This window comes from Cornus florida, unplaced genomic scaffold, assembly GCF_030987335.1.
Source record: "Cornus florida cultivar Cherokee Brave unplaced genomic scaffold, ASM3098733v1 CherokeeBrave_3.0.0_Hap2_Chr09, whole genome shotgun sequence".
Classification (NCBI taxonomy): Eukaryota; Viridiplantae; Streptophyta; class Magnoliopsida; order Cornales; family Cornaceae; genus Cornus; species Cornus florida.
The window spans coordinates 2,595,365-2,739,543 of NW_026775579.1; the positions used below are offsets into that span (position 1 = coordinate 2,595,365).

Consider the following 144,179-nt stretch of genomic DNA (forward strand, 5'->3'; position numbering starts at 1 on the left):
GAGAATTGGAAAAGAGCTTTAAAGTTAAATGTTGGAGTTGAATCAAATTGCAAAATAAAAAATTTTGGAAAGTTGTTTTGAGATTCTAACTTGTGATGGAATTTGGAATTTAATTGTCATAAAAATGGAAATGGTTGCTTTGTAATTTGAAATGGAAACATGAATGTCAAAATGGAATTACTTTGAAGTTCTTAAAGAATTGAATTGAAATGAAAACTTTTTGAACTTAAAAAAAAAAAAAAATTCTTGCAAATTTTGAAGTTGCAAAATGGTATTGAAGTTGAATACTTGTGAGCATGATTCCCAACTTATTTCATTTGTTCGTATTGAGTATGAAAATGCATGGATGTTTGTTCTAAATGCATGAAAGTATGACTTGAGTTTGAAACTTGTGGTTTTAAGTCTTAAAATGGAGAAGTCATGTCTAAATGCATAAATGTGTTTCAAATGGAACCTTTTGAAAGTTTTTGATCTTAAATGGACTCTTGCTCATAGTTAAGGGGCATTGGTTTAGAAAAATGATTCTTGAATGCTTAAATTGCCTTTGTGATCACACTTGTTGGTTTCCAAAATGTAAAAAGGAATTTTTAAACTTTGTTTTGAAAATGAGAAGTAGAGTTGTTTAATTTCTTCCCTCGTTGAATATTCAATGAATGATTCTTGTTATGATGCTCATTTACAATGCATGTGAATGTTTGGACCTTAAAGTTTTTAAAAATTCAAAATATGACCCAAAAGTGTTGAAGATTTCCAAAGTTGACCAAAATGCCCTTAAATGCGTTGAAACTCATTCCATTTGTTTTTTCTCCATCCAAATGCATGTGCTAAGTGCTATTGAACTTGTCTGTGCTCAATTCTTGATTCTTGCTATGCTAGGGCAAAAGTTTGATATCTTTTGACCCCAAATTGACATGATTTTGAACTTTCTTGAAAAATGTGTTGAAATTGACCTTCTAAACCAAACTTTTTGAAGTCAAATGTCTAATGTTGCTTGATAAGCTTGAAAATTGTCAAATGTGATCTTCTTTGAATAATTGTGTGCATTTTGGAATAATTTGCAACTTGTTGCTTGTATATAGACATTTTGCACGCATTTTTGTCACATTTATGATTTTAAAAGTTTGTATGCATCTTTTGAATATATCTTTGCTGCATTGATCTTTGAATAAGTTTGGGGGTGGGAAATGAATATTTGGAGTTCAAAATGCATGTTTGGGATGTCATTGTTGTTCTTTGGCCTTAGTAATCATTTGTGAGCTTCATTTGAATTTTAAACTGCCATTTGAGATAATTTTAGGGGTATGTTTACTTTCACTTGAAAAGTTGTTCGTAAAATGCCATTTGCTTGATTCTATATACTTGTGATCCATTTTTTGAAGCTAGTAAGGGCTTGAGACCGAGGTTCTTTGCCAGTCATGATTTTGACTCTAAAAGGGTTTCTTGCTATTCTCAGTTTTTAACCATTTTTTGCCTCTTTAAGCTTTAAAGGGGGTTGCGAGTCATAAGTAATTTTCTACTTATATATTGCTTAGATGGGGTCACGAGTCATGAGTGATCATAGGATGTTGGTTTTGTTGAAATGAAGTACAGGATATTCTGTGACTGGAGTTTGACTTTGTTATTTGTATATCATTCAGATACATGCCATATAGTTGCATATCATGTCCAGGATTCATCTTTGAACTTGTGTATCATAACATGCCTAGGATTGAAGTGTTTTGCAACCATACAATTCACTTAGTCTTTATTTCATGATATACATGATTCTTGAGTTCTAGGTAGACAATTGCCATATTTATATTCTCCATGTTATTCTGCTTGTTCCATTGGTCTTAAATGACTGAATTTGTAGACATTCTTGCTTAGTAATTGATACGATGTCATCCTAAGGTCTACTTACCATGAAAATTGCAAAATCTTCTTAAGTTTTAGGTTTGTGAATGCACATTGCAAACTTTATGCACATCACATTCTATACTTGTCCTTTTGATCTCATTTTTGCTTAAATGCTTCCAAAAGTGACTTTTCTGCCCTCTAGCCGATCATTGCATTGTTTTGCGTATCTGAGATTGCTTATTGTGCCATGATCTATTCTTGTCTTGTTGAAGCATGTTGAATGATATTCTTGAAGCTTTCTTGATCACTTCTTGCACAAGCATGATTCTATATGTCTATTTTCTGTTTTCACTTGATTCAAGCATGCTTTATGTTTTCTTATCAGATGCTTACCTCATTTTATACTTGTGCACTGATTTATAATTGTTGCTTTTGCAGATGCAGCGTAGGCAAAAGACTCTTGCTAAAAAGAGAGTAGCCAGAGCTACACAGCCTCGTCCATCTCCAGCGGAGGAGTCATCTTCATTGTCTGAGGCTACTGCATCTGCATCCGCATCTTCAAAGCCATCTTTCATGAAGGCATAAGGTCCCATTGTCAGGGTAGTGTCTACTCTCTATTTCTCTGACAATAAATTAGAGCTGGAATTCAAATTTGGCAGAGAGTTATTTGCCGGGTTAGAGTAGACATAGTCTTTTTTTGATGAGCTCACCCGCAAGGACATCGATGCTATCATAACTTCAGCAGACACTACTGTATATTGGCGATTGGTTGCTCTATTTTTCCAACACCTCTGGATGGATGAGGATGACCGTCAGTTGATGCATACAACCATAGATGGTCAAGGCATTGATATTTCTATCCCTGCCATTGTTGCCACCTACAGCCATCTCTCACCAGTGGACGCTGACTCTGAGGATCCACTTTATCCTATCATTCTAACTTACCCAACTGAGATGACCATGGTTGCTACACTCTTTCCACAGGCTGCCTGTGAAGGCAATATTTTGGCAGACCGGGTTGATATCGATCCCCGCTACTGGTTCTTAGATTTTATGTTGCATTCTAATGCCTTTCCTTCAGGCTATGGTATACAGAGGTGAGAGGGGATTCTGAAGGCCCTTTACAATTTGAGTTTGGGCTACTGGATATCTATTCGTGCTCTTATCTGGGAGATTATCCATAAGTACTGGGAAAATCTGATCTTTAAGCACAATTCTGAAGCTGATGCTTGGCTTTTATCATTTGGCCATCTGATCACACAGCTATTGATTGACCAGGGTTATTCCTTTGACCCAACTGAGATTACAGAGCCTTCAAAGCAGAGAAAGAAGAGGGTGTATGACAAAAAGCAGTGGACCAAGACTTTCAACGCTTGCTCAAAGAATAGGAAGAATAGAGAACAGATGCGGAGGTAGCCGAGGGATCTTAGGGATTACCTTTTTCTTTTAGACTCAGACAAAGGTAGTACACTACTACTTCCATATCCACGTCACACCCGAGTCCACCTCTTCCTCCCCATCCATCTCAGCAGGCCGGCCCCTCACATGTCCCTCCTACAGAGTAGATGCCCCAGGCTGACACTTGCTTCCATCATGCCAATTCAGATTCCAGCCTGACTTGACTCAGCTACATTCAGATTTTACTTCTTTCAGAGTTGACATGACGAGGTGGCACGATGATTTGGCGAGGAGCCATGATGACTTAGCCAGGTGATCTGACAAGAGCTGTAGCGAATGCGAGGAGAGACATTTCAGATTTGCGGACAGACATTCAGACGTCTCTCACTCGACATAGCCAGGTGATGTCAGATATGCTCCAAATCATTACCAACATGCTTGAGCCGGATGCTGCACCCTGATTCCACCATTCTCTCTATATCTATTACTCATTCCTTGCCCTGATACATTTCTGTACACTGCTATTTCTGGGATTTTTGCACTGTTTTGAGATATTTGCATTAATATTTTTTTGGATATTATTTTGCACTGCACTTAATACACATGGTTTGTGGATATGGTTTTGGATTTATTGGCATACATGGATTTTTAGATTTTGACATTATTGATTATGGTTTTAGATAATCTGAGCTTTATATTGCTATAAGCTATGGTCTTATGCCCAGTTCTCTATTCCACCTCTCATTTATATCATTGATGCATATGCTTTGACAGTTGCTAGTGTGATGATTCTCAGACAGGTTTTTGGAATCTAAGTTTGGGGATGCGCCTTCTAATGTTAAAATTCTATTGTCGGGTCCTATTTGCTACACCTATTTGGTATACTCTTTCCATTATCTGTTGTCATTTTTATACATTAAGGACAATGCACAGATTAAGTTTAAGGGTATGTTAGCATATTTTGATATGTCGCACTTAGTTTCTATGCATGTGGTATAATTTGAGAGTTTTAGCTATGATTTTGATCTTTTGAGGGTCATGATATTTAGAATTTAAAAATTGGTTGACTTGAGAGTCTAATACTCCTTGCATGCCTTGTGAATGCCATTTAGGAGTAATTTTTTTGAAAGATTGATATCTTGCTTGCATTTGTGGTCCATATCATCTTAATCTTGTGATTGTTTTGAGATTTACTCTAGGATTCTACACTAGCACAAGCGCACACTAGCATTCATTTATGGGGTATATGCTTTGTTGAATATTGATTTGGTTATATCCCAATTGAGCTAATAGTGCTTCGAAAGCTTTCATTCTTGACAAAGGTGGATAACAAACCCTTTTCACTAAGTAGCCGGGATTCTAGCCTTATCAAGCACTGAATTTCTCGCGCCAAAAGGTGGAGGGCCCAAACTCTAGGTAAAAAAACTAATAATGTGATGACCCAAGTTTTTCAACCCGGTGCGTCAGTAATGAATCGAAAGTTGACCCGATAACGGATCTGAAATGCGGAAGCAAAAGATAAAACCAAGTCTCTAGGGATATAAATCTTCCCTAAGACATAAAAGTGACCTTTCATGAAGTCACAGAACTCAAGGAAATAACCAGAAGCGGAAACTAGAATGAAAAGGTCAAACGATACCCTATGGAACCAATGACACCCAAGGGAACAAGATCTAGTTCAAACTAGACCGCATGTGCCATTAAATAGCTTAAACGAGATAAACAAGGTCTTGTAGGAACAAACAAACGGAGTTAACATGCCTCGGCAACAAACCAAACCAAAACCCACAAGGCAGCTCCATTTCAGTCGGCCGAAATGGAGCTTCGGTCGACCGAAGTGAGCTAAGAGAAGAAGGGAAATGACCCTTCATTTCGGTCGACCGAAATGACAAACCGGTCAATCGGTTTGTGGCTCGAAACTAAAAAAGGCTACTGGAATTGAATTTTTACTATGCAATTAAAACCCAAAAGAGTATCGATCGACCGAAACAACCCATCGGTCAACTGAAATAGGTTAAAAATGTGAGAATGAACCTGCTAAGCACAAAACTAAAAAGAAGACTTTTGAATCCCCCAAGGCATGATCAAATAGCATTATATGCAAGTTTGATGATATGAACATACACACAAGTGTAAAAGGGTATTTTAAACATGTTACAATGGCCCATGGCTTTATTACAAATCATTTACAACATTTAACATGTCAAACCTCCAAGTTAGAAAAATTACATTTCAAAGGCAACTCAAACATGCTAACACTTACATGTGAGCAAGAATGCATTACAAGAACTTCAACCTACAATTCACCCAAGGCAATTGCAAATCCCCAAATCTTGAATCTTGTACTTGAAATATGTCCCAGTAACTTTGGGGTGAGCAACATAAAGCTACTTGTAGGAAATGAGCATACATCAACCTAACGTTTTACAATTTTATCACCTTAAGGTGAAACATGCTAAAGGAGCTCATGCCACCTAACGTCTATGTCAAGATAAGACTCAGGGAGTATCCTAAGCTACCCTAGATCATTTCTAGCATCAATCACATCATCTATGCAATTCAAACCACATAGGAGCATGCTATGCAAAGCAACATGATATAGATTCTCAAAGTTACCAACTTGAAATCTAAAGTGCGAAAACAACCAAGGTGGGTCATGCCACCTAACGTCTATGTTCCAAATGAATCTATAGGATCACTCCTAAGCTACATTTGAACAACAAAACACAATCACAATATTTATGCAATTTAACCAACATAGAAGCATGCTATACCAAGCAATAAGATATAGATTATCAAAGTTATCAACTTGAAATCTAAAAGTGCGAAATCAACTAAATATAGCAATTTAGTATAATTAGAATATCTAATACCACACATCAAGACATAGATTCTCTAGGTTATCAACTAGAAATCTAAAAGTGCGAAATCAATTAGTGGAACACTTGGACATCTAAGCTCGGAATTCTGCCGAGACCTCAACGGCTATTACAGGGAATAACCCGCTGGTAATACCACCCCTAGTGTGCACTATCTTGAGGAGGAGAACTCATACCTCTCGCACTAGAGCCAAACTCTAGCCATGTCATAGTAACCATATCCCAAGTGACTCCAAAATAAATAAGTTAATAACTTATATATGTATAAAATGGTACACAAGACTACCTTCATACACAAGTCGGTTAAAACCACACAATACATACTCTAAATCCACAACTACTAGAGGATGACAAATGTCGAATCTTCAGAGCGCGATTTATTACGCGCTATAATAACATTACATGTCGAATCTTCAGTGTGCGATTCGTTACACGCTATAACAATATAATTCAATATTGAAAGCATAACTTATAAATCCATTACAAGTCTAAAATCATGCTTCAAACATACTACCAATGTTATATACATGATTAAATCTTCAACGCAATAGAGCCAGAAATTAATTACATAACCTAATTAATTTCTGTAAGTTTCAAGTCTTGATTTAATGATCCCTAATTAACACATGTTATACAACATAGCATGATCAATACATATACCACATGAAAAACTTAATTAGGTCATTAAAACAATATGATGGAATTTAATAAAAACATGATAATTAAATTCCTAGATTCTAAAACAACATCGAATGGCCCCAATTTAACATATGCTAGTGTACAAGTCCTAGTCATCACAAATATTAAGTTAAAAACTTAATTAAGCCAACGGAACCTTTAAATGGATTTTAATTAATCATTTTAATTAAAATCTCTAGATTTTCATACTTAACCAAATGCTCTCAAATTAAAGTATGTTAAACAACATGCCAAGACTTAATTTAAAAAAAAAATAATTAAATTCTTAGATTCTAAAACAACATCGAATGGCCCCAATTTAACATATGCTAGTGTACAAGTCCTAGTCATCACAAATATTAAGTTAAAAACTTAATTAAGCCAACGGAACCTTTAAATAGATTTTAATTAATCATTTTAATTAAAATCTCTAGATTTTCATACTTAACCAAATGCTCTCAAATTAAAGTATGTTAAACAACATGCCAAGACTTAATTTAAAAGCATGCTACAAGTTAATTTCATGCAAGGTACTTTCATGATAGTTAAACTTTCACAAAAGATAATTATTAACTAAAAAGTGCAATTCTTATTCAAATAATTCTAATTTAATATATGTTAACAAACATATCAAAACTTAATTTTCTAGAATGCCATAATTTAATTCTAAGTCATATAACATCATGAGAATTAAATCTTAACCATAGAAATTAATTAAATTAAATTCTAGATTTTAAACAAAAGCATGCATACAAGTTGTATAATCATGGGAAACACTTAATACAACACATAAACAATCCTAAAACATCCCCTACCTCAATTTGAGATGAAAATCTCAAAAGCCACGAAAATGAAATGGCTCCGAATCCGACAATACTTCGGGGTTTTGTCGGGGACAATGCCGTGAACATTAAACTCCAAATAGGACCTACCAAAATCCCAACTTAACCTCAAACCCGAACTCAAAAGGTGGCCAAAAATGGGTTCTAATAAGGGTGAAAGATGCGTATTGCCGAGACGAGCAATAAACACAAAGGCCCTACTATGTTTTGACAAAGGAATGAAGCTCAAAAGAGGAAGGAGAAGGTGGCAGCCTCCCTTGGGCTGCCATGGGAGCTACTGGTCGTGCAAGGAGAGTGGGGAAGATGAAAAATGAAATATCTCATCCCCCTTTTACAGAAATCTCGAAAAGTGGCCCAAACGGGCCCCGCCGGGTCGGAAAAAGTGAAATTCTAGCAGACCCACTCAAATGGCAAAACTCTGTGAACAAAAAAGATTCAAAATGAGAAAATATAAATAATAAAATAAATAGCATCAAAAACTGAGTCCCGATCAGAAAGTTATGCCCCAAACAAGTTCAGCGACAACCGGGGCCAGAAACCCTGAAATTGGAAAACAACGACCAGGAGGAAATTCTATGAGTACACGACTCGACGAAAAGTGAAAATGAATCCCGTACATGGATCCAGGCTCAAAACAAGGCATTTAGCAATAACTTTCATTAATTGCACAATGGCCCCTCCAAAAAGTGAAAACTACGCTAATGGCCCAGAATGAAAATATCTTCCAAAAATATTTTCTTAAAAACCCCTAAAATAAAATATCTTTAAAAGATATTTATGAGAACACCCCAAGAAAAGAAAAAGATTCTGAAAAAGTATGCATCCATGCCCCTATAGACACCAGGACTAACCAGAGTACTTTCTTACAAAAGTAAAGATACGTATTTTGTGGAAACCACTTAGAATAAAGATACATGAAGTCAAAAGCCAACTCCGAACACAAAAAGTGTGGTTATGAAAACAAAGTGATAAACGGGGAATAGACAAAATAGGGAAAAGGACAGAATAGGGAAAATGACGAAAAGTGAATAGTGTCGAAAAACGAAAAATGTGGAAATGACTCGGTCCTCAAAGGAAGTTGTCAATCCAAATGAAAGAGCCTTAGAAACCATTTTTGAGCACTCGAGACGACACTAAATGACGAGAAACTGAACTCAAAAAAGGAAAGATTAACGGAAAAAAATATCCGTGAAAATCTGAGAAAAGGAAAAGAGAGGAAAATGACAGGGTCATTACAAATAATAATAAAAATAAAAAAAGTAAGGACTTCTTACCAAAGGTGAGGAGTAGGAAATGATTAGATGGAGGTTGTTTTGATTTATAACCTAGTTGATTTGAGCTTGTGAGTCCTTAGGGGTGTCTCTACACCTAATGCCCTAAAGTCGTCCGGTTTAGAAGTCATTGACCTAACGCTTGCCTCATGAATATTCTAGAAATCTTAAGAGATCACTACATTGCACCATGCTTCCATCTTTGATCCTATAAAAATAAAAAATAAATAAAAATTAAGTGAAAAAAATAAGTGCATCTAGTTGAATAAAACTTTAATAAAAGATCAACTCTTTGTCTTGATGATCGGTACTACATTTGTATGCTAGCTTGAGGCCGGTTGTGACCATTTCTTTAGTTGGCTAAGATAGTAACATATTTGATGCCAGTTCACTTAAAAAGGATTCTAGAGTTGTTTTGATTTGTATGATCATTCTCTTGATGTGTGGAGGACCATATTTGTTTGCTTGTTATTGAAATTTTGGAGAGTTGCTTAGAGGTGGTTAAAAAATTGCATGCTTGAGGTAGTTTTCTCCCAATGCTTTTGTATGTTGGTGTCTCTTTAGTGAGAAAGAGCTTAATGTTTGTGGGTATCATTTCTGGAAACCCTCACGAGACTTCACTCGTCCACTAGGGGTAACCTAGGGGTTTAAAAGGCCTGTTGCATATACTAAATGCAATCGTGTTCCCTACGAAAGTGGCGTTATCCGTTTATTACTTTCTAGTTATAGTTGTATAGTTGTTTGTTTCCCTCTTTTCTTTGTAGTTCATTGCTAGGGACTAGCAATATCTAAGTTTTGGGATGTGATAAGTGCTCAAATGTAATGCATTTTACTACCTAAGTTAGGGTATTTTAGTCCATTTATCTATCTTAGTTTCCCGTTTTAGTTTTAATTTTTGTTTTTATCTATTTCAAGTTAATAAGGCTCAAACAGGCTAAAAAAAAGCCTTTTAGCTCCTTTTTAGAGTCAAGAAGAAAATTCAGAAGAAATCAGAAAAATCTGCATTGGATAGTCTTTGATCCATCGAAGGAAGTCCCAATCGATCGAAGAGATCTACAATCGATCGAAAAGTATGGCGGTGCCAGCTTAGTGGATAAGGTTGCCAGTTGTCAAAAATATCTTTTTGCCACGTCATCTTTGATCCATCGAAGCCAGCTTCAATCGATCAAAACCCCTGTTGGCAGTGAGCTATTTTAATTCCTGAGCATGCCCGAACTCCACCAACTTTTGTAACTGCGAGTTTGCACCAATCAAAAGCCTATTTCCTGGCTTGCTGCCTACTCAAAGAGGCTTGTATTTAAATTAAATAAAACCAATTGTATAGGATTCCAATTGTTCCAAGTTTTTGTTCAAGTTTTAGACGTAACTTTTAGATATTTTCTTTCTCTAGATTATTTTTGGAGCAAAGCAAAGAGGAAGAAGATGGTGCCTACATTAAAGATAGCCCTTGAGGATTGAATGACACCAACCATGAGTGGCTAAATCCTTCTCTTGGGGTTAGAGATTGCCCCTAGGCTTGCTTCCTTAGTTTTTTGCAATTTTGGGGGATTTATGTTGTAAATAATGTTTTGACCATGATTATATATAGATCTTAATTGTTTACATGGTTTGTATGGATTAATTCTTCCAATTGATCTTTTATTTCTATTCATATGTCTATGTATGTTAAAATGAATGGCCATATGCTTACACTAGATTTTATGACTTTGATGCATATCTATGTGTGTTGGAATTAAAAATATAGTGATGGTCAAAGCATGGTGCTTAATTGATTACTCTAGTAGTTTGTTTGATGGATTATGCTTATTTCTTGATGGATTGTGCTACCTCCTTAGTCTAATTAGTTTAATTTTCTTATCATTAGTCTAGTTGTAGTTTAGTTGCTTTAAATTCCTAGATAGGTAGACAATCCATTCTTGTTGTTTGATAATCCATGCATATGAATACAAGTAGTACATTCTTCTAGATTTTTGTGTGTGTATTAATTGTGGGTTTATTGAATGGTTAATGGCTTAATTTGATAGGTTGCGCTATTCACTAGATTGATTAGACAATTTTTGCTTAATTTGCCATCCATGCTTAGTATTTCAATTAATTGCACACACACTTGATTTACAACATGGAATCCCCCAAAATTGACAAATGTTAAATGTTTAGTGAAATGAAGCTTAGTGGTGAACTCTATACCCCAAGACTTCTCTCTCATTCTCTATGCCTTAATCTCTAGATTTTCTTAATTTATACGTTTTTAATTGAATCATTAGCTTAATTCAACCAACCAAACCCCCTCTTTGATCATTCGACCTACTAACCCAAATTCAATTCTATAGTATCTTGCAAATCCCTTGGGACAATCCCTTTGTACTCATACTACGTAGTATAATGTTAAGTGGTTTAGAAATTCTAAATGTGGTGGCCACTTCTCACACTCACACTTTTTACATCATGTTGAGGATACGGTCTAGGCCACACCATCTCTTTCTCATTCTCCGGCCGATTTAGGCCAAGGAGAATTGGATCCATCACCGGCAAGCTCACCTATAACTTTCGGCCACCATTTTTTCATCTTCTCCAGCTACGGTTTGGCTGGAAATTCTCTGAATCTCCCTAAGTCTCTCTGTTTCTCTTATCTCTTGATTCGGGTATGCATTTCATATATATATATTTCAATATATATGTATATATTTATATTATTTGTGTAATTTCAATTTTGTTTTATAGTTTTTATGTATATATATACATCTTTGTGAATTGAAAACTGAAAAACCAAAAAATTTAAATAATTGAAAACTTGAAAAACAAATTAAGATTGTTAGACTAAAACTGGAAATTTGATCTTAGGATTGTGAAGTTGAAATGATGGAGGTTGGGCGTAATTTGAATGGAGTAAGTTTGTTTGTTGGCATTGAAAGGAGGATGGGCAGAATTAAATTGGAGTTTATGAATTGTTTTTGGTTGTGCTATTGATGGAGGATAGGTATAGTGAATGGATTGTTGTTGTGTTCTTGAAAATGAACTGTAATGTGGGTACCTATTTTTGGTTTGTTGTTTGAAAGAAGGATGGGTAGTTTGAATTGGTTTTGTTGATGTTGTGTTGTTGGAATTTAGACTGCAACAATGAATGACTATATATATGTGTATTGCTTTATGCTTTTAAATTCTTGAAATTAAAAAATGAACTGTGATACATGTATATTAATGTTGATGGACATTTTGTGAATGTATAAACATATATATCCATGTTGTTAAAGTCCATTTTGCAATATTGAGATGCCATGTTGAGAATTATGCAAAATTATTTGCATATATACATGTGTTGTGAGGTTTAGAAAATGACAAAAAGATGTGACACTTGTATTTTAGTTTCAAATGTTTAAAAGGAACTTTGTTTGTCACAAGTAAATGGGATTTTTGCCTTTGTGAATTCATTTGAGAAATGGAAAGTTGAAATTAAAAATTGGAATTGTGACTGAGATGTGATTGCTTAGGGAGAAACCTTTTGAAGCATGATTGTCTAAAAATACAACTTGGAATTTGAAAATTGAATTGTCAATTAAAGATTGAGATATAAAGTTGTCCTATTGGTTTGTTGATAAGCGCTGAAAAGTGTGCATTTAAATCCCTTAAGCTCGAGTGTTCAAGGACCTTGTTCTATCTTATTTTCCTGTTTTAGTCTAATTTCATGTGATTTCCCTTTTTAGGCACTTATCCCCAAAATAAGTCAATTCAGCTGAATTAGAACATAAAAGAAGCAATCTCAAGGTTAGTGGAAGAAAGGAGCAAAATGGAAGCAAAGTAGTGAAAAAAAGCCCTCTTCGATCGATCGAAACAAGCTCTGATCGATCACACTATGATCGTTCCAACCATGCCATAATGGATCGAGCCTTTTGTCCTTATCTTTAAGAAATGTCCCTTTTTGATCGATCTAATATCTTCTTCGATCTATCCAACATTTTTAATCTTATCCTCACCTACCACTTTTGTCCTTTTCCCAAAAATATCCCAAAAATATCTCAGCTTTGGCATTATTCAAAAAGGCGCCGCTATAGTTCGATCGATCCAAGTACCCTTATGATTGATCAAACTTCCTCAAGTGCGTGAAAAACAGAGTTGCAGCCAATTAAAAAAATGTGCTCGTGGTGTAATCATTGAGAGGCCCTAGTGCACGAGGTCTGACCATCGGGTGTGACATTTGAGCTACCTATATAAGGATTTTGGCTATTTTGATACTAGAGACAGGATATTGAGGTTTGGATGAGGCTAGAGATTAAAGAGAGAAACACACCATTTGGGGAGAGTTCTTCCACTCATCTAAGGTTTCTACTAAGAAGAGGAGGATCATTTCTACCATGGAGATAGCCCTTAAGGGTTGGATGACAACATCAATGAGTGGCTAAACCATTCTCTTGGGGCTAAAGATAGCCCTAAGCATGCCTCCTAGACTTTGATGTTTTGTAATTAAAGGGGATTTGTGTTGTAATTCTTGTTTTGACATCTTATATATATGTGAATCTTGTTTCTACAATGATTTATGTTGCTTAATACTTCCAATTGATCATTTAATTCTATCCATATGTCTATGTATGCTAGAGTGAATGTTCATGTATTTATTTCTAGATTTTGTGACATTGAAGCATGTCTATGTGTGTTGATATTATGAATCTAGTGCTGGTCAAGGCATGGTGCTTAAATAGATTACTTTTGTGGTTTGTTTGATGGTACATACTTATTTCTTGATGGATTGTGCCTCCTCCTTAGTTTAATTAGTTTAATTTTCATGTCACTAGCTTAGTTGTAGTGAAATTGCTTTACTTTCTTAGATAAGAGGACAATCCATGCTTGTTGTTTGATGTTCTATGCTTATGAATGCAAGTAGTATATTTCTCTTATTTAATGATGTGCATTAATTGTGGACTTAAGGAAAGGAATAATGGCTTGATTTCATATGTTGTGCTATTCACTAGTTTGGCTAGACAATGTATGCTTACTTGGCCATCCATGCTTGTTAATTCAATTAATGGCACACGCTTTCATTTACAACATACAATCCCCCTAATCCATCAAACATTGAATGTCTAGGAAGGTAATGCTTAGTGGTGAACTCTAAGTCCCAAGACTCCTCTCTTATATTCTCTATACCTCATTTTACTTTAACTACCTTACATTGCATTTATTTAGTTTAAATTGTAGCTTAATTCAACCACCAAACCATCTTTGATCATTCGACCTACTAATCCAACATTGATTTCCAAGAAAAAATACACTCCATTTCCCTTAGGACGATCCCTAATCACTCTAGCTACATTAATAGTTAGTAGTGGTAGTGGCATTCTAAAAATTCAAACTTAGCCACACTACACACTTTTGTGCTTTAGTCCGACGACACACTAAGTTTTGGCGCCGTTGCCGGGGCTCTTAGCAACATCGTTTTTTAGAAATCAATTAGGAATTAGTACTCTTTTGATCTTGTCTTTATTTTTATTTTATTTTGGTTACTTATTGTGTTTGTTCTTGATTGGCTAGGTGCATTGAGCCAAAGGAAGTGAAGTAAAGGGAAATTCTAAAGCACAAGGAGCAAGCAAGCTAAGCTAGGTAAAAGCATAAAAAGCTAAAAATCTAAAAAATTGCAAAGTAAAGCAGGGCAAAGAAAAATTAAAAATCAATTGAATTTGCTTAAGGACCCTTTGTGAGCTTTTCTAACTTTTTCTCTAGATAAATCATCGGTCCGTGTGGTGGCAAGTCTTTAATTTCTTAGATAAATCGTGAGCCCGTGTGGAGGCAATTTACTTTTCTTGCATATTGTTGAAAAGCATGGGAGTATGGGATCAATGTATGTGCAGGTTTGTTAATTGATTTGTTGTGGAGGAGAAGTGCTTGTTACATAATTGTTGTTGACATGTTGTTTGTTGTGATAGTGCATGCATGGTCATAGATCATTGAATCCAACTATTGTCCAACTTAATTTGAATCTTGAATCCACTGTTCGTAATCCTAAGGGAAGGGGTAATTCTCGTAACTCCATTTCATCTATGGAGGACATTAATGAGGACCATGTAGAGGACCTTGATCACATCGACCAACAAGGTATCCTCCACCCTAATGTGTATCATGACCACATTCAAGTACCATTAGGCATGCCAAGACCTTTCATTCCACAACAACAAGGCCATATTCCATTGGGAATGCCTCAGCTAGTTTTTTTTCCACCTCCCATTATTCAAAGCAATCACGGTGTTCATGTAGCACCACCGCTTGTGAATCCCCCTCTTGTTTTGAGAGATCACTATGTGCCAAATGAGTATAATGCACCGACATACATTCAATTACCTCCATTTAGAGCACACCATTATGAAATCAAACCATAAACTATTCAAATGCTTCTCAACTATCATGGACTTCCAAGTGAAAAAACTTACAAACATTTAGATGCGTTTCTTGAAGTGTGTTCCATCATGAAATACACGGACATGCCAGAAGAAGTTTTGCGGTTAAAACTCTTCCCTTTCACCCTTAAAGATAAGGCAAAATACTGGTTCAACAATCTAAGGCCTCTTTCGATAACTTCTTAAGCGGAAATGCAACAAGAGTTTTTAAAAAAGTACTATCCCATTTAAAAGGCCAATGCAATGAGAACCTCAATTTGAGAGTTTTCTCATGGGGAAGGGGAATTGTTTCATGAGGCATGGGAGTGATTGAAAGATTTGCTTAGGAAGTGTCCATATCACAACATACCTAAATGGCAATTGGTTCAATTTTTCTTTGAAAGTTTGTCGGATAATTTTAAAGGTATGGTTGATGTTTCTATAAGTGGTTCTTATCTTGATAGGTATGAAAATGATGTATGGCACTTATATGAGAGCATTAAAAGCCAAGGGGAAGGGTCAAACCCTCCCCAAAGTGGTTTTCAAGGCAAGTATGTTCCGCCCCCAATGCAAAGCCAAGGTTCCCAAGGTTATAGATCATCTTTCCAAGCATCACATGGTAACCAATTTTCAAATTCTCATTTTCTTATCAATCTTCATATTCTCAAGGAAATTCTATGAGCCCTGCATTCGAAGAGAAAGTCTGGACAGCTTTAAGTACTTTAGAGGCAAATACCCAATTACTTCATTCTCATTCCCAATCTATTGCGAAGCTAAAAACCCAAGTCGGGCAAATAGCTAGTACATTAAATGTTAGGGAAAAAGGGAAAATTCCTTTAAATCCACTACCCAAGCAACAATTTGTTGTGGAGACCAATTCCTCTTCGAAAGGTCACAAAACTGAACATATCAATGCGATAACAATCTTGAGAAGTGGATGAATTGTGGATAATCAAGTTGGTATTCAAAATGAAGAGAGTGAACCGGAGCAACCACAATTTGACACCCGTCCCGTCTCATATCCTATTCCTCCTTCATTGCATGTGAAAGAACCCTTTGTTGAGAATGATTTGAAAAATTCTTGCGTTGAAAATGTGTTGAAAAAGGACTTTAAAAAAAAAATTTGAGCCAAATGATCCAATTCTTTTGACAAACAACAAGGCAAAGCCAATGAAATAATTAAAGTGTTTAGGCAAGTGAAGATCAATATTCCTCTCTTGGATGCAATTAGACAAATTCTAGCTTATGCCAAATTCTTAAAAGATCTTTGCACCCTTAAGAGGAAGAACAAAGCCAAGCACCAAAAAGAGTTGTTTTAACCGAGCAAATAAGCTCCATTTTTCAACATAACACTCTCCCAAAATTCATAGACCCCGGTTCACCTACTATTTCTTGCATCATTGGTGATCATGTCAATAACCGAGCTCTTCTTGATTTAGGAGCAAGTGTGAACCTTCTTCAGATTCAGTGTATGTTCAATTGGGCTTAGGTGACTTAAAACCAATGTCGGTAGTGTTGCAACTAACCGACCGATCCATCAAAAAGCCCTGGGGTATTATAGAAGATGTGTTGATCAAAATTGATAAGTTCTTCTTCCCAGTTAATTTCATAGTCATTGACACAGAACTGGTCATAAATCCCAAGAGCCAAATTCCCGTTATCCTTGGCCGCCCCTTCTTAGCAACCACTAATGCCAACATAAATTATAGGACGGGGATAATGAAAATTTCATTTGGGCATATGAAGGTGAAGTTGAACATTTTCAATCCAACTCCCAATTCCATCGACAAGCATAAAGAAATGTGTGTTGTTGAAAAATGTCTTGAAAGTGAATTTGAAAAAATTGAGTCTTTGCTTGATGTTGAAACTTCCAATGGTTTGTCTTCTAAAAAGATTTCAAAGAAAAATGTTTTTAAACCAGTGCTGAAAGGGTATGGAAGCCCAAAAATTGCTTTGACAAAGGACCATCAATCTCATTTGAATCAAATCCAACAAGTTCTTTAGGGAACAATTTGTTGAGTGGCATCCAAACTTCAATTCACCCCATCAAGGAGGGGATGCATAACAAGATTTTTGATCCGGGCTAAAAGGCCCAACGTCTTGCTAGAGATGTTAAACACTAGTGCTTCATAGGGTTTTCAAGCCTATTCCTTCCTCATTTCTATTTTCTTTTCCTTTCTTGCATCGTCTAGATAAATCTGGGATCATATATGTTGTTCGGGATTTTGATGGGAAATGCATGTTGTTTCATCTTCAAATTAGGCATTTAGTGCATGTTTGATTGATCACAAAAGATGTCGGATTGATCGAACATCATCTCTGCATATTTTTAAATCTCTGCTCCATCGTGCGAAGATTCTCTGCATAAATTATCTCTCTGTGTATCGTTCGAAGATTCCATCGGATCGATCCAAGTATCCCTTGATCGATCCAGTTTCCCCTTCGATCGATCTCAGTCCCATACTAAGAAAATTTTTGCATATCTGAAAAAATCATCTCTCTATGTATCGTTTGAAGTTCTCTGTAGGTTTTCACCTCTAATTTTTTAAAAAAAAAAAAAAATTCTAAAAAATTTTTTTAAAAATTTTCAAATTCCAAAAATTTTTAAAAATATTTTGTCGTTGTGTGAGTTCGATCGATCTGATCACCTTCATGATCGATCCATATTCGATCGATCCATTGACCCATGTAATCTATCAAACATGTCGGGAACAGTTTTTTTTTTTTAAAAATAACCCAAGGGCCATTTGGATCGATTCTTACATCGATCCAAAGTTCTCTCTTTCTCCCGACGACTTTCCATCATCTTCCTCACCTCCGGCGAGACTCCAACGAGTCCCAAAGCTTCAAAACCTTCATCTCCAATCTCGATCAACTCTTCTCTCTCTCGATCCTCTTCTCTCCTTCATATTTGGTAAGTTTTAGTTTTCTTTTCCATTTTCAAAGTTGATTAAGATGTTTTCATGTTGCCATGTTTAGATTCAAGCCTTCAATGATTATTTCGTTACAATATTTAAACTTGCAAGCATGTGTATATATGTATATATATAGATTTTATTTCTAAATTTGATTTCAGGGGTTACATGCTGTTTTAAGTGGCCATTGCTGCATTGTTGAGGTGTATAGGGGTCACGAGCCTTGAAGTGACCATTTGGACTCGCCCCGTGTCTTCCACGTCACGAATGGGTGACTTTTCATTTCTAAGCAGGTTCGATCGATCACACCAGTGCTCTGATCGATCAGAGAATGATCGATCCAATTTATATTATGATCGATCCAACTTGGATCGATCACATTTTTCCATGATTGTTCGAACTTCACTGTTTTTGCATATTGATGCTCCTATACCCTCATTTGTGTCCATGCTATTATATTTATGCCCAATGCCTGTGTTTTCCACATTGGCTGCATTCCATACTTATCATGTCTAGCATGTTTCACACTTTTTGATAATTCACTGTCTATACGTGGCTACATTACCACTTGCATAGAGAGGTTCATGTGCTTATATTCTGAATTGTTTATCTTAATCTTACAAGCATGTTTCTATCTGTTATACTTTCAATTATGTATCTCATATACTATTTTCTGTTGCTGACTACAATTGCAAGTTTTTCTTTCTTTTTGTAGGCCATGACTTAGTTCAATACCACGGCCAACCAAACATACGACTGGAAGGTACGACAGAGAGTAAAGGAGCCATCTCCTGCACAGTCCGAGCGTTCCTCCTCTTCTTCATCTGCCTCTTCTTCTTCATCATCTTAGGAGGCCGAGCATACGCCACCTCCTTCACCTATTCCAGCACCACAACTGGTACAGCCCGACATGATTCGTGACAAAGTTAAGCGGAGATATTTATGCCTTTCAGTGGTGCACAAGTCCATTTTTTATGAGACATTCTTTGCACGGTCGTTCACGACCAAGTGGTCTTATGATGAGATCTATTGCTGCCATATCTCACTTATTTTGGCCCCAGTGGCCAATTCGGTCTACCCGAGGCTCATTCGGTTGTTCTACTAAAACCTCTGGTTGGCCCCGAGTAACCTAGTTGAGTTGCAGACTACTATAAATGGAATCTTATCCGCATTACTGTCGAGACTTAGGCGACAGCTTTTCAGTGCCCACATGTTTGCCCTCCAGGCATAGATTACCCAATTCTTCAAAGGCCCTCACTTGCGGACATGGCCACAGCTCTTCATGGCACTACCACTGTCGCTGACACTTATGCCACTCGGACCTATCTGCCAGACAGTATATGGTTCTTTAATTTGGTTTTATACCGAAATATTTTTATGGCAGGCCACAAGATTCAGAGGCAGGTAGATTTCTTGGCAGCTCTATATGCCTTCTACACCGGGCATTGGTTTTTAGTTCCTGCACTTTACTGGAGTGTTATGATGAAGCTATATACGGATTATACCAGCAAGAGCAGGCCTAAACGGGCCAAGTTCCTCCCCTTTGCACATTTGATCATACAGATCCTCCGGGACCAGTACTATCTATTTCACCCGAAGGAGCACACTAAGACTGGAGCTTGCCACTATGGAAAGAAGGACTGGAATAAGAGCTAAAATGCTCTTATTAAGAATCTGGAGGTCGAGCCAGTCCTGGCAGTCGAAGAAGTAGTGGAGGAGGAGGAGGAGACAGCAGCAGCAACAGAGGATGCAGCAGATGCACCGGCGGCAGAGAGCGCTTTTATGGATATTAACCCGGAGTAGGAGCCTCTAATAAGGTCACCACCACATTCTCAGGAGCAGAGCCAGGACAAGCATCAGTCTTCTGATCCAGTCATTCCCGATGCTTTAGTTCAGACACCCAGCTTAGGGGAGCATATTTAAACTTTAGAGGATGCGATCGTCTCCCTCAGAGCGGATGTGGCCTCTTTCAGCACCGATGTGACCACTCTCCACACGGAAGTGCTGACTGCGCTGTAGGGCATTTCCAGAGATATTCGGGGTTCACGCCCTGCCAGACCAACTTCATCTACTTAACCTCTCTCTCTCTATCTTTTTATCATATATATATATATATCTATGTTTTACACTGATATCTTTGATACTATTATTCTATTTTTGCGGCTAGTTTATTGTCCCGGCTATTGTGATGTACATTACACTGTTCTTATTTTTTATCTATGATATTTTAGATGTCAGATTCTTTTATTGATATATCTATTGTTGATTAACTCTATTATCAGGTGCATCCTAGTGACTTCAATGAGAGAATGCAGCCCATATTTTTTAGGACCACCCTTATTCTTCTCTCTGTATTTCATTTACTATCCCACTTACACTTGCATACCCACTGTGCACCATTATTATCCCATTTACTATCTGATAAGGTTTTATCCCAGTGCCATCTTTTTAGGACCACAGTTAATCCCAAGTTGAGGGGGTTATACCACCCACTTTTGATACTTATGTCCCAGCTATTCGTTGCCATAGCTACACTGGTATACTTTTTCCTCTTTCTTTTGTTCTCTTTGCACATTAAGAACACTGTGCCATTTAAGTTTGGAGGTAATGTGTGTTCTTTGGATTCAATTCAAGATTTTGAGTATGACTTGTGTATTTGAGGGATTTTCTATGATTGGTCCATGACTAGCTATGCTTTTGATCTTTTGAAGACTATATTGCTTAGAATTTAAAAATTGCTTGACTTGAGAGTCCAATACTCCTTGTATGCCTTGTGGATGTCATTTAGGAGTAAATTTTTCGAAAGATTGATATTATGCTTGCATTTGTGGTCCACATCATCTTAATTTTTTGATTGTTTTGAGATTCACTCTATGATTCTATACTAGCATAGGCGCACACTAGCATCCATTTGTAGGGTACATGCATTGTTAATTATTGATTTAGTTATATCCCAATGGAGCTAGTAGTGCAATAAAAGCTTTCATTCTTGATAAAGGTGGATTGGAGCGCGCCAAGCACTAGTTACAAAACGAGGTGTGGTGTGGCCAAGTTTAAATTTATAGAATACCACTACCACTTCTAACTATAAATACAGCTAGGGTGAATAGGGATCGTCCTATGGGAAATGGAGTGTATTTAGCTTGGAAATCAATGTTGGATTTGTAGGTCGAATGATTAAAGATGTTTTGATTGGTTAATTAACTACAATGTCAATTAAATGGATGCAAGGTAAAGCAATTGAAGTAAAGTAAAATGTAGAGAATATAAGAAAGGGGTCTTGGGACTTAGAGGTCACCACCAAACATCATATTCCTAGACACTCAATATGTAATGAATGAGGGGGACTATATGTTACAATACTAGCGTGTGTCATTAATTGAATCAACAAGTATGGATGACTAAATAACTATACATTGTCTAACCAAACTAGTGAATAGCACAACATATCAAGTTAAGCAATTATTTTTTCCTTCAAGTCCACAATCAATAAACATCATCAAACTAGAGAAATATACTACTTGCATTCATAAATATGGAACATCAAACAATAAGCATAGATTGTCCTCCCATCTAAGAAAGTAAGGTAACTACACTACAACTAAGCTAGGGACATGAAAATTAAACTAATTAAGCTAAGGAAGAGCATAAACCATCAAGAAATAAGTATGAATCATCAAACAAACCACAAGAGTATTCCATTAATGCACCATACCTTGACCATCACTAGATTCATAGCATCAACACATATAGACATGCATCAATATCATAAAACCTAGAGATAAACACATGAACATCTATTCTAGCATACATAGATATATGAATATAATGAAATGATCAATTGGAAGTATTAAACTACATAAATCATTGTAGAAACAAGATTCATATATAAATCAAATGTCAAGACAATAATTACAACACAAATCCCCTCAAAATACAAAACATCAAAGTCTAAGAGGTATGCTTAGGGTTATCTCTAGCCCCAAGAGAATGGTTTAGCCACTCATTGATGTAGTCATCCAACCCTTAAAGGCCATCTCTATGGTAGGAATGATCTTCTTCTCCTTAATGGAAACCCTAGATGAGTGGAAGAACTCCCAAATGGTATGTGTCTCTCTAATCTCTAGACTCCTCCAACCTCCCTTGTGTATATGGTTCCTTTCTCTGAGATTGTATATATATAAAATGGCCCAAAATCCTTATATAGGTAGCTCAAGTGTCACACCCAATGGGTAGACCTCGTGCACTAGGACTTCCAAATGATTGCACCACGAGCACACCTTTTAATTGGCTGGAACTTTGTTTTTCTCACACTTGAGGAGGTTCAATCGATCACAAGGGTGGTCAGATCAATTGAACTATGGCGGTGCCTTTTTGGAATAATGACAAATCTGAGATATTTTTGGGATATTTTGGGAAAAGGACAAAAAAGGTAGGTGGGGATAAGATTAAAGAAGTCCAATTGATCGAAGTAATGTTGGATTGATCGAAGATGGAAATTTCCTACGGATAAGTACAATAGGCTCGATCCATCTTGGCATGGTTGGAACAATCACTATGAGATCGATCTGAGCTTGGTCTGATTGATCGAAGATTACTGTTTTCCACCACTTTGCTTCCACTTTGCTCATTTCTTCTACTAAGCTTGAGATTGCATCTTTTATGCTCTAATTTAGCTGAATTGACTTATTTTGGGGATAAGTACCTGAAAAGGGAAATAACATGAAATTCGACTAAAACGGGAAAATAAGATAGGATAAAGTCCTAGAATGATCAAGCTTAAGGGGTTTAAATGCGCACTTTTCAGCGCTTATCACACGTTTAAACTTAAATATTGCTAGTCCCTAGTAATGAACTATGAAGTAAAGAAATGAAATAGACAACTATAGAACTATGAACTAGAAAACAATAAAAGGATAACGCTACTTTCGTAGGGAACGCGATTGCATTTAGCATATGTAACAAGCCTTTTAAACCCCTAGGTTACCCCTAGTGGACAAGTGAAGTCTCGTGAGGGTTTCCAGAAATGATACCCACAAACATCAAGCTCATTCTCACAAAAAAGGCACCAATATTCCAAACAAGCATTGGGAGAAAACTATCTCAAGTATGCAATTTTTCAACCATTTCTAAGCAATCTCCCAAAATCTCAACATCAAGCAAGCAAGTATGGTCCTCCACACATCAAGAAAATGATCATGCAAATCAAAACAACTTTAGAATTCTTTTTGAGTGAACCGACATCAAATATGTTACTATCTAAGCCAACTAAAGAAATGATCACATCCTTACCCTCAAACTAGCACACAAATCTAGTACCGATCATTAAGACAAAATTATGGATCCTTTATTAAAGCTTTATTCATCTAGGTGTGCTTATTCTTTTCACTCAATTTTTTTTTTTCTAATCCTTAGGGATGGAAGCATAGTGCAATGTGTTGATCTATTAAGCTTTCTAGCGATCCATGAGGTCGACCGTTAGGTCAGTGACTCCCAAACCGGACGGCTTTAGGGCATTAGTTCTTTAAACACCCCTAAGGACTTACAAGCTCAAATTAACTATGCTACAAATCAAGACAACCTCCATCTAATCATTTCCCACTTCTCACCTTTTGGGAAAAGTCCTCACTTTTTTTATTTGCTTTTGCAACTTTTTTTTTATAATCATTCAATTATTAACCTAGAGTTTAGGCCCTCTACCTTTTGACGTAAGAAATTCAGTGCTTAATGAGGCTAAAATCCCAGCTACTTAGTGAAAAGGGGTTGTTATCCACCTTTATCAAGAATGAAAACTTTCAATACACTACAGGCTTAATTGGGATATAACCAATTCAATAATCAACAAAGCATGTACCCCACAAATGAATGCTAGTGTGTGCATGTACAAGTGTAGAATCCTAGAGTGAATCTCAAAACAATCACAAAATCAAGATGATGTGGACCACAAGTGCAAGCACGATATCAATCTTTCAAAAAATTTACTCTTAAATGGCATCCACAAGGCATACAAGGATTATTGCACTCTCAAGTCAAGCAATTTTTAAATTTTAAGCCATATAGTCCTCAAAAGATCAAATTTATAGCTAGTCATAGACCAATCATAGAAAATCCCTCAAATACACAAGTCATGCTCAAATTTTTGAATTAAAATGCAAGCAAATAATACACATTTCCCCCAAACTTAAATAGCACAATGTCCTCAATGTGCAAAGAGAACAATAGAAAGAGGAAAGAGTATACCAGTACAGCTATGGCAAAGCATGGTTGGGACACAAGTATCTGAAGTGGGTGGTATAAACCCCCCAAACTTGGGATTAACTGTGGTCCTGAAAAGATTGTACTGGGATAAAACCTCATCAGATAACAAATGGGATAATAATGGTACACAGTGGGCATGTTAGTACGAGTGGGATAGTAAATGAAATAAAGAAAGAGGAATAAGGGTGGTCTTGAAAAATTTGGGCAGCACTCTCTCACTGAAGTCACTGGATGTACCTGATAATGGAGTCAATCACAAATAGATATATCAATACATAAACTGACATCCAAAAATAGCAAACATAGATAATATAATAGAAATAGTATAGAGTACATCACAGTATCAGGCCAATAGACTGGCAGTAAAAATATAGTAACAGTGTCAAAGTAACAGTTAAAAATTGTAGATATATATGATGAGCAAGAGAGAGATCAAGCAGAGGAGGTTGGTCTAGTAGGGAATGAACCCCGGATATCTCTGAAAATTCCCTACAGCACAGTCAGCACATCAGCATGAAGAGTAGTCACATCGATGCTAAGAGAGGCCACATTCGCTTAAAGATAGACAACCGCATCCTCCAAGGTCTAGATACACTCCCCCAAGTCAGGTGTTTAAGCTGGAGCGTCAGGAATGGCAGGATCAGAGAACTGATACTTGGCATGGCTCTACTCTTAGGAATGAAGTGGTGACCCCCGCTGAAGAGTGATGTGGTGACTCCTCTGGAGGTTTCTGCTCTAAGTCAATGTCCATATATGCACCCATAGCCTCCGGTGAATCTGCTGGATCATCTGCTGTTACTGCCTCTGCTACTGCCTCTGCCTCCTCCATCTCTGCCAACTCAGCTTCCTCGGCAGCCAAGATGGCCTCGTCCTCTACACTCTTAATAAGAGCATTGTAACTCTTATTCCAGTCCTTCTTGCCATAGTGGCAAGCCCCTATCTCAGGATACTCCTATGGATGGAAAGGATAGTGCTGATCCTGGAGGATCTGAGTAATCAAATGCACGAAGGGGAAGAACTTGGCCCGCCTGGGCTTGTTCTTGCTGATGTAGTCTGTATAGAGCTTTATCATAACACTCCAATAGAGTGCAGGAACTGAAAACCAGTGGCCTATGTAGAAGGCATATAAGGCTGCAAGAAAATCTGATCGCCTCTAGATTTTGTGCCCCGCCATAAATACATTTTGGTATAAAACCGAATCAAAGAACCATAGGTCATCGGGCAAGTGAGTCCTAGTGGCAAATCTCTCACTAGCACTGGTAGGGCCATTCAGAGCTGTGGCCATGTCTGTACCAGATGGCCTCCAGAGAATAGGATAAGTAACTCTGGGAGGGCAGACGTATGGGCACTGAGAAGTTATGGCCAGTGTCTCAACTGTAATACGGATGGAATGGCCATCAATGGTAGTCCGTAACTCTACCAGGTTACTTGGGGTAGACCGGAGGTTCTGTTAGAACAACCGGATAAGCCACGGGTAAATCGGATTGGTCACCGGGGCCAGGATAGGAGAGATGTTCGCCGGTAAATCTCATCGTAGGCCAACTTGGTTACAATCGACTAGGAGAAGAAAGTATCATCAAAGACGGACTCATGCACTACTGTAAGACGCGAATATCTGCGGTATACTTTGTTACAAACCATGCGGGGCTGTGCCGGTGGTGGAATAAGTGATGGAGGTAGTACCTGCTCAGCCTCCTCAGCCGATGAAGAAAATGAGGATGTGGATGCAGAAGAGGATGAGCGCTCGGACTGAGCGAGAGCCGGTTCCTCAGGCTCCTCTACCCACTACCGCACCTTACGCTCATATGTTCGGCGGGCAGTGGTCTTGACTCTAGCCATGGTCTGCAAAAAAGAAAGAAACACTTACAATTGTAGTCAGTAACAGGAAACAATATATGAAATACAAAATTGAAAACACACAGATAGAAATATGTTTGTCAAGTTAAGATAGACAACTCAGAATGAATTATATGAATCTATACAAGTGATAATGCAGCCAAGTATAGACAGTGACTATTCCAATAAAGTGAAACATGCTAGATATGACAGAGCAGAATGCAACCAATGTGGAAAACACAGGCATTGGGCATAAATGAGATAACATGGAACACAAAAGAGGGTATATGAGCTTTATATGCAAAGAAGTGAAGTTTGATTGATCATGAAAAAGATGGGATCGATCCAAGTTGGATCGATCATGACATGATTGAGATCGATCGTGCTCTGATCGATCAGAACACTAGTGTGATCGATTGAACCTGTGGAAAAATATGAACAGTCACGGATCTATGACATGGACAACATGGGGGCATCCGAATTTGCTCGTGGGCCCCTATACACCTCAACAAAGCAATACTAGTCACTTAAATCGGCACGTGACCCTTGAAATCAAATTCGGAAACAAAACATATACAAAAATATATATACATATATATACATGTGCTTAAAAACTCAAAAATGACAACAACAAATCATGGGAAGCTCTAGATTTACTTTAGGGAACATGGAAATCGCTAGATTAAGCTCAAAAATTGAAAACAAAATTAAAAGCTCACCAAAAAGAGAGTGAGAGAAGTGGACCGAGAGAGATGAGATGAGAGGAGACCGGAGATGGAGTTTTGGGGCTTCTGGGATGTTATCGAAGGGTCTCTGGAAGTGGGGAAGACGATGAAGAAGACGCCGAGAGAGAAGAAAGGGGCTTGTATCGATGTGTAAATCGATCTAAGTGACCCTTAGGTCATTTTTTTAAAAACTGTTCCCGACCTATTCAATTGATCACTTGATTGATCAAATCGATCGAACACAGATCGATCATGAAAGTGCTCATATCGATCGAACCCACAAAATGAAAAAAAAAAATTGAATTTTTTTTTTTTTTTTTTTTTTGGAAATTAAAAATCTTTTTGGATTTTTGAAATATTTGAGAAATTGAAAAATACTTTTGAATATTTTTGAAGTAAAATCTGAAATTCAAAAAGTTAAAGTCAAATAGGGCACATAGATCGACCGAACGTTAATCGATCAGAACTCGATCGATCGAACAGGTGAAAACCTACAGAGATCTTCGAACAATACACAGAGAGATGATTTTTTTTATGGTTTTAAAAATTTTTCTAAGTATGGGACACAGATCGATCTGAAGGAAAGCTAGATCGATCTAGGAATACTCAAATCGATCAGGAAGAAAGTTCGCATGATACACAAAGTGATGAAATATGCAGAGCTTTTTGCAAGATGGGACAAGAAGATGGGAATATGCAGGGATGATTGTTCGATCGGTCGAACCTCTTCTCAGATCGATCGAACATAGACTAAATGTCCAATTTGAAAATGAAAACACATGCATTCCCTATCCAAGTCTCAAACAGTGTGTATGATCCTAGAATATATCTAGATAACGCAAGAAAAGATAGGTAAAATAGAAATGAGGGAGGAATAGGATTAAAAACCCTACGAATCACTAGTGTTTAACGTCTCTAGCAACACGCTGGACTCTTTTAGCCCGGATCAAAAATCTTATTGTGTATCCCCTCCTTAGCGGGGTGAAAAGCACTTTGAACTCTACCCAACAAATTGTTCCCTAGAGAACTCATTGGATTTGATTCAAAGGAGATTGATGGTTCTTGATCAAAGCAATTTTTGGGCCTTCATATCTTTTCAACACTTGGTTTAAAAACATTTTTCTTTGAAGTCTTTTTGGAAAGCAAACCATGGGAATGTTCAACATCAATCAAAAACCCAAATTTTTCACATTCATTTTCAATGCATATTTCAACAACACAAACGTCTTCATGTTTGTCTAAAAAATTGGGGGTTAGATTGAATATGTTTAACTTCGCCTTCATATGCCCAAATGAAATTTTCATTATCCCTGTCCTACAGTTTATGTTGGCATTAGTGGTCGCCAAGAAGGGACGGCTAAGGATAACCGAAATTTGGCTCTTGGGATTTGCAACTGGTTCCATGTCTATGACTACGAAATCGATCGGGAAGAAGAATTTATCAATTTTAATCAACACATCCTCAATAATACCTTGGGGCTTTTTGATGGATCAGTCGGCTAGTTACAAAACCACCGACGTCGGTTTTAAATCTCCTAAGCCCAATTGAACATACACCGAATATGGAAGAAGGTTCATACCTACTCCTAAATTAAGAAGAGCCTGGTTAATGACATGGTCACCAATGAAGCAAGAAGTAGTAGGTGAGACGAGGTCTTTGAATTTTGGGAGAGTGTTGTGTTGCAATATTGAGCTTACTTGCTCGGTCAAGACAACTTTCTTTGGTGCTTGGCTCTTGTTCCTCCTCTTTTGGGTGCAGAGATCTTTCAAGAATTTAGTGTACACTGAAATTTGTCTAATTGCATCCAAGAGTGGAAGATTAATCTTCACTTGCCTAAACATTTCAATGATTTTATTCACTTTGCATTGTTGTTTTTTAAGAGAATTGGATCTTTTTAAGGCATCCGGGAATGAAGCCTTTGGCTCAAAAACCTTTTCAAAATCCTTTTTCAAAACATTTTCAACATAAGAATTTTTCAAATCATTTCTTAAATCTTTCTCAACAAAAGGATCATGCACATGCAATGAAAGAGGAATAGGATGTGAGACGGGACGGGTGTTAACTTTCAGTTGCACCGGTTCACTCTCTTCATTTGATTCACTAACTTGGTTGTCAACAATTTTTGCACTTCTCAAGGTTGTCACCGCATTGACATGCTCAATTGTGTGACCTTCCGATAAGGAATTGGTCTCCACAACAAATTGTTGCTTGTGAGGTGGATTCAAAGGCATTTTCCCTTTTTCCCTAGCATTTAAGGTACTAACTATTTGCCCAACTTGGGTTTCTAACTTCGCAATGGATTGAGAATGGGAATGAAGTAATTGGGTGTTTACCTCCAACGTACCCAAAGCAGTCAACATTTTTTCCTCAAAAGCGGGACTCCTAGAATTTCATTGAGAATAAGATGATTGATTAGGAAAATGAGAGATAGAAAATTGGTTTCCATGTGATGATTGAAAATATGATCTATAACCTTGGGAACCTTGGCTTTGCATTGGGGGCGGAACATACTTGCCTTGAAAACCACCTTGGGGAGGGTTTGAGCCTTCCCCTTGGCTTTTCCAAGAAAAGTTTGGATGGTTCCTCCACCCGGGATTGTAATGTGTGCCATAGGGATTATTCCCTTGGTTGATAAATACGGCATTCACTTGTTCATGGTTCTCACTTTGCACATGTCCATGGGGAAAATTGGAAATAGAATATAAAACACTAGAACAAGTCATGCAAGATTCATTAAAATTGTGATGAGAATGATTAGGGGAGGAAGACACTTGATTCACCACATTTTGGTTGATCAAAAATTGATCAAACCTTTGAGATAAAGACTTGACTCTGGCGACTATGTCATTGGAATTGCCAACTTGATATAAGCCGACATTCTTCCTTCCACCTAGATTTCTACCATTTTTGGAAGATAAGGATCGATGAATTGAATTCTCACTCATGTTTTTATAAAAACGTCATACATCTTCCTCATGCCTATCAAGATATGAACCACCCATGGAAGCATCTACCATTCCTTTAAAATTATTCGACAAACTTTCAAAGAAAAATTGCACTAATTGCCATTTAGGAATATCATGATGTAGACACTTCCTAAGCAAGTCGTTAAGGTGCTCCCATGCCTCGGGAAACAATTCCCCATCCCCTTGAGAAAATTCTCGAATTGAGGTCTTCATTGCATTGGTCTTCGAAACCGGATAATACTTTTTCAAGAATTCTTGTTACTTTTTTGCCCAAAAAGTCATCGAAAAAGGCCTAAGATTGTTGAACCAATATTTTACCTTATCTTTAAGGGTACAAAGAAAAAGTTTTAATCTTAAAACCTCTTCCGGCATGTCTGTGTATTTCACGGTGGAACACACTTCAAGAAACTCATCCAAATGCTTGTAAGGTTCTTCACTTGGAAGTCCATGATAGTTGGGAAGTATTTGAATAGTTTACAGTTTAATTTCATAGTGATGTGCTCTAAATGGGGGCAATTGAATGCATATAGGTGCATTATATTGATTTGGCACATAATGGTCACACAAAGCAATAAGAGGATTCACAACCGGTGATACTACATAAGCACCATGATTAACTTGAGCAATGGGAGGTTGTGCAGCAAAAATTGGCCGAGGCATTCCTTATGGAAAATGGCCTTATTGTTGTGGTGGAAAGAATGGTCTTGGCATGCCTAATAGTACTTGAACATTGTCATGATGCACATTAGGGTGAAGGATACCTTGTTGGTCTATGTGACTAAGGTCCTCCACACGGTCCTCATTAATGTCTTCCATTAATGAAATGGAATCACTAGACTTACCCCTTCCCCTAGGATTGCGAACAACTGATTCAAGATGAAAATTAAGTGGGACAAGAGTAGGATTTATTGCTCTACGACCATGCATGCATAAACAAAACAATTAGAAATAAGCAATTAGCAACACTTCACCTTCACAACAAATCAATCAACAAACCTCCACAAAGAATGATCCATGGACTCCCATGCTTTGAACAATATGCAAGAAAAATAAATTGCCTCCATACGGGCTCACGATCTATCTAAGAAAATAAAGACTTGCCTCCATGCGGGCCGACGATTTAACTAAAGAGAGAGTTAGAAAAGCTCACAAAGGGTCCTTAAGCAACTTTAAATTAATTTTAATTTTTGCTTTGCTTTACAATTTTTATATTTTTGCACTTTTGCTAGCTTAGCTTGGCACTTTTCTTTTGAATTCACCTAGCCAATCAAGAACAAACATAATAAGTAACCAAAGTAAAATAAAGATAAAGACAAGATTAAAAGAGTACTAATTACTAATTAATTTCCAAAATACGACAGTGCCAAATCCTAGGCAACGGTGCCAAAACTTTGTGCGCGCCTAGCACTAGTTACCAAAAGAGGTGTAGTGTGGCCAAGTTTAAATTTATAGAATGGCACTACCACTTCTAACTATAAATATAGCTAGGGTGAGTAAGGATCGTCCCAAGGGAAATGGAGTGTATTTAGCTTGGAAATCAATGTTGGATTAGTAGGTCGAATGATCAAAGATGTTTTGATTGGTTAATTAACTAAAATGTCAATTAAATAGATGCAAGGTAAAACAATTGAAGTATAGTAAAATGTAGAGAATATAAGAGAGGGGTCTTAGGACTTAGAGGTCACCACCAAACATTACCTTCCTAGACACTCAATGTGTAATGAATGAGGGGGACTATATGTTGCAATACTAGTGTGTGTCATTAATTGAATCAACAAGCATGGATGACTAAATAAGTATACATTTGTCTAGCCAAACTAGTGAATAACATAACATATCAAGTTAAGCCATTATTCCTTCCTTTAAGTCCATAATCAATATACATCATCAAATTAGAGAAAATATACTACTTGCATTCATAAGTATGGAACATCAAATAACAAGTATGGATTGTCCTCCCATCTAAGAAAGTAAGGCAACTACACTACAACTAAGCTAGGGACATGAAAATTAAACTAATTAAGCTAAGGAAGAGGCACAATCCATCATAGAACAAGTATGAACCATCAAACAAATCATAAGAGTATTCCATTAAAGCACCATGCCTTGACCATCACTAGATTCATAGCATCAACACATATAGACATGCATCAATATCATAAAACCTAGAGATAAACACATGAACATCTATTCTAGCATACATAGACATATGACTAGAATGAAATCATCAATTGGAAGTATTAAACTACACAAATCATTGTAGAAACAAGATTCATATATAAATCAAATGTCAAAACAAGAATTACAACACAAATCCCCTCAAAATACAAAACATTAAAGTCTATGAGGCATGCTTAGGGCTATCTCTAGCCCTAAGAGAATGGTTTAGCCACTCATTGATGTAGTCATCCAACCCTCAAGGGCTATCTCCATGGTAGGAATGATCTTCTTCTCCTTGATGCAAACCCTAGATGAGTGGAAGAACTCCCAAACGGTGTGTGTCTCTCTAATCTCTAGACTCCTTCAACCTCTCTTGTGTATATGGTTCCTTTCTCTGAGATTGTATATGTATAAAATAGCCCAAAATCCTTATATAGGTAGCTCAAGTGTCACACCCAATGGTCAGACCTCATGCACTAGGACCTCCAAATGATTGCACCACGAGCACACCTTTTAATTGGCTGGAACTCTGTTTTTCTCGCACTTGAGGAGGTTCGATCGATCATAAGGATGGTCAGATCAATTGAACTATGGTGGCGCCTTTTTAGAATAATGACAAATATGAGATATTTTTGGGATATTTTGGGAAAAGGACAAAAGTAGTAGGTGGGGATAAGATCAAAGAAGTCCGATAGATCGAAGTAATGTTAGATCGATCGAAGATGGAAATTTCCTGAGGATAAGTACAAAAGGCTCGATCCATCTTGGCATGGTTGGAACAATCACTGTGAGATCGATCTAAGCTTGGTCTGATCGATTGAATATTGTTGTTTTCCACCTCTTTGCTTCCACTTTGCTCCTTTCTTTCACTAAGCTTGAGATTACATCTTTTATGCTCTAATTTAGCTGAATTGACTTATTTTGGGCATAAGTGCCTGAAAAGGGAAATAACATGAAATTAGACTAAAATGGGAAAATAAGATAGGATAAGGTCCTAGAATGATCAAGTTTAAGGGGTTTAAATGCACACTTTTCAGCACTTATCATGGATAACAAACCCTTTTCACTATGTAGCTGGGATTCTATCTCAAGAAGGGCCCAAACTCTAGGTTAATAACTTGATACAAAAAAAATAAAAAAAATAAAAAATAAAAAATAACAAACAAACAAAAACAAAAAAAAAACAAAAACAAAAAAAAGTTGCAAAAGCAAATAAAAAAGTGAGGACTTCTCCCAAAAGGTGAGAAGTGGGAAATGATTAGATGGAGTTTGTTTTGATTTGTTGTCTAGTTGATTTGAGCTTGTAAGTCCTTAGGGGTGTTTAAACATCTAATGTCCTAAAGTCGTCCGGTTTGGAAACCATTGACCTAACGCTCGACCTCATGGATCGCTAGAAAGGTTAATAAATCAACACATTGCACTATGCTTCCATCTTTGATCCATAGGATTAGAAAAAAAAAAATCGAGTGAAAAGAATAAACGCACTTAGTTCAATAAAACTTTAATAAAATGTTCACTCTTTGCCTTGATGATCGGTACTAGATTTGTATGCTAGCTTGAGGCTGAATATGATCATTTCTTTAGTTAGCTTAGATAACAACATATTTGATGCCGGTTCACTTAAAAAGGATTCTAGAGTTGTTTTGATTTGCATAATCATTGTCTTAATGTATGGAGGAACATATTTCCTTGCTTGATGTTGAGATTTTGGGAGATTGGTTGGAAATGGTTGAAAAATTGCATACTTGAGGTAGTTTTCTCCCAATGCTTGTTTGGAATATTGGTGCCTCTTTTGTGAGAATGAGCTTAATGTTTGTGGGTATCATTTCTAGAACCCTCATGAGACTTCACTCGTCCACTAGGGGTAACCTAGGAGTTTAAAAAGCTTGTTGCATGTGCTAAATGTAATCATGTTCCTTACGAAAGTGGTGTTATACATTTATTGGTTTCTAGTTCATAGTTGTACAGTCGTTCATTTCTTTATTTCCTTTGTAGTTCATTGCTAGGGACTAGCAATATTTAAGTTTATGGGTGTGATAAGCGATGAAAAGTATGCATTTAAACCCCTTAAGCTTGAGTGTTCTAGGACCTTATTCTATCTTATTTTTCCGTTTTAGTCTAATTTTATGTTATTTCCCTTTTTAGGCACTTATCCCCAAAATAAGTCAATTCAGCTAAATTAGAGCATAAAAGAAACAATCTCAAGCTTAGTGGAAGAAAGGAGCAAAGTGGTGAAAAGTAGCCCTCTTCGATCGATTGAAACAAGCTTCGATCGATCACACTGTGATCGTTCTAACCATTCCATGATGGATCGAGCCTTTTGTCCTTATCTTCAGGAAATTTCCCTTTTCGATCGATCCAACATCTTCTCCGATCGATCCAACATTTTTGATCTTATCCTCACCTACCACTTTTGTACTTTTCCTAAAAATATCTCAAAAATATCTCAGCTTTGGCATTATTCAAAATGGCGCCGCCACAGTTCGATAGATCCAAGCACCCTTGTGATCGATCGAACTTCCTCAAGTGTGTGAAAAACAGAGTTCCAGCCAATTAAAAAAGTGTGCTCACGGTGCAATCATTAAGAGGCCCTAGTGCACGAGGTCTGACCATTGGGTGTGACATTTGAGCTACCTATATAAGGATTTTGGCTATTTTGATACTAGAGACACAATATTGAGGTTTGGAGGAGGCTAGAGATTAGAGAGAAAAACATACCATTTGGGGAGAGTTTTTCCCCTCATCTAGGATTTCCACCAAGAAGAGGAGGATCATTTCTACCATAGAGATAGCCCTTAAGGATTGGATGATAACATCAATGAGTGGCTAAACCATTCTCTTGGGGCTAGAGATAGCCCTAAGCATGCCTCCTAAACTTTGATGTTTTGTAATTAAAGGGGATTGGTGTTGTAATCCTTGTCTTGACATCTTATATATATATGAATCTTGTTTCTACAATGATTTATGTTGCTTAATACTTCCAATTGATCATTTAATTCTATCCATATGTCTATGTATGCTAGAATGAATGTTCATGTGTTTATTTCTAGATTTTACAACATTGATGCATGTCTATGTGTGTTGATATTATGAATCTAGTGATAATCAAGGCATGGTGCTTAAATAGATTACTCTTGTGGTTTGTTTGATGGTACATACTTATTTCTTGTTGGATTGTGCCTCCTCCTTAGTTTAATAAGTTTAATTTTCATATCACTAGCTTAGTTGTAGTGTAATTGCCTTACTTTCTTAGATAAGAGGACAATCCATGCTTGTTGTTTGATGTTCCATGATTATGAATGCAAGTAGTATATTTCTCTAATTTGATGATGTGCATTAATTATGGACTTAAGGGAAGGAATAATGGTTTGATTTGATATGTTGTGCTATTCACTAGTTTGGCTAGACAATGTATGCTTACTTGGCCATCCATGCTTGTTAATTCAATTAATGGCACACACTTTCATTTACAACATACAATCCCCCTAATCCATCAAACATTGAATGTCTAGGAAGGTAATGCTTAGTGATGAACTCTAAATCCCAAGACTCCTTTCTTATATTCTTTACACCTCATTTTACTTTAATTGCCTTACATTGCATTTATTTAGTTTAAATTGTAGTCTAACTCAACCACCAAACCATCTTTGATCATTTGACCTACTAATCCAACATTGATTTCCAAGCAAAAATACACTTCATTTCCCTTGGGACAATCCCTACTCACTCTAGCTATATTAATAGTTAGTAGTGGTAGTGGCATTCTATAAATTCAAACTTGGCCACACCACACACTTTTGTCCTTTGGTTCGATGACACACCATTTGTTTACACTTGAAATTTCTTAAAATGGAAATTGGAATTGAAATGTTGCAATTTGAATTGAAATTGAAATAAGTTGAGTTGTTTAGGAAGAGAAAATTTTGAAGCTTTGAACTTAAAAAATTCTTGGAGATTGTTTGATGTGCATTCTTGAATTGACAATTTGTAAGCATGCTCTGTAACTTTATTTCATTTTTTAAAACTTAAGTGTGGAATTGCATGGATGAATGTCTAAGTTGTTTAAATGAAGTGTTGTGACTTGAAGTTGAAACTTGTGTTTTTGAGTCTTAAAAGTGAAATGTCAAGTCTAAATGCATGAAAATGTTTTGAAATAGAACTTTTTCCAATGTTTTGATCTTAAATTGATTTATGGTCATGGTTAAGATGCAATTTTGGAAAAATGATCTTTGAAAAGTTGAAAATTTCATTTATGCACAAAGTTGTTGGTTTTTCAAAATTGAAATTGAATCTTGGACTTTGAATTTGAAATGTGAAGTTGAGTTTTAAATTCCTACAATTGTTGAGTATTTCAATGCATGATTCTTGTAAGAATGCTTATCTACAATGCATATGAATACTAGAACTCAAAAATCTCTCTAAAATTTCATTTTTGAAGATAAGTATTGAAATTTTCCAAAGTTGTCCAAAATGCCCTTAAATGGGATGAATTTGTTCCATTTGCTTCATTCTTCATCCAAATGCATGTTTTGAGTGCCATTGAGTTTGGTCTTGTCCAATTCTTGATTCTTGCCATGTGCGGGCATCTATTTGATATCTTTTGAGCTACATTGTTGAGAACTTGAAATTTTCTTGAAAAATGTGATAAAATGTCAACTTGACCCAACTTTTTGAAGCCAAATGTTGTGATGTTGCATAATAAGCTTGAAAATGGCCTAATGTGATTTTCTTGGAATAAGTGTTGTGCTTTTTGGAATAAAATGCAAATTTCTTTTCTTGTAAGTACTCTTTTCATAAATTGCACACACCTTTGTCACATTGTTGGTTTTGAAAGCTTGTTTGCATCTTTTGAATACTTTTTTGTTGCAATATCATGAAACATGGATCTATGAATAAGTTTGGGGGGAAATTGAATGTTTTGAGTTCAAAAGTACATTTCTAGGATATCATTGTCATTCTTTGGCTTTAGTACACACTTTTAGGATGGATTCGAACTTTAAAAATGCTATTTGAAATAAGTTTGGGGGAAATTTCATCTTGAACTTAAATTTGTTTAAACTTGAACCAAATTGTCAATTGTGGTTAAAATTAAGATATTTGAACTTGAAATGCTATCTTACGTGTCTTATCTTTGTGATTCATTCTTGAAAGCTTGTAAGGGTTTGAGACCAAGGTTCTGAACCAGTCATTGTTTTTGATGCAAAAGGGGTAAGATTCTCATTCTTCTCATTTTATACCATTGTTTGCTTCATTTTTGCAAAGAAGGGGGTCGCGAGCCATAAGCGATCAATTTTTGTTCTCTATATTGCTTAGACGAGGTCACGAGCCTAGAGTGACCGTAGGTTATTGATTTTGTGAAAATGGAGGATGGGATATTTGTGTGAATAGAGTTTGGCTTGAAAATTATGCATCATCTCTCAAATGCTATATAGGTTGTATACCATGTTTAGAATTCATCTTTGAACTTGTGTATCATAACATGCCTAGGATTGAAGTGTTTTCAACCATGTACTCCACTTATTCTCTATTTTATGATATACATGCTTCTTAAGTTCTAAATAGACATTTGCCATGACTTGTTTCTTCCATCACATCTTATTACTCCATTGGAATTAATACGATGTCATCCTAGGATCTACATGATTGAAAAATTGCAAAATCTCTTCAGTCTTAGGATTGTGAACTCACGTTGCATATTATGTGCACATCACATCCTAGACTTGTCACATTGGTTATATGATTGCATATTTTCTCAAAAAGTGACTTTGTTCTGCCCTCTTTGCTACTAATGCAACATTTTGCATGTTTAAGATTATTCATTGTGCCATGATCCCTTCTTATCTTCTTGAAGCATGTTTGAGTTCTAAAATGTTAAAAAATGGTTTGAATGTTTTTCTTGAAGTCTTCTTGATAATTTCTTGCACAAACGTGTTCATTTCTTTCTATTCTCTGTTTCTATTTGATTCAGGCATGCTTTGTGTTTTCATTTCAGATACTTAACTCATTTATGGATCCAAAGGCACCCCCATTAGAGCAGTTCCTGATCCCTATTTTCCTTAGAGAGAGTAAGAGCCTGAGTTCACGTTTGATACAAATTTTCTCTCAGTATGAGTAGACCAAATGGGCTTATGATGAGTTAGATCATTGCGGATTTGCTTCTATTCTTGCGCTGGTCAATAGCGGGGTGTACCCGCGATTGGTTGCATTATTCTACCAGCACCTCCGTCCGAATGAGGATGACCCACAGATCTTTCATACTACTGTGGACGGGCGAGACATTACCATTTCTACCTCTACCATAGAGATAAAGTACAGATGCCCCTCCATACCTCCAGTGGTCACAGAGACTAAGCAACCCTTGTACCCGATTATTACAGAGTATCCTTTAGATATGGATATGGGTCTAGCTCTCTCTCCTCAGACAACCTATTTAGGCGACACCTTTGCAGAGCAGGTTAATATCCCATCCCGGCTTTGGTTTATTGATATAATGCTATTCCGTAACGCCTTTCCACCTGGGCATAGTACACAGAGGTGAGAGGGGTTCTTGAAGGCCCTTTACAGTTTCAACATGGGATGTTGGCTTTCGATTCCTGCACTTATCTAAGAGATATTCCACAAGTACTGGAAGAACTTGGTGTTTAAGCAGAATAAAAAAGCAAAGTCCTAGTCCCTACCCTTCAGCCATTTGATCACTCAGATTCTAGCAGACCAGTACTTCCCATTTGATCCGAAAGAGGAGCCCGAGTAGCACACCAAGAAATATGGTGCCACTTTGTGAAAGAAGAGTTATGATGCCTATCAGGCCAGTCTGAGAAAGGCTGCGTTGAAAAGGCTCAAGACTTCAAATTCACAAGAGGGATCTTCTACTTCTTCTGCTCCCAGGTCTAGATAGCATACCACTTCAGGCACATCCCACCGATAGCGTAAGCCATCCATCCCACCCCATTCTCAGCCCAGATCCTCATCCGTTCCACCTCCAGATCCTGCATCGCAGACAGGCACAGCCTCACGGCATGCTAGCTCTGATTCCAGTCTCTAAGGTGATCTTCTCTAGCTTCAATCCGATCTTTTGTCTCCCGGATGGGACAGAGAGCCGATGATCTCGAGAGAGGCGTTACAGACTCGAGGAGAGACACAGCTCAGCTTCGGACCGAGATGACCAGTTTCCGCAGGGAGGTCACAGACATGTTTCAGCACATCATTAATTTACTTAAACCCCCGCCGGATGTTATTCCATAACTCCACCCTTTTCTCTCTCCTACTCATTTATCTACTCTTGATATTATTTGATACTATTTGATACTGCATTAGTATTTTTGGGGATTTACACTGTTTTGATATATCCTACCTAAGTTTTGGATATTGATTGCTGGTTTTTGGATATCGATATATTTTTCCTGGTTTGGGTGTTATTGCTATATACCATGATGATTGTGCACATTCGTTCACAGTTTTTCATTCTATCTCTCATTTTTATCACTTGATGCATATGCTTTAACAGTTGTTAGTGTTACCATTTTTAGATAGGTTTTTGGAACCTAAGTTTGGGGGTATGCCTTCCAATGTTAAGCTTTCCATTGTTGGGTTCTATATGCTATACCCATTTAGTATACTCTTTCCACTTTTTGTCGTTCTCTTTCTACATTAATGACAATGCACAAATTAGGTTTGAGGCTATTTTAGCATGTTGCACTTTATTTTCTATGCATGTGATATGATTTGAGAGCTTAGCAATGATTTTGATCTTTTGAGGCCTATGTTTCTTAGAATTTAAAAACTACTTGACTTGAGAGTTCAATACTCCTTATATGCCTTTGAATGCCATTTAGGAGCAAATTTTTCAAAAGATTGATATCATGCTTGCTTTTGTAGTCCACATCATCTTGTTTGTGAGATTATTTTTAGATTCGACTCTAGAGTTCTACACTAGCACAGGAGAACACTAGCATTTATTTGTAGGGTACTTGCTTAGTTGATCATTGTTTTGGTTATATCCCAGTTGAGCTAGTAGGCTTTGAAAGCTTTCATTCCTGACAAGATGACCTTGCATGTTAAATAACAAACCCTTTTACCAAGTAGCCGGGATTTTTGCCTCATTAAGCATTGAATTCTCGCGCCGAAAAGTGAAGGGCCCACACAATAGTTAAAAAAAAAATGCAAATGCAAAAGAAAAAGAAAAGTGACCACTTCTAACGAAAGGGGAGGAGTAGAGAAATGACATGATGAGAGTTGTTTGGATTTGTAGCCTAGTTGATTTGAACTTGTAAGTCCTTAGGGGTGTCTTTAAACCTAATGGCCTAAAGCCGTCCGGTTTGGGAATCATTGACCTAACACTTATTACATGAATCTTTTAGAGAGCTTAAGAGATCACTACATTGCACCATACTCTTGTCATTGATCCCATAAAAAATAATATAAAAAAAAAAAGTGTGAAAAAGAGAGTATGTAGGAAATAAATTGAATAAAAAGGTTCATTCTTTGTCTTGATGATTGGTACTAGATTTGTGTGCTAGTTTGAGACCGGTTGTGCCCATTTTATTGATTTTGCTAAGATAACAACATATTTGATGCCGGTTCACTCAAAAAGGATGCTAGAGTTCTTTTGATTTGCATGATTATCTTACTTGTTGTTGAAATTTTGGGAGATTGCTTAGAGATGATTGAAAAATGGCATACTTAAGGTAGTTTTCTTTCAATGCTTGTATGGAATATTAGTGCCTCTTAAGTGAGAAAGAGCTTAATGTTTGTGGGTATCATTTCTAAAAACTCTCATGAGACTTCACTCGTCCACTAGGGGTAACCTAGGGGTTTAAAAGGCTTGTTGCATATACTATGTTTTATTGTTGCATATATATTATGTTATGTTCATAGCATACATAACATACTATATGTGTTATTTATTCAACCACTAATAGAGAGTAACTGGATGCATTCCTGCTTCATCACTATGTGAGCTCTGAACCACATTGTTTTAGTTCTGCTTATGCTCTTATAACCTAGGACTATGTTATGAAGAGAAGACTTAATGTTGCTACTGTAGTATATACCTACAGGATCATGATTGATGTGGTCCAGCGGGGCATATCTAGGGAATCAATTAAGTCCAATTGGATTAACGTGAGTAACTAGGGAAGATAATTCTGTCATACACTATCATTTTGTGACTCATTTCCCGGGTGACCATGTTAGAATTGTGTTTACTGATATTGTCATGAGTACAATACAAATTATGGAATTTAAGTATCGCTTTCGGAAGAGTCTCAAGAGGGGTGAAGGGTGCTAAATTTGGTGTAGCGGAATAGTCTAGGGTAAATATGAGATTACTTGTTTATAGTGAGGTACTATGTTAGTTTGATGGTAACTTAATATAGTACTCCTACCCTAATCTTTCTCGTTCGGTCATACGGTCCACTCCCTGTATGTAGATATGAGATATGTAGATGAAAGATATGGAGAATTAAGAACTCAACCTATGTGGATAAGTGAGACATATTGGATTATGGGTTGGGTTTATCTCAAACCCACAACCTGTGGAGCATCCACATTATTTGAATTCTAAATTTAGAATTCAAAATATAACAAAGTGATAAGATAATAGAATCTTATCACATCCATGGGTTGTTATAATTTGAAAATCAAATTGAAACTATATCAATTATATAATTCTGATATATGCGATCATATAAGATAGGGTTTTGAAGTTTCTCTGTTTTACTTTCTCTCAACACTCTCTGTATCTTTTAACCATCAACCCTAGGATTTGGATTGTGAAAAGATATAGAGGACTCTGGTAGCCACTCTATCGACGAGTAAGACGGTCAATAACTTCATTAGTTTGCAGAAGGATTTCACTCATCGGTGGTTTTTGGGACAGCTCGTAACACAAGCTTTCAAATCTTACGCTTCCGGTATTCGGACTATTGAGGTAACCGAATCATTATATATATTATTATTTTCGTCAGAAATTTTGCAATCTAAATATATTATCCATTTTTGTATATACGTAATGTACCATGGTTAGATATGGTTTGAATGAGATTGATGTAACTATGTGATGAAATCATTGAGATGGCTAATAAGCTTAGTTTCTTTGATATGTTGCCATTGTTAGGTATGGTTATAGTGTATGGATGTGTAGGTGAGCTGGCTAATAAGTTTAGACTCATTTATATTATATCATTGTTATATATATATATATATTATATATAACATCATCAATAAGCTATATATATATACACACACACACATATATATATATATATATACATGTATATATTAATGTATGTACCTTGATATGAGTTGATTCGTGGCCTTAGGGTCAGTGGTTAGGATTGAGACGTATATTACCAGAGATGAGTAATTGAATATAGGAGATGTGTGTGCCCTGGAAGAGGGGGACTCTTGACCACCTTGTGTGTAATTTTTAATGAGATACCCACTATCCAGTTGAGACTGCCCTTTATTTCAGTGAGCATCTTTGTGTGTATAAGTATGTATTAACTATGTAGCTATTGCATGAGTTTAGCTAGGGATGTATTGATTATCGGTTCTCTGATCAGGTTGTAGTAAAGATGGCTTACTCGTGGGTCTAACCCACAATTCATTTTTCAGGTCCACGTCAGTTCCAGACCTAGAGATTATTCATGATGATCAGAGATATTCATCTTTGATTGGTCTCGTCGACTATCAATAATAATCAACCCTTTACAATAGCACAAATAATTGTAAAATAGAGCTATTGGACAGGTAAATCGAACAATTGGGATTGCTAATTTATGGTAACCAAGATCTTTAAATTCACTTTTAGTTTGATAAAAGGGGTATAGAGTTTTGATTGGTTTGTCACTTGAAAACTAGGAATTAGAGATTGCATAAAACATTAATTACAAGGAATTGAAAAGGTGAAAATAATATAGAGAGGACTAAGGAAGTGAATCCACTACCTACCCTATTAACATGCTAGTTGAGATTAACTTGGAAGAATAAAATATATATTGGTCATGATATGTAGCAACACATGGTTGCTACATTATCTCAAGAAATTCATTAAATCATAAGGCAAGAATAACCTATCAAAGGTTCACATGCTTGAACTACCTAAACTAGGGTGTAGCCTTAGACATGCTCACTAAGCTAGAGATTATCAAGCCCTCAATTAAATGAAACAAGCACATGAAGTTAAAAATCAAGATTAATCCATCAAAGGGAGGTCCTAAGCTATGGACTAATAGGTTCTCATACAACATGCCATTAAAACATTCCACAATCTCCTTTCCATTGTCACTATGAAAATGCAAGCAATATGACCATGAGAGGAAACAATCTACAACAAGATAATCAACTCAAAAAATGATCATTTATAGATATTGAAGTTCATTACAACATGTGCTCTAGATTATAGAATAACCACATATACATTTCGTTCCCCAAATTAAAATCAACACGAGAACATGCTTACTAAAGAGGGCTTCATCACCTCCCTAGATAGGAAGTTAATTGCCCATGGATGCAATAGAGGAAGGAGAAAGGATGAAGAAGCCCTCCATTTTCGCAGCTAGAGCTCAAAAACAACCCACGCACTCAAGAACTCAATATTTCTCTCTCTAAACCTTACAAAAATATGAGATCCCCTTTTACAAAGCTCAAGCCCTCTATTTAACACCCAAAAATGACCTCTCCACCCCTCCATTTTTGTGGTTTTCATCCCTATGAGATTCAGCATCACATATTGGGTCAAAGGGGACAGCCTTGAAGGAAACAACGCAGACCATACCAACTTGTCTGCAGATCGGCGGGCGCCCGCAGGTGCAGGGTGGGCGCCAGCAGGTCTCTAGTCACTTTGGCAGGTGCCCGTGGGTTTCTGGCAGGCACCCGCAGTGCTTGATGGCGGGGCCCCGCGCTGGTGAGATGCTATTGTCCAAATAGGTGGGTGCCCGCGGATTATGAGCGGGCACCCGCACGCCATGCTTCAACCTTTCATCATTTCATCTTTTATTACTTTTGGATTGGCCCGCTGACGCGGTTTTCCTTCCTGAAACTTTTTGATAGAGCATCGTGAGTTCCATGGATCACTAACTTGGCTAAAATGAATGTCCCTGGCAATGGCGTACTTTGATCTTCAAAAACTTGTCAAAGCGTCACTTTTAACTCTTTTTAGGGAACCAACCTAAAAATAGACAAAAACATGCAATTACAGCTAATATATACAATATAATCAACTAATAGACTTAACTAATGCAAATAAGGGCGCTTGAATATGCAATATTCGGTGTTTATCACACCCCCAAACTTACATTTTGCTAGTCCCATAGCAAAACCAAAAATGAAACTCTTAACAAAATGACAACATTTGAAATGCTATCAACATGCAGCAACCATGGAGCAAGAAAATACATACATAGCTCAAATGTAGCTTGGAACAGACAGAATGATGGAGACGGAATCATTTTGCAGATTACCTTGCATATATGAAGCCTTGATATACAAAATGGCTAACAAATTTCAATTCTCTTGCATCAATCATCATAGTCTATACAAATATTTCAATTGTCATCTCTTGAATGGAAGTCAACTCTAACTTCAGTGAAAGTGAACTGGATTCCCAATATGCGGCTTTTACCTTCTTTTTCCAATTTCAAAACATAAGCTTCAAATCATTGAATTTCCCTTTTGAATGCGGTCTCTAAGGCATGAATTTATTCAAAACACAACTTCTTTTTTTTTTTTTTTTTTTTTTTTTTTTTTTAGATACATATTATGGTCATGCAATGCCGAAGTCCCTTTAAACTTTCTAACCAACCCATGTAGCAAGCGTTAGGCCAGTAACTCCCAAACTGGATGGCTTTAGGCTGCTAAATGTAAAAACACTCCTAGGGCTTAATAACTTGAATTGGTAAGGCTACGAACTCCAACGAACCATATTTATTTATTTTTTATTTTGTGAATGACTGTGCAATACCTAAGTCCCTTAAGCATTCTAACAAACCCATGTAGCAAGCGTTAGGCCAGCAATTCCCAAACCAGATGGCTTTAGGGTACTAAGTGTAAGGACACTCCAAGGGCTTAATAACTCGAGTTAGCAAGGCTACGAACTTAAACTAGTCATTATCATTATTCATTTTTTTTTTTTTTTTTTAGATTCAATGCCAAAGATATCCATTCATTAGGGTCATCAATTCAAATCAACTGAGTTAAGGTCAAGGTCAAGGTCAATCAGGTTACATGCCTCACAATTGAGTTTCCAGTGTGCATCTGTGCAGAGTGAAGCATAGAAGAGTATGAAATCCGATGAAAATCTAATTGAAGCATTTATACAAACTGGATTGAATCAACATGATCATTTCAGATTTTTCTTTATTTTCAGAACTATCATTTGCCTCTATACACAAAGAATTAAACATATACTTCAATCTCCAACAAGTTCCAAGATTACTCTATTATTGTTTTCCGAAAAATGATTTTTCCAAGATTACTCTATCATTGTTTTCCAAAAAATGATTTTTATTAACTTACATGAATCAAGTTAAACATGCAACCAAAAATGTAATACAAAAAATGCACCCCCAAACTTGAATGTCACATTGTCCTCAATGGGAGAAGACAAAGAATGAAAAGGGAACTGAAAATAGGGTACAAAGAACGATAATACTAAGTGGAGGAGGAATTTCAATGGCGGTGCAAAAATAAGCCACCTTATGAATTCTAAGAGCATGCCCCCAAACTTGATTTTAAAAACCTATCAAAACACATCTATACACAACAAGCATCATACGAATTCAGACAAAGATGAATATAAATACTACAATTTTATTTACCCAAAAACCAAATAGCCATGCAAAATAACAAAAGACTTGCAGTTAGAAGTGCAAAATATGAATGGAAAGTAAATGCCAAACGCGGCCCAAAATAAATCCAAATAGTACTACTATAATCAAAATAGATTTGGAAAGCATAAAATCACTCCATCGGTGCGAAGGATGAACCACCGGTGCCGCTTAGGGCGCGGTCAATCAGAGTCTAGAGCATGGTCTGCAAGACCTTCTGTCCCTCTAGAGTCTCCTTAAGGGTGCCCTCGATGTTCCCAACGCGCATGTGAAGTGCATCAACACGAGCGCTGAGAGAGAAATAATCAGCACGAGACATCGCAGGCGGAGGCGGCGCAACGGGTGCGGAAGTAGCTGGGGCCGAGGCAATAGGGACAACCGGAGATCCCCAATCAAGCACATCACCTATGCAGGCTTGACGGGAAGTCGTAAGCTGAATTATGCTGGACTTCCAAACCCCAAGGTTAAAATCAAAAACATCTATCTTCTTCTCCTCATGACGGGGTGCTTTGAACCCTTGGTTTTTAAGCAGCCTGGTGACCAGGTACGGAAAAAGAAGCGCCCAAGTGATGGCATTGCTCGTCTACATCATAAATAGGTCATTGTAGACCTTGAGAAATTGGTCCCAGACAAGTTACGGGACAGAAAACCAATGCCCTTTTTCCGCTGCATGAAGGGAGCTCAGAAAAGCCCCTTTGCGTTCAGAATGCTTAGGGACGGGCAGGACATTTTTGGCCAAGACAGAGTCCACGAACCTGAGCCGGCACGGAAGGAATGATTTATTTGTACTTGTAGTTCGAGCGCCGGTATACTGGTTGTTGCAGATTTCCTCCATAATGTCTACCACTTTCAGATTATCTGGAGGCTCAATGTACAGAGGCAGGCCCGCCCCATCCACCGGAGATGCCAATGGACATGCCAAAGCCGTAGCAAGGTCATCAATGGTGAACTCAAAAGATATTTCATCAATGGTGGACTTAATGATGTCCGAGTTTTCACATGAATGAAACATGTTTGAGTAAAATAGGCGGACCACACACGGATAGTAAGCGCTCACTCGCGGCTTGAAAAGAGATTTGAGGCCACAGTTCGTCAATTCTCAGATTGCCCATGTCGTTTCTGGATATACGTCGAAGCCGTCTTAGATGAGAAATTTGGCCTCGATTTCGATGGGTCAATCAGCCCAATCTGGCATGGGCGAGTCATTAGAAGGTCCCTCGGTTAAGCGAGCACGCTTAACGGAAGGTTTGGGCGCCATTTGGGAAGAAGAAGTTGGCTTAAGAATTTTAGCGAACACCTAACGTGCACAAAAGTTAGGAAGAGAGGCAAAAGGTGATTAGAGAAGGAAAAACCCAAAAATTTTAGCCCTGCAATCAACAATACAAGCCCCAAACATAAACTACACTTCAACTCGATCAATCCCAACCTCCACATGATCAAAAATTGAAAGAAGAAAAAGGTAAGACACTTACCCAACAATGGAGAGCACAAATCCCCTTTTCCTGTGTTGATGGAGATGAGGATGAGGGGTTGAGGAAGAAGGAAGAAGGTTGGGGATGGAAAAAGATGATGGGATGAAAGAGAGAGAGATGGAAGATAGAAGGACGAATGAGAGGTTTGGGGGCCGAAAGAGAGAGAGAAGGGAGAGGTTTAGAATGTTTAAAATGGGCTTGCAAGCCCATTTTAAATGATGCCGCGAAGGGGGTGGGCGCCCGTAGAAACAACGAAGCCACTGCCCGAAATGGCGGGCGCCCGCAACTTTTGGGCGGGCGCCCACAGGTTCATGATCTCACTGCCCAAAATGGCGGGCGCCCGCAGGTTTGTGGCAGACGCCTACAAGGCTTGAGCTAAACCACCTTCTTGACTAATCTGTGACCTACGGGGGCTGGAATGGAGTCAAGAAATTCCCAACTTTGAAATTTAAGCTCCTATTGACCTGAGATACCTTGTAAAACCTTTGGGATGGGATTCGGAGCTCAATTGCAACAGCAATATTTTAGAGTGCCGAATGTTCCGTGATTTTTGGAATAGACGAGAAAATTGTCGGGATGACCTTGAAAAATTCCGAAAATGGTACTAAGACCTTAAAATGACTAAGAAAACCGAATGTGACTTTTGGAATGCAATTCGAGACAATTCCGGAAGAGGTCACATTTTGGCTATACTTAGCTATTTTCTGAAAAATTCTTGGCCAAGGCAACCTGAAGGAGGGAAGCTTGGAAATTGGAAGAATTGCTTCCCATAAGTGCTAAATTTAACATCGATAGCTAGACGAACCATGATTTCGCATTAGTCTTTAGAAATCAGGTCTGTCAATAGGACTTTCTTGACTTTTTGGATCGGGACTATGCCATCAACATAAGGCTTAAGCCGTTGGCCATTAACCTTAAAGAGAGATCCATCGGTAGGATCTTGGAATTCGATTACACCATGAGGAAAGACGGAGGTGATGACATATGGACCATCCCACCGTGAACAGAGTTTACCGAGAAAGAGTCTCAATCTAGAATTGAAAAGCCAAACCTTTTGTCCAGGGGAAAAAGACTTGTTGACAATGTGCTTGTCATGGAATGCTTTAGTCTTTGCCTTATAGATTTTGGCGCTTTCATATGCATCATTGTGAATTTCCTCAAGCTTATTGAACTGTAATTTACGATTAGAGCCAGCTTGTTTGAGATCAAAGTTGAGCCTTTTTATGGCCCAATAAGCACAGTGCTCTAGTTCAACTGGAAGATGACAAGCTTTGCCAAAGACAAGTCGATATGGTGACATGCCAATGGGCGTCTTATACGCTGTCCGGTAGGCCCAAAGCGCATCGTTTAGTCTTAATGACCAATCTTTGCGATCCGGTCAAACCATTTTTTTTCCAAAATATATTTGATCTCACGATTAGATACTTCCACTTGACCACTCATTTGAGGGTGGTAAGGTGTGGCAACCTTATGAATGACGAAGTATTTAAGAAGGACGAATTTGAGATAGCGATTTCGAAAATGAGATCCGTCGTCACTGATGAGTGCTCGGGGCATACCAAAATGACTAAAAATGTTCAATTGAATGAACTTGACCACAACTTTATGATCATTAGTTTTGGTGGCCTTGGCCTCAACCCATTTAGACACATAATCCACCGCTACAAGAATATACTCATAGCCATAAAAAGATGGAAATGGTCCCATGAAGTCAATCCCCCACACATCAAAAATTTCTATGATTAAGATGGGAGTGAGGGGCATCATGTCTCTTTTAGATATGGACCCGAGCTTTTGGCAATGCTCACGAGATTTACAGAAGTTGTAAGCATCCCAAAATAAAAAAGGCCAATAGAATCCGCTTTGAAGGACTTTGTCAGCGGTCTTCTTGGCACTAAAGTGATCCCCACTAGCAAGAGTGTGGTAGAAATTTAGGACACTTGTGAATTCAGATTCGGGAATGCATCACCGGATGATTTGATCTGGGTAATACTTGAATAGTTACAGATCTTCCCAAAAGAAATGCTTGACTTGGGAGAAGAGGCGGTCTTTTTCTTGTTTGGACCATTTGGACGGAATTTTTCCTACCGTAAGGTAGTTGACAATATCCGCAAACCAAGGAAGATGTGAATGAGAAATCTGGAACAGTTGCTCATCCGGAAAAGAATCATGAACTGCAGTGAATTCAAACGATTTCTCAATGAGTAAGCGAGAGAGGTGGTCGGTGACAACATTGTCTGTCCCTTTTTTGTCCCGGATTTCAATGTCAAACTCTTGGAGTAAGAGTATCCATCAAATTAGGCGGGGTTTGGACTCTTTTTTAGCGAGCAAATACCTAAGAGCGGCATGGTCCGAAAAGACAATGACCCTGGATCCAAGAAGGTAAGAGCGGAATTTATCCAAGGCGTACACCACAGCTAGCAATTCTTTTTCAGTGGTGGTGTAATTCAATTGAGCATCAGATAGAGTTTTGCTAGCGTACTAAATAGCATACGGAAGCTTGTCCACACCCTGGTCCAAAACCGCACCCAATGCATAATCGGATGCATCACACATGATCTCAAATGGAAGAGACCAGTTCGGCGGTTTCATAATTGGGGCTGATGAGAGAAGAGTACGGAGCTTCTTAAAAGCATCCAAACAGGCTTCATCAAAATTAAAGGGAATATCCTTGGCGAGTAGATTACACAAAGGCCGGGATATTTTGCTAAAATCTTTGATGAAGCGGCGATAAAAACCGGCATGACGAAGAAAAGAACGGATTTGTCGGACATAATTTAGAGGAGGAAGATTAGAGATCAATTCGACTTTGGCCTTGTCGACCTCGATTCCCTTTTTAGAAATGATATGTCCCAAGACAATGCCGTCTTGGATCATAAAATGGCTTTTTTCCCAACTTAGAATTAGATTTGTCGCTGGTGCATTACATAGCCAAAAGGGCATGCGTCTATAGGCAAATGTTATAAAGGGACATGTGAATGTGGTCTTCTCTTGATCTTGAGGATCAATTACCACTTGGTTATAGCCGGAATAACCATCAAGAAAACAATAGTAGCTTTGGCCGACTAGCCTCTCTAGGATTTAATCAATGAATGGGAGTGGGAAATGATCCTTCTTAGTGGTAGAGTTGAGTTTTCGGTAGTCAATGCACACACGCCACCCTGTGGTGGTGCGTTGAGGCACGAGCTCTCCCGCTAAATTTTCAACAACGGTGAGACCAAATTTCTTGGGAACAACTTAAGTGGGGCTCACCCACTTGGTATCAAAGATGGGGTAGATGATTCCCGCATCTAGTAGCATGATCACTTTATGACCACTTCCTTCATGTTGGGATTCAACCGGCGTTACACCTCTCTAGAAGGTTTAGCGTCGTCCTCCATGTGAATGCGATGCATACAAATAGAAGGGTCAATTCCTTTCAAATCAGCCACTGCCCAGCCAATAGCTTCTTTGTGCTCTTGTAGCACCGCTAAAAGGCTATTTTCTTAGTCCTTTAAAAGGTCCAATGCAATGATGACTGGAAGAGTTTTGTTTACTCCAACAAACACATACTTGAGGTGGACCGGGAGTGGCTTTAACTCAAGTTGTGGTAGAGATTTTAAGGAAGGGACCGAAGGAGTAGTTGAAAGTTGAGGAAGTGGTTCTCTTAGCATTTTCCAAGGAGGAAAGTCTATGATAGCATTAATGTCAAGTAAAGAGTTTACTTCTTGGATGGCTTGGTCAATATCAAAGTTTGAGAAGTCAAAGTGAGACATGCAAGTTTCAAGAGGATCCTTGCTTAGAATGAAGGGGAGAGATTCTTCGACCACTTCATCTATCACATCAATAAGAAAACAATCATCTTCATCGGAAGGATGTTGAGTTGCATGGAAGATGTGGAGTTTGACTTGTATATTTCTAAAGGCGATGTCCATCACCCCGGTTCGGCAATTAATTGAAGCATTAGCAGTAGCTAAGAATGGACTACTGAGGATCACGGGAATATGCTTCTTTGGATCATGGACCGGTTCCATGTCAAGAACCACAAAGTCTACCGGGAAGTAGAATTTGTCCACTTTGATTATGACATCTTCAAGAATGTCCCATGGGTGCTTGACCGATCTGTCGGCAAGCTGCAAGACCACGGAGGTTGGCTTTAGATCTCCCAACCCAAGTTGTAAGTAAACTGAGTATGGAATTAAGTTCACACTAGCTCCTAAGTCAAGGAGGGCCCTCTCTATCTTGTTGTCGCCAACGACACACGAGATTGTTGGGGCGCCCAGATCCTTATACTTTGGAGGAGCACTGTGTTGAATGATTGCACTCACATTTTCAGTTAATCTTACCTTCTTTGGCAAATGATTTTTGGAAGTGCGCTTTTGAGTGCACAAATTCTTGAGAAATTTTGCATGGGAATGGATTTGCTTGATAGCATCCAAGAGAGGCAAGTTGATCTTTACTTGCTTAAAGACTACCCACATGTCTTGAATTTTACAATTTTTGTTCCCAAGATGTGTCGACTGTTGGAGACATTGAGGAAACAAAACCTTAGGCTCATAAGAAGTCTCCACATTTGGGGTGACAAACTTGGAATTTTCAATGCTAGAATTTGGATATTCAGGAGTGAACTTTGGATTAGAAGAGAGGAGATTTGGATTTTTGGGAGAAAGAACTTTGTCATTGTTTCTTCCATCAACCTTGTTGTCCACAACTCGACCATTCCGAAGGGTGGTGATTGCTTGGACTTGTTCATGAGTAGGCCCACTCGGAGGAGGGAAATCTTCAATCACAAGCATCCCTCTAGGATTATCAAATGGTTGAGCGGAAAGCTTTCCCTTATCTCTTTGAAGAAGTTGGTTCATTAAAGTAGTTATTTGTCCTACTTGATTTTCAAGTTTAGCTATGGACTAAGTATGAGAATAAACCATTTAGAGAGTGGGTTGCAATGATGTCAAGAGTTGCGTGTTGGATTCCAACATTTACTTGTTTAAAGATTCATTCATTTGCTTGTTTACAGCCAAAATCTCATCAGTTGGAAACACAGGAGGTTGATTAGAGACATTTGGATTATAAGGGGGACGATAACTTGAAGAGGCCAGAAATTACCTATTTTGAAATTGAGAAGAGGGCTGATTTTAATGCCCTTGATTTTGATTTTGAAATTGTGAATTCCTCTACGAGAAATTCGGATGATCTCTCCATCCCGGAGTATAGGTATTAGAACAAGGATTGTTTCTGGGCCTAGAAAACATCGCATTTGGTTGCTCTTAATTGGGACTAAGAAATTGCTCCGGCGTAGGGCAATCTTCCGAGAGATGGAAAGGACTAGTGCATGATGCACACACCGCACTGGCTGAATTTTGATACAAGGAAGGAGAGAGATGTGGTGCCATCAATTGATAGAATTTATGAGCTATGGCATCCACTTGAGAAGACTCTTCCCTCATTGTCTTCGGTTGACATGGGTTGGTGTTCTTTGTGTTGGTTGAGGTTAGGGCACTATGAGAATTATGTTGTAATGAGTTTTCACTCAAATTCTCAAGTAGGGTCCATGCCTCATCCGCACTTTTAGATATGAACATCCCTCCACATGATGAGTCAACCATGAATCTATGGGTGTCGGTTAAACCAGCATAGAAAGCTTGCACCAATTGCCATTTTGGGATTAGGTGGTGCGGACATTTCCTAAGGAGATCTTGTAGTCTTTCCCAAGTCTCATGGAGTTGTTCCCCATCGCTTTGCGAAAAACTAAGAATGGAACGCCTCATTAGGTTAGTTTTACTCACTGGATAGTACTTTTTTAGAAATTCTTGTTGCAATTAAGCTCATGTTGTGATAGAATTTGCAGCAAGGGAGTTCAACCAATATTTTGCCCTATCTTTTAAGGCGAATGGGAAGAAATGCAAATGGAGGGCATTTTCAGGGAAGCCCCTCAGCTTGATGGTAGAACAGATTTCAAGGAACTCATCAAGGTGCTTATAGGAGTCCTCATGTTCCAAGCCATGAAAGGAAGGAAGCATTTGAATTGTACTAGATTTGATCTCATATTGGGCTGCATCGATGTTTGGCATCAATATGCAAGAAGAAGAGGAATAAGTTGTAGGGATGAAATGATCCCTAAGAGTTATAGGAACAACATTTGGAATTTCAGCTCTATCATTATGGATTCCTTCATTCCCGACATTTCCTTCATTTTCAGCCATTGTATTAAATTCAAACTCAATTCCTCTTATATTTGCAGATTCCCTAAAGTTTCTTCTAAGAGTCCTTTCAAGCGAATTTATGTCAATGGGAGATTCAAGAGTTGGTAATGATAATGGCCTACAGCCAAACATCAACAACACATTTCACAACGAAAACAACAATTCATCACCATAACCTCCACATACGATGTTCCCTTTCTCCTCAATTATCAATAAGACAAAAAATAAATGGTCACGACAAGGACCGATGCTTTGCAATAAAGAGAAACAATAAATAGCCTCGACAAGGGCTTCACAATTTCTGAAACTTGAACACTGAAAAACTTACCTGGAGTCCTCTAGACTTACAATATTTTCAATTTTTCCTCGACAAGCCTTGTGTACCTAGAATCTCACAAGAATACTTAAAACACAAATTAATCGAAACCAACAAGAAAATATCCACAAGAACACAATATTCACAATTAAACCAAAGTTAATCCTAAAACCTCGGTTACAAAATCATTTGTGATTCCCGGCAACGGCGCCAAAAATTGATCGGTTTCGTCGACTATCAATAATAATCAACCTTTGCAATAGCACAAATCATTGTAAAATAGGACTATTGGACGGGTAAGTCAAACCATTGGGATTGCTAGTTCATGGTAACCAAGGTCTTTAAATTCACTTTTAGTTTGATGAAAGGGGTATAGAGTTTTGATTGGTTTGTCACTTGAAAACTAGGAATTAGAGATTGCATAAAACATTAATTGCAAGGAATTACAGAGGTGAAAATAATATGGAGAGGACTAGGAAAGTGAATCCACTACCTACCCTATTAACATGCTAGTTGAGATTAACTTGGGGGAATAAAATATATATTGGTCATGATATGTAGCAACACATGGTTGCTACATTATCTCAAGAAATTCATTAAATCATAGGCAAGAATAACCTATCAAAGGTTCACATGCTTGAACTACCTAAACTAGGGTGTAGCCTTAGACATGCTCACTAAGCTAGAGATTATCAAGCCCTCAATTAAATGATACAAGCACATGAAGCTAAAAATCAAGATTAATCCATCAAAGGGAGGTCCTAAGCTATGGACTAATAGGTTCTCATACAACATGCCATTAAAACTATTCCACGATCTCCTTTCCATTGTCACTATGAAAATGCAAACAATATGACCATGAGAGGAAACAATCTACGACAAGATAATTAACTCAAAAAATGATCATTTATAGATATTGAAGTTCATTACAACATGTGCTCTAGATCATGGAATAACCACATATACATTTCGTTCCCCAAATTAAAATCAACACAAGAACATGCTTACTAGAGATGACTTCATCACCTCCCTAGATAGGGAGTTAATTGCCCATGGATGCAATAGAGGAAGGAGAAAGGATGAAGAAGCCCTCCATTTTCGCAGTTAAAGCTCAAAAACAACCCATACACTCAAGAACTCAATATTTCTCTCTCTAAACCTTACAAAAATATGAGATCCCCTTTTACAAAGCTCAAGCCCTCTATTTAACACCCAAAAATGACCTCTCCACCCCTCCATTTTCGTGGTTTTCATCCCTTGGAGATTCAGCACCACATATTGGGTCAAAGGGGACAGCCTTGAAGGAAACAACGCAGACCATACCCACTTATCTGCAGATCGGCCAGCACCCACAGGTCTCTGGTCACTTTGGCGGGCACCCGCGACTTCACGAGGGCACTGTCCTTTTTGGAGGGCGCCCGTGGATTCTGGGCGAGCGTCCGCGGTGCTTGATGGCGGGGCCCCGCGCTGGCGAGATGCTACTGTCCAAATGGGCAGGCGCCCGCGGATTCTGAGCGAACGCCCGCATGCCATACTTCAACCTTTCATCATTTTATCTTCTACTGCTTTTGGATTGGCCCGCTGATGTGGTTTTTCTTCCTGGAACTTTTTGCATAGAGTTTCATGAGTTCCATGGATCATTAACTTGGTTAAAACGAATGTCCCTGGCAACAGCGTACTTTGATCTTCAAAAACTTATCAAAGCGTCACTTTTAACTCTCTTTGAGGAACCAACCTAAAAATAGACAAAAACATACAATTACGGCTAATATATACAATATAATCAACTAATGAACTTAACTAATGCAAATAAAGACGCTTGAATATGCAATATTCGGCGCTTATCAATTTTCACTCTTCTGGTTTATCAACGTAGGGCATTATCTTAGTTTTATTTCTTATTTAGATTTAGATATTATTTATTTCAGTTTATGGGTTTTATTTGGAAGTCCATGATACAGATTCCCGAGGTATACATTGGATGATTATTAATTATTATTTTATTTGGAGAGTTAATGATATCAATGGATTTTATAATTAATTGTTATTTAGTTTCTCGACTATTTATTTATTTTATTATTTCCTCTTATATTATGTGCTTATCTATTATTAATTGTTCTGATATCCCGGTCTTCGGGCGAGAACCTGATCAACCCGCCCGTTCTAAAATTGAGGGTACACATAAGCGACCAATATCTGATCCACCAAACCAGTAAGAACAACCAAGCTCCTGAACAGAAGCAATTTGTAATAAGAGAGGGCAAAGAGTCTGAGAAGATCAGCATATATAGTAGCCACCATTCCGGAACCCATATAACTTCATCAAACCATAAATCATCACCCTGATCCAAAAAGTGGAAATCAGCAACATCCTGGAATTTAAACCTTAGGACGCCAGTAACATCCAGTACACAAACTATTGACAAGGGTATCCAAAACCCAAAGGTTAAGAAACCAAACCACATCACAAAGAGCGGAATGGGGGCGACTAAATATGCTGATCGTGAGAAAAATTCTGCAGATCTAGAGAACCTCTACAAAGAGAGGAAACCAAAAAAAGCTAAAACTCTGCCCCAAGGAGGGGGAATTTGGAACATATAATTTTAGGAGATGATAGAGAAAGAGGAAGAGAGAGGGACGAACACCCCCATTAGATACAATATATAGAATTTTAATTACATCCCTTCATACGCAATATTCCACAAATCTCTACAAGATCATTTATTTATTTATTTTTCAATCACATGTGATATTCCAAACCTATGAATTTCATCCTTTCTCCCACCTAAAAAATACTGTAATAATTCTTTTCTTTTTTAAAACACTAACAAGGTAAACAATTAATTTTTAAAAAATAATTAATTTAATTTAATTAAAGAGTGACTTATTTTAAATGGATAAATGTCAATAGTTAAAAATATAATTCAATAAGAAAATAAGAAGAGTACATGTTTTATAGGTGGGTGGACTTCTATCAATATCGTATCCCACAGTCAAACCTTGAAGAGATTTTAGCCATTATAACTACACTATCTATATTATTTTGTAGGTAGATAACAATAAAATTTTAATTTTTATACGACAATTTCCAAATTTACAATGTTAAAATTGACTATTGTGTTCTATTAGTACGTAGATCACATTAAAATTATAATTGTTATGTAAAAAATTTCAAATTTACAATGTCAAAACTGATCTGAGTGTGTTTTTTGAACGGTTGACAGAGAGTTTAAATTATTACACCTACTTTTTATCTCGTATATATAAAAAAGTTGTTGTGACATCATTCATGGTCTCTCTCAAAACTTCCAAAATCTCTCCCCATTTCCCACCAACTAGAAGAAAAAAGTGATGTCTGATAATCTAATTTATTACTTAATTTTAAATGAATTAAGTGCATTGATAAAAAGAATTTTGTGTATCATCTAAAAAATCATTGTCACTTAAAATGAAGCAAAAGTTTAAGTGATAATGTCAGCAGTTATCACTTAGACTATATTTGTTTAGATGTAAAATATGTTTAAAAATATATATTATTTTATATTTGTTAGTTATTGGTTGTCGTAAAATATTTACGATAAAAAAATTTATTAAAATATAAAAAATATTACTTACCCATCAATTTTCAACAAGTTATTTTATACACCCCACCCGATAAACTCAATCTTAACTTCAACCTAAACATTTGCCACACCAAAAACTATATATATATATATATATATATATATATATATATATATTACCTAAAATATATATATAATTAAAATATATATAATAGAGATTTAAAAAATAATAATAATTTACAATTACCGTTCACAAACTGCAGCACATAAAATTAAATTCCTCCAATTTTCAATTTTATCTGACAACAATAATCCCTAAAGAAATTTTATCTCATATTCTTAACTTCTTTTCTCTCTCATGACTCTGGTTGTTGTCCTGGTCTCTCACACGTGCGATACAAAATTATAAAATCTTTATACCCTGTCCCCACCCTCTATGCTCATTGCTCAAAACCACCCAGCTTTATTTTTTGATAACCAAAATTAATACATTAAATGATTCAAGCATAATTTCCGAGGGGTTGATTGGTATTTGTAATACAGAGAGAAAGAAGATGGTGATGATGGGTGTAGTGAGGCTGTGAGAGAATTGGGGTAAGATTTTCGGAGATAATTTTGTCCGCTAAATTATTTTATTCTACTTTTAGTAAAAGTCTCTTAAATTTGACAAAATTTTATTATTTTTTAATAAAAGTCTCCTAAATTTGAAAAAAAATTCTTTGAAAAGTCACTTGTTAACTATTAAATTTTTAATTTAGGGATTATTTATATTTTCTTAACCTTGTTTAGGTTTGGACACTAAAATTTAATTTTTCAAAAAATAAATTATTAATAATTTTTCCGATAAATACCAAATTCACAATTTTGTCCTTACGAATTGTTTCATAATGTCCATATCAACCTTAAATTTTGGCTTTAAGAATTGTTCTTTAACATCAAAGGCATTTTTCTTCTGCATCATGTTGAATGGCAATTTCACTTCCTCTTCATTTTTTTTTTTTTTTGTTTGTTTTTTTTTGGTCTAGTCTTTTGAGTTTTGATGTCCTAGCTACGACTTGAGCAATGGGCATTTATGCTTTTCTTCTCTACACCCAATGCCTTTTTAAAATTATTATCAAATGTTCATAAATAAAGAAACAAAAAGAAAAATGTAAAATTATACATTTCGCCTTCGTCTCGCTAAATTTTCCTCTGCTTTCCAATGTAACCAAATAATGCGGGAAAAATTATATCATTACATTGCCTTTTGGAACCTAAAAAAATTGTTCAAACACAATGGTTTTTTTTTTTTTTTTTTCAAACATTAGATTTGAAGCCGGAGAAAATAAGGTGGCTTTTTATGTCCCTTTCATACCCTTTATGTGCGCCCTAAGACAATGTCACAATCCTAGTGAACCCTTTCCATGAACTCGTACCATATACTGCACTATCGACATGTTTCCACAAAATTCAATAGAAAATTTGCAGAAATGCATTCTAAACTCGAAACTACGACCAATTCCATAACTAAGTACAAAGATCAATTTTATCAATAGAACTGAAAACGTCACTAATCCAATATTGATTTCAACAAAAGAATCCAAAAAGTTTCAGCAGCGAATGGACCTCCTTAGCTTACCCTGTTTCTGCAATTGTTTCCTCAGAGCATCTTTAGAATTTAAATTTGATAAACCGGGACAAACACTTCTGAAATACCAATAGAGAGCAAAGCAAATACACAAAGGTGTCTGTCTCAATTTGAATTAGCATACAATGGGTAAAAGAAAGAAAAGAAAAAAAAAGAGAAAAAAAAGACTATGAATCACAACAAAGAGGCAAAAAAAGTGGAAAATCAGACAACTGGAGAGTTAAAGACCAATTTGTCAAAATTGTTTACCATTTCGAATTCAACATGCACAACCACCTTGTCGGTCTGGTTCTGAGACAGCATCAGGGATACCCTGGAAGTATCTGCACATTAAAATAAAAAAAATAAAAAATAAAAAGGAAAGGAATTAGGTGGCCAAGAGGTTCTTTGGTGCAAAGAAAAGCGCGAAAGTAACAAAAGAAGAAAAGGCCAGGTACCACAATATAGATTTTCTGATTAATAGAACAGTAAACTAAGAGGAATATTGTTCTAATAAGTTACAATGTGCCACCTACATGCCAAACATAGTACTTGCTTCTATCTGTTCAAGACAACACATTGATGCCAAAATAACTCACAAATTGGTCCGATACTGAAGCAACGTAAGGAAATTTAACCACACCACCTTGTTTCACACAGCATTTTAACACAATTTGTAATACAGAATTAATGTATCACCAAATCATGATATAATAATGAGGTCATTAATCAAAATCATATATTTACCTTTTATTAAAAGAATTTAGAAAACATGCACCTAGAAAAAATAAATAAATAAATAAAAATGCAGACTGATTTAAATGTTATAAAAAAAACACACCCAAGCAAATAATATTAAGGATTGATGATGATTATGACAATGCCAAAATAATTATGATGAACCACGCAGGCAATTATCCTAAGAAGCATCGACGCATAAATATCGTTCAAGTTCAAAAGAAATATGAAAGATTCCCATGCATACTAAAGAGGATTAAGCACATATTCCATTACGGTGGGGGGGAAAAGGAAAAGAAAGAAAAAAAACCTGCCTGATAAGAAATGGGCACAGATGCTAAAATTTCAAGAGATTAGTTTTTGTTCAGACAAAAATCAACGGACTTGATTCAGGTTGAACAAAACTGAATCATTTAACATACCAGCTTTATACGAGTCATTTTTGCCATGAAATTGGGTACTTTCTACAAAAGAAAAATATTTAAAACATTTACTTGTGAAGTAATTTAACTCTTAAGTTTTACAGAAACAATTTAAACCAACGGAAAATTCAAGATGATCACTTCCGATATTTGGATCAATAATGCAAAAAGGGGGAGAGATAAATGAAAATGTAATTAATAGGATTAGAGTAAGTTGAACAAAATATACAGAGGCTAGTGATGTTTTACATGATAAAAGAATCCGAAAAAGTTAAAAGATGTTGAGAGAGAGAGAAAGACAAAGAGAGAGAATATATGAAAACTTATATGTTATTTGGTAAGTAATACAATAATACAATGGTATTTATATAGGAAAAGTTAAGGGAGTAGGTGAGTGGAGAACAAGAAAACTCAATACATGGTAATTCTATATACGGTAATGAGGGGTAGGTAACAACTCATACAATACTAACTGTACACGTGTGACAACTCGTACAATACTGTACAACACTCCCCCTCAAGCTGGAGAGTAAATGTCAATAACTCCCAGCTTGCTACATATGAAATCAATAGAGTTCTTGGGAAGTGCCTTAGTGAAGATGTCTACCAGCTGTCTACCAGAAGGAACAAAAGGTGTAACAATCTCATTCGAATCAACTTTAGATCGAATGAAATAGCAATCTACTTCAATGTGTTTAGTCCTCTCATGGTAGATGGGATTGCTAGCAATATGAATAGCTGCCTAGTTGTCACAATGGAGAGTAATTGGGTACTGGACTGAAATCCCAAGTTCCTGTAAAAGAGTTTTCAACCAAGTAACTTCACAGGCAATGTATGCCATGGCACGATACTCTGCTTCAGCACTGGAACAAGCCACAACTGACTGTTTCTTACTCCTCTGAGTTACTAGATTTCCTCCTATGAAGGTGCAGTAACCCGTGGTGGACCGTCGATCAAAAGGAGAACAGGCCCAATCTACATCCCTGTGGGCGGGTGTGACGTGGGCGGGTGCGAGAGACACTAACAGACTACCACACTAGCGAGTTACGGGTGCACAGTCCCACATCGCCTGGGTAGAAGAAAGGTAAAGTGCTTATATGTATGTGTGTCACCTCCAATTGGTATGAGGCCTTTTGGGGTGAAGCCCAAGAGCAAAACCGTGCAGGTTCAGGCCCAAAGCGGACAATATCATACCATGTGATGGAGTGGGTCGTTACAAATGGTATCAGAGCCTGACCAGGAAGTGTGCCGACGGGGAGGTCGGGCCTCCAAGGGGGGTGGATTGTGATGACCTTGTGGGCAGGTTTGTCGTGGGCGGGTGTGAGAGACACTGTCAGGCTACCACACTAGTGAGCTACGGGTGCACAAGTCCCACATCGCCTTGGTAGAGGAAAGGTGAAGTGCTTATATGTAAGTGTGTCATCTCCAATTGGTATGAGACCTTTTAGGGTAAAGCTCAAGAGCAAAACCGTGTGGGCTCGAGCCCAAAGCGGACAATATCATAAAGCAGACCACATCCCGAAGCACCCTTGAGATACTTCAAGATGCGTACAACTACCTCCATGTGATGTACCAGGGGACTGGTCATGAACTAGCTCACAACACTGATTGCATAGGAGATGTCTGAACGAGTGATTGTGAGGTAAATAAGTTTACCTACAAGTCTCTGATACATCCTTGGATCATCGAGAGGGTCACCATCATCCACCTTAAGTTTTACATTAGTCTCCATGGGTGTAATTACAGGTTTCGAACCAAGATATCCAGTATCTTGTAAGAGATCAAGAGTATACTTCCGCTGAGAAATATTAATGCCTTGCTTCGACTGAGCCATCTCAATTCCTAGAAAATACCGAAGTTTGCCCAAATCCTTAGTAAGGAAGCTAGAACTCAAATGATGGATTAAAACTTGTATCCCATCTTTGTCACTGCCAGTGACAACAATATCATCTACGTACACCACAAGAATCACAATACCACGTTTCGTTTTCTTAAAAAAAAAAGAGTGGTCAGCTTGGCTTCTGGTCATACCATGAGCTACTATGCTTTACTGAACTTATCAAACCATGCACGAGGGGACTGTTTGAGGCATAAATAGACTTTTTGAGATAACACACACATTCCCCCTTATACTCAAACCCAGGTGGCTGAGTCATATAGACTGTCTCATTAAGGTCACCGTGCAGAAAGGCATTTTTAACATCAAGCAGATGAAGTGGCCAGTCTAGATTACTTGCAAGAGAGATTATCACACAAACAGAATTTAGTTTGGCCACATGAGAGAACATCTCAGTATAATCAAGGCCATAAGTCTGAGTGTAGCCTTTAGCAACAAGTCGAGCCTTGAGACGGTCAATAGTACCATTAGGGGCTTCTGTTTAACAGTAAAAACCCAACGACAAAAACCTGAGTATCAGCAGGCTTAGGAACAAGGTCCCAAGTATGATTCAATTTTAAGCGTTTATTTCTTCTTCCATAGCTTTCCTCCACCCTGGATGAGAAAGTGCCACTCTATAGGACTTAGGAAGAGTAATAGAGGACAACGACAAAGAAAAAGCTTGAAAGGAGGAGGACAATTTATTATACGATACAAAATTAGAGATAGGGTGATTGGTACAAAACTATTTACCTTTCCAAACAGCAATAGGTTGATCAAGATCAGAGTCTGGAGAGATGGAAGAATCTCCAGGCATTGAAGCGACTGGTGGAAGTGGCTAGGCTAGGTTTACTACTTCAGTCGTTGGAACATGATTAACTACTCTTTTCCGGCAACGAGCATAGATACGAAGAGCTAGTGGGATGTCGAATCAAAAACTGGAGTTGAAAGAACAAACTGTTAAAGAACAGAGTCCTCCAGGCGACTACATTCCTAAGAATAATAAGGAACATCCTCAAAGAAAGTTACATCTACACACACAAATTGTTTATGAAGAGTTGGATTGTAACATTTATATCCCTTCCGAGTGCGAGAATAACCTGAGAAAATACATTTGTGAGCACGAGAATCAAGTTTGTCTCGCTCGGGCTTAGATTATGAACAAAACAAACACACCCAAACACCTTTGGAGGAATAGAAAAAGGATTTTTGTCAGAAAACATCATTTGGAAGGGTGATTTTCCTTAAAGGACCATAGAAGACATGCGGTTTAAAAGATGAGCAGCAACCAGAACTGCATCTGCCCAAAAATGTTTTGGAACATGCATTTGAATTGTTAAGGCACGAGCTATAGCTAGGAGTGGACTATTCTTCCGTTCAGTAACTCCATTTTGTTGAGGGGTATCAACACAAGATGTTTGATGGATAATGGCCCTCGACTCAAGAAACTTTTGAAAAACATTAAGTTTATATTCAAGGACATTGTCAGTTCTAAGAACAAGTAATTTTGCATCAAACTGATTTTGAATTTCAGCATAAAAGGATTGAAAAATAGAGAATACTTGAGATCTATCTTTAAGAATATAAACCCAAGTTAAACATGAATAATCATCAATAAATGACACAAAATAACGAGCACCAAATAAACCAGTAGAACGAGCTAGTCCCCAAACATCCGAATGTACTAACTCAAAAGGTTTTAAACTTTTATCAAAACGAGACTTAAAAGTAGCCAGACAACGTTTACTAAGTTCGCAAGTAGTACAATTAAACTTAGAAAAATCAACTAAAGAAGGGACCAAGGCTCGAAGACTATTTGAAAAGGGATGTCTAAGCCGACAATGCCACTGGTAAACGGAAGAGGAGATGGAATGTAGAGCTGTCGGAACAATAGTTGGCTGGAAGTAGTAAAGACCATCCTTCTCAAACCCCCCACCAATCGTCTTCTTCGTTTTGAGATCCTGAAAGACACAACGGGAAGGAGAAAAAGTAACTGAGCAATTTAAATCTGATATGATTTTGCGAACTGACAATAAATTGAATGAAAATTGAGGGATATATAAAACTAATGAAAAAGTGATACCCGAAATGCGGAAGGTACCAATTCCATGAACAAGTGATTAAGCACCATTCGCTATAGTAACAACCGATGGTGAGAAAACATGAGGAATATCAGAAAGAAGAGATGGGTTACCTGTCATGTGATCGGATGCCCCTGAATCAAATGATCCAAGGTGTAGAAGATGAAGCATAGAGACACGTATTACCTGAAGTAACGATAGTAGCGGTGGAGGAGGGCTGATTTGCACGCTCACGCTTTACCAGCTTGCTGTTGATTAACCCAAGAAGATGGGATTCCTTAGTATCCATCACAAGAGTTGCCTAACAAATGAGATATAGTAGCGAGAGGGAGCTGAGATAAGAGAACCAAGATCTAGCCGAGATGAACCCGAGAAAAATTATCGAGGAGAGAGCTGAGGGATCCGAGAGAGATTGTTGAGACGAGAATTGAGATCACCGAGGAGAGATTGAGAGAAAGTCGACATGGAATCAAGATCGGAGTCTGAATAAGACTAAAAAAAAAAAATTAAACAGGGATCGATTTCCGCTCTGATAACATGTTGAAAGAGAGAGAGAGAGAAAGAGAATATATGAAAACTCATATGTTATTTAGTAAGTAATACAATAATACAATGGTGTTTATATAGGAGAAGCTACGGGAGTAGATGAGTGGAAAACAAGAAAACCCTATACATGGTAATTCTATATATGGTAATAAGGGGTAGGTGACAACTCATACAATACTAACTGTACACGTGTGACAACTCATACAATATTGTACAACAAAAGAAAAATTCTATAGGATAGTTGTCAGGCCACCTATCTTATACGGCATATAATATCGGGTGTTAGACTAGTATTAGGAAGAACGCATTCACTTTATTGGAATTGTGTCTCAAATATTCTAATTATGTTTCTATTTTAGAATTCTATTTTGTGTGATAATTTTTTATTTGACAAGTCTTGGCCTCTAAGAAATTGTAATCCTTGTCTAACAAGGAATTGGGTTTGGAACTTTATAAATAGATATAGGATTTGGGTCGAGACTTATGAAATTGGGAGAGATGTAGTCTCATGAGAGAGTTGATGGGTAGAGGTAGTATACGAGTTAATAGAGTAGGAAAAGCACCGGTGAGCGAGGAAATAGGCTCGTGGAACGGTGGTGTTGGTACTCTATTGTTGTAATATCTCTATGAATCATAGTGGAATCTCTTCTCATCCATGGATGTAGGCCGGTTTTGGCTGAACCATGTATATCTTGTGTTTGTGTGTGATTGCTTTGTTGGCTTTCTTTGAATCTTTCTTATTTGCGCGCTTCCGTTAACCTAACAAATTGGTATCAGAGCCAAAGGTGAAAGAGATCCAGAAAACACAAGAAGTCTCAACATGTGCTACAACAAAATTCAGTTGTAGGTGGAGTCAATCGGCTTGGTTACATGACCTGGAGCTCGAGTAGTTAAGGTGGAGCCTTGGAGGTTTGACTGATCAAGCAACATAGAGTGTGGACAATCAGAGTTTTGCAAGAGGATCGTCAAGATTGAAGCTGCAAAAGAATTGTCTCATCAATGCCGGAAGCAATGATTGGCTGGATGGAATTTGAGCCAACGTGGAGATTGTTGGAATTTGTGTCTCAGATTCCTATTCTAATTATGTTTCTATTTTAGAATTGTATTATATTTGGTAATGTCTTGTTTAGCAAGTCTTGGCCTCTAAGAAATTGTAATCCTTTTTTCTTTTCTTTTTTTTCTTAGTTGGCACACACACACATGCCTCACTGAGGCTCAAACCCCTGACGTCCCTTTGAGAAGTAGGGATCTGGTACCACTAGGCCTACTGGCCTGTTGGTAAATTGTAATCCTTATCTAACAAGGAATTGGGTTTGGAGCTCTATAAATAGATAACATAGGCTTTAGGTTGAGAATTATGAGATTGAGAAAGATGTAGTCTCATAAGGGAGTTAATGGGTAGAGGTAGTATGCGGGTTGGTAGTGCAGGAAAAACACCGGTGAGAGAGGAAATAGGCTCGTGGAGTGGTGGTGTTGGTACTCTATTGTTGTAATATCTCTACGAATCATAGTGGAATCTCTTCTCATCCATGGACGTAGGCCGATTTTGGCTGAACCATGTAAATCTTGTGTTTATGTGTGATTGCTTTGTTGGCTTTCTTTTAATCTTTCTTATTTATGCGCTTCCGTTGACCCAACAAATTGGTATCAAAGCCAAAGGTAAGGATATCCAAAAAACACAAGTCTCAACATGTGCTACAACGAGCTTCAGCTGTAGATGGAGTCAATCGGCTTGGTTACATGGCATGGAGCTCGAGTAGTCAAGGTGGAGCCCTGGAGGTTTGACTGATCGAGCAAACGTAGAGCATGGACAATCAGAGTTTTGCAGGAGGCTCGTCAAGATTGAAGCTACAAAAGAATTGTCCTCATTAATGCCGTAGAAGCGATAATTGGCTGGATTGAATTTGAGCCAAGGTGGAGATTGTTGAAATTTGTGTCTCAAATTCCTATTCTAATTATGTTTCTATTTTAGAATTGTATTCCGTTTGGTAATTTCTTGTTTGGCAAGTCTTGGCTTCTAAGAAATTGTAACCCTTGTCTAACAAGGAATTAGGTTTGGAACTTTATAAATTGACACATGGGCTTTGGGTTGAGACTTATGAGATTGAGAGAGATGTAGTCCTCATGAGGGAGTTGATGGGTAGAGGTAGTATGCAGGTTGGTAGAGTAGGAAAAACACCGGTGAGCGAGGAAACAGGCCCGTGGACGGGTGGTGTTGGTACTCTATTGTTGTAATATCTCTACGAATCATAGTGGAATCTCTTCTCATCCATGGACGTAGGCCAGTTTTGGCTGAACCATGTATATCTTATGTTTGTGTGTGATTGCTTTGTTGGCTTTCTTTGAATATTTCTTATTTGTGCGTTACCGTTGACCTAATAAATTGGTATCAGAGCCAAAGGTGAAGGAGATCCTGAAAACAGAAAAAGTCTCAACATGTGCTACAACGGGCTTCAGTTGTAGGTGGAGTCAATCAGCTTGGTTATATGGCATGGAGCTCAAGTAGTCAAGGTGGAGCCTTGGAGGTTTGACTGATCGAGCAATGTAGAGTGTGGACAATCAGAGTTTTGCAGGAGAATTGTCAAGATTGAAGCAGCAAAAGAATTGTCCTCATCAATGTCGGGGAAGCAACGATTAGCTGGATGGAATTTGAGCCAAGGTGGAGATTGTTGAAATTTGTGTCTCAAATTCCTATTCTAATTATGTTTCTATTTTAGAATTGTATTCTGTTTGGTAATTTCTTGTTTGGAAAATCTTGGCCTTTAAGAAATTGTAACCCCTGTGTAACAAGGAATTGGGTTTAGAACTCTAAATAGATACATAGGCTTTGGGTTGAGACTTATGAGATTGAGAGAGATGTAGTCTCATGAGAGAGTTGATGGGTAAAGGTAGTATGCAAGTTGGTATAGTAGGAAAAACACCAGTGAGCAAGGAAATAGGCTCGTGGAGTGGTGGTGTTGGTACTCTATTGTTGTAATATCTCTACGAATCATAGTGGAGTCTCTTCTCATCCAAGGACGTAGACCGGTTTTGGCTGAACTATGTATATCTTGTATTTGTGTAAAAATCTTGTTTCGGTCGGCTGGTGATATAAGCCAACCCCATTTTTGGCTCGGACAGAGAGTGCGCCATTTGAGAGGCACGTTTCAGCCGGCTAACACATGCCGTCAGCCGACTGAATGTGCAATTTCAGCCTGCTGATCCTCACCATCAGTCGGCTTATCCTCCCTAAAGCCCACCCTTTTCAGCTCTTAAGGACAACTTTGACATGCTAACTTCATACAGTCATATCTCCTTCGTTTTTTATACAAATTAGGCCATTCTTGAGTCCATTTTGCACGTCTTGAAGTCAAATTTCCAATAATACCAACCTCATTTAAAAACTCCAACCACTGTGAGAGTTATGACTGTTTTAGTGAGACATAGTCGTGGTATCTCTTAATTGGAGAATGCTTGTGACAATTCCTCTAGGGCCTAGAAACTTGTAAAGTGTTCACATAAGCCTTGTATAACATTAAAGGACTTCATTTAACTCATCATTCATGGTTACATTAGTCACGTGGGCTAATGTGGGTTTTAGCTTCCGCATTCGGGTTTGGTTTCGAGTCGGGTTGGAACCGGATCATGGGATTTGAGGCGTTACAAGAGACCTTCCAAACAACATGAATGGAAGCCGAACAGCTATGTCCGGTATGAAAGAGAAGTGTTCGACAAATATCCCATGTCCGTGTCGTGTCGACACAGACACCCTCGTCGAAACAGGGAAGTCTAGGTAACACAGGTTTGTATCACTGTAGCTATCCATTTTAAACTTCCATAGAAAAGCTGTTCGGGCATTTTTTTTGAAATCATTTCAAAAAGCTAGAATTTGGTTTAAGGGAAAACCTTTGAAAGAAATCAAAAGACATCAAAGCTTCATTGAAAATCAGAATAAGTAATTAGATATCGCTCTCTAGAAGTTGAGCTTAAATCACTTGTTCATCCATTTCTCTGTAGAACGAAAGTGCGTTATTGTATATTTTTCTTTTGATAGAAAACTTGTAATGAGCTTTTTATTGTATTATCTATTCCGGAAAGAGACATCATTGTATGAGTTGAATATTTAATATCTTGAGAAGGATTGGATTGGATTGAAGGTCAATGTGACCTTCTAGAAATCTGAGAGGGCGATGCTCACTCAGCAAGGTTACTCACATAGCAATTGTAAAGGAGACTGTAAAGGTTTTGATGCCGCCTTACCAAAAGGAGAGAATCAAATTGTCTTCACAACAATTTTGAAATGAAATTGAAGAACGATGCAAGACAAAATGAGAAATTGCAAAGCAAATTTTATTTGCTATAAAATATAATAATAATCTCTTCAACTAAACTGCCAAACCCTAGCAATTACAAGGCTTTATATAGAGTTTCTTCTTCTCCAATCCTAGCCTTATATTAGGTAACTACCAAATATAAAATAAAATAAAAATAAGAAAGTAGCTAAAAACTATAAAACTACACAAAACAAGGAAAATTTCAAAAAATGAAAAGTTTCTAAAAACAATAATTCTACTGCAGAAAATTGGGTTCTCTAACTGCATCAGTCCCATCGGGTTGGAAAGAACTCGTCCTCGAGTTTTGACAAGTTGGGCGGCAAATACAATGGCTCATCGTATATTAGTATAAATAAGATTTCATACCATTGAAGACTTGATCTTAATGTCACAAAATCTTGCTTTATAATTTTCTGGCCTTTAAAGTTATCATGGGTTGGACGATCACCATAAAAGTTTTCAGTAGAAGCCATTTGCAAGCCATGGTGACTATACATCATTGAAGCCACTTCATCAGATCTATGTTCATTAAACTTGTAGTCATCCAGCCACAAATTGCACTTAAAGAAAGGAACTTTAGTACTTCCCACTGTCCCAGGCGTAAATCCCCTATCTAATGGAAGCCTGGTGATCCATAACTAAGGTAATAGGTGTCAACTAATTCACCAAACACGTTCAAGCTGTCCAAAATATTATTTGGGACACGGCTATGCATGAGAAGATAGAGACCTCGCTCATGGATGTTATTGTTAGCATATATGATAGTCACGATTTATGGAAGTAGAAATATAAAAAGAAGGAGAAAATTGTGTAAAGGCTTGAATGAGATAAATCACTCATTCACAACTCTAGTATTTATAGATAAAAAGAGCACATGCTCATATTACAAGAAAGAAAACTAAATCAAATCACAGCATATTCTAAAGCATATTCGATGGCATATTCTATAGCATAATCAAATACCTGCTAATATGGTAAGTTATTCCATAAATCGTGACTATCAAATATGCTAACACTCCCCCTCAAGTTGGTGCGTGGATATCTGAAACGCCCAACTTGGACAATGCATTCTCAAACACAATCTTGCTGACACCCTTTGTAAGAATCTACAAGTTGCAGAGTGAAAATCTAACTAGCAATGATTTTCTCTCAAATGAAATGCCGATCAACAAATCAAAAATGTCTCCTCAGACCATAAACAACCAACAAGGTCTCCTCAAACCATTTCCCTTCACATGTTTAAAATATATAGATGGAAGAATCAACAATGTCTCCTCAGACCATTCCCCTTCATACATATGTTTAAACAATGTAGATGAAAGAATCAATAATGTCTCCTCAGATCATAAAAAAGAAACAACTATGTCTCCTCAGACCATAAAAAATAATATCTATGTCTCCTCAGACCATAAAAAAGAAACAATTGTCTTCTCAGACCGTTTCTGAATGGGTGATGCCAAACTCGCAATGCCCTCATTGAGGTCGGACCGCCCTGTCCACCGGACACCTCCCGGATGGCCATTAGACCATTCCCGAATGGGTGGTACCGAACTCACAATGCCCTCATTGCAATCAGACCATCCTAACTCTGATACCAAGTAGAAATATAAAAAGAAAAAGAAGAGAATTGTGTAAAGGCTTGAATGAGATGAATCACTCATTCACAGCTCTAGTATTTATAGATAAAAAGAACACATGCTCATATTACAAAAAAGGAAACTAAATCAAATCTAAATCAAATCACAGCATATTCTAAAGCATATTCTACAGCATAATCAAATATCTGCTAATATGGTAAGTCATTCCATAAATCGTGGCTATCATATATGCTAATAGTTATCAGTTGAAAATTAGAGGTCGTTCTCATTCTGGACTCAAACTAACTTAACACCCTTAGCATTAGTATGTGGGATCACGAGCTCAGGCTCTTCCAACTCATTTTTATTTTTGTCTTTCAAAAATAGGTCCACATCGCCAGTTGAGTAACATGGGTTCTCTAACCCCGCACTCTTGTTCCTTTGTTCTCGGCTAAGGACCCAACCATACTGAAAAATATTGGAATAATTCTAAAAATACTTGGGGATTTCGTAATTATAAAGGAGTAGATCAATGTTGGCCACCCCAAGGAACAACCAAGCTAGGTCACCAAACTTGAATGGAGATCCAAATTTCATAAACTTACCACATAGGTAGCCTTTGAATGGAGCAAGACTAGTACCAGCAGCAATCATCATGTGGGTGGCATTTGGGTCATCTTGAGGCAAAAGCTTTATCTTGCCAGGAGGACATGTGACCTTAACTTTATCGTCACATTTCAAGTCGCATAAGTAACTGCTATATATACCATTGTTCGAAAGGTCCTCTTTTTATATCTCATGACCACTAGAAACAACACGATGAAAACATGAACTTGTTGTCTTGCCATCAAAAGAGTCTCCATACTTGGAGGATATGACTGAGTAAAGACGAGCATACTGGATAGTTCCTGTTTTATTTGGATTTTCACCTTGCTGCCCGAACTCATCCATCTCTTCTTCGACAGGAAATTTGAAATTTTCATTTATCTGATCATCAACGAATTCATGTTGCTTACCTTCATTAGCAAATTTCTTGCATCATCCTCTTTATCCAAGTAATCATCATATTTTGGCTTGACCCACCAGGGTTGCATCATATTCCTCGATCAACAAAAGTTGTTTTTCCTCTCCAACAAGATATTCTGCAAATTCGGGTACTTCCTCCTTAGAGTCACCATCCATACGCCTTTCATCAAGTGGAATAGGAGTTGGTCTGCATGTTGCGTTACTGCAAAAAGGATTGACAAAATCTTCTTCAAGATTGTCCTCCGCAAGAAACTCAGGAATTTCTAATTTGATATTTGCAAGCCAACGATGGTCAGTCCGCTCGTCGGGTGATCTATGGCAATGCTAAAAATAGAATGGATTTTCTGCAATATTCTCGGTGTTTGACACATCATCATCCACCGAAACATTGTCATCAACCGGCTGGTTGACAACATGTTGACCCAATAGTTGTGTCAACAACACAACTTGTCTCCGTAAAAACTGTATCTCGCTTTCATGTTGCTTGGGTAAGGGTTTAGTCAGATTTTGCATCATACGATTTCCTCCTTTCGATTGTTGCCATAGAGGTATGATTGAGCAGTCGGAAAGCCGAAACCAAAACTCTGATACCAAACTAATGCCGCTTTACCAAGAGACAATCAATTTTCTTCACAGCAATTTTGAAACAAATAAAAGAACGATGCAAGAGAAAAGGAGAAATTGCAAAAAAAAATTTATTTGCTGTAATATATAATAATAATATGTTCTACTAAACTGCCAAACCCAGCAATTTCAAGGCTTTATATAGAGTTTCTTCTCTTCCAATCCTAGCCTTATATTAGGTAACTACCAAATATAAAATAAAATCAAAATAGGAAAGTTGCTGAAAACTAAAAACAGCACAAAACAAGGAAAATTTCAAAATATGAAAAGTTTTTAAAAACAAAAATTCTACTGCAGAAAATTAGGTTCTCTAACTGCATCGGGTTTCTTCTCTACCTGGTAAAGGGAAGGTGAGATAATGATTTGAGAATCCTCGGGAGGTGCTCCTGGAGGCAAGGACGCAGGCAGGTGTCGAACCTTATAAATCTTTGAGTCTTGAGTTTGCAATTTCTCTATCCCTTGACTCTTTATCTGTTGAGACTTGCATACTCTATTTATGTGCCTTGTTTCGTTTCAAATCTGTTAGCACAATGTACCATATGTCTCTTGTTTGCATACAGCATTTCGCTTTCATACTCTTTTGTGCACAAGAGTTGAACATGCAAGTCCATACTCAGTGAGCACACCCCCAATTGAAAAACACTGTATTGTGCTACGTGTATTTGCCCCAAATCTTGAAAAGTTCCTAAGCTTGCCTAAAGACTCAATTCTAATCCCCCCCCCCCCCCCCCCCAACACACACACAAAAATTCCCCTTGAGTCATTGTCTGGGCAACATATTTTAAGATAAATATAATATGAGATATGACTTGTAATAGACAAAAATGAAAAGAAAAAACGAAAAGGGAATTCATGTGGCGACCCATTGAGAATGATAATGTTTTAGAAGCTTAAAATTGGAACTAACTGCCAAAGTTCATTTATATTTTTAAAATACCTTACTTAACCATGGATATATTGACTGCCTTCAATTTCTCTAAGGTAGTCATCATAGTTGTTGCTCCCATTATCAACTTAAATAGCCCATTGTATCTTACATATTCTATTATGGAACAATTATCACTAGAAGAATTACTTAACCAAGATATGCAATTAACTTATTTTGCTCATGGAAAACCGGATTAGAGGCAATGTGAGTTGCTACTTGATTATCACAGAACATTCTCATAGGATGAGAGACCTCAACTCCAGGCTCACTTAGTAAGGTTTTCAGCCAAATAAGCATCTAGAACAAAGCTGAGCCAAAATCCACCTTGCATAATGTTAGAATGTTTATATCCTCCATAATGTTGGGTCATTGTGTAATTACCCATAGTAGTTAGGCTTATTGTGTAATTAAGCAATATTGTGTAATTAGGGTGTATAACCCTTATTCTTTATATAAGCCTCATTGAGAGGGCTGAATGATATACAGAATATAAATTTCTCTCTCTCTCATGAATCTGAACATGGTATCATCGCAATATAGATTCATGGGTGTGGGAAACGACAAGTGTGTTGCCCTTGTATGAGATTGGACTCGCGATTGGAATCGCGAGTGTTGTTGGTGTCTTTGCCGAAAGTTCTTGTCACCGGTAGGTTGAGAACATCACTCTTAGTCGTCATCGTCCTTCGTCGCTGTCAAATCTGAAGCCCGTAGTCGTCGTCGTCAGATCTGCAGCCTCCTTCGTCGCCGTCAGATCTGAAGCCCCTTGGCCGCTTGTGTTGTTGCCGCGTTGATCGTCAACAAGCTCGCCGACATCCACCGTCGTTGTTTGCAAAGGTGAGGCTTCATAGATTCGTCCTTTTTCTTGGTCGGAAGTTGCGGAGGTTCTGATTCAGTGTGGTGTCGCCGCTGTGTGCTTGCCAGAGTCTGTTGGTGGTTGTGAAGAAGAACAGCCTAGTTTGGCTACGCGGCTATGCTATTCCAACACTGGTTTACTAAAACCGGGATAGCAGAGACCTGGTTTTGATCCAACCCGGTTGCCCAGATCTGACCCGGTTGCCGATTCGCATTTTTTTTTCCCAAGTTCGTCTGTTTATTTTTACTTTCTCCATGGCTTCCAGTTCAGACCTGTTATCTTCTAGCTCCTTCAATCCTCCCATGACTTCAGTCAAGCTTGGGCAAAAATTACATTTTATGGGCCAAGTCAGTGGCCATTTTCCTGAAAGCCAAACGCTTTGGTGCTCATTTGGTTAAGGATAAACCCAAAAGCAGTGATGCTGATTTCAGTTCATGGGAACAAAGGGATGCTCAGATCATCTCCTTAATGCTAAATTGTATTGAATCTCATATTAGGTCCAACTTGTTATATCTGGACACTGCCAATGAGATATGGACCCGACTCCAACAGTTATATTCCAGTGCTGGTAATATAACCAGAATTTATGAGGTGTGTTCAATTTTTTTGACCTCCAGCAAGGGTCTCACAGTTTAGAAGAATACCTCTCACGAGCAATGGGACTTTGTGAAGAAATGAATATGTATCAACCCATCAACTCTGATCTGAAAAGCATGCAGCAGCAACGTGAGGATTTTAATGTTGTTCGGGTTCTCACAGGATTGTCACAAGAGTATGAACCTGTTCGTGCACAGATTTTGGGGAGCCCTGCACTTCCCTCTCTACCTGATATGTTATCTAGACTCCAACGTGCCACTTTATCTAGTGGCGCTTCAGGAGGGACTTCCAGTGGTGTCACTGCTCCTCCTAGCAGTGAACGTTCTGCCTTAGTTGTGATCCAGGGTGGCTTTTAGTCTTCTCGTGGTGGTGGTGGTCGTTTTACTCGTGGCCGTGGCCGTGGCCGTGGCCGTAGTCGAGGCAGAGGCCGAGACTCAAAACTTCGCACTTATTGTGGTCTTACTAATCAAACTGTCAATTACTGTTGGGATATTCATGGGAAACCACCACCTTCTTCCTATGCACATCAAGTGACTTCTAATGATGGGGATTCTTCTCTCTCTGCCACACCCACTGCTCCACATGTGGCTGTTGAGAATGCTATTGTCACGATTCCCCGCGATAAGTATGCTCAGTTTCTGTCTCAACAACGACCTTCCACCTCATCTTCCATTGGGTCCTTGGCCCAATCAGGTAGTGCCCCTGCATGTCTTTTGTCCTCTAGTCAAAGTCCCTGGATTCTTGACTCTGGCGCATCCAATCACATGATTGGTAGTTCTCATCTCTTATCTAATTTTCAGTCTGTTCCTTCCTCTCAAAGTGTTACTGTTGAAAAAGAGATATTCGGTTTTAATAAGACCAGATTTTAGGGGATATGATGGGTGTGTAATTAATGACTAAGATGAGGAATTGTTGTTAGTGTACAGCCTATAGCTTCTGTTAGTGTACAGCCTGTAACTTCTATTAGTTTACAGCCTGTAATTACAGCCTATAGCTTGCTGTTACAGCCTGTAGTCAACCTATAGTTTCCTTTTGTTAGCCCCTTGTATTTCCTATTTAACTAAAGAATTGTAAACCATTCAAAGTACGGCAATATACAGATTCTTTTCAATCTTGAAATCGCCTATTGTTACTCTTGCTAATGGATCATCAACTAAAGTTTTGGGTTTGGGAACTATTCATCTTACCTCTTCTATGTCCCTTTCCTTTTAATTTGTTGTCCATTAGCAAAATTACTAAATCTCTTCACTGTTCAGTTACATTTTATCCCACATGTTGTCTTTTTCAGGATCTCAAGACGAAGAAGAGGATTGGTACGGGACATGAAGTAGGTGGCTTGTATTACTTCGATCTTGCATCATCTCCCACGGCTCTTCAATCATCTTTGTCTTCTTTCCAGTGGCACTATCGTCTCGGCCACCCATCACTATCAGTTCTGCAGCTTCAAGTCCCCAGTCTTAGTCGTGTTGAGTCCATGTCTTGTGAAACATGTCAGCTTAGTAAGCATTGTCGTGTATCTTTCAAACTAAGGGCTAATAATCGCGTTGCTAGTCCTTTTCAATTAGTTCATTCAGATGTATGGGGACCAAAAAATCATATTTCTATTAATGGATTTCGTTATTTTGTGACCTTTGTGGATGATCATTCTCGGATGACTTGGTTGTTTTTAATGAAAAATCATTCTGAGTTGTTTTCTATTTTCAAAATATTTCGCAAAGAAATAAAAACTCAATTTGGGTGATCCATTAAAGTTTTAAGTTCTGACAATGCCAAAGAATATTTCTCGGACCCATTAGAGACTTATTTTCATGCTAAAGGCATCATTCATCAATCGTCTTGTACTTATACTCCGCAACAAAATGGAGTAGCTAAATGTAAAAATCGTCATCTTCTGGAAGTCGGTCGTGCCCTTTTATTTCATATGCATGTTCCCAAACGATTTTGGAGTGATGCCGTTCTTACGGCATGTCATCTTATTAATCGGATGCCCTCATCAGTGTTAAAAGGTAAAACTCCTCATTCTGTTCTATTTCCCGACTCCGTATCGTTTAATTTGACTCCGCGAGTCTTTGGCTGTGTGTGTTATGTCCATAACCTTGGACCCGATCTTGATAAACTCGACCCTCATGCTACTGAGTGTGTTTTTCTTGGGTATTCTCGCACTCAGAAGGGCTATCGTTGTTACAGTCCTCATTTTCAACGCTATTTCACTAGTGCTGATGTAACATTTTCTGAGTCTCTCCCATATTTTTCTGATTCTACTACTCCTCTCGATATTACTTCTGAGCCACCTATACCAACGGTTCCATCTCAGTATCCTGCTTCCGTACCTCCTCACTCTGTTGTCCCATTGTAGGTTTATACTCGACGACCTCGACCGCCTATTTCGCTCCCTCCATCTCCTTCAGAGTCTTCGGATCCGACGCCTCTCCCTGATGATTTGCCTATTGCTCTCCGTAAAGGTATTCGGTCGTGTGTTACTGCATATCCCATTTCTAACTTTGTCTCCTACCGTCATATTTCATCCTCTTTATCTTGTTTTTATCCAAAGTATCTGCTACTTTTGTTCCCAAGACTTTGCAGGATGCTCTCTCTGATTTGGGTTGGCGACAAGCCATGGTGGATGAAATTGATGCCCTTCACCGTAATGGAACATGGGATCTTGTTCCCTTACCTCCGAGCTCCAAAACGGTTGGTTGTAAGTGGGTCTACACAGTTCAATACCTTCATGATGGGTCTATTGAGCGGTTGAAGGCTCGTCTAGTGGCAAAGGGGTACACTCAGACTTATGGTGTTGATTATGGTGAGACTTTTTCCCCGGTTGCTAAGATTTCTTCTATTCGGGTTCTTATTTCCATTGCTGCCAATTTTAACTGGCCGTTGTTTCAATTGGATGTCAAAAATGCCTTCTTACATGGTGACCTGGTTGAAGAAGTTTATATGGAGCAACCACCTAGGTTTGTTGCTCAGGGGGAGTATCGTCACACTGTTTGTCGCCTTGTATGGATTGAAACAATCTCCACAGGCTTGGTTTGGAAAATTCTCTGAGGCAGCATTAGAATTTGGTCTTAACAGATGCCAGACCGATCATTCGGTATTTCACCTGCGCACTAAAGCTGGCTTCATTTTTCTTGTGGTGTATGTAGATGATATTGTGATCACAGGTGATGATTCTGCAAGCATTGCTAAGTTGAAGTTGTTTCTGCAAAATCGATTCCACACTGAAGATTTGGGTAAACTTAGGTACTTCTTGGGTATTGAAGTTGCTAGATCCAAGGAAGGTATAAGTTTATCTCAACGAAAATATGTGTTGGACTTGCTAGAAGAAACGGGTTAGGTAGTCGTCTGGTTGATGCTCCTATGGATTCAAATACAAAACTTGTGTTTGATGAGGGTAATCTATTCAATGACCCGGGCAGATTTCGTCGCCTTGTTGGGAAATTAATTTATCTCACTATCACTCTACCTGATATTTCATATGCAGTTAGTGTTGTAAGTCAGTTCATGGGAGCTCCTAGAATGCCACATTGGATTGCTGTTCTTCGGATTATCCGATATCTCAAGCAAGCTCCAGGTTTTGGGTTACTATACAACTCAAATAACTCAAATGGTCATCTCAGGGTGGAAGGTTTTACAGATATTGACTGGGCTGGTTCTCCTTCAGATAGGAGATCTACTACAAGCTACTGTACATTTGTAGGAGGAAATCTTGTTACGTGGAAAAGTAAAAAGCAAACGGTGATAGCTAGATTTAGTGCTGAAGCTGAGTACAGGGCAATGGCCCATACCACTAGTGAGTTGACATGGATACAACATTTTCTAAAAGAACTTGGGTTGACAGTTGAAGCTCCTACTCCATTGTTCTGTGATAACTAAGCAGCTGTTCACATTGCATCGAATCCTGTGTTTCATGAGAGGACCAAACATATTGAGGTTGATTGTCACTTTGTTCAGGAAAAACTATTAAGTGGGAGCATCTCTACTCCATTTGTGAAGTCTGAAGATCAACTAGCTGATATGTTTACCAAAGCACTGGGTCATAACCGGTTAAGGACTATCTATTCCAAGCTGGGATTATTTGATATATATTCTCCAGCTTGAGGGAGAGTGTTAGAATGTTTATATCCTCCATGATGTTGGGTCATTATGTAATTACCCATAGTAGTTAGGCTTAAGCAATATTGTGTAATTAGGATGTATAACCCTTGTTCTTTATATAAGCCTCATTGAGAGGGCTGAATGATGTACAAAATATACATTTCTCTCTCTCTCTCTCTCTCTCTCTCTTTCTCTCTCTCTATCTCTCATGAATCTGAACACATAACAGCACTAAAAATAGAGATGTTTGGCACTTTCATCTTCAAGCATGCACATACCACAAAGAGTCACGGTGTTAGGATAAAATTCTAACTCGATCCACTGTAAGAAGCCCAGAGTTCTAGTTCTTTGAGGGCATCGTGTTCTTGGATCAACCGGATCAACCAGGGTCATCTAATCTAATCTAATTGATTTAGCTTCTCGACTTCCTTGAGTCCGATAAGCAGGCTGGGGGTGGGGCTATGTATGTAGAAAGGGATCAATCTTTATCCATCCGGATACTCAAGTAGGCTACTATTACAAGGGGTGTCTTGTCCCACATTGGATCCAGATGGGAAAGTAAAGGGGTATATATGGGCTGTGTTAGCCCCCACCTAACGGCTTATGAATTTGGATTGGATCGCGAAACACCCGGCCCATTACAATTGGTATCAGAGCCATACTCAATCCTTGATGTGGTGCCACGCCAAGCGCCGAGCCTAGAAGGTGTCCGAGTGTGCCACCCTAGTAGGCAGGTGGCTCGACCGCAACGAGGGCGTTGCGAGTTCTGGTGGGGGAGAATGTTACAAGGGGAGTCTTGTCCCACATCAGATCCGGATGGGAAAGAAAAATGGGTTAGCCCCACCTAACAATTTAAGCTTTTGGGTTAGATCGCGAAGCACCCGACCCGTTACAAGTACAACATAAATAAATTTAGATAGCATCTAATAACAATGAAGCAAGAGCAAGCCAAGAAGCTCAAACTTAGTGGAAGATCATAAAAGACTTCTCTTCATAATGAGATTGATCGAAGATACCGTGGAAACTCGAGAGACCTCCACATGGCAAGCTAAAAGATAACTACAAGCAAAGAGTATGCTTTATGTTGGTCCCACCTTTGAATTAGGGTTTGCCCTTTTAAATGTCATAAAGACTATTACAGGTTCTCTACATAAAGTCCTGAGTGATTCTGGCATGAACAGTGAATATAATTGATCTTCAGGGGTAGCTTGGTCATTCCACAGTGTTAAGAAGACTATTCAAATTATCTAAGAATGGTACATTGTCTTGAAGACTCTCTCTGCATGCCTTTTAGGGTTATAAGCCCTAATACAGATATTGATTTTTGGCTACAGAGCATTTCAAGGCAATTAGGTGTTTTCACACATGTATTATATCATAATACATTTGTGTATGATGGTACGTTGTATTGAATTGCTTATATTCTCAAGTTGATCAAGTGATTACAGTCTCAGCTGCAGAAGGCAATGTATATTGACAAGTGTCACTACAAGGGCATTTTAGTCGAATCAAATTGCCGAGAATTCTTGTGACACGTGTTATGTGGTCCTAGTGTGACAAATTTTTTTTTTTATAAGTAATAATCGATTAAAAAGAGTTTAAAAGGAGAACGCGTCCCAAAACAAGAGTGCAACCCGGTTCTAAGGACCCAAAGAATCCAAAAAATTAACTAAGTCATCGGGAGAGAAGCAAGAACTCCTCTTCACGTAACTAAAAATAGAACGAATAATATGAAGTTTCAGTGTCGCCATAGACGACTCCTTCCCTTCGAACATTCTACTATTCTTCTCCTTCCAAATGCACCATCAAACGCAATGCAGAACTGCCCTCCAGAAATCGCGAACACTGCTTCTCACACGGCATCCCCTCCATGCACTAATCAATCCCTTAGAAGATCCTGGCATTACCCAAAACATACCGAATAACCCAAATAAGAGGTTCCAACAGTCGTACGCCACTGAACAATGCAGAAGGATATGATCTGACTAACTGTCACGTTTGCAAAGGCAACACCAATTAACAATACAATTGCCTCTCTTCCTCAAATTATAAATCGTCAAAATCTTACCCCGTACAGCTATCCAAACAAAAAATGCCACTCTAGGAGGAGCAGCAGAACACCATATGGTCTTCCATAGAAAATCAATGCCTACAAAGTTGGTTAAGCATCGAAACAGGGATCGTACTTTAAAATGACCATGGGATGAAGGAATCCACCTAATATCATCACTACCGCTGCCAACTACCTCCTGTTTATACAACATGTCCAACAGGTCCTAGTGTGAGAATATGCAGGTTGTCATTCTTTGCTTAGTGATTAAGCTTGTTATAAATTCATATACACATTTATACACAAGGCTGTCAATGAGCTTGCATGTTAGAAGATTTTTTCTGTAAAGGTGGCAAGGGTATTATGGTACATTCACAAAAGAATTACATATTATTCAGTGGCCAATGATTGGATAATGGTGACATACATTTCCTCTTTGAGATAGGATTTGTATTTGTTCAAATTCATGAGAGAGAGAGAGAGAGAGAGAATTTTGTATCTCTATATATTGTGTATAACCCTTAAGCCAAAATGAGGCTTATATAAAAGGAAAAGAGTTATAACCTAATTACACAATATTACTTAATTACACAATAATCCTAACTACTATGGGTAATTACATAATGACCTAACATAAATATATATATACATAAACATTCTAACACTCCCACTCAAGCTGGAGAATATATATCAAATAATCCCAGCTTGGAATAAATAGTCCTTAACCGGTTATGACCCAATGCTTTGGTAAATATATCAGCTAGTTGATCTTCAGACTTCACAAATGGAGTAGAGATGCTCCCACTTAATATTTTTTCTCGAATGAAGTGACAATCAACCGCAATATGTTTGGTCCTCTCATGAAATACATGTTTTGATGCAATGTGAACAACTGCTTGATTATCAGAGAACAATGGAGTAAGAGCTTCAACTGTCAACCCAAGTTCTTTTAGAAAATGTTGTATCCATGTCAACTCACTAGTGGTATGGGCCATTGCCCTGTACTCAGCTTCAGCACTAGATCAAGCTACCACCATTTGCTTTTTACTTTTCCATAACAAGATTTCCTCCTACAAATGTACAGTAGCCTGTAGTAGATCTCCTATCTAAAGGAGAACCAGCCCAGTCAGCATCTGTAAAACCTTCCACCCTGAGATGACCATTTGATTTGTATAGTAACCCAAAACCTGGAGCTTGCTTGAGATATCGGATAATCCGAAGAACAGCAATCCAATGTGGCATTCTAGGAGCTCCCATGAACTGACTTACAACACTAACTGCATATGAAATATCAGGTAGAGTGATAGTGAGATAAATTAATTTCCCAACAAGGCGACAAAATCTGCCCGTGTTATTAAATAGATCACCCTCATCAGACACAAGTTCTGTATTTGAATCCATAGAAGCATCAACCGGATGACCACCTAACATATCATTTCTTCTAGCAAGTCCAACACATATTTTCATTGAGATAAACTTGTACCCTCCTTGGATCAAGCAACTTCAATACCCAAGAAGTACCTAAGTTTACCCAAGTCTTTAGTGTGGAAACAATTTTGCAGAAACAACTTCAACATAGCAATGCCTTCAGAATCATCACCAGTGATCACAATATCATCTACGTACACCACAAGAAAAATGAAGCCAGCTTTAGTGCGCAGGTGAAATACCGAATGATCGGTCTGGCATCTACTAAGACCAAATTCTAACTCCGCCTCAGAGAATTTTCCAAACAAAGCCCGTGGAGATTGTCTCAATCCATACAAGGCCTTCTTAAGGCGACAAACAGTGTGATGATAGTCCCCCTGAGCAACAAACCCAGGTGGTTGCTCCTTATAAACTTCTTCAACCAAGTCACCATGTTAGAAGGCATTTTTGACATCCAATTGAAACAACGGCCAGTTACAATTGGCAGCAATGGAAATAAGAACCCGAATAGAAGAAATCTTAGCAACAGGGAAAAAAGTCTCATCATAATCAACACCATAAGTCTGAGTGTACCCCTTTGCCACCAGACGAGCCTTCAAACTCACAATAGACCCATCGTGAAGGTATTTAATTGTGTAGACCCACTTACAACCAACCGTTTTGGAGCTCGGAGGTAAGGGAACAAGATCCCATGTACCATTACGGTGAAGGGCATCCATTTCATCCACCATGGCTTGTCAGCAACCCAAATCAGAGAGACCATCCTACAAAGTCTTGGGAACAAAAGTAGAAGATACTTTGGATAAAAAACAAGATAAAGAGGATGAAATATGACGGTAGGAGACAAAGTTAGAAATGGGATGTGCAGTAACACACGATCGAATACCTTTACGGAGAGCAATAGGCAAATCATCAGGGAGAGGCGTCGGATCCGAAGACTTTGAAGGAGATGGAGGGAGCGAAGTAGGCGGTCGAGGTCGTCGAGTATAAACCTGCAATGCGACAACGGAGCGAGGAGGTGCGGAAGCAGGAAACGGAGAGGGAACCGAGGGCATAGGTGGCTCAGAAGTAATATCGAGAGGAGTAGTAGAATCAGAAAAATATGGGAGAGACTCAGAAAATGTGACATCAGCACTAGTGAAATAGCGTTGAAAATGAGGACTATAATAACGATAGCACTTCTAAGTGCGAGAATACCCAAGAAAAACACACTTCGTGGCACGAGGATCGAGTTTATCAAGACCGGGTCCAAGGTTATGGACATAACACACACATGCAAAGACACGCAGAGTAAGTTTAAACGATGCGGAGTCAGAAAATAGAACAGAATGAGGAGATTTACCTTTTAACACTGACGAGAGCATCCGATTAATAAGATGACATGCCGTAAGAACAGCATCACTCCAAAACCGTTTGGGAACATGCATATGAAATAATAGGGCACGACAGACTTCCAGAAGATGACGATTTTTACGTTCAGCTACTCCGTTTTGTTGTGGAGTATAAGTACAAGATGATTGATGAATGATGCCTTTAGCATGAAAATAAGTCTCAAAAGGGTCCGACAAATATTCTTTGGCATTGTCAAAATGTAAAACTTTAATGGAACACCCAAATTGAGTTTTGATTTTTTTGCGAAATATTTGGAAAATAGAGAACAACTCAGAACGATTTTTCATTAAAAACAACCAAGTCATCCGAGAATAATCATCCACAAAAGTAACAAAATAACGAAATCCATCAATAGAAATATGTTTTATTGGTCCCCATACATCTGAATGAACTAACTGAAAAGGACTAGCAACACGATTATTAGCTCTCGGTTTGAAAGATACACGACAATCTTACTAAGCTGACATGTTTCACAAGACATGGACTCAATACGACTAAGACCGGGGACTTGAAGCTGCAAAATGATAATGATGGGTGGCCAAGACGATAGTGCCACTGCAAAGAAGACAAAGATGATTGAAGAGCTGTGGGAGATGGTGCAAGATCGAAGTAATACAAGCCACCTACTTCATGTCCCGTACCAATCCTCTTCTTCGTCTTGAGATCCTAAAAAAGACAACATGTGGGATAAAATGTAACGGAACAGTTAAGAGATTTAGTAATTTTACTAATGGACAACAAATTAAAAGGGAAATGAGGAACATATAACACAGAGGAAAGGGGCATAGAAAAGGTAAGATGAATAGTTCCCAAACCCAAAACTTTGGTTAATGATCCATTAGCAAGAGTAACACTTTGAGAGGAAGGAACAGACTGAAAATCATATAAGAGATGAGAACTACCAGTCATGTGATCGGATGCGCCAGAGTTAAGAATCCAGGGACTCTGACTAGAGGGCAAAAGACATGCAGGGGCACTACTTAATTGGGCAAAGGACCCCATGGAAGATGAGGTGGAAGGCCGTTGTTGAGACAGAAACTGAGCAAACTCATCGCGGGGAATCGTGACCATAGTAGACTCAACATCCACATGTGGAGCAGTGGGTGTGGCACAGAAAGAAGAATCCCCGTCATTAGAAGTCACTTAATGTGCATAGGAAGAAGGTGGCGGTTTCCCATGAAGATCCCAACAGTAATTGACAGTGTGATTAGTAAGACCGCAATGAGTGCAAAGTTTTGAGTCTCTGCCTCTGCCACGACCACAACCACGGCCACGACCATGAGTAAAACGACCACCACCGCCACGAGAAGACTGAAAGCCACCCTGGTTCACAACTAAGGCAGAACGTTCACTCCTAGGACGAGCAGTGACACCACTTGAAGCACCCTCTGAAGCGCCACTAGATAAAGTAGCACGCTGGAGCCTGGATAACATATCAGGAAGAGAGGGAAGTGCAGGGCTACCCAAAATCTGTGCTCGAACAGGTTCATACTCTTGTGACAATCCTGTGAGAACCCAAACAACATTAAACTCCTCAAGTTGTTGTTGCATGCTTTTCACATCAGAGGTGATGAGTTGATACAAGTTCATTTCTTCACAAAGTCCCATTGCCCGTGAGAGGTATTCTTCTAAACTATGAGTCCCTTGCTAGAGGTCAAAAAATTGTCTACACACCTCATAAATTCGGGTTACCAGTACCTAAATATAACTGTTAGAGTCGACTCCATATCTCCTTGGCAGTGTCCAGATATAACAAGTTGGAGCTAATATGAGGTTCAATACAATTCAGCATTAAGGAGATGATCTGAGCATCCATTTGTTCCCATGAACTGAAATCAGCATCACTGTCTTTGGGTTTATCTTTAACCAAATGAGTGCCAAAGCCTTTGGCTTTCAGGAAAATGGCTACTGACTTGGCCCATAAAATGTAATTTTTGCCATTAAGCTTGACTGAAGTCATGGGAGGATTGAAGGAGGTAAAAGATAACAGGTTTGAACTGGCAGCCATGGAGAAGATAACAAAAAAACGAACCTGGGAAAAAAATTGCAGAATCTGTATTTGGGCCGGATCTGGGCAGTCGGGCCGGATCTGGGCAACCGGGTCGGAACTGGGCTGGATCAAAACCAGGTCTCTGCTATCCCGGTTTTAGTAAACTAGGGTTGGAATAGCATAACCGCGTAGCCAAACACGGTTGTTCTTCTTCACAACCCCACCGACAGACGCCGGCAAGCATGCAGCGACGACGGCAACCCAAGCACAAGCAGCGGCCGACTCAATAATCAGCGACACCACACCGAATCAGAACCTCTGCAACTTCTGACCAAGAGAAAAGGCGAATCGATGAAGCCTCACCTTTGCCAATGACGACGGTGGATGTCGGCGAGCTTGCTGACAACCAAAGTGGCAACAACACGAGCAGCCAAAGGGGCTTCAAATCTGACGACGATGAATGAGGCTTCAGATTTGACGACGACGACGACGAATGAGGCTCTCAACCTGCCGGTGACCAAAACTTCCAGCAAAGACACCAACAACACACTCGCGATTCCGATCGCGATTCCAATCTCATACAAGAACAACACAATTGTCGTTTTCCACACCCATGAATTCATATAGCTCTAATACCATATTCAAATTCATGAGAGAAAGAGAGAGAGAGAGAATTATGTATCTCTATATATTGTGTATAACCCTTAAGCCAAAATGAGGCTTATATAAAGGAAAAGAGTTATAACCTAATTACACAATGTTACTTAATTACACAATAATCCTAACTACTATGGGTAATTACATAATGACCCAATATAAATATATATATACATAAACATTCTAACAATATTCAAGGTGCACTATATATATGTTGTTATAGCATTTTCTAGGGTTTAAGCCTTGAAGAGAACCCTAAAGCAAGCTGAATTGAGAGAGAAAAGAGAGTTGAATATGAACACACATTTCTGAGATTATTTGTAATGATCAAAGCTTGATTTAAGCTCAAAAATACACTCAGAGAATTCACAAGAGAAGATGATCAAATGGAGGCCTGTTGTTGTTGCTGTGATTTTTGTTAGTGCAGAAGCTGGTTTGGAGGTCTAAGTTTGGTTTGAGCTTACTGTGGTGCTGAGACAAGGTTGAGGCAAGTGTAACTTATTATTTTACATCTGCAGAAAGTATGTTTATGGCCTTCTTTTAGCTGCATTTGATTTTGATGTCTCAAACCTATGTATTAGCCTGTTTTCTGGTTTAACTTGTTGATCTGAACTTAATATCTTACTATGAGTTGCATTATTATCATCTGAGCAAGTTTCTATAGTTGAATCAAGGCTATTGAAGTTGAGGTTTGCACAGAATTGAGATCAATACAGAATTTAACCTTGTGAAACCTTAGTTCTTGAAGATTCTGCAAAATTGAGCCTATATATGAGTTGTAATTGTGTATACATGTTATATTCATCCTGATGATCATCTGAGTATATCTGTAATGAAGATACAAGGCTATCGTTTTCATCTCTGAGTTTGTGGGACACGAAATTCCTATTTTACCCCTCAAACCCTAGTTTAAGCAGAATGAAGGCATGGTGTTTGTATTGATACTTTAAGCTGATTATTCACTCTTATCTTGTGTAATAGCTTGAGTATTGTTGTAATACATCTTTTTATATGTATTTGGTGAGCTGTGAAAGCTTGCAGGGTCCAAACAGGGTTCCTTAGGACAGGGGGAGTGCAGAGTGCACTTAGTGGTGCTAGTGTGTGTGTAGAGGCTGTGAAAGCTAGTGTTTCATCGTGTACAAGGGTGTGTGCAGAGAGTGAGACAGCAGAGTGTATAATTACTTGCATACAACTAGTGGAGATTTTATTAGCTAAGGCCAAGAACCAAGGTTTTTCCCTATTGAAGGGGTTTCAGTAGAAATATAAAAAGAAGAGAAATGAGAGAATTGCGTAAAGGCTTGAATGAGATGAATTACTCATTCACAGCTCTAGTATTTATAGATAAAAAAGAGCACATGCTCATATTACAAGAAAGGAAACTAAATCAAATTTAAATCAAATCATAACCTATTCTAAAGCATATTCTATGGCATAGTCAACTCTCTGCTATTATGGTAAGTCATTCTATAAATCGTGGTATCATATATGCTAACACTCCCCCTCTGGTGCGTGGATATCTGAAACGCCCAACTTGGACAATGCATTCTCAAACACAATCGCACTGACGCCCTTTGTAAGAATGTCTGCAAGCTGCTAAGAGCTTGTAACAAATAGAGTGCAAATTTGACCAGAGATGATCTTCTCTCGAATGAAGTGACGATCCACCTCTATATGCTTAGTCCTGTCATGCTGAATGGGATTTGCTGCTATGCTAATGGCAGACTTGTTGTCGCAGTAGAGTGAGAATGGAAGCGAAACTGGAAGGCACAAGTCTGTCATCAAGGTTTTCAGCCATAGCAACTCACATACCCCAAGAGCCATAGCCCTATACTCTGCCTCTGCACTAGATCGAGAGACAACATCCTGCTTCTTACTACGCTAAGTAACCAAGTTACCACCAATAATGGTACAATAACGCAAAATTGACCTCCTATCTGAAATTGATCCTACATAATCAGCATCTGTCCACGCCTCAACACGTAAGTGACCATGATTGGCAAATAAAACACCACGGCCTGGACACCCTTTTAAGTAACGAAGGATCCAAATAGCTGCATCAAGGTGAGGGGCACGAGGAGAGTGCATGAATTGACTCACAACACTCACGGCATAAGCAATGTCAGGTCGAGTCATGATAAATAGATGAGCTTCCCCACAAGTCGTTGATACTGACCAACATCTGACAACAACTCCCCCTCAGAATCAGCCAACCGATGATTCTGCTCAATCGGAGTATCAGCAGGACGAGCGCCAAGCTGACCAGAAGCAGAAAGCAAGTCAAGAACATACTTGCGTTAAGAGATGAAAATGCCAGCCTTGGAGCGAGCCACCTCAGTGCCCAAGAAGTACCGTAGGGGACCAAGATCCTTAATGTCAAACTAACGGCCAAGATAGCTCTTAACCTCAACAATTCCGGTAATATCATCGCCAATAAGGACAATATCATCGACATACACAATGAGAGCAATTGTCTTACCGCCTGAATGACGTAAAAACAAGGTATGATCAGCTGCACTTTGATGGATACCAAACTTGAGCATGGCAGTGCCAAAGCGATCAGACCAAGCTCAAGGAGACTGCTTGAGGCCATACAGAGAACGACGAAGACGACATACCATACCAGAATAAGCAGGAGAACGAAAGCCCGGAGGAGGAACCATGTACACCTCCTCCTGCAAATCACCATTGAGAAAGGCATTCTTGACATCTAACTAAAATAGAGGCCAAGATCGAATTGCAGCAACGGAAAGTAATACACGGATGGCATTCATCTTAGCAACAGGGGCAAAAGTCTCCTGATAATCTATGCCATAAGTCTAAGCATAACCCTTGGCAACCAACCGAGCCTTGTAACAAGCAACTGACCCATTTGGATTATGCTTAACTGTAAACACCTAACGAAAACCCACAACCTTTCGTCCAATAGGAGGCGGAACCATGTCCCAAGTCCAATTTTTCTCAAGTGCTTCTAGTTCTTCTGTCATAGCATCACGCCATTGAGGTTGTGCTAGTGCATCTGCAACACTAAAAGGAAGAGGAACCGAGGCAACAGAAACAAGAAAACTCCGATAGGAGGGTGAGAGAGCATAATCAGAAACAAAATTAGAAATAGGGTATGTACAAGAACGTTTACCCTTTCGAAGAGCAATGGAGCGATCATCAAGCGAAACAGTAGGAGAAGGCGGAGCTGGTGCCGAAGGAACAGGGCAGTCGATTGTGGGAGCAGAAGCTTGTACCTTTTGTCTCCGACTATAAACCTGTGAAAAAGGAACAATTCCCCCTGCTAGAGAGGCATCACGAGGAGGAATCATAGAAGATGAAACAGGTAACGGTAGAAGAGTTGAAGATGGAAGAAGGTGATCATCCATTATATTAAATGGGAACCATTCACTTTGAGAATCAACTGAACCACTATAGTATGGTGTATGCTCAAAGAAAGAAACATCCATGGATATAAACCGCCGACGACTTTTGGGTCCAAGGCAAGCGCCCTAAAAAAGACTGTATTTGGATTTTTCGGGAATGTTGAAAGAAGACATTGTTGATTCTTCCATCTACATATTTTAAACATGTGTGTACAACCATCTGATAAGCACTGAAATGTTATACATTTGAGCCCTGAACTTGCATATTTTATTCTCTTGGTAATAGTTTTATTTGTGATTTTATGTTGTTTTAGTGTTTTTCTTATTTTCAGGCCCTTAATAATAAAGTCATTTAAAACCATGGGTTTTGTGCTTTAAAGATAATATCCAAGAGATTAGGGGAAGATCACATTCGTTGGGGAGAGCCATGATGAAGATCCAAGTTCAATTAGATTTGAAGAAGAGCCCAAAAGAAGTCACAAGCTGATAAGAATGGAAACAAGAAGAAAAGGAAGAATCCTTCTCCAACTAGGAAATTCTTTCTTGATTTGGAAACTGGACCTGTTTTGGTATTCCGGCTGTATCTCCTTCTTTGAGTGTGTCAAAATGGCTCAAATTCCACGTGGTTGAAAGGAAATTCGAAGATCTACAACTTTGTATTTCACAGAAATTTCGTGAAAAGGAAGTTTACTATGTCAAAACTGGATTGTAAGATAGCATGAATTTTAGAGTCCGAGTTTGGCAGATTTCCTATTTCCTAATCTGTTTTGGAGTGGCTTCAAGGGCTATAAAAATAAGGTTTTCTTCACAACTAGAAGGAGGAGAGGAGGGGCATTGATAGTATAGTTTAGAGAATTTCTTCAGAGTTAGAGAGGAGTTTTCAAAGATAAGATCAAGCAAGAGAAGATGAAGATGGAGGTTTCCACATACATGAAGTCTTCTTCCTTCTCCATGAGCGGCTAAACTCTTTCTAAGGGATTGATGTAACCCTAATTTTAACTCCAATGGTTTAGTTATTTATTTTATTGGGATTATTTATTGTATGATGATTGCATGATTAATGGCAAAACAATGGTTGTACCTTGATTTTGGGATTTAATGCTTAAATTCAATCATATTTGATATCTTACCTTGTCTTAGAAAGAACGATTTATAATTGACCTCAACCTCTCTATTTTCTATGATTATACGGTAGGTTTTTTTTTTTTTTGATAAGTGTGATTATAGGGTAGGTTTATTATGCAATGGTGCTTAATGATCATATGTTTAGGGGTTTGAAAGGCATGCTAAGGGAAGATGGGTCGTACTACACCCTTAGTTTAATGTAGTTAAGTAGACGTTCCATGCTAACCGAAGATGGACATATGAGTTTTTCTTTATAAATTATGTTATGTGCTTGTAGTCATACATCTTCTGATCAAACAAAATATCCTAATAATATGTCTAATTGACCATTGGAGGGCGGATTAGTGGTGAAGTCAATACCTTAGACTCTCTATCTCTTCATCTCTCCAATTACTTAGTTTAAGTTAGATTTAAATAATTAGTTAAATTAAAATTTAAAACTCCTCTTTCGAATTAAATTATAAATAATCATAGTATCTTGACAACATAACTGCCGCAGTCCTTGAAGTTCGACACCCTCAATATAGCCCTATCCTGCAAGGATTCGTACTATTGCGAGTGGTTTATCATTGAAGAAAACACACATCACCATCAACTCTAAAAGTTTAAGCTATTAGAGCAGGTGTAACTTTAATATTTAAATCCTTCAACATGGCCCCTCACATGTGGCCTTCTTTTTGGTCCAACACATGTTTTCAATTTTTAATTTTCAAAGTGACGGTGAGATTTGAACTCGAGACCTTTGGCTCTGATACTATGTTAACAACCATCTACTCTAAAAGTTTAATTTATTAGAGAGGGTGTAACTTTAATATTTAAATCCTTCAACAACGTGTGTGAAGGGAAATCGTTTGAGGATACATTGTTAGTTGGAGATAAGACTATGGTTATGTCTTAGTCAATTCAATGCAGCCAAACATAATCGTTGGCTATATGTTTATGAAGACCGTGTTTGAGGGTGCATTGTCCAAGTCGGCATCTCAGATCTCCACGCACCAACTTGAGGGGGAGTGTTAGCCGAGTTATGATAGTCTAGAATCATGGATGTGACTTACTATATTAGCTGAGATATGATAGCCTAGAATAATGGAATTTGACTTTATTTATGCATATATTTTGGCATAGAATATGCAATAATTTTATTCTGTTTCATTTCTTTTAATATTAACATGTGCTCTTTTTAGTATATAAATGCCAGAGCTGTGAATGACTGCAATATCTCATTCAAGCCTTTACATATTTCTCTTCTATTCCTTCTATCTTATATTTCTTCTCCAACCATGAATAATTCGAAGTGTTCCAAGAAATTTCAATATTTCACTGAACAAAGGAATTCATAGGAAAAAACAAAGAATATGCTGTAACTACCACTGCTTTTATAGAAAATAAAAAATAAAAGCATTAGGCACGAACTTTTTTCTTTTTCCTAGTTTTAGGCAAGAACTTTTACTGTGTGAAAGATTAAATGTAAGCCTTAAGGGTAAGGCAGTAGATTTTTCAATATTTATTTCTATGTTCATAATATACAACAATAACTAATAAGGTAAAAGAACATGATAAAACCACAAAAGATATAACAAAAAATTATAACCATCACACCAAGAAATACTCCCCAACAAGATAACAAAAACCACTTTTACCAAATAAAAGAATTATTTTCTACCATATGGAAATTGGAAAAGAAAATTCTACAAGGTATAAGCACTCTCCTGAAAACAATTGATATCATTTTTTTCCCCAGAGTTGGCAAGACAATCACACAACCACTAACCCACTGGTAGCTCTAGGGGAATTGAACTCTCAACCTCCTATGTCTGAGGAGGAGGTGATACCACTTGAGCTCGAGGCTCTGTGGTCCAATGATATCCTATTTATTTAACTAATGGCATATTCAAAGAATAACATAGATCTGATACACAAACAATGAATCAACATAATTTCCTCTACAAGCATAGAAGTAGCTCATGTCCAAAAATGGCATTTTTTCATTGCACATGCAGCACATATACCAATCAATTGAATTAAAAATTTAACAAGTGACGATAGTGATATTCATGCCAAGTTCTTAATGTGAACTTACATATCCTGCTCATGCTCATTGGCTAAAGCACTATTGGCAATACACAGGAATGCAGCATCAACGTTATAATCCTCTTTTGCAGATGTCTCAAAGTAAGGTATGTTCCCTTTTGAAGCACACCAATCCCTTGCTTTCTTCTCAGAGACCTATAAATAGATATATTAGAGCCAAAGGTAAAGAACATCAAATTTTAAACAGGCTCAACTCCAAACCCGTACCACTCGGCTATTTCCACCATCAATATCAATCTTGTTTCCAAGTAATATAAACGGAAATGTCCTTGGGTCAGGTGGATTTGCCTAAAACACAATAAAATCAAGTTAACACAGAAATGCGATTTTAATCTGGAGGGAAATGATATTTATATTCTAAATAATCATCATACCATAAAATGTGCATTTAGAAGATGATAAAGATATAAGAAAATCTGGAGGAAAATTACAATTCACCATAAGAATGTTTTGAGCAGGACATTAAATTTTCCAGGGGCAAGCAGTGTCAATGGATCATGATGTAATTACACGTGTTCCATGGAATAGTTAAACTGATCCAAGCAATGTAATTATATGTGTTCCATGGAATACCTAAATTAATCCAAACACACTGGCACAGAACCCATTTCTCTGCTTATAGTCACATGCCATCTTGCAGCAAACCATGTACCCTTTCCACATGGTAAGAGACCAAATATGATGTTACTGTTGGCATTTCTATCTCACCCTCTCTTCATTCTTAATTTACACTTGTACTTTTATAGAAACTAATTAGATTATAATATAGAAAATTGGGAAGAGAAAAATTAATATGGAAAGAAATATATAAGAAGAAAATCAAGATTAGAAATTTGGCACATACAATGGATGCTTATACACACTAGAGCATCATATGTAGCTCAATCGTCAAAAACCAAAAATATATGTTTTCCATTAAAAAAATTGGAACTTAATAATATTTGGCTATTGAAAAATAGACGAGGTCTGCTGAGTTAAACACAATTGAACTGGTTGACCTCTGATCCAGCCATCACCACAGGTCAATAGTTGGTCCAAATCTGATAGATAACGTAACAGTTTTTGGCAATTGAAAAAGGTTTGAATATGTCTAATTTCAAAAGCAATTAGTTGTATTTTCTGGAAACAAGTTGCCAGAAATTCAGCATGTTGTTGTCAAGTTAAAGACCAAATAGGTAGGGGAAAAGGATAAGGACTTCAGAAATAGGATTTAGGGATGATACACTAAATAAATCGAGGATTTGTGTTCACTAAGGGTTGACAAACAATGTATTAGGATTGAACTAGTCAGAGGCAATCCTCACACTTATCCAAACACAATGAACGGTTTTTCACTGGTTGTAGGCACCCTAATGCAAGTTTCTTTTCCCGGAGCTGGGACTGATTTTGTTAGTCATGGGCAGAGTGATTTGATGAAGAGTGACATAATCTTTACTGAGAATAATGATGAGGAAAGATATGATAGTTGATGGCTTGACTAAAGTTATATCATAATTCAAAGTGGCGTGATCCATATTGGGGTAATGATAGGGGAAGAAAAATATAAGAGACTAAAAAATGAAGCTAAGAAGATAGTAAGTAAAGCTGGACAAAATGCATTAAATGATTTATATGCAAAACTAGAAACAGAAGAAGATGAAAAAACTAATTATAAATTAACAAAGAGTAGAGATATAGAGACATGAATCAAATTAGATGTATTAAGGATGTAAACCATAAAATATAATAAATGATAAGGACATATTAGCTAGATGGAAAAAATACTTTTAACACCTTCTTAATGTGGAATACCCTAGAAAAGAAGTGGAAAGTAATGAATTTAATATAGGATTCGTAAATAAACTTAACCACAAGGAAGTAGAAGAACGCACTTAAAAAGATGGAAAAGAAACATATATGTAGAAACATGAGAACACTAGGAAAAGTAGAAATTGGATGATTAAGAAATTTATTAACAAAATTCTAGAAGAGAGAACAATACCAAATTAGTGGAGGGAAAGCATGATAATACCTATTTACAAAAACAAAGGTGATATACAAAATTGCAACAATTATTGAGGAAGTAAATTAATGAGTCATACAATGGAATTATGGCAAAGAGAGATCCACGGTGTCTGATAACCAATTTGGATTTATGTCAGGGAGACCCACAAAGGAGTCTAATAAAACAGTTAGTTGAAGATTGTAGGAGAAAGCAAAAAGATCTACACATGGTCTTTGTAGACTTAGAAAAAGCATATGATAAGGTGTTGAGAGATATAATTTGGTGGGCTTTAAAACAAAAACAAATTCCCATAGCAATGATAAATATTATTCAAGATATGTATGCAAAAACAAAAACTAGAGATTGCACATATGGTGAGACTTGTGAATTTTCTATAAATGTAGTACTGCACCAAGGGTTTGTACCAAGTCCATATTTATTCAAAATAATATTAGATAAAATCAAAAATACTTACAAAGAGAGATTTCATGGTACATGTTGTTTGTCGATGACATAAAGCTATTGGACACTTTTAACGAAAATTAAACAATAAAATTAGAAGAGTGGAGGAACGCATTAGAATCAAAAGGTTTAAAAATGAGTAGGACTGAAACTGAATAGATGGAATGAATATTTAGTAAAGACTCCAATATTGATAATATAACAATCAAAACCAAAAGATTATCCAAAATAACTATATTTGATGCTTAGCGTCAGTAATAAAAAATGATGTTGAGATAGATGATGCTATAATTAGTAAAATTGGAGCAGGTTGGACAAAATGGAGACAAACTAATGGCATTTTATGCGATAAAAGAGTAATAAATAAATTACAAGAAAATTTTAATCGATTAGTTAATGAGCTAACTATTTTATATGGTTTAGAGTGTTGGCTTTAAAAAAGAACTAGAAATGACGAATTCATGTAACTGAAATGAGATTGTTAAGTTAGATGTTAGGGGTCACTAGAAGAGATAGAGTTACTAATCAAAATAAAAGGAAGAAATAGGGAGTGATGCCTATTGGTGAAAGAGGAAATAGACTTAGGTGGTAGAGACATATCCAAAGAAAATCTTTAAATGATCTTGTAAGACGAGGAAGACTAATTTGCATCAAAGGTTGGAGACAAATAGGGTGATCGAAGTTAACATGGGATGAAATCATTATAAATGATTTTAAAAATTAAATATTTTATGCAAGATGGCTTGTCATGGCAAAGAGAATTCATGTGACCGACCCTACTCATACGAGATTAAGGCGAGGATGATGATGATGATAGGAGAAGGGGAATACCAAAACGATCATGGGTTAAAATAATAAGGAAAGATAAAATAGCTTAACTAAAGTTATAACATCAAAGAGAGCAGAATGCTGGAACATGATTTATATAACCGATCCCCCAATAGTTGGGAAACACCTCTTTGTTGAGGTAGGCTCAAAAAAATCAAGGGCCAGTTGAGATTTAAATAACTAATTTAATTCAATAGAATTAAATAAAAAAGGAGACGAATACAAGAGGAAGGGTAATCTTCTAAGAATATAATCGAGTCACCCCCTTAAATTCAATTGCATTCAACACAAATAATCTTCAATTTTCTACAGGTCAATTCCATTAAGCTGAAAGATTGGATGGAGACCATCACCCCAAAATTAGAAACTGTTAGGTCAATAGGACTTCGGTTTGCATATTCTGTGAAACAAAACTTGAGTCTGAAATTATGTATTTAATTTGTTTATTTACAATGTATTAAAGTTAATCTCTGTTAGTTACCTCTTGACGAATGTTGAAGATGGAATTCAAGCTTCATTCAAGGGCAAAAAGGTAACCTTCTACACCAAGGGTATAAAGGTAAATTGACACTTATATACACTTACCAAAACTAGGGTTCATGCATTATATATTAGAGTTTTGAGATTTCGTGATGTGATTCAGAATCCTAATTAATATGCACATAAAGTGCTTTGAAAACTACCTTTTGTGAAATTTTATTAATTATAGATCTGCACAGTACTTCGATCAACTGGTCGAGGTATGGACCAAGGGCTACAACAGTCATGTCGATCAAATCGATAAGTCTCTCAGTCAACCGAGCTTCGAGAAAGCAATTCTTTCCCCTAAAAACCTTATTCTCTCCACAACACTATTTTGCATACAAAGACACTCCCAAAGTGCAAATCCTATATACCCAGAGAATATACAGAGGCATTTTTTAGAGCTTTTAGTCACAACTGAGTGCATGCATATTTTTCTTTCAAGCATCCATCAACTGCCTTAGATTGGTGGTCATTATTTGAGTGTGTTGGTAACATAATTGTTGTGGAGCTAATTTGAATAAGTTCAACACCAAGAACTATTCAATCAAACCGAGATTGATTTAGATGACTGGTCATTGGAGATCAAATCATTGATTGAAGAAGCGGATTGCGTGGGGAGCAGATATGTTTATGTGCGGACTTTGTGCCTTAAGATACAAGTGAAAAGTTTGGTGGATCAGTTTGTATCAAGAAGTAAATACAGGTTCTAGGGTTTGCAAACTGTTAACCTGGTTGCAACTTCTTTCCCATAGTGGATTTGGTTTGCTTGAACTAAGCCTCATGGTTATTCTTGTTTGGATTTCACAAAGAAAAAACACACCTTCACACTAACTCTATATCAGAGCCTAAAGTTCCCATCCTTATCCCATCAGAAAATTAAAACCACTCTAGGTCTAAGAAGCATGGACACGAACATGGAACACGATACGACATGGATAAGCCGACACATCAAATTCTAAAAAAGTTAGGCACTCACACAGTGTGGACACGGCTAATATAAATATAAATATTCATCTATCTATCAATTGAGTAAGACAATTATAGAACTTTAATTAATTTATAATTTCTATATTACTTTATATTAAGTTAAAGGGTTAATTTCACTGACAACCCCTCAGGTTTGGCCAAATATCAGCCTCAAACATCTTTCAAAAATAACTATCACTTAGGTCCATTTTTGCTTTTCTATCACAATCTCCTTTAAAAACATGGGAAAAGACAACTTTGCCTCTATTTTTTTAATAACATTTATTTCAAAATATCAGATTAGTTAAAAGACAATTATACCCCTGACAATTATACCACAAATAAAATCCCTAACTTCATCATCTCTCCGACGATGTCAACGCAATTGCAGAGAGATGATCAGTGCGGCAGTGGTTGTGGGGTGAATGGTGGTTGTGCAGCGGGAACAGTGGTGGTTATGGGTCTGGTGGTTGCGATTTCGAAATCATGCGAACCATTCACAGTTTCGATGACTGACGTTGAAGTCGTCACCTGTGGTGCCGGAGGCGATGAAGACGACGAGGGCTTGGAGGTTTCTCTGTAAACCCTTCCCATGCCCATACACAATCAACGAATCTAACGCTTTAAATTTTCCAGAATTGTCCACACCAATTCGGTATTCGAATTGGATGGCGCTTGGAATTGAATGAATCGAATGAAAAAAAAATGTCAATTGCAATCAGATCTAGGATTCATAAGCGAAATTGAAACGAATTGGACTGGTTTGGACTTCGAATTAGGGCTTTAAGCGATGTTTTATCTGAGAAACGAAACGGCCACCATTCAGAGAAAATCAAGGGTTACTGTTAACGAAGCTTCTGCAAATTCTGGAAGATGAAGCTTCATAGTCTCTTTCTTGTGGCAGTTTTTCATTCTCTTCCTTTTCTATTGTGGAACCACATTGTATGTGCATTCCTTTATATCTGATTTAAATTATAATGTGATTGTTTGAAGCAGATGTAGCACAACAGTTGATGGAGCTCTTTTAGATGATGCAAAAGATGACTACAATCGGTTCAATGCGACAGTACATGTTAGTTTTGTTCATATATATATATATATATATATATATATATATATATATATATATATATAATCTGATCTTTGTGTCATTTAAGTCAGGATAATATGTTTTCTGCTGGTGGTCAAAGTGGTTTATGTGAGAAGGCTTTCAGGAGGGAGAATAGCTTCAAACACTTTTCCCTACACTGTGTAGGAGAATTAGTCAGAGTACGTAATTTAAATTTTTACAAATGTGGAAGTGATGACTTTACACGTTAATGACAGTTCATGATTTTTGTTTATTTGGTTGTGGTGGCAGTTTGTGTACATAGCTTTCGTTTAAACTGTCTTTCTTGGTTTTATGGCTTGGCTTGACTTTCAGCAGATGTACTCCTCTTGTCTACCTGGCCTAACTCCTCTGCTTTTGTTTATTTGGGTAGTCCTTTCCTGATAATTTTGCATTCATTAGGTTAACTCATCGTTATATTTATCATCAAGCCATGATAATTTTGCATTCATTAGGTTAACACACATATATTTATATATATGTGTGTGTGTGTGTGTGTGTGTGTTAGAGAGGGCAAAGGGGCATACTGTCTTTTAAGTTTGCATATTTTGGAAAAAAAAAATTAATTAAAAAAATGAGGGTAAACCAAAGTCAAAGGGTCAAACCAAAGTCAAAGATAAAAATGTCTTTTTACATGTAAAAAGTGGTCTGACACACCTGTAAACTAACTTTTGGGGTGTGAGTGAAAAACGAAGCAAACGTTTGTAATGTGAATGATAGTTATTTTCGAAAGATGTTTGAGGGTGATATTTGGCCAAACCTGAAGGGGTGTCAGTGAAATTATCCCTAAGTTAAAAGATGAAGCTATTTGAATATATAAAAAATAATAATACATTATATATTACTCTCCTAACTTGCCATTATATTTTTTTGTTCATTACATTTTGTGACATGTGCTTGTCAAATTTTTAAAGAAACAAAATGTTGTTTCTAGGACTGTCATGTGCTTGTTTCATACAGGAAGAAAAGTGGAATGCGTTGGTCTAGTGTCCGGAGACATCGCGGATTTAACCAAAGAAATCGACCAAAAACGATGAAGAGAAATAAAAGAATAAGTCTTCTAAAATTCTGGTATAAACGACCAGAATTAACGATGAATGTTTGTTGATTTTATCGGATAATCAGCAGAACAATGGAGTAATTTACCGTCCTAGTGAGGGCGGCTTTGATACCATGAACACAAAGGTGAAAAAGAATAAATTATGATATTCTCTTTCATATCACATATGTTAGTTTACAGGCCTATATATATAGAAGTGCATTACAAATTCTATCTAAGGAAAAGATATATACAGATCATAATTCCTATAATATAGGAACTACTTATGTAAAATTTAAAAAAGTCAACTATCTAACTATGGATAATTCCAAAAAAAATCCTCCCCAACTAATTTCCTAACAATTCAACCTAGATCTTTCCATAGCTATTATGGAGTGTGTATATCTCAGTTTGGTCAATTGTGCAACTGACAGCTTTCCAATTATGTATAGTTTTCTTGCAAATTAATCCATTGACCTTATTACCTATGCCTCCATATTTTTGTTCGTTTGAAATTCTTGATTCCTTTATTCAGCTTATCCATAATTTCATGACAATATGAGATGGCAAATTGTTTTGAGTAATAAAAATTATGAACTTATTGCATATGCTCATTATTGGGAATCACAATTTATTGAAGGATATTATTATGTTTTAAGTCATGTACACCCACAACTTCTTCCTGGTCACTCCTTCCAGACATTACATGCCCAAGATATTGGATCTTTCGAGACCATCCATATATCCGGACCTAATGCATATTTATTTGACTTGCCATCAGATAATAGTATTAGTCCAATTTTTCTTGTGGAGTATTTGATGCCTAATCAAGGTGCCTCTAAGCTTCCAGAGTTTTAAGCGGGTGTTGCTACAGGTGGAGTTACATTGCTTTAATACCAGCACTTGTTCAGCCAACGTATCAGCCATGGTATTCAGACTAGGTTGAGGATGTTCTTGATAGATGGATGTGATATCCAGTTTCAGATGTCACATGGAGTACATATGAGTTTTTCTGTGTTGACCCAGACTTTATAGGGCAATACTACAAGCTTTACTCTCCGGAGGAGAGTTTTTCTCAGCCGGAGAGAATTGATAGGGAATGAGATATGATCCGCACACTTGAGTTGCACATGATGCTTCAATATTACTTTTGGAGAAGAGGGAAAGAGAAATAAATTAGGGATTTGTAGTAAATTAGGGTTTTTATTTATTCTTATTGTTATTTTTGTTTGAATTTGGCAATTTTATGTTTTAGGGTTTTTTAGAAATTGCTTAATAATTTGGATTCGAGGGCCTTTGAAGCCTAAAATCAAAAAGCTCATGACTTTTCTCTCTACGCTCTCAGATGCCAGAGTCTTCTACTCCGGCGTCCTCTGACTCTTTTCCTCTCTTTTGTCTGGTTTATCGTTTTCCATTCTTCATCAAGAAGTGGTGGGTAATTGTGATATGCTACGGTCTTTCCTCGATGTGGCGACACTTCTATGACTCAATCTCAACGGTGAGATCAAAAGTTTCTCAATCGGCAAGGGTAGGGTGTCAAGGTTGATCATCAAAGTATGACGATCCGTGAATCTACTCTGAAGTCTTTCCTAGTCGGACGTTTTGATCGAGGCGTGGGAAGTATTGAGAGGATTGAGTCGTGGGCGACGAAGATTTGGAAGATATCGTGTGGGGTGGTGGTTTCATCCCTACCTGACGGTCTTTTCTGTTCAGGCTACCTTTGGAGGAAGAGGCACAAAGGGTCTTGGTTTCAGGGAAGAAGAAATGGGGAGATGATAACCTATCAATTAATGTTTGGTATTTTGCGGTGGGATGTTCAGCGGTGAGAGTAAGAGACCGGTTAAGAAGGGTGGTGATGTACGGCCTGCCCTCCATCTTTGGTGCCAGATGTTATTTGAATCCATAGGAGATCTGTGCGGTGGTTTCAAAGGTGTGGAGGCGGACGAGATGGCGAGAGGTGAGAGAGTTATTCTCTACATTTCTGCCGGAGGTGCGATACCGGAGTTCGTCTTCGTCGAAGATCAAAGAGTGGCATTTAAGGTCGCCTTGATGGAGGAATCTTCACCACTTATCCTTCCGAAGTCTTCTGACAGCACAATTGATGGTCCCCCCCTTATATCCGACGAAACAAGATTTAGAAGAAGTCACCGTTCACGGCAGTTGCAAGTTCACCTCGGTCCTCAAGGACAGCGACGTGTGTTCCTCAACACCCCGTATACGAGTAGGGGAAGGAGCTCCACGAGTTGTACGCGTAACGCCTCCCTCCATTCCTTTTCAGGCTTCCCTCGATTTGATCGCACCACTGGAGGCCAACCACGTGGATGGGCACGCGGTTATACAGATGTCCTTGCACATTCTGATGGGCCTGGTATGAGTATTGGGCCTAATAAGGCCATGGCTTATGGGACGCTGCAGTGTTATCGGCCTCAGGCTCCTAATGAGTTAAAGAGGAAGGTTAGGTGGGGGCCCAACAAACATATTTCCATTTCTTTTCCAAATGATAAGCCCAGCCCAAAGGTCTTGTTAAAGCCCAGCAAATCAGATCATGTTCTCCTACCTCCACAGTGTATTTCTCACGGCTCTTCTGCAAACAGATTGTGGACCTTATTGGAGAAGAGGAGATGGATGCATATTAGTGCAGGCGAGGCCAGTTTTAGCGCGGACGAGAAGACCTTTCGACATAATCAATGCTGCCATACTGCTTCTCTTCCCTCTATCCTTGCTTTACCGAATGACAGAAGCTCTAGATTCTCAAATCGGGGCTCTCATATGATTCGTCATGGAAATAGATGGTCTCGAATGATAAACAAAAGTGGATCGCTCGCACCTTTTCTACCAATGACCTAGGTATGTCCTCTGTTTCTCACCCTCGGAGCTCTCCTTCTGCTCATTCTTCTTCTACTCCTTCTTATGGGGTGTTGAGACAGAGAAGGGTTGTGTGTTACCAAATTTGCCATCGGTGCCTGAAGTTGAGCCCGGGTTGAATACGGAAGGGACAGTTGGCTACGACCTGTTCTTCCTGGGTATGTTGACCAAGTTGCTTGTGTTGTAAAGGAATTGTCTGAGGGGGTTACGGTTTGTGTGGGATGCAATATCCATTTTCAGCTGACCAATGATTTGGCTATGGCTTTGCTTAAAGAGCTTCGCCTCTTTGTTGCTCTGAAAGGCTTTAATTGTTTGCCACCTTGAGGGTTAGAGGCGAACAATTCTCTTAGCTTTTTGAATCATGGTATGGATGACTCTGCTACAGATACAGATTCGCAAACAGAGTTGTCTGTAAGTGTAAAGGATAGCGCAGCAGAGGTGATCGATGACTTGGTCTCCATTCAATAGGTCTGTTCTAACGTGCTAGTCCCATGGTTAGAGACTGACCACTCTAATTTGGAAATGGTGGAACCATTAGCTGTCGTGCGACCTGGTTGCTCTGAAACGGCTGCTAATTTGGGCAAGGAATGGGTAGTTGCAAATATAGGAGTTACTAGTGAGTTGTTGGTTGTCTCATCAGAGGGTAATAGTGATTAGACATTATCCACGCAATTGTGGAAGGAAAAGAGGTTGCAGCGACTAATGAGGTTGTGAATAAGAGACCTTTATCGTCTTGGAAAGGGGAGCAAGAGGTCAAGAATCTTATCTCTTATGTCAACTATGAAGAGAACAGAGAGGCGGTGAGGGAGAGGGGAAGGACTAGAAGTAGGAGTGGAAGGAGGGGAGGAGGGGAGATAATTTTATCTGGTTCTTAATGAAGCTACGAATCATTACTTGGAATGTTGTGGTCTCAACGATCCGGACAAAATGAGGGTGGTAAAGATAGCTTTAAGGAAGTGGGGTGCCCAGGTTGTTTGTCTGCAAGAAACCAAGTTGGCATCTATTTCTGATGGGGTTGTTAGGAGTCTTTAGGAAGGAAGGTTTGTGGAATGGGAGGCCCTGAATGCTTCAGGTACCTCTGGTGGAATTTTAGTTATGTGGGATTGCAAATGGTTGTCTCAAATGGGGAGGTTCTCTGCGTCCTGTGTTTAAGATGGAGGAGGACAATTTCAGATGGGTTTTCTCTGGGGTGTAAGGACCAGTTGTTGACAGTGATCGACCTCTCTTTTGGGAGGAGCTTTGCCATGTTCAGGAACTGTAGTCTCTTCCTTATGCCTAGGTGGAGATTTTAATTTTGTTAGGTCTCCGCTAGAGAGGTCCACAGGGGGAAGGTGGTCTTCGGATATGACACAATTTTCTGATTTTATTGATGGGCATTTTCTCATTGATCTACCAATGGAAGGTGTAGCCTTTACTTTGTCTAATGGCAGGTACCCAGTTACCTTATCAAGGCTGGATAGGTTTTTGATCTCTGGGGAGTGGGAAGAGAAATTCCCAAATGTTGTTCAGGCAGTTTTAGCAAGGGTCACCTCTGATCATGTTCCTCTGATTATGGATTGTAGGGGTCTGAGGTCTCGGTGTTCCCCGTTTCAATTTGAGAATATGTGGCTGAGAGCGGAGGACTTCAAAGGGAAAGTTCGGTCTTAGTGGGAGGAAGCAATGGTTATGAGGTGGAATAAGGTTGCTAGTATGGAAGAGATCTCGTGGCGCCAGAAATCTCGGGCTTTATGGCTCAAAGAGGGAGACCGTAATACAAAAAATTTTCACAGACTTGCTAATGCCCACGGAAGGAGTAATCACATAGGGCGAATCCGGGTGGATGGTCTGGAGTGGTGGAGGGAGGAAAAGGTGCGCAATGGATCGTCTCTTTTTATCAGAAGCTTTACACCGAGCCTTTAGGATGGAGACCCAGGCTTAATGGCCTTCATTTTAAGGCTATTTCTGAGTTGGATAGAGATGGTCTTAAGATTCCTTTTTCCGAAGAGGAAGTGCTAAAGGCTTTATCAAGTTGCAATGGAGACAAAGCTCCAGGGCCTAATGGGTTTACTATGCGATTTCTGATGGAAAGTTAAGAGGTGGTGAGAAACAAGGTGATGGGTACCATCCAAGAGTTTCATTCTAATGGCGTCTTCGAGAAGTCATTAAATGCCTCCTTTATTGCCCTCATCCTTAAGAAGGGTGGAGCTTCTAACATTAAAGATTTTAGACCAATTAGCCTAGTAGGCTGCATTTACAAGCTCATCACCAAGGTTCTTGCTCTTAAAATGAGGGGTGTCATAGATGGGATTATTTCAAATTCACATAATGCTTTTGTAAAAGAACGGCAAACCCTAGATTCAGTTCTTATTGCAAGCGAATGTGTGGATTCCAGATTGCGAAGTGGTGTCCCTGGAGTTTTATGAAAACTTGACATTGAAAAAGCTTACGATCATGTGAATTGGAATTTCATGCTGTACTTACTTAAGAGAATGGGGTTTGGAAGTAGATGGAGGAAATGGATAGAGACATGTCTTTCGTCTGTAAAGTTCTCTATTCTCGTGAATGGGTCTCCTACTAGCTTCTTCGGGTGTTCTCGGGGTTTGAGACAAGGAGATCCCTTGTCTTCTTTTCTTTTTCTCATCGTAATGGAGGGCTTGCGCAGACTTATGAGGAGGGCAGAGGATCTCGGTCTTATTAAGGGCTTTAGGGTGGGCAGAGATCTAGCTCATCAGTTGGAGATCTCTCATTTACTGTTCGCGAATGATACCTTAGTCTTTTGTGATGCTGATGTGTCTCAACTTAGATATTTGAGGTGCATTCTGGTTTGTTTTCAAGCGGTTTCTGAGCTGAAGGTCAACGTGGCTAAGAGCGTGCTTGTCCAAGTTAGGGATGTTCAGGATATTTCCTCCTTAGCCGCAGTCCTTGGGTGTAAGGTGAGTTATTTTCCTATTCCTTATTTGGGTTTGCCCTTGAGGATTTCTCTAGGAGGGTAGGGAGTTGGGATCCTGGGATTGATAGGTACGTGAAGAGATTGGCAGGGTGGAAGAAGCAATATCTGTCCAAGGGGGGGAAAGTTACTCTCATAAAAAGCACTCTATCGAGCCTTCCTACTTATTTTTTATCTGTGTTCCAAATTCCATGATCTGTTACCAAAAGGATCGAAAAGATCCAAAGGGATTTTCTCTAAGGCGGAAGGGGCGAAGAGTTTAAGTATCATCTCGTCAAATGGGAGCAAGTTTGCACAAGTTTGCAAGCCCATGAAGTCGGGTGGTCTGGGCATCCGGACGTTGGTTCCCTTTAATCAAGCTCTCTTGGGCAAATGGTTATGGAGATTCAGCAGGGAAAGGCATCGCCCTTGGATGAGGCTTGTTTTATGTCGTTTTTGGGAGGAGAGTGGCGGCTGGTCTACTCGTCCAATCTCTAGCGCGGGAGGAGTTGGTGTGTGGAAATTCATTCGGAAGGGCTGGGATGTTTTCTCTTCCTATATCAGATTCAAAGTTCGTGATGGTAGATGTGTTCGATTTTGGGAGGATTTATGGTGTGGTGACCAACCATTATCTTGTACCTTTCCCAGATTGTACAGTATCACCGCTAATAGGCATGCCTGTGTAGCTGACTGTAATCGGCTTGATAGCAGTGGGATTACGTGGGACATACGCTTTCGGCGTTCTTTTCAAGATTGGGAGATAGACGAGGTATGTGTTCTCTTGGATTTGTTGTATCAATAGGAGGCAGTTGGTAGAGATAGTGATGATCTTACGTGGGTCCACTCTTCCCAAGGTCGATTCGAAGTACGGTCCATGTTTCTATGCCTATCCAACTTTGATGGCACTAATTTTCCAAGGAAGACCATATGGCGCTCTAAGGCTCCACTTAGAGTGGCATTCTTTGTATAGACTATTGTATGGGGCAAGATTTTAACGATTGACAATTTGAGGAAGAAAGGCAAAATGTATTGTTAATTGGTGTTGTGAGTCAGTGGATCATTTCCTCTTGCATTGCCCTGTGGCGTACGACTGTTGGAACCTTACATTTGGCTTATTTGGTATGTTTTGGGTAATGCCCCGATCTTCTAAGGGCCTGATTAATGCATGGAGGGGATGTCGTGTGAGAAGCAGAGTACGCGACTATTGAAGGACAGTTCCACATTGCGTTTGGTGGTGCATTTGGAAGGAGAGGAATAGCATAATATTCAAAGGGAAGGAGTCGTCCATGACGATGCTGAAACTTCATATTATTCACTCTATCTTTACTTACATGAAGAGGAGTTCTTGCTCCTCTTCCAATGACTTAATCATTTTTTTGGATTCTTTGGGTCCTTAGATCCCGGTTCCACTTTTGTATAAGGGACGCGTTCCCATTTTGAACGCCTTTTAATCAATTATTAGTTATCAAAAAAAATAAAATAATTGCTTAATAATTTGCCTACATAAAGGCTCGTATGTAATCAAACAATTCAACTTTGGATTATTGATATTATTGTGAGTTTGCAAACTCTCTTCTTGTATCTCGTTCTCTCTCATAGTTCTTGTTGTTCTCAATCCCTCGGTCTCTAGAGCCTATCTATTTCATTCTGTTCTCACCCCCTGCTTCTGTCATCTCACCTTCATCTTTTAGCCTCATCTCATCTTCTCATTCTCATTCCCTTCTTTCTTTCTGTTTCTAAATACAACTCTACCTCTCTTGCATCAACTTGTTATCAAAGTATTGTTTGCTGTAATTTTGATGATAACAATCTATTAATGTAAGAATTTGATATTCTATTTGAGTGTGATCAATTTCAGGATTTTCTATAAATTCAAGTATGTATAGATTCATGGATAAATAAACAAACTCTTTTGGATCTAAGCTCATGGCCAATAGAACTCAAATATTGAAGATCAAGTTCAAGACTATGGGTCTATTTGAGCTTGAACACCAAAGGAATCAATGAAGAGTAGTTCGTTCAAACCAAATTACCTATAATTGACACTTTTTTATTTTTGTTTTTATTTCTTTTTCCAACTAAAAGCAGATGCCAATCTAAAACAACTTCATTTGCTTTAGACTTTCGGATACCAATGTGTGGATATCTTGTACTAACACATAATGTGCATATTTAATCTATGCCTAGCCTTTGTTTAGATTATAGCATACGAGAAATATAATGGAAGAAATTTGACTAATACAAAATTGAATAAAATATTCAGGAAAAATAACATAGGGACAAAAAGATATGTGAAGAAGGACATGGACTTCCTACTTCTGAAAAGATTAGGAGGATAGAGTGGACAAAATTGCCTCTTCTTTTAAAAGAAGATATTGTTGACTTTGGTGCAATTGTCCATGGCTGCTGGAGCGATCTGCTCTCTGTAATAATGTGATTTAATTAAAGGAAGCTTGTGAATATGCTTCTTCTACTCAAAATAAATATTCATAGCAAGCTGGAATCTTCAAATTTTGATTCTTAAAATATAGTCTTGAATAAATGGATGTTGCCAAAGTGTACCTGGAACTAGTCTGGGTTTTTAGGTCTTAAGGCTTAAGCAAAAAGAGTCCGGATATTTTTATCCCCATGTCTAATTGTAATTTTGTTGCTGTCCTATTCTCTATAGTTCGACTCATTCTATGATTTCTCTCTCGCCTTAGTTGTTTGGAGCTTGTCTTTAGGGAGGTATGATCCTCCATAGTAGTATTAACAATCTTATATTAATATATACATCTTACTTACCAGAAAAAAGAAAAAGGAAGAAGAAAAAATGAGTTAAAAGAGTAATGAGTTAAAAGAGTCAGGAAAGGATACCACCTACCTGCTTGAGAAACTCTTCATGCCAATTGTCAAGAGTATCAAAAGACCTCATGATATTAACATCGTATACTAAAACACAGCAATCTGCCCCTCTATAAAATGCAACGCCAAGACTCTGAAATCTCTCCTGCCCAGCTGTATCCCATATCTACCAATGCAAACCATACATTATTTTATGATCACTCAGTACAAACAGACCTGTCAAGAATACTGTACATAAATCAGAACTGAACCCAGAGAAAAGAAGAAGTAGAACTAAGAACCCACTTGTAGAGTGACAAGTCTGTCATCGATTTGCAGTTCCTTGGTGACAAAATCAGCCCCAATTGTAGCTTTATATTGCTGACTAAACTTCTTATGTACATATCCATATAAGCAGTTAAAGACCCACAAATATTAATTTGTTAAACACATGTTCAATAACCTCAGGTATTGTTCAGTTGACATTACCCATTTTCACCTTTGTAATCAACAAAACATATTAAATAAATAGATAACATTTATTCACTTTCAAAAGCAAAAAATAGATGAATATATTGAGTGCTTCTGCAAAGCCATCCAATCCAAACGGTGCCTTAAGTTGGATCAAGAACAACATATCTTGTAAACTTCAACTATAATTTTTAAAACGGGAGTAATCAATATGGAAATTTAACAATGGAATCCAAAAAATATATACAAAACATGACAATAATATACAAATTTGAGAATTGAACTACTAAATAAAAACAGAAACTACGCTCCAACAATTCAGGAATATGTATACAAATATACAGAGAATTATACATCCTACAGATAACCCGTTACTTGGAGGATACTGATTCATCAATGAAGTCTTACCGACCCTGACAATGACGAAAAAGTTAAAAATTAATAATAAAAATTATTACGAGAATCAACAACTAAAAAGGTACAAATGTCTTCAAACGAGCCCTAGATTTCAAAATTTTCAAATATATATATAATTTATATCATACCCACTGTCGCCGAGGGCAATCACCTTGAGCAAGGTTCGTCTACGAAAAGACATGGCAAAAAAAAAGTAGGAAGCTTTTTTTTTAGAATATGCGTGGAAAACAGAGATAGAGAGAGAGAGAGAGAGAGAGAGAGAGAGCGTGTCTTCTAGAAAGAGAAACAGAAGGAGAAAAGGGGCGCCAATTTCGATCTCTCTCTTGAACAATGTTGATTAGGGTGTAGACAACCATTAATATACGCGCCGGCCAAATTGCAAACGGTTTGGTAGTTGGGGAGTGAGCGAATGGATCTGATTCATGCATAACACAACTTATTGGGTTACATTTTGCTTTCTATAAAGAATTAGTAAAATATATGTGCGCCATGTATATTACTATTTCTCACCTAAAAAGTGACTCACGTTTCTCTAAACAAGATATCATTTTTAGAACAAAGAGAATATTATTATATTATTAAATAAAATTCTGAATATTATATATTTTCTTGATAATTAAATTTTTATTTATTAAATTTCAATGTTTTTTACTCCTATATTATTATTAATATTTTAGTCTCTAATTATCCATTCTATTATATTATTAAATAAATTTATGTACTGAAACTCTTTGTACTTTATATTATTATTATTAATATTTCGTACTATTATATTATTAAATAAATTAATGTACTGAAACACTAAAATACTGAAACTCCTTGTATTTTAATAATAATATAGATATAGATTTCAATATTTTCTATTACCATAATATTATTATTAATACTAGTTTTTTGTACTACTATATTATTAAATAAATTAATATACTAAAACACTGAAATAATAAAACTCTTTATACTTTTAATATAAAAATTAGTATAGATATAGATAATTAGATTTCATTTATTGAATTTCATTATTTTCTATTACTATATTATTATATTATTATTAGGGTGAACTACAAATAACCCCCCTTAACTCTCACCTACTAGCAAAAAACCCTCTTATAAAATATTTTAACAAACAACCCCCCTCAACTATCATGAGGGGGCCAAATTAACCAACCTCCATTTCAATCACTGTGTAAGAAAACATTTCGGACAAAATTGCCCTCCATATCAAACATCAATTTTGCAAACAAAATTACCTAAAATACCCATCACACTGTATCGTTAGAAACTTTAGGGCTTCATCTGAAAAGACGTACCCTCAGTTACAGAAAATGCAATAATGCATGGACCAAATACATGTTCTGACTTCTAAGTATAACAAACTCCTCCATAGCAACAAGATTTACAAGACATCTGATATTATTTATTTTTCTTTCCAATTGTTCTTGTGCTTAGAATATATATATTAATTTTGTAGTCATTTATCAAATTTCAACTTAAATTGATTTTGGTGAAAAACAAATAATTTGTTTGTTGAATCCTACATAGTTCAGTAACAAATTGAATGCAACCTGGTTACAAAAATATTCAAATAGATCTTTACTTTTTTTTTCTTCAATACATCTATAATTGACAAGAAATCTTTTGCCCCCAAATAATTTATCCTCACAACCATAACCGGCAATAACACACGTCCAAGCATTCATTAGCATAAATGAATCTAACATAAATGAATCCAACCTATTTACCAAAACACTCCAATACATTCATAACTAAAATATTACACATCAAATTACATCAATTACTGACAAACACGTGTCCAAAAAATATAACCAAAAAATGTCATCATCAACCTTATAATTGAAGCACATGAAATTCATTTGCTTGGACCTCCAACTGAAGCTAGAACTTTTCCAAGTAGACCACCTCTTGTTCCAATACTAACAGGCCTCTTCTTCCACCTCCTGTTCCAACCAGACGCCTTTTTGTTGATAATGAATCTGTAACTGAACCTCCCATGCCACTTGTTCAAACTCCATTATGATGTAATTCAAATGAATTTCATTATAACAATTAATATAACAAGCAAGAAAATTCAAGTTAAAAAAACAAAGAAGATTTTAAATTCAGGTTGTACCTCAAAACTTCTTCGAAGTAGACCACCTATTCTTCCATCCCTTGTTGCTAATGAATCTACAACTGAACCTCCTATGCTACTTGTTCTAACTCCATTTGCAATCTCTTATGCCACTGAAGTTTGAGTGTTTGCAGCCTCTTGTGCCACTAAAGTTTGAGTGTTTGTAACGTCTTGTACCACTGAAGTTTGAGTGTTTGCAACTCCAATTGAATATGATCTCCCCCCTCCTGCACCTCTTCATTTTCCTCTTCTTCTCCCTCTCCCTATTGATGCAACTAAACCTCCATTTCCATTTTCATATACTGTAGTTGTTCTTCTGTTATTCACCTACCATTAAATAGTAAAAATATAATTATACAAATGATAAAGAGTTAGTTAAAAATATATATTGCTAGAGATTACTTAGTTGCACCATACCTCAACTTGCCACAGATCTCTTATGTCAATACTAGTGCCAATCCCAAGAAAAGTAGGTTTAATCAAACAGGGTCTACCTCCTTTACCTTTTGGGGCTTTTTCTCTAACAACGATTTCAGTTGACTTACAACTCTTTGCATTATGTCCAGATTATGAGCATTTAGTACATTTCAAACTTACATATGATCTACTAAGCTTGGTTGGTCTTATAACTTCATCACTTGCTTTCTTCCTAGCTTTTTTGGGCCTTCCAGGTGGTTTAGGGTACAGGGGTGGAAGGATCAAGTTTGTGGAATATTTACTTATCATTTTTAGGGGCATGGGATACATAGTAGGGGCATATGTGTTAAGGTTTGTTTGTCTAAGATAATAACCAGCAACATAAAACTCTGGTTGTTCCCTTCTAAAAAGTATGGTAGCAATAGCATATTGGCAAGGGATACCTTTCACATCCCACTTCCTACAAGTGCATGTTTCCTTTTCCATGTTCACATCCTCATTCTTACCCCTAAATTCAACCTCATACCTAGAATCCCCATTAAAATCAATAATATACTCCAGTAATGCATCCTTATATTTATCCAACTCCTTCTATATCTCAGGGTACACCAATCCATTGTATGATGACATAATAGATCTTTTTTTTTTTTTTTTTTTTTTTTGAAATCTCCTCATTAGATGCTTTTGAATCCACTCCAACATGGTTATCGCAGGCTTCTCCCTTGCCTTTAGAATGATAGAATTCCACGATTCACACATGTTGTTAATTACCAAATCACACTTTGAAGTAGTTAGAAAATTTGCTCTTGCCCAAAGATGGAACAGTACCTTCACAAGCCAATCATAGGCATCACTATTTATATCGTTTATGTTTTGCATATGCTTGTTAAATTCAACCTCATCATAAGCTTTATCAGTATTCCATAGCTCAGTTTTCAATTGCAATCCTCTAAATTTCTTTTGAAGTTTTCATACATATGTCGAACACAAAACCTGTGGTCGGCCACTTTCAAGACATCCTCAAAGCTTTGAAGTAAACCCTGAAATAATTATACAAGTTATTTAGCAGTTAGATATATTAACCTACTAAAAATAAATATTTTTATTAGTTAGAACACTAATTAAAAAAAAAAACACTTTTTGTCGATCAAACATAAATGTCAAACCATGTGGGGGACCAACAATTTGCATCAATTCTTCCATGACCAGGAGTCCCTATTTTCAGCGTCAATAATGGCAATAGCCAAAGGGAACATCTTGTTGTTTCCATCAATCCCAACTGCACTAAGCAAATGTCCACCAAAAGGCCCTTTTAAAAAAGTTCCATCAACACCAATGAATGGTCTACACCATTCCCTAAAACATTTATGCATGGCCTCATAAGAAATAAACAGTCTTTTGAATCTTCTGCATTCAGTCTCACTACGGTAATTGGAGATCTTAGCAACTGATCTTGGGTTGGTTTCCTGAATTAGTTGGCAATACTTTCTAAGATTTGAATATTATTTCCCATGGTTCCCCTCAACCATTTCTTTTGTTCTTCCCTTTGCCCTATAAATCTTGTGTATAAAAACATTAGTTGCCAGCTCCCTTATAACAGTTTGTCTCATTGAACTGAATTCCCAATTTGGATTATCTTTAATTGCTCCAAATACCTATTTGCAATGTAGGACGATGTTGCTTGATGATTTGTTGAATTCCACTACAATTGTGATACTTAATGAGTGTCTTAAGTCTCAAACAACTCTCACTTTAAGTTTGGGATGCACGTATTCTGTGACGTTTCAAAATTTTCACAAACCCAGATAGTTAATATGACCCAAAAGTTAACCCGATAACGGATACGGAATGTAAAAGTGAAAACAAAAATAAGGTCTATGGGGATGTTTGGTATCTTTAAGACGTCATGGTGACTTTTCATGAAGTCACAGAAATAAAAGAAAACAAATGCGGAAGTAAAACTGTTGTGAGATTTATATGTACCACTCGTAAGTGCACGAATCTTTGCAGATAGGGTTTACTTGTAAGGGTGTCGTACTCAAGGGACTTGTGAAAAATAAGTTTGTTAACAGATTTATTAAATTCCAAATTAAATTGAAAGTAGGATAATCGAATTTTAATGATTTATTCTAAATTAACTAAATAGAAAATAAAATAAAGAGCAATAATTAAATAGGATGTAGAAAATAGAGAGAGAGAACTAGGGGTATGATTTCACCACTGACGTCGCACCACTAGTCAATTGCATCAATTTATTGGAGATATATGATATAACATGCACATGAAATTAATCATGGCTACAAGCACATATTAATTCAGCTAGAAAATAGTATAATTTAAAGTTAAGTATGGACTATCTTTGATTGGTATTTACCTATCTACTTTACTCTAGGGTATAGCATGGTCTATCTTTTTTAGGTATAATCCATCAAATCTCTAACATTATATTCAGAGAAATACCATTGTGTAATCATCTCATTCACAACTATAAGATTAAAATATCTAAGACAAGATAGAAAAATACTTGTAATTGAATTAAAACTCTAAAACCGATTCTTATTGAAAATTCAATTAAAAAACAATATAAATTACACAATCATGGATGATAATATTTATTCTCCAAGAATTAAATACAATCAAATCAATGTGCTAAGCTAATGCTACATCACAACCCTAGCAAAGCGTTTAGCCAAGCATGATTGGAGTGGAAATCTTCATGGTTGAGGAAGACATCTTCACCGCCATGGATCAATCCCTTCCTTCTTTTGAATGCTCCTCTCTGATCTCAGCCTCAAGCTCCCCTGTATGATGATCTTTTTCAATGTTGTAAAGGACCCCCTTTAAATAATAAAAGATCAGCCCTAAAGTTCCCTTTTTCATATAGGAGACATAAATAGAAATTCTGTCAAATAAGGACTCCAAAATTCGTACAGACTTCTAGGCCAATTTTGATAAGGTAAACAGCTGTTTTAGGGAATCCTAGTGAAATACAAAATTGTAACTCTTTGAATTTCCTTTCAACCATTGCAAGAATTTAGCCATTTTGACACTTAAGGAGAGAGATACAGCCAGATTACCAAAACAGGTTCAAGTTACCAACTTTGGCGAAAATTTCCTTTTTGGAGAAGGATTTTTCCTTTTCTTCTTCTTTCCATTCTTATCAACTTATGACTTCTTTTGGACTATTTTTTAAGTATAATTAGACTTGGATCTTCAACATTGCTTGGTTCCACGAAATCTCATCTTTTAAAGCTTAAAATCACAGGTTTTGATTGATTTTATAATTAAAACCCTGAAATAAATAAAAATAATAAAATAATGTAAAATCACCAATAAACTATTATTAAGTGAATAAAATATGCAAGTAAAGGGGCTAAAATTTATAACATTCAGCGCCTAACACACCCCCAAACTTAGATATTGCTAGTCCCGTAGCAATAAAATTAAAGAAAACATAAATGCCGCTTTTGTGGGAATCACGATTGCATTTAGCGTATGCAACAAGCCTTTTAAACCCCTAAGTTACCCCTAGTGGATGAGTGAAGTCTCGTGAGAGTTTCTAGAGATATATCCACAAACATACAACACAATTCAATCCTCTGGCAATCAACTTATTCTCATATCATCATAATAATTAAGGGGAAGACTACACAAAAGTACTTTAAAAATTATCATCTGAGTATACTCTTTTGTTCCTATATTCATACTTCATCTCAATGTTTCCCACACACTTATATAACAAGAACAATAGCAAAATCAATCCCCAATGTAATGACCCGGTCATTTTCATTCCTTTCCCTTTTCTCAGATTTTCACGGATATTTTTTTTTCCGTTGATCTATTCCTTTCTGAGTTCAGTTTCTCATCACTTAGTGTCATCTTGAGTGCTCGGGGATGGTTTTCGAGACTCTCTTCTTTGGATTAACAACTTCCTTTGAGGACCGAGTCATTTTCATATTTTCATTTTTCGGACACTATTCACTTTTTCGTCTTTTTCCTTATTTTGTTTTTTCTCCGTTTGTCACTTTGTTGGCATAACATCACTTCTTGTGTTTGGAGTTGGTTTTTAACTTCATATATCTTCATTCTATGTGGTTTCCACGAAATACGTATCTTTACTTTTGCAGAAAAGTACTCTAGTTGCTCCGAGTGTCCATAGAGGTATGGATGCACAATTCTTCAAAAACTTTTCCATTTCTTGGGGTATTTTTCGTAAATATCTTTTGAAGATATTTTATTTCAGGGGTTTTTAAGAAAATATTTTTGGAAGATATTTTCATTCTAGGCCATTAGTGCAGTTTTCACTTTTTGGAGGGGCCATTGTGCAATTAATGAAAGTTATTGCTAAATGCCTTGCTTTGAGCTTGGATCCTCGTACGGGATTCATTTTCACTTTTTGTCGAGTCGTGTACTCATGGAATTTCCTTTTGGTTGTTTTTCTCCAGTTTTAGGGTTTCTGAACCCAGTTTGGGCCGAACTTGTTTGGTGCATATCTTTATGCTCGGGACTCGGTTTTAGACACCGTTTCTTCCGTTGCTCATATTTTCTCATTTTGTTTCTTTTTTGTTCACAGAGTTTTTTCGTTTGAGCGCGTCTGCTCAAATTCCACTTTTCCGGACCCGACAAGGCCCGTTCGGGACACTTTTAGGGTTTTTCTATAAATAAGAGGTCTTAAGAAGAAAAATCAGATTTTTCTCTTTCTTTCCTCTTTCTTGGCCGGCAGCCATGGCAGCCAAGGGGCTGTCACCCTTCTCTCTTCTTTTCTGGCCACTTCCCTTTAGTAAAAAGGTGTAGTGCCTTAGTGTTTTATGCTTACCTTGCCGTGCTCTACCTTTCCCCTTTATTAGAATTCATTTTTGGCCATTTATTGAGTTCAGGTTTGAAGTCAAGTTATGATTTTGATGGGGCTTCCTTGAGGGTTATATTCATCGTGTTGTCCCCAACAAAACCTAGAAGTTTCGTCGGATTCGGAGCGGTTTCGTTTTGGTGGGGATTTGAGATTTCATCTCAAATGGAGGTAGGGGGTGTTATAATTTCATATTTTTGTTGTCTTGCATGTTTTTAATGCTTCTACAACTTGTATGCATGCTTTTATTAAGAATCTAGAATTTAATTTAATTATTTTCTATGGTTAAGATTTAATTCTCATGATGGTATTTAATTTAGAATTAAATTGTGGCATGCTAGGAAATTAAGTTTTGATGTGTTTGTTAACATATATTAAATTAGGATAATTTGAATAAGAATTGCACTTTTTATTTAATAATTATCTTTGTGAAAATTTAATCCTCATGGACGTGCCTTACATGAAATTAACTTGTGATATGCTATTAAATTAAGTTTTGGCATGTTCTTTAACATACTTTAATTTGAGAGTATTTGGATGAGTTTGAAAATTTAGAGACTTTAATTAAGAGAATTAATTAAAATCTATTTTTATGGTTCCATTGGTCTAATTAGGATTTTGAATTAATATATGTAATGACTATGCTATGTCCTTTAGTATATATTAAATTGAGGCCATTTGGAAATGATTTGAAATCTAGAGAATTTAATTATTTTTATTTAATTAAATTCTATCTTGTTGTTCCATGGATTTAAATTTTGTGGTAGAAGTTGTTTCTATGTATAAATCATGGATTTGGACTTTTGTGTATTCACATAGTTGAGTTTTGAGCATTGGATAACATTGTTATTATATTTATATTCATGAGAACATGTTTTCTTTATGGAATATATTGTTACCTTGTGTAATGAATTGCACACTTTGTAATTGACATTATGTATGTCATTTTGGAATTTAAACTATAAGGCATGAATTGTGTGGGTTCAACCTACTTGTGCATGGAAGGTGATTGCGTGCATTATATAAATTATGTATAAGTTGTGAACTTATTTGGTTTATTTTGGAGTCTTGGGACATTGTTGTTACAAATGACATAGCTAGAGTTTGGCTCTAGTGCGGGAGGTATGAGTTCCTCCCAATTGAGATAATGCGCACTAGGGTGGTCTTCCCAGCGGGTTAATGCCCGGAATAACTATTGAGTTCTCGGCAGAATTCCGAGCTTGATGTCCAAGTCTTCCACTATTTGATTTCGCATTCAATTCCAAGTTGACAATCATGTTTAATTGTGACTTGTGGTTTTGGCTATTGGCGGTTTGATGTTGTTAAGTACATCCATACTAAATTGTTATATTTAGTTGTTTTCACACTTTTAGATTTCAAGTTGATAACTTAGAGAATCTATGTCTTGATGTGTGGTTTTAGAAATTCTAATTGTACTAAATTATTATATTTAGTTGTTATTACATTTTAGATATCAAGGTGATGGCTTTGAGAATCTGTGTCTTGATGCTTTGTATAGCATGCACCTATGCTGTTGAAATTGCATAAATGGTGTGTTTTATGCTAGAAATGATTTAAGGTAGCTTAGAATGCTCCGTGAGTCTCACCTTTGACATAGACGTTAGGTGGCATGACCCTTTTGAATTGTTTCATGTTGTTATAAAAATCTATAAAGAAATCGAGTCGATGCATACTCATTCTCTATGAGTAAACTTGTTTACTCACCCCGAAGTTACTGGGGGATTTGTTCAAGTACAGGATTCAAGATTTGACGATTGCACTTGCCTTGGGTGGTTTAGAGATTTAAAGTTTATTTTAAAGCATTCTTGTTCACATGCAAGTGTTAGCATGTTTAAGTTTCACTTTTAACGTTGTAATACTTAGTTAGGTGCAATTATGTCATTTTTGTCTTATAATATGTAAAGTGTACTTGGATACACTATTTGGAACCTAATTGATATGTATGACATGAGGCCAAGGGCCACAAGCTTCTAAGTTCAAGTGTATGCATTTAAATTCTAAGTTTTGCCTTTGAAATGTAATTTTTCTAACTTTGAGGTTTGGCATGTCAAATTTTGTAAATGAAATGTAATGAGGCCGTAGGCCATTGTAACATGTTTAAAATGTCATTTTACCTTTGCGTGCATGTTCACATCATCACACACTTGCGTATAATTCAATTTGATCATACCATGAGGGATTCAATTGAAGCTTAGGGGCTTCTTCTTCACTTTGGTGCGTAACAGGTTCATAGGCACTTTCTCGAGCCATTTCGATTGACCGAAATGCTAGTTCGGTCTACCGATTCCCTTTTTAGTTTCATTTGAACAGTAAAACATGCATTCCAGTAGCCAAATTCGAGTTTCAGGTCCATTTCGGTCGACTGATGGTTCATTTCGGTCGACCGAAGTGATTTTTCTTCACCTTCAGGATTTTAGGAGAATTTCTGGTCATTTCGGTCGACCTAAATAGCTTCTACACTCCAGTTTCTTCAGTTCTATTTCAGCACTGTTGTTCCGACTTCAAATGGTCATATCTCCTTCATTTCTAATCCAATTGGGGTGATTCTTGAGCCTAAATTCATGTATTTTAAGTTAGCTTCCATTGGAACACCATTACATGACCTCTATTCTTATGTCTGGCAGGGCTCCGCCAGATACCGTCCAATAAGAATAGGTTGAGAACAGAAGACAAACAGTTATATCTAAGACAAGGTAATAACAATTTGAAAACTATTTAAACACTAAATCCAATTGTGTTGCCTCAATTGCTCATAGTCATGTAATCAAAAACATAAAATACATTAAAATATCCCAGAGTTAAGAACAATCAAACCATAGTACTAGATTGGGTTACATCAGTGCCCCAAGAGAAGAATTAGTTGCTCATGATGATGCCGGATATCATCTATATTGTAATCGTCTTCATCGTCACGGATGACACTTCTCTTCTTAGGATCTTCACTTTTAAGGTTATGGAAACCCTAAAACCCGCCACCACAGTATCAAACTTCTGAATAATACGAAAAAAGGGACTTGGAATTTCCGCCCTTTTCTATCAAGGAATATGCCTTCTTTTATAGAAGAAAATAAAGATCTAGTGGGCTTTTAGGTCTTCTAGCCCATCTGGAGTGAAATACGACTTGAAAAAGAATAATCCCGTAACTTAAAATCTAATTTGTCATGGAAAGCTCGAGCTTTAGGGAGTAGAGCTCGAGCTTTGAGGTTTGGGCTCGAGCTTTGGGAATAAGGCTCGAGCTTCTCTGGATTAATGCTCCAACTTCAAAGAATGGTGCTCGATCTTCACTTTGACACTTAGCCAAATTTCTTTAACTATTTTCCGAAGCGTCTTTTTCTTCAACACTTAGAATATTTTTGGGATTCATCTCTTTTAACATTGCTTGATCTAAGCTTCATGGGCTCGAGCACAAGGTACCAGGCTCGAGCTTTCGAGCTTTGGGTAATAGTGCTCGATCCTTGAGGTCTAGCACAAGACCCTGGGAGTTTGGTTTTTCCATTAAATTAACTCTTCACATTCCGATGCCTTGTGCTTAAGCTTGAGGGTCAAGGCTTGAGCACCTTGAGGTAAGGCTCGAGCACCCTTTGTTAGGGCACGAGCTCTGAAGGTACAAGGCTCAAGCTTTAATGCCTTGTTGACTTTTTCTTCTTTTTTTCTTGCAAGGCTAGAGCTGGATGACTTGGGCTCGAGCTCTGGTTCATGAATTCTTTTAAATTTTGCCATTTAAGCTCTCGGCTTGCTCTGGATGCTCGGCAACGACTGTGTAAGCTTTGATATCATCATAAAGTCTCGGTTTTAACCATTTCTCTGGGAAAGTACCTATATACACATATTAAACATAAATCAGTATAACTATGGATAGAAGTATCACTTTAGGCCTTAACATACGTATATTTAGGGCTCGAATATACAATATTCAGCGCTCATCAAGTGGTCCTAATGAGAATTCTCAATCTTCTTCTTCATCTCCTCAAGTTGCTAAATCATATAAACCAAAAAGCTCCATTTCCATATGCTTTAAGAGAAACTTCACCTTTTGGGAGGAAAGAGGGGAAAATTCATAATATGATGGAGGTGTTTAAACAAGTTAATATAAATATTCCTCTCTTGGATGCAATTAGGCAAATTCTACCTTATATAAAAATTTTAAAAGACCTTTGCTCACAAAAGAGAAAGAACAAGGGACAAAGCCTTAAACAAGTGTTTCTCACGGAGCAAGTGAGCTCCATCATTCAACATAATACTCCACCTAAGTTCAAAGATCCCGGTGCGCCGACCATCTCATGTGTAATTGGAAACCATGAAGTTCGTAGAGCTCTTTTTGACTTAGGAGCAAGTGTCAATTTGATTCCCTACTCCGTGTATGTCCAACTTGGTTTGAGTGATTTAAAGCCAACCTTGGTGGTGCTTCAATTAGCCGATAGATCGATCAAAACACCTAGGGGCATGGTTGAGGACATGCTCATTAAAGTTGACAAGTTCTATTTCCCAGTTGATTTTATGGTTCTTGATACCGAACCGGTTGCCAACCCTACCAACCACATTCCAATCATCTTAGGGAGGCCATTCCTTGCCACCACAAATGCAACAATAAATTGTAGATTCGGGATTATGGACCTTTCTTTTGGTAACATGATGGTTAAGCTTAATGTTTTCAATGCAAGTTGATATCCTATCGATAAAGACGAGTGCTGTCTTATAGATGTCTTGGATGAGGTTGTTGAGGAGTCCATTCCTTCTATGATTATGAAAAAACCAACTGAGGACAATCTTTCATCTCTCATTTCTGATGATCCTCTTACATCTTGTCTCCTTGAAATGTATGGGAATTGTGGGTTTGACAATGAGGGATCAATGAATGAACTAAGTTATTTAATGGAATTCGTTGCAAGCTTAGATTTTCCACCTTGGAAAACTCCAAAAGAACCTCATCTTCCACTCTCTAGCACTCTACCGGTTCCATCTTTAATCTCCCCACCCACTTTTGAGCTTCAAACTCTTCCTTCTAATCTTAAGTATGCCTTTTTAGGCCCGAAAGAGACTCTTCTGGTCATCATTTCCTCTAATCTTGAAGAGGACCAAGAAAATGACCTTTTGAATGTGATTAAAAAAAATAAGGAAGCTATTGGATGGAATATGGCTGATCTAAAGGGAATTGACCCTTCCATTTGCATGCATCGCATTCTTATGGAAGAGGATGTGAAACCTTTTAAAGATGCCCAAAGGAGATTGAATCCAAACATGAAAGAGGTGGTTAAAAATGAAGTTGTCAAGCTTTTAGGTGCAGGTATCATTTATCCAATCTCTGATAGTAACTGGGTGAGTCCAACCCAAGTAGTCCCCAAGAAATCGGGGATTATGGTGGTTGAAAATTCAAAATGCTAGGCAATTTATAAGCGTATCGCCAATTCATGGCGTGTATGCATTGACTACCAAAAGTTAAATGCCGCCACTAGAAAAAATCACTTTCCTTTGCCACTCATTGATCAGATTCTAGAGAGATTAGCCAGGCAATAATATTACTATTTTATTGATGGCTATTCAGGCGACAATCAAGTAGCCCTTGACCCCTTGGACCAAGAGAAAACAACATTTACTTGCCCTTTTGGCACATTTGCCTATAGACGGATGCCATTTTGTTTGTGCAATGCTCCAGCCACATTCCAAAGGTGTATGATGTCAATTTTCTCAGACATGGTGGAAGAGTATCTGGAGGTTTTTATGGATGATTTTTCAGTCTTTGGGTCGTCATTTGATGCATGCCATAAAAATCTATCTTTGGTGCTTAAAAGATGTCGCGAAACAAACCTCGTTCTTAGTTGGGAAAAGAGCCATTTCATGGTTCAAGAGGGGATTATTTTGGGTTATGTCATTTCTGAATTGCCTCCACCTTCTACAGTGAGAGAGATTCGCTCCTTTTTAGGTCATGCCGGCTTCTTTCGCCGCTTCATCAAAGACTTTAGCAAAATTGCTAGACCTTTGTGCAATATTCTTACCAAGGAGACTCCATTTGTCTTTGATCAAGCATGCCTTGATACTTTTCATACACTTCGTGGTTTATTGGCATCTGCTCTTATTATGCAACCTCTCAATTGGTCATTACCATTTGAAATCATGCGTGATGCGTCTGACTATGCAATGGGAGCAGTTTTGGGACAAAGGGTAGGAAAACTTCTATGTGCTATATACTATGCAAGCAAGACTTTCTCGGGAGCCCAATTGAATTACTCCACTACCGAGAAAGAATTACTTGTCGTAGTGCATGCTCTTGATAAATTCTGATCCTACCTCTTAGGGTCAAAAGTCATTGTATATTCTGATCATGTCGCTCTAAGGCATCTTTTGACCAAGAAAGAAACTAAACCTCATTTAATAAGATTGATTTTGCTTCTTCAGGAATTTGATTTCGAAATCAAAGATAAGAAAGGCACCAAAAATGTGGTTGCCGATCATCTTTCAAGATTGATGGTCAAATCTTCCCCAAGCCCACCAATTCATGATTCATTTTCGAATGAACAACTCTTCCAAATTTCTAATGGAAAAATGCCTTAGTTAGTAGACATTATAAATTTTCTTGCAATTGGCAAGCTTCCAACTAATTGGTTAAGGCGAGAAAAGAATTGTTTCTTTGCCAACATCCGGAAATATTATTGGGAGGATCCCATTTTGTTTCGATATTGCCCGGATCAAATTGTGAGATTATGCATTCCGGAGAGTACATGTGGTGGACATTTTAGTGCAAAGAAGACTGCCTTGAAGGTTCTTCAAAGTGGCTATTTTGGCCCACCATCCATAAAGATGTCTACAATTTTTCTAAGGAGTGTGAGCTGTTGGCCTAAGGATTTTATCTAAAGGTCAATCTTATGTTTTGATGATTACAAACCATTAATGATGTTTAAGTACTAATGTTTTCATTGAGTGATATATAGTTGATCAACATTCAATCCTCAATGATGAGCTAGAAGATCCATTCCAAGCATTCCAAAGCATTCCAAACATTCAAGCAATGGATTCAATGAAGCATCAAAGTTGCAAGAAATCAAAGAAAGAAAGCATTTCAAAGAAAGAAAGCAAGTCCTCATTAAGCCTAAACGATCATGGTCAAAGAATGAAGAAAATGGTAGATAGGATGGTGAGAGCTTAAGATTCAATGTCAAAGTCTTTATGAATACATTTAAAGCTCAAAATTATAGGATCATGCATATCATACATCATTTATATGCTCCTACATCATTAGCAATAGACTATGAACTTCAATACATATATATTTAACATATGAAGTCTTTACTAAGAATGAGTTAATTTAAGCTTGCATAATGTCATGTTCCGATTCCTAACGACGCCATGAGCATAGAAGACACGCATGTTGGTTGGCTAAGAACATTCATTGACTGGGAATGGTTCCAGGGAAGGGGCGTGCATGACCACATGATGGTACCTCTTCAGAGTTCAGGCAGGTCAACTCGGTTCAGTGCGAGGTGCTTGTCGCTGGTCGTGGACTTGACTATGAAGAAGGGAGTTGGCCATCCCTGCACAAACTGGTCAGGAGTTGGAGCCGTTTCCCTGATGAGACCAAGGTAGGTCGAAACTAGTTAGCATGTATCTTTGGGAGGGCAGGTCGTGGTGGCTGACCAGGGCACTTGCGCGAGCTGAAACAACGCCTTGGTGCCGCACAGGCTGTGCCACTGCGCCAAATCTCTAGGCCCATGACAATAAGCTTTGAAAGAACTCACAACTTAAGCTAGAAATGCTAGGACCATGCATATTAATCATAACATTTATTTTGGTCTCTAAAAGGAAAAGGAAAAGGCATTGAATTTAATATTTCATCTTTAAAGCCTTCATTGCCATAATTTGGTAAATGACTCTAGGACATAATGCACTTGAAATTTATCATCTTCATATGTCACTAGACTCTTAGAAATAGGCCTTGAACTAAATTGAATCATTCATCAAAGTCCTAGGCTTTAGAAAGGTGGATATCTTAAAAGAAGCAATTTTCAGCCCAGAAAAATTTCAAACCAGCTTGCACTAAAACTACTATAACTATTTGTGTAGTTGGAATTTTTACACAAAGCCAGTGGCATTGGAAAGCTGACTTCGAGCCCTTGAGTTTAGACTCAAATTTCACCTAAAAAGGATTTGAATTGAGAGAGATATAACCATCATAAGATGACTGATTCTGCTCCGCGAAAATTCTGACCAGGTTGCACTAAAATGGCCATAACCATTACTATGGTTGGAATTTTTGAGCAAGGCCGGTGGCTTTAGATAGCTGACTTCAAGGCAATAAATTTAGACTCAAATTTCACCTCATTTAGAGTTTTATGGACTGAGTTATGTCCATTTGAAGTCATGTACTTTTTCTGTCCAATCCAATTTAGCAGCAGCATTCATGAAACAAGAGCAACTTCTATAAGAAATAGAGCCAGCTCTCTCAAGACCAATGGAGCAGGCTTTATAAAAGATAGAGCAGGCTCTCAAAGAATGGAGAAGGCTCCATGAAAATGGAGAAGGCTCCAAGAAAATGGAGAAAGCTCCATGAAATTAGAGACGACTCCATGCAAATGGAGAAGGCTCCAAGCAAATGGAAAAGTCTCCATGCAAATGGAGCAGGATCTCAAAGAATAGAGCCGGCTCTGTAAAAGTCTCTCTCAACTCCAGTAGCTATTTTTCAACGAAAAATGAAGTTTCTATCCAAAGAGCAGGCTCCCAAAATAGGGAACAGGCTCTTAGAGGCTGGGAGCCGTCTCCATACAATGGAGAGCCAGCTCTCAAGGCTAGGGAGCCGCCTCCTCTTATTTACAAGAGCCAGCTCCTTCTAGGGTTTTGAACCAGAGGGGTTGTTTGCTGAATAAGTTGACCATTTTTGAGAGACATTATATTGCATCAAAGAGAGCTTTTGTTCTCACATCTTCTCCTCATCTGTCTCATTCACTCATATACTACTTGAGAGAGCATTAAAGAACATTCATTCAAGTGCATCAAAGAAAGCTTTTGGCTCTACCATTATACAGAGCTTTTATTCTGGTTATACTCACTCATAGAGCCTCTGTTCAGACATCGATCTTTATCTCATATACAAGCTTCCATAGCTGAATCAGAGTGAACTTCAGAGAGCATTTCATGAGCCTTTACTGAACTTTTATTCTAGTATTTTATCAGAGCTTTTGTTCTGCATTTTCCTCATCATCTCTCATATATTTCATACTTAGAGTTTTAGCTTCATTTGATTTCATATATACTCTATTGTGAGGTTTGATTTGTATCAGTTCTTGAGAGGATTTCTTGTACTACAAATTCTATCTACAAATCTGCTGTAAGCCTAAGAGGAAGAGTTTCTCTTAGCAAAGAAATTGTAAGGGCTGGTGTGACCTATGTAAAACTAAGAGGGTGGTCTCTTAGCAAGGATATTGTAAGGGTTGGCGTGACCCAAAGGAAGGCTAAGAGAGGTTTTCTCTTAGCAAGGAGTTGCTTTTAATCAAGGTTTCTCTCCACCCGTAAGGAGAAGTTATATTGGATTGGGAAGTCTCAAGAGGGATCTTGAGCCGAGGAGTAGGAGTTTCCGAGCCGAGGAGTAGGAGTTTCCGAACCCCGCAAAAATCGCTGTGTTGTAGTTTGCAATTTCTCTCTCTTATCTCTTTTACAATTGTGCTATAAATTGTTTACTTTCATATCTTAATTTCATATGTTAATTATTGCATAATAGGTTATATTGTTGATTAGAAATTGTATTTCTATAATTTGTGAAAATTTGCCATTGACTCTATTCACCCCCCCTCTAGAGTCAATTCTTGGGTAACATGAGCGATATCAAAAGACCACTCCGTGGTTGTTCAATTCATTAAATCGAACATTTTCACTCGTTTTGGTATGCCAAGAGCAATGATTAATGATGGAGGAAAGCATTTTTGCAATCAATTTTTGAAGCAATTATTTCTCAAGTACTCCGTTACTCATAAAGTCGCTACCCCTTACCATCCTCAAATGAGTGGGCAAGTGAAAGTTTTAAACCGAAAAATTAAACAAATTCTTGAGAAAACAGTAAACACAACCCGGAAAGATTGGTCACGTAAATTGAATGATACTTTGTGGGTTGCTGAACGGCATATAAGACTCCTATTGGCATGTCTCCTTATAGACTTGTATATGGAAAGCCTTGCCATTTTCCAGTTGAGCTAGAACATAAAGCTATGTGGGCAGTTAAAAAGCTCAATCTTCACCTTGACAAAGCCAGAGAGAATCGTTTACTTCAATTGAATGAGTTAGAAGAGTTGAGACACAATGCTTATGATAATGCCAAACTTTATAAAGAAAGAACCAAAGCTTTTCATGATAAACATATTGTGAAGAAATCTTTTGAATCGGGTCAAAAAGCATGGCTCTTCAACTCTAGGCTTAAACTCTTTGCCAGGAAGTTGCGTAACAAATGGGAAGGCCTATATGAAATCATTTTTGTTGCGCTTCAGCGGCAGTTGAGATACAGAGCTTAAAAGATGGAAATACATTCAAAGTAAATGGACAAAGGTTGAAGCCCTATATTGAAGGGCAAGTTTTTTAAAGACATATGGAAACCGCCCTCTAGGTGGATCCAGTCTATGTTGATGTATGAAACTATTTGAATGTCGTCTAGAGACGTTAAACCTAGTTCCAATAAAGTTTCCAAACTCTATTTCTTCATTTTCTTTCTAGTCTTTCATTTTTACAGTATCTTAATAATGATCTTTTGTTGTTTCATTGAAGTTTTCCAGGTATGTTGTGAGTTTTTCAAAATCTGTATTTTTCATACTTTCAAAGCCTGGTCTCTTCGATCGATCGACCTTGATTTCGATTGATCGAACAGTGGTATCAATTGATCGAAATAATTTCAATTGATCGAGTTTGTGTCGGAAATTTTTGATCCTTGGCTCAGTTTTTCAGTGGTTTTGATCGATTGCGGAAATATTCGATTGATTGAAGATGTTTCAATCGATAAAAAAAAAAAAAAAACTTTTGCCATTTTGTATAGTCTTGCTAATTTCACATTAGGCTTGCACTTTCTCTTGCTTCCTTCCCATGCCATATCACATTTGTATGCTTGATTTCTTATTTCATTTGATATTTGATGATAATTACTAGTGTGACCATTTTCAGCCAGGTTTTCGAAATCTAAGTTTGGGGGTGCGCCTTCCAACGCTAAGCTTCCGTTGCTGGGTTCCTTTTGCTACACCCATTTGGTATACTTTTTCCATTATTTGTTACTTCTTTGCACATTAAAGATAATGCACAGATTAAGTTTGGGGGTGTGTTAGCATATTTGACATTTCGCACTTAGTTTCTATGCATGTGGTATAATTTGAGAGTCTTGAGACATGATTTTGATCCTTTGAGGACCACGATACTTAGAATTTAAGAATTGCTTGACTTGAGAGTCCAATACTCCTTGTATGCCTTGTGGATGCTATTTAGGAGTAATTTTTTTGAAAGATTGATATTTTGCTTGCATTTGTGGTCCATATCATCTTGATTTTGTGATTGTTTTGAGATTCACTTTAGGATTCTACACTAGCACAAGCGCACACTAGCATTCATTTGTAGGATACATGCTTTGTTGATTATTGATTTAGTTATATCCTAATTAAGCTAGTAGTGCATTGAAATCTTTCATTATTGACAAAGGTGGATAATAAAAGTTTTTCACTAAGTAGTCAGGATTCTAGCCTCATCAAGCATTGAATTTCTCGCGCTGAAAGGTGGAGGGCCCAAACTCTAGGTTAACCAAAAAAAAAAAAAAAAAAAGTGAGGACTTCTCCCAAAAGGTGAAAAGTGGGAAATGATTAGATGGAGATTGTTTTAATTTGTAGCCTAGTTGATTTGAGCTTATAAGTCCTTAGGGGTGTTTAATGCCCTAAAGCCGTCCGGTATGGGAGTCATTGACCTAACGCTCGACCTCATGGATCACTAGAAAGCTTAATAAATCAACACATGGCACCATGCTTCCATCTTTGATCCCCTAAGCTAGTGAAAAAAAAAAAAAAAAAATTCGAGTGAAAAGAATAAGTACACCAAGTTGAATAAAGCTTTAATAAAATGTCTATTCTTTGTCTTGATGATTGGTACTAGATTTATGTACTAGTTTGAGGCCGAATGTGATCATTTCTTTAGTTGGCTTAGATAGCAACATATTTGATGCCTTTTCATTTAAAAAGGATTCTAGAGTTGTTTTGATTTGCATGATCATTGTCTTGATGTGTGGAGGACCATGCTTGCTTGCTTGGTGTTGAGATTTTGGGTGATTGCGTGGAAATGGTTGAAAAATTGCATACTTGAGGTAATTTTCTTCCAATGCTTGTTTTGTATATTGGTGCCTCTTTAGTGATCAAGAAAAAGCTCAATGTTTGTGGGTATCATTTCTGGAAACCCTCACGAGACTTCACTCGTCCGCTAGGGGTAACCTAGGGGTTTAAAAGGCTTATTGCATATGCTAAATGCAATCGTGTTCCCTACGAAAGTGGCGCTATCCTTTTATTGCTTTCTAGTTCGTAGTTACTTAGATGTTTATTTATTTATTTGCTTTGTAGTTCATTACTAGGAACTAGCAATATCTAAGTTTGGGGGTGTGATAAGTGCTCAAATGTGACGCATTTTAACATCTATCTTACTTTTATTTTTTAATACTTTTTTGTGTTTTTGCCTATTTTAGGTCAATAAAGTTCAAACAGGTTAAGAAGATCCATTTAGCTCGTTTTGAAGCTAAGGAGCAAATATGGAAAGAAGTCAAAAAAATTGCATCAGTAGATTTTCGATCAATCGAAGGAATTCCCGATCGATCGAAGAAGCCTACAATCGATCGAAATCAAGGCAGTGCCAGCTTAGCAATCTGGATAAGGCCAAGAAGATATTTTCATGACACGTCAGATTAGATTAATTGAAGCAAGTGTTTGATCGATTGAAAACCCTTCGATCGATCAAAATAGCTATTGGCAGTGAGCTGTCTAATTCTTAAGCGCGCCCGGACTCTACCTACTTTTTGTAGCTGCGAATTTCCACCAATCAGAGGCAATATTTCTGACTTGTTGCCTACTTAAAGAAGCTTGTATTAGATTTAATTGAACCAATTTTTGTAGAGGTGACACAAGTAGATATTTTTACCAATTATAGAAATAGTTTCTATCTTTAGAACTAAGGTTTGTGAAGAAAGTAAGGATGAAGAAGATGATGCCAATCTCCAAGTTAACCCTTGAGGATGGCCACTACAACGAGTGGCTAAATCTTTCTCTTGGGGCTAGAGATAGCCCCTAGGCTTGCTTCCTAAACCTAACTTTTGTATATTTTTGGGGATTTTAGTTGTAATTGATGTTTTGACCATAAATAAATATAGATCTTATGATTTTTACATGATTTGTATGGATTAATTCTTTTAATTGATCATTTAATTCTATCTATATGTCTATGTATACTAGAATGAATGTTCATGTGTTTTTCTCTAGATTTAATGTTATTGATGCATGTTTATATGCGTTGAAGTTGTTAATCTAGTGATGGTCAAGGCATGGTGCTTAATTGATTACTCTTGTTGTTTATTTGATGGTTCATACTTATTTCTTGATGGATTGTGCCACATCCTTAGTTTAATTAGCTTAATTTTCATGTCATTAGCTTAGTTGTAGTGTAATTAATTTAATTTCTTAGACAGATAGACAATCCATTCTTGTTATTTGATGTTCCATACTCATGAGTGCAAGAAGTACATTTCTCTAGATTTTTTTGTGTGTACTAATTATAGTTTAATTGAATGGTTAATGGTCTTATTTGATAGTTTGTGCTAATCACTAGATTGATTAGACAATCTATCCTTATTTACCATCTATGTTTAGTTTTCAATTGGTGACACACACACACATTTTACAACATGAATTTCCCCATCAATTTACAATTGCTAGTATTTGGTGAAGTGAAGCTTAGTGGTGAACTCTAAGCCCCAAGATCTTTCTCTCATATTATTTTTTCTAATTTCTAGATTGTCACTTAGTTGCATTGTTTCATTGAACCATTAGTTTAATTAATCAAATCAAACACCTCTTTTGATCATTTGACCTACTAATTCAATAATGATTCCGGAATACCTTGCATTTCCCTTGGGACAATCCCTACTCACTCTTACTATATTAGTAGTTAGTAGTGGTAGTGGCATTCTATAAATTTAAACTTAGCCACATTTCATCACATCTTTGAGCATTGGTTCAATGACACACCATTATGCAATGTCTAAGCATACACAAATATACAATTAATATGGAAAACTCGCAAATCAAGTATACAAGTACAAGTATACTAAGCTAAATGAATTGTGCATAAGACAAGTATACACGGCATAAGTATACTAAATGTAATTTACACAGATGGAGTAAGTATACAAGTTCAAGTATACAAAATGAGGTTTAAATGAATGAAGCAAATATACAAGTTCAAGTATGCTAAATGAGATTTAAATACACAAACAAGTACACAGTTCAAGTATACTAAATGAGATTTAAATATGCAAAGAGCGCACCAATTCACAAGCTACAAGTAATCCATAATTAACTACTTGGAATTTAATGCAAAAATCAGATAATCAAAAGACTAGGATACGTGGTCACAGACCAAATAAGTTATTCTGGGCAATTACGACCCACAAGGTACTACCTAGTGCGCACGTGAATAAGTTATTCTGGGTAATTACGACAGACAAGTACTACCTATTGCACACTTTATATGACTTAGGAAACTCTTGTCTCCTTACTAGAGCCAAACTCTAGCCATCACATTTATATTTTCCTTACAAGCCTTCCAAAGTCAATAAGTTCAAAACTTATGCAAAATCAATAAGTTAGACCAAACTTATACAAAATCAAGTAACACATAAAAGCAATCTTCCATGCACAAGTAAGGTTGAATCCACACAAACCATGTCCTAGGATTCAACTCTAAATGACATATGATATGTTAAGTCCTTAATATGCAATTTATACACAAAACAAGAATATTTTATAACAATTGAGCCAAATTACCATCCTAAGCCACAAGTACTAAATAAGCGACAATTTAGTAACTAGCTTTCAAAGTAATCAATTGTAATATTCTAAACAAGCTATATACTTATACAAGATATATTTAAACAAGCTTTGCAAGACAATGATATTCTATATCATGCTAAGTCCAATTATCATTTTAAGAAGCCACATGTACTAATTCTACGCAAGTCTAGTAACATGCTCACCAGGTAACCAAATGTATTACATTTCAAGAGATTATCATTCTAACATGAAAAGTCTTTAAAATCAAATAATTTGGTAAATGAAACAATTTACCTACGGCAAGATATACATGCTTCCAAGGCTTTGAATTATCAATTAAGCTATACAACGCTTATATACTATAATTCCTTAAGCTACTAAATACATGATATCTCTACACACTATATATATATATATATATATATATATATATAAGCTAAGCATGCCTCTAAATCATGAATTTAGTTACACAATATATATATAGACTATAATTTGGCAAGTTATATATATATTGCTATTAATCTTAAAACCCTAAATCATTTTAAAGGATTTTTATCTATACATAAGACTATGATTAAAAAAACACGTAAACAATATATATTAAGCTCCAAACACACTAAAATACTAAGGAAATAGACATACAACAACCCATGCCTCACTTTGAGATGAAATCTCAAATCCCCACCGAAACGGAATTACTCCGAATCCTACGATACTTCAGGGTTTTGTCGGGGACAACAAGGTAAACATTAAACCCTAAGGAGGTAACACTAAAATCTAAACTTGGCTTCAAACCCGAACTCAAAAAATGGCAAAAATGAGATTCCAATCGGTTGGAATCAAAGGCCTCGTCAAGGCCCACATTAAAGCCTAAGGCATCACCGGAAAAATCCAAGGGGAAAGAGGCCAAAAGAGGGAAAAAAAGATGGCAACCTTTTGGGCTACCATGGCTATCGGATAAGAGAGGGAGAAGATGATAAAAAATATCCCACTCACCCCCTATTTATAGAAAAACTCAAAAAGTGTCTCGAACGGGTCTTGCCCGGACTGAAAAAGTGGAATTTGAGCTGACGCACTCAAACGGAAAAACACCATGAATGAAAAAGAACCAAAATGACAAAAAATGAACAATGGAAGAAGTGGCGTCAAAAACTGAGTCCCGAGCAGAGAGATTTGACCTGAATAAGTTCGGCAGCAACCGGGGTCAAAAACCCAAAAACTGGAGAAATCGACCGCAAGACAATTCTAAGAGTGTACGACTCGAAGACATGTGAAAATGAATCCCGTACGAGGATCCAAGCCCCAAGGAGACACTTTGCAGTTAACTTTCATTAATTGCACAAAGGCCCCTACACAAAAGGATAACTGCACAAGTGACCCAAATGAAAATAACTTCGAAAAGATATTTTATTAAAAACCTCCAAATCAAAATATCTTGAAAAGATATTTTAAAAAAAATACCCCAAGAAACGAAAATATTTCTGAAGAATCTTTTCATCCACGCCCTTAAGGGGAAAAAAAAACAACCGGTGAGCTTTTTTCCAAAAATAAAGCTACGCCTTACAAAGAAACCAACAAGAATGAAAGTACGTGAAGTCAAAAATCAACTCTGACCATTAAGAGTAAGGTTACGCGAAAGGAAATTTCAATGGAAAAAAAAAAAATAATCTATAAAAATGGAAAAAAAAGGAAAGGAAGGAAAATGACCAGGTCATTACATGAGAACAAGTTTCCCTTTTTTTTTTTTTTCTTTTTTTTTTTTTTGTTTTAGAGAAAAGAAAGTATGTACACAAGTAAAATAAAAGGCAAGTAAATAAAAATGCCAAAAATTAAAAATACAAGAAAAATTAAGAATGCAAAAAAAAAAAATTATTGAATTTATTATTATTATTTTTTTAAGAAAAACATGCATGCACAGGTGGGATCGATTGCACTTCATTTGCGATCGATCGCAAGCGAAGGAATTTTGGAGTCTTAAAAATGGTGTGCAAGCACGATCGAAGGCTGCGATCGATCATAGGCTTCAAGATCGATCGCAACCATGTTACGATCGATCATACCTGATATTGAATTGAAGCACAAAAACTTGTGCAGGTAAGATCGATTGCACCCCTAGTGTGATCGATCACATAACTTTATGAACAATGAAGCGTGGGCTTAAGGCCTGGAATTGTGCCCAGGTATGATCGTTCGCACCTTAGGTGCGATCGATCATAAGATCTATGAACGATGGGCCGAAGCTTATTTTTTAGGCCAAAAATGGGTGTGCGTAGGTGCGATCGATTGCACAGGGTTGCGATCGATCGTAACTCAGGTGCGATCAATTGCACTTGAGGTTGTAAATGCACAAAATGCTGAAATTGCCTAAAACTACTATAAAATCCGGATTTTTTACATTAGAACTCAATGGGACTATCTAGGCGACGCAAGAAAGGAAAAATATAAGGAAAGAGGAAGGAATAGAGTTTAAAAACTCTACGAAATTAGGTTTATTGTGTCTAGGCGACGTTGAAATGCTCTCAATCTTTAAGATAGATGGGATCCACCAAGAGGGTGGCTTCCACATCTCTTTGAATAGCTTGTCCATCGATGTAAGACTTCAACCTTTGGCCATTCACCTTGAGGATTCTTGCATCCTTCAAGCACTTGATTTATACCGCACCATGAGGTGAGAAGGAAATGATCTCATAAAGACCATCCAACCTAGTGTGTAGCTTTCGGGAAAGAATTTGAGCTTAGAGTTAAAGAGCTATGCTTTTTACCCGGGCTCAAAAGACTTTGATGAGCACTAAAAAGTGCGCATTTAAACCCGTTAAGCTTAAGTATTCTAGTACCTTTATCTATCTTACTTTGCCGTTTTAGACTTATTACGTGTTATTTATATTTTCAAGCATTAATCCCAAAATTGAGCAGCCATGGAGTTAGCCCTTGAGGGTTGGATCATCACTACCATGAGTGGCTAGATATCCTCTTGGGGCTAGAGTTAGCCCCAAGCATGCTTTCTATACTCTAATCTTGTGTATTATTGAGGGATTAGTGTTGTATGATACATCTTGATATTCATGTATATATAAATCTTGATTATTTTATGGTTTGTATGGTTTAATGCTTCCAATTGAGTATTCTATTCTATCCATATGTCTATGTATGCTAGAGTAGGATATTCATGTGCTTATCTCTAGATTTAGTATTTTTGATGCATGTCTATGTGTATTGATGCTATAGATCTAGAGATTATCAAGATGATATGCTTAATGAATGTTATTTTGGTTCATTTGATGGTTTATGCCTATTCTTGATGGTTTGTGCCTCTCCCCTAGTCTAGATAGCTTTATTTTCATGCTAGTAGTGTAGATTTAGTGTAGTGGTAGTGTAATGTTAGATGGGAGGACAATCTACTCTTGATGTTTGATGTTCCATGCTTGTGAGTCCAAATGGCATATTCCTCTAATATTGTGTTGTATGTGGATTATGAGCTTAATGAAGGATTAATGACTAGTTATGATATGTTGTATATTTCACGTGTGTTTAGACAATTTATTCCTTTCCCAATAGATATTTTGTACCTCTCACATGATGTTTAGATAATGCATGTTTGGCTAAATCATCCTTATGGATTGCTTGGACTATGAGCTTAATGAAAGGTTCAATGACTTGAATTGTTATTTTGTTATCTTCACAAGATGTTTAGACAATATATTCCTCTACCAATAGATGTATTGTGGCCTCACACATGTTGATTGAGACAATTTGCACTTGTTAAGTCACCCTTACCAATTGAATGTGTTTTACACACACAACATTGTTGTAACACATTCATTTCCCTCATTAGTCACTTGATTATAGTTTGGAATAGTATTGTTTGGTGGTGATCTCTACACCCCAAGACCTTTCCTTCTTACTTACTCTTTATTTTATTGCATTTTAATTAATTCTTTTCTAGAAGTAATCAACTAACCCAACTCTCTTTTGCAATCATTTGGTACGCTAGAGTCGAAGTTGAAATTCCAACACGTATAATCCCTTGGGACGATCCCTACTCACTCTTGCTACGTTAGTAGTGGTGTTGGTAGTGGTTTTTATAAATTTAAATTTGACATAAAAGGCTTTTGTTGAACCACACATTCACTACATTTAGTTTGGCGTATTGGAACGGCCCTCGTCAGATTTTGGCGCCGTTGCCGGGGATTAACGGTTTTGTTGGAATTAAACTAGACGATAGTGTTCATTAGATTGGTTCTATTTTTATTTTATTTTCCATTGTATATTCTTTTCTCTTAATTCTCATTATTATTTGTTCAATTAGGTACTTGACTACAAGGAAGGCGAACTTTGGAACTTAAAGCAATCATTGGAGCTTAAAAGCTAAATTTGGAGTTGAAGTGCTAAAGGACCGTTGTGAGCAATTCTTGGAACTCTTGTATTTTAATTATTTCACTTCTTTGTATGCGTGTGATAGCCCTTGTTGAGGCTCATTTTATTGCTAAATTTTTGTCCAAGCATAGGCCCTTATTGAGGCCAATTTTTTCTTGCATTTGGGTTTTAATTGTGAATGGAGGAATTGTTTGATCCAAGTTTGGGGGGGGGGGGGGGGGAATTACATCCCTTCACCTTTTGCTCCTCTATCACATTTTAATCCTTATGAGATTGAGTCCAATTCATTTCATGCATCATCTTATTATGGATTTGATCACTCATTTAATCCTTCTTATGACCATTGCCCTCCACCACCATTTTATGATGAATCAATTCCACCACCTTCTAAGTACTCACCCGGATTTGAAGAAAAAGTGTTAGCTTTACTTGATGTGCATATTTCACACACTTCACTTATTAATTCTCATTCTCAAACTTTAGCCAACTTAGAAGCTCAAGTTGAGCAAATTGCAAGTACTCTTTCTCATCAAGAGGAGGAGGAAGAGGCAAATGAAAAAATGGCAAGAACTTCAATGTATATAGATGAGGATGATGAGAGTGAGGAGAATGAAACAAGTGAGCTAATGCCTAGCACTCTATCTTGTATAGAGGAAGAAGTGGCAAGTGAGTTAGTGGCTAATCCAATAGAACATAACATGATTAATGAGGACTTTCCTTGTTTTGATTATGATTTTATCTCGGACATAGCTACTCTAAAGAGTGAAGAGATGTTGACCACACTTGAGGTAGGAGAAAAGGAGGAGGAACTTGTTGAAGAGGGCCTTCCTTCTATTATCTCTAATGACCCTCTTGAGGAGTGTCTTTTGGAAATGTATAAAAATTGTGGTTTTGACTTTAAAAGCTCTAAAAATGAAATAAACTCTCTAATGGATTCCTTAGCTTACTTAGAAGGTGAGGAAATGGTAATTTATGAGGAGGAGAAGAGGGATGAAGAGAGGGTGTTTCTTATTAATCCAAATGAGTCTTTGAAAGACAATGCCTCACCAATTATCAATATGGATGATCATTTGAATGTGTTTCAAGAACACAACAAAGAGGCAAGCCTAACCATGATTGATTTTGTTTTCAAGACCGTGGATGAAAGGAACAATATCATCTCTTTTATTTCTTTTCAAGTCATTCTTTTGGAGGATGATTTCATTGTCATAAGTGGGACATTAAATGAGAAAAGTGAAAAGAGGGTCAATAAGGATGTTTCATATCCAGTTTTTGATTCATTTGATTAGTGAGTTGACCTAACGTCTTGCTAGAGACGTTAAACACTAGAATTCGTAGAGTTTCACAACTCTATTCCTCCCTCATTTCTTTTTATTTTTCATTCTTGTGTACATTCTTCCATCTATTTTTCAAATTTTCATTTACCATCATTGGGGCTTAGCATAGGATTTTCTGCACTTTCAGTTCAAAATTAGGCATTTGGTGCCAGTTCGATCGATCACAAGAGCACCTTCGATAGATCGAATTGTACTTCGATCGATCTAATTTCTCAGTTCAATCGATCTAGAGTCCCAACACTTAGAAAAATTTTGGACCTGCATCCAAATTCCAAAATGCATGCTCTCGGGATCTCCAAATTTTTAAAAGTTAGATCGATCGTAAACCATTTCGATCGATCGAACTACCTTTCGATCGATCCAACATGTGGTTCGATCGATCATGAGTCCCAACACTTAGAAAAATTTTCAGGCCTCATCCATTTTTTCAAAAATGCATGCTCTCGGGATCTCCAAAATTTTACATGTTCGATCGATCGAACTTCATCTTCGATCGATCACAGCTTTGCCCCTTTGACTTTTTGACTTTTTCCTATTTCTATTTTTATTTTATTTTATTTTATTTTATTTTATATTTTATTTTATTTAGTTACTTCTATCTTGGTATTAAAAATAAAATATATATATATATAAAAAAAAAATAATAAAAAAATAATAATATTTCTTTTCTTTTATTTTATTTCCTTTTATCTTATTTCCAAAAATCCAAAAATATTTTGTTTAACTTTAATTTTTAATTTCGAAAAAAAAAAAAATCTTTACATTCCTTATTTTCTTACATTTTTATTCACTTGTCTTTTTATTTTGGTTTGTGTACATATTTGTTTTGTCTAATAGAGACGTTAAACTTAGCACCCATTTTGCATATTTCTTACATTTTTCATTTTTCTTTGCATGTTTTCACATATATATTAAAAAAAAAAAAAAAAATGAAAAACAAAAAGTAAGAAAATTTTGTATATACTTGCATTGTACATATTCTTTCCATTTTTTTTGCATTGTACATGTTCCTTTTCATTTCTTGCATTGCGCATATTGTTTTTCATTTCTTACATTGAACATATTCTTTCATTACATTTTGCCTTATTTAATTTTCTTTTTATATTTTGTTCATGCATTTTATTTTTTGTTTTTCTTGCATTTTGTATATACTTGCTTTCATTAAATGAAAAATATAAAAAGATTCATCATTGTGCCCTTATGTGTAGTCATGCATACTTTATACTTTAGTTAGGGCTTAATCTTATATCTCTCTTGCATCATATGTTACATTGCCTTAGAATGCTTGATTTGATTATTCTTATCCCATTTGATATTTGATGTGAGTTTGCTAGCGTGGTTATTCAAGTAGGTTGTTGATTCCAAGTTTGGGGGAGACGTCTTTTGAATTGGATCATGACCGGGCTTCATGTCTACACCACCACGGTATACTCTTTCCATTTTTTTTTTTCATTGTTCTCATTGCACATTGAGGACAATGTGCGGTTTAAGTTTGGGGGTAAGGTGTCTTGTTGCATTCTACTTAAGATTTGAGCTTTAAATGCATGATTGAGATTTGAGATTGATGGTAGCTATGATTTTGATCTTTTGAGGACTATATTGCTTAAAATTTAAAAATTGCTTGACTTGAGAGTCCAATACTCCTTGTATGCCTTTTGAATGCCATTTAGGAGTAAATTTTTCGAAAGATTGATGTCTTACTTGCATTTGTGGTCCACATCATCTTGATTCTGTGATTGTTTTGAGATTCATTCTTGGATTCTACACTAGCACCGGTGCACACTAGCATTCATTTGTGGGGTACATGCTTTGTTGATTATTGAATTGGTTATATCCCAATTGGGCTAGTAGTGCATTGAAAGCTTTTATTCTTGATAAAGGTGGATAACAACCCCTTTTCATTGAGTAGCAGGGATTCTTGCCTCATTAAGCAGTGAACTTCTCACGCCGAAAGGTGGAGGGCCTAAACTCTAGGTTAATAATTGAAAAAAAAAAAAAAAAAAAAAGAGAAAGAAAGAAAGTTGCAAAAGCAATAAAAGTGAGGACTTCTCCCAAAAGGTGAGAAGTAGGAAATGATTAGATGGTTGTTGTCTTGATTTGTAGCCTAGTTGATTTGAGTTTGTAAGTCCGTAGGGGTGTCTTAACACCTAATGCCCTAAAGCCATCTGGTTTGGGAGTCATTGACCTAACGCTCGCTACATGAATCTTCTAGAAAGCTTAAGAGATCAACACATTGCACCATACTTCCATCTTTGATCCTAAAAAAAAAAAAAAAAAAAAAAAAAAAATTGAGTGAAAAGAATAAGCGCACCTAGAATAATAAAGCTTTAATAAAAGGTCCACTTTTTGTCTTGATGATTGGGACTAGATTTGTATGCTAGTTTGAGGGTAAGGATGTGATTAATTCCTTAGTTGGCTAAGATAGCAACACACTTGATGCCAGACCACTCAAAAAAGGATTCTATACTTGTTTCGATTTTCATGATCATTTTCTTGATGTGTGGAGGACCATACTTGCTTGTTTGATGTTGAGATTTTGGGAGATTGCTTGGAAATGGTTGAAAAATTGCATACTTGAGGTAGTTTTCTCCCAATGCTTGTTTGCAATATTGGTGCCTCTTTTGAAAGAATGAGCTTAATGTTTGTGGGTACCATTTCTGGAAACCCTCACGAGACTTTACTCGTCCACTAGGGGTAACCTAGGGGTTTAAAAGGCTTGTTGCATATGCTAAATGCAATCGTGTTCCCTACGAAAATGGTGTTATCATTTTACTTGCTTTCCAGTTTATACTTGTATAGTTGTTTATTTCATTCATTTACTTCCTAGTTCATTGCTAGGGACTAGCAATAGTTAAGTTTGGGGGTGTGATGAGCACTGAAAAGTGCGCATTTAAACCCGTTAAGCTTAAGCATTCTAGTACCTTTATCTATCTTACTTTGCCGTTTTAGACTTATTACGTGTTATTTATATTTTCAGGCACTAATCCCAAAATTGAGCTAACTCAGCCAAATAAGAGCTTAATTGAAGCAATCCTGAGATAAACCAAATGAGAGAGCAAAGTGGAGAAAGAAAGGAGCAAAAAGGAATCAAAGTTGTACAGCTGAAAAGTTCGATCGATCCAACTTAGAGTTCGATCGATCGAACGTCTATGATCGATCACAGTACTTCTCGATAGATCTAACCTTAGCCTTTGCTGAAATTCCAAGTTCGATCGATCGAACATCACCTTCGATCGATCGAACCCTATTTTGTCCTATTCAAATGATTGATCTTATCCACAGCTGTACGCCTACCAACCAGTTTTTTCTTTTTCCCCATAAATATCTTGAAAATATCCCAGCCTTGTCATTATCCGGAGGAGTCAGACCACTTCGATCGATCCAAGATGCAGTTCGATCGATCGAACCCATTTTCGATCGATCCAAGTTAAGTTTCGATTAATCGAACTTCCTCCAGCGAGAAAAAGTTAAAGTCCAGCTCATTTATTCCATCCTTCATCCAATCATTGGAGAATATGCCTTGCACGACCACAGCTCATCATGGGGTGTATTTGACCTACCTATATAAGGAATATGGTACACTTTTTGGAGAAGGCCTCTTGTCACACATTGAAAATCATCTTGGAGGCTATTCTTGGAGAGGAGGAAGGAGGGAAGCTAGAGCACCATTGGAGGAGATCTTCACCAACAAGGAGCAGCCATGGAGTTAGCCCTTGAGGGTTGGATCATCACTACCATGAGTGGCTAGACATCCTCTTGGGGCTAGAGTTAGCCCCAAGCATGCTTTCTATACTCTAATCTTGTGTATTATTGAGGGATTAGTGTTGTATGATACATCTTGATATTCATGTATATATAAATCTTGATTATTTTATGGTTTGTATAGTTTAATGCTTCCAATTGACTATTCTATTCTATCCATATGTCTATGTATGCTAGAGTAGGATATTCATGTGCTTATCTCTAGATTTAGTGTTTTTGATGCATGTCTATGTGTATTGATGCTATAGATCCAGAGATTATCAAGATGATATGCTTAATGAATGTTATTTTGGTTCATTTGATGGTTTATGCCTATTCTTGATGGTTTGTGCCTCTCCCCTAGTCTAGATAGCTTTATTTTCATGCTAGTAGTGTAGATTTAGTGTAGTGGTAGTGTAATGTTAGATGGGAGGACAATCTACTCTTGATGTTTGATGTTCCATGCTTGTGAGTCCAAATGGCATATTCCTCTAATATTGTGTTGTATGTGGATTGTGAGCTTAATGAAGGATTAATGACTAGTTATGATATGTTGTATATTTCACATGTGTTTAGACAATTTATTCCTCTCCCAATAGATATTTTGTACCTCTCACATGATGTTTAGATAATGCATGTTTGGCTAAATCATCCTTATGGATTGCTTGGACTATAAGCTTAATGAAAGGTTCAATGACTTGAATTGTTATTTTGTTATCTTCACATGATGTTTAGACAATATATTCCTCTACCAATAGATGTATTGTGGCCTCACACATGTTGATTGAGACAATTTGCACTTGTTGAGTCACCCTTACCAATTGAATGTGTTTTACACACACAACATTGTTGCAACACATTCATTTCCCTCATTAGTCACTTGATTATGGTTTGGAATAGTATTGTTTGGTGGTGATCTCTACACCCTAAGACCTTTCCTTCTTACTTACTCTTTATTTTATTGCATTTTAATTAATTCTTTTCTAGAAGTAATCAACCAACCCAACTCTCTTTTGCAATCATTTGGTACGCTAGAGTCGAAGTTGAAATTCCAACACGTATAATCCCTTGGGATGATCCCTACTCACTCTTGCTACGTTAGTAGTGGTGTTGGTAGTGGTTTTTATAAATTTAAATTTGACATAAAAGGCTTTTCTTGAACCACACATTCACTACATTTAGTTTGGCGTATTGGAACGGTCCTCGTCAGACTTCTTCACAATATGGCTGTCATGAAAAGCTTTTGTCCTTGTCTTGTAAATTTTAGCATTGTCATAGGCATCATTCCTCAATTCCTCTAACTCATTCATTTTAAGAAAATGGTTCTCTTTAGCCTTATCAAGATTAAGATTGAGCCTCTTAATTGCCCACAAAGCTTTGTGTTTTAGTTCAATCGAAAGGTGACAAGGCTTCTCGTAAACAAGTTTATAAGGACACATGCCTATTGGAGTCTTGTAAGCCGTCTGGTAAGCCCACAAAGCGTCATTTAGCTTTCTTGACCAATCTTTCCTGTTCGAATTCACCGTTTTTCCAAGAATATGCTTAATTTCCCGATTTGAATCCTCAACTTGCCTATTTGTTTAAGGATGGTAGGGAGTGAAAACCTTACAAGTGATGGAGTATCTCAAGAAGAGTTGCTTTAAAAAGTGGTTGCAGAAATGTTTGCCTCCATCACTAATGATTGACCTTGGCATTCCAAAACGAGTAAAGATGTTGGATTTGATAAATGCAATTACCATTTTTCATTTTGGTAGCACAAGCCTCGACCCACTTTGACATATAGTCGATAGTAAAGAGAATGTTTGTGAAGCCATATGACATTGGGAATGGTCCTATGAAGTAAATGCCCCAAACATCAAAGATCTAAACAATAAGGATCAAATTTATGAGCATCATGTCTCTCTTTGACATTGATCCTAGTTTTTGACACTAGATACACACTTTGCAAAAGTTATAGGCATCTCGATGGATAATGGGCCAAAAAAGGCCACTTTGAAGAACCTTTAGGGCGGTCTTCTTTGCACTAAAATGCCCACCACATGCAAGAGTGTGACAAAACACAAGAACGCTTGGAATATTACTTTCTAGCACATATCTTCTTATGATTTGATCCGGACAATATCTAAACAAGATTGGATCTTCCCAATAGTACCTCCGGATGTTTGCAAAGAAATAGTAATTTTTTTGTTTTAACTAAGTGATGGGAAGTTTGCCAATCGCAAGATAATTCACGATGTCGGTGAACCATGGCAAATTCCCATTGGAAATTTGGAAGAGTTGCTCATCCAGAAAAGAGTCATGAATTAGAAGATTTGGGGAAGATTCAATCATCAACCTAGAGAGGTGGTTGGCAACGACATTGTCGGAGCCTTTCTTATCCTTGATTTCAAAGTCAAACTCTTGGAGGAGTAAGATTCATCTTATTAAGAGTGGTTTGGTTTCCTTTTTCAACAAAAGATGCCTTAAAGCGGCATGATCGAAAAACACAATTACCTTTAATCCTAAGAGGTATGACCAAAATTTATCAACGGCATACACTACGGCAAGTAACTCTTTCTCGATATTGAAGTAATTCAATTGAGCTCCCGAGAAGGTTTTGCTTGCATAGTATATGGCACATGGAAGCTTACCCACCTTTTGGCCTTAGACGGCACCCATGGTGAAGTCAGAAGCATCACACATAATCTCAAATGGTAAGGACCAATTTAGAGGTTACATGAGGAGAGTAGAAGATAGAAGAGTTCGTAGTTGATGAAAAGCATCTAGACATGCTTTATTAAAGACAAATGGCATCTCCTTGGTAAAAAGATTGCACAATAGTCTAGCTATCTTGCTAAAGTCTTTGATAAAACGGTGATAGAAGCCGGCATGACCTAGAAAGGAACAGATTTCTCTCATCGTAGAAGCTGGAGGCAATTCAAAAATGAGCTCTACTTTCACCTTATCAAATTTGATTCCTTTTTATGATATAACATGACCTAGCACTATCCCCTCTTGAACCATGAAATGGCTCTTTTC

The 144,179-nt window shown here is 37.4% G+C and overlaps 1 protein-coding gene across 3 annotated transcripts; it reads right to left on the bottom strand.

Annotated features, from left to right (window-relative positions):
- Positions 1 to 58,993: 58,993 nt before the first annotated feature.
- On the bottom strand, positions 58,994 to 109,719 carry LOC132273450 (ras-related protein Rab7-like). 3 transcript variants are annotated; one of them, XM_059774408.1, is made up of 8 exons: positions 109,391 to 109,718; positions 109,232 to 109,258; positions 108,681 to 108,780; positions 108,415 to 108,561; positions 93,077 to 93,157; positions 92,859 to 93,004; positions 59,363 to 59,436; positions 58,994 to 59,172 (listed from the first exon to the last, which is right to left on the bottom strand). In XM_059774408.1, exons 1-7 carry the CDS (start codon positions 109,441 to 109,443, stop codon positions 59,373 to 59,375), a joined length of 618 nt encoding a protein of 205 aa, XP_059630391.1. In that variant the 5' UTR covers positions 109,444 to 109,718; the 3' UTR covers positions 58,994 to 59,172; positions 59,363 to 59,372. The 3 variants fall into 3 exon arrangements, with proteins under 3 accessions (XP_059630391.1, XP_059630390.1, XP_059630392.1); XM_059774407.1 differs by having other exon boundaries at positions 58,994 to 59,436; positions 109,391 to 109,717; XM_059774409.1 differs by lacking the exon at positions 93,077 to 93,157 and having other exon boundaries at positions 58,994 to 59,436; positions 109,391 to 109,719.
- Positions 109,720 to 144,179: the final 34,460 nt, after the last annotated feature.

What these genes read in the sequence shown, in the direction of transcription:
- LOC132273450 (XM_059774408.1), bottom strand. Translation starts at nt 109,443, where the DNA reads ATGTCTTTTCGTAGACGAACCTTGCTCAAGGTGATTGCCCTCGGCGAC. An exon ending in AAGACTTCATTGATGAATCA is followed by an intron (nt 108,781 to 109,231) that starts GTATCCTCCAAG and finishes CTGCTTATATGG; the next exon opens with ATATGTACATAAGAAGTTTA. An exon ending in ATGAAGAGTTTCTCAAGCAG is followed by an intron (nt 93,158 to 108,414) that starts GTAGGTGGTATC and finishes ATTGTGTTTTAG; the next exon opens with GCAAATCCACCTGACCCAAG.